The sequence below is a fragment of the Thalassophryne amazonica genome, chromosome 10 (genome assembly GCF_902500255.1).
Source record: "Thalassophryne amazonica chromosome 10, fThaAma1.1, whole genome shotgun sequence".
NCBI classification, from domain to species: Eukaryota; Metazoa; Chordata; class Actinopteri; order Batrachoidiformes; family Batrachoididae; genus Thalassophryne; species Thalassophryne amazonica.
The window spans coordinates 70,548,979-70,671,408 of NC_047112.1; the positions used below are offsets into that span (position 1 = coordinate 70,548,979).

A 122,430-nucleotide genomic window follows, 5' to 3' on the forward strand; every position below is an offset into this window, starting at 1 on the left:
TAGCTTAAGCCTCTCTTTCTTATGACCCTCGCAACCTCCACTACACGTTCCAACACCTGATGTCTCTTCTTAACCTGCTCATGGTGTCCTGTCAGCTGTCTTCCCTCAAGGAGGTGGTCCATGCTTGTTCTGGAGCAGTTTAAAAAATATGCCTCAGCACACTGTCTATGTGCCATGCCTCTCTCATGCTCTTCTATTCTTTGGTGCACATGCCTCCAGTCTGTCATGCCTCTAATAAAAACAATTGGATCATTGGGCTTACTAAAAGCAAGGCAAACAAAACAAAATAAAGCATGATGTTGACTACAATACGTCAGCCATTTCCATGCTATGTCTTCCGTTGTGTTAAAGAGCCTCTGGACGACTGGGTTTGTGGCATCCTGTTGTGGATGAATCTTTAAAAATTCCTGCCTCTTTGTGGGATGAAGGTGGCTAAAATAGTCAACTGCCTGATCTCCCTGTGACTCCTCCACTCCTTCGACAGTCTAACACAGAGAAACAGAAAGAGGCAGGAATGTTAATTTCACTAGTGTTATTTCTCTGATTACCTACCAATAATCATCCATATTTCAGCAAAGCAATGTTTCATCGTAAATCAAATCAAATCAATTTTATTTATATAGCGCCAAATCACAACAAACAGTTGCCCCAAGGCGCTCTATACTGCAAGGCAAGGCCATACAATAATTACGGAAAAACCCCAACGGTCAAAACGACCCCCTGTGAGCAAGCACTTGGCGACAGTGGGAAGGAAAAACTCCCTTTTAACAGGAAGAAACCTCCAGCAGAACCAGGCTCAGGGAGGGGCAGTCTTCTGCTGGGACTGGTTGGGGCTGAGGGAGAGAACCAGGAAAAAGACATGCTGTGGAGGGGAGCAGAGATCAATCACTAATGATTAAATGCAGAGTGGTGCATACAGAGCAAAAAGAAAAAGAAACACTCAGTGCATCATGGGAACCCCCCAGCACTCTAAGTCTATAGCAGCATAACTAAGGGATGGTTCAGGGTCACCTGATCCAGCCCTAACTATAAGCTTTAGCAAAAAGGAAAGTTTTAAGCCTAATCTTAAAAGTAGAGAGGGTGTCTGTCTCCCTGATCCGAATTGGGAGCTGGTTCCTCAGGAGAGGAGCCTGAAAGCTGAAGGCTCTGCCTCCCATTCTACTCTTAAAAACCCTAGGAACTACAAGTAAGCCTGCAGTCTGAGAGCAAAGCGCTCTATTGGGGTGATATGGTACTATGAGGTCCCTAAGATAAGATGGGACCTGATTATTCAAAACCTTATAAGTAAGAAGAAGAATTTTAAATTCTATTCTAGAATTAACAGGAAGCCAATGAAGAGAGGCCAATATGGGTGAGATATCCTCTCTCCTTCTAGTCCCTGTCAGTACTCTAGCTGCAGCATTTTGAATTAACTGAAGGCTTTTCAGGGAACTTTTAGGACAACCTGATAATAATGAATTACAATAGTCCAGCCTAGAGGAAATAAATGCATGAATTAGTTTTTCAGTATCACTCTGAGACAAGACCTTTCTAATTTTAGAGATATTGCACAAATGCAAAAAAAGCAGTCCTACATATTTGTTTAATATGTGCATTGAATGACATATCCTGATCAAAAATGACTCCAAGATTTTTCACAGTATTACTAGAGGTCAGGGTAATGCCATCCAGAGTAAGGATCTGGTTAGACACCATGTTTCTAAGATTTGTGGGGCCAAGTACAATAACTTCAGTTTTTATCTGAGTTTAAAAGCAGGAAATTAGAGGTCATCCATGTCTTTATGTCTGTAAGACAATCCTGCAGTTTAGCTAATTGGTGTGTCCTCTGGCTTCATGGATAGATAAAGCTGGGTATCATCTGCGTAACAATGAAAATTTAAGCAATGCTGTCTAATAATACTGCCTAAGGGAAACATGTATAAAGTGAATAAAATTGGTCCTAGCACAGAACCTTGTGGAACTCCATAATTAACCTTAGTCTGTGAAGAAGATTCCCCATTTACATGAACAAATTGTAATCTATTAGATAAATATGATTCAAACCACCGCAGCGCAGTGCCTTTAATACCTATTGCATGCTCTAATCTCTGTAATAAAATTTTATGGTCAACAGTATCAAAAGCAGCACTAAGGTCTAACAGAACAAGCACAGAGATGAGTCCACTGTCTGAGGCCATAAGAAGATCATTTGTAACCTTCACTAATGCTGTTTCTGTACTATGATGAATTCTAAAACCTGAATGAAACTCTTCAAATAGACCATTCCTCTGCAGATGATCAGTTAGCTGTTTTACAACTACCCTTTCAAGAAATTTTTGAGAGAAAAGGAAGGTTGGAGATTGGCCTATAATTAGCTAAGATAGCTGGGTCAAGTGATGGCTTTTTCAGTAATGGTTTAATTACTGCCACCTTAAAAGCCTGTGGTACATAGCCAACTAGTAAAGATAGATTGATCATATTAAGATCAAAGCATTAATTAATGGTAGGGCTTCCTTGAGCAGCCTGGTAGGAATGGGGTCTAATAGACATGTTGATGGTTTGGAGGAAGTAACTAATGAAAATAACTCAGACAGAACAATCGGAGAGAAAGAGTCTAACCAAATACCGGCATCACTGAAAGCAGCCAAAGACACTCACAGTAACGACCAGGTGGACGATAGATAATAACAAATAAAACTGGCTTTTGGGACTTCCAATTTGGATGGACAAGACTAAGAGTCAAGCTTTCAAATGAATTAAAGCTCTGTCTGGGTTTTGGATTAATTAATAAGCTGGAATGGAAGATTGCTGCTAATCCTCCGCCTCGGCCTGTGCTACGAGTGTTCTGGCAGTTAGTGTGACTCGGGGGTGTTGACTCATTTAAACTAACATATTCATCCTGCTGTAACCAGGTTTCTGTTAGGCAGAATAAATCAATATGTTGATCAATTATTATATCATTTACTAACAGGGACTTAGAAGAGAGAGACCTAATGTTTAATAGACCACATTTAACTGTTTTAGTCTGTGGTGCAGTTGAAGGTGCTATATTATTTTTTCTTTTTGAATTTTTATGCTTAAATAGATTTTTACTGGTTATTGGTGGTCTGGGAGCAGGCACCGTCTCTACAGGGATGGGGTAATGAGGGGATGGCAGGGGGAGAGAAGCTGCAGAGAGGTGTGTAAGACTACTGTAAGCTATAACACCTGCAAACAACAAATTTATAACAAGTTGAAATAACACTGAACACTTAGACCTAATAGGTGTTTACATTAGAGTGACATGAGCGTATCATAAACATGACATAAGACGTCATGAACATTAATGACATATCATTCAGTTTTAGTAATATCTGCACACCAGTGTCAACTTTACATTAGCCTACAAAAATCAAATGACACTTTATAACAGTACAGCCTGCATTAATGTTCATGGTTTAAATCAAATAAAGTAGCCAAGGCCTGTTATCTAATATGGTAAGTTGGACAACAAATCTACCCATAGCATTATTCGAAAACAAAGGATATTTTCTCTCTGTCACACACACACACACACACACACACACACACACACACACACACACACACACACACACACACACACACACACACACACACACACACACACACACACACACACACACGAGTGACCACCTTCAAACCAACGAAGTTGTGCATAAAATTCTATAGGCTAGGCTAATTCATGGTTTAGTCTGACTGAATAAAACGAGTACTGTAATAATTTCCTAAATTTACACTTTTGGCACATAATAATTCTGCCCATACTGATTTAGTGAAGATGTAGCCTAGCCAGTCATTCAAGAGCCCTCTGTCCTCCCTTTAAGACAGTCATTCTGCTAACATTTTGCTAGCTTCTTACTGGGTTGTCACTCAGTAGCTATTCTGACCTCCTCCTGGGTCCTGTCTCTCTCTCCTCCTCCTCCTCCTCCTCCTCCTCCATCTCCTCGACCTCCGAATCCACCTGGATTGCTACTTCTTCCTCTATGTTTTCCTATGACTTGAACTCTGTGCCACCTCGACAGCCTGTGCACTGGGGGCTGCTTTTGATGTTGACGGCGCTGCACTTGTTGATGGCCCTGCATCCGCTGCTGCGGCTGAAGCACTGGCAAACATATCTATTTTTTTGCACATTTTGCTGCATCAACTTGTAGGCTTTTGAGCCTTTTCTCTCGCAGCTTCTCTGCGCTTCCCTTGTGTTTCTGTTGTTTATCCATTTTGATAGCCAGATATTCACTTAACTATCTCCAACTCCGTTCAGCTCAATAATAGTAGAAATTGATAACCTAGGTCAACGTGAGGGGGAGGGCGGGCCGAGGAAGGCTGAGACATTTCATTGGATTAGCCCAGTGTCCCTTGAGAGATTCTACCAATGGCCACATTTTGTGTTTCAAATACCGTCATGGCCAATATATATATATATATATATATATATATATATATATATATATATATATATGCCCTTCCTGACACAACTCCACATTACATGGAGAAATGTGGCAGGGGTGCATCCTTTCTTTTGGGCAATTGTGAACAAAATTTGTTTCCAAGCTTTGATTGGTAAAGCCGGTCAGCACTTATTCTCAGCTATTTAAGGTGGCACACGCAATATCTTGTTCTCAAGAAAAATCTTTGGAAATTTTGATTCATTAGTCCCATCACCACAGTGCGTGCGGGGGTGGTGGACAAGTGATTAATGCGCATGGTTTCAGTGCAGAAAGTACCTGGTTCAAACCTCACCCCTGCGACATTTCTTCAATGTAAAGGGGAGGTGATGGTCTTGTGAGGTGATGGTCTGGTGGTTAAGCTGTTGGGCTTGAGACCAGAGGATCCTTGGTTCAAATCCCAGCCTGACTGGAAAATCACTAAGGGCCCTTGGGCAAGGTTCTTAATCCCCTAGTTGCTCCCAGTGTGTAGTGGGCACCTTGTATGGCAGCACCCTGACATCGGAGTGAATGTGAGGCATTATTGTAAAGTGCTTTGAGCGTCTGATGCAGATGGAAAAGCGCTATATAAATGAAGCCCATTTACCATTTATTTACCATTTTTACCATCATTTACCAGAGTCTTACTAGTCCTATCATGTCATTATGGACAGGACCAATCTACAGCTGTTTGTCTGAAATTCAGAGCTTGTGATCAGCGGTTTAGGTCCTTACAGTACATGATCATCATATTTTCCATTCACAGCCATGTTCTCATTAGTGAAAGCATTTTTGAAGCACTACTTTCCCTCAGGTGGGGAAGATCTGATTACTGCAACCACACGAGACAATTCCACCAAAAGAGAAAACCACACTACTGTGCACAAAGTTTCTTCTGCAGCATGCAATGAAGATTTGTGGTGTGCTGAACATGGGGGTTGTCCAGAAGAGGATGGGGCTTGTACTTTGTGTTTGTCTGGCACTCTCTTTCTGACACATTACACCACAAATGCCACAGTCTGAAATGTTCTAACAGTTAAGATAAACTCTCAGGGTTTAATTTGTACAAAGATTTGGAAAAAGGTTACACTATCTCAGATCACGCTCTTTCTCTGATGATTTGTATCAAACATTATAATTTCACTTCACTATACTGTATGAATGTTGCCATCTAAAATAAGTAGCTTAGAGTAATGAATAAATGCACAACACTTCATACGTCTGCCTGAAGCAGCAGCCTGACTCAGTGTCACTGTTGAAATACACATGTTCAGAACATATTGTGGTGTGAGGGGGGCTGCATAATGTTTTACCTCTGACATGTATCATTGTGTGGAAACACCCACATCCTGACTGCATGTTGCAGAGGAGTTCTCTGTGTATGCATACAGGCACAGAGGAAGTAAAATGTCCACTTTGAAATTTACTATTTGAATTTTCAAAATAAATTTGGCCATCAATTAGCAGTGTGACCCCTTTTACAAAGGGCCTTCTGATGTCATAATTTATATCACAGCAGAGATATGTGCTTTGCCGTGTATGAAGGAAATCCATCAAATGGTTACCAAGTTGGTCAAAACCTAAAATGGACTGCATTTATATAGCGCTTTTCCATCTGAATCAGATGGTCAAAGCGCTTTACAATTATGCCTCACATTCACCCCGATGTCAGGGTGCTGCCATACAAGGCGCTCACTACACACCGGGAGCAATAGGGGATTAAAGGCCTTGCCCAAGGGCCCTTAGTGATTTTCCAGTCAGGTGGGGATTTGAACCCATGATCTTCTGGACTCAAGCCCAACACCTTAGCCACTAGACCATCACCTCCCCTAAAATGAGATTCTTACAGTATCTCCATGTAGGTGCCTCAGTGCCGAGGACAGTAGCATCTGCAGAAGGCCAAAGAGCTGCACAGGTTTCACCTGGCTGCATCAGACAGATGGCTGCTTCCACGTGTTGTGGGCGGACTGGTTGTCTACCTGGATGGTTGCCATTCAGGACAGACGGCCGTTCTGTAATGTGGTGAACACATGAACTGGTGGCACCAGCGCATGTTTCCAGACCAGAACTGACCTCTTATCTAGCACTTACCTTTTATTTTTATTTTTATCAAATCCCATTAGATGTCATCTCGAATTGCTACACGCATTTAGAGCCTGAAGGTTTGCATGTATAAATAAGTGTGAAAACTCCATGTCATCCACAAACAGCTGTGCCACTTGATTTTGCTAAAGGTGCACACTGAGTACAGTATCTTTCAAATGAGCAAAATAAAGTGTCCATTTAAGACATTTTCCTTTTAATTAATATGCAATCTGAGGTTTGTCTACCAGAGTGTGCAAAATACTGGACTGTGAAAATGCAAAATATTAATTTAGAAGGCAAATCTCCAATAATATGAACGGAAAGAGAATATTATATGAACACTGGAACCTTAAACTGACACCTTAGTAGTAATGATAATAAATATACGAGGGACGACTGAGAGGTTTAGAGCCTGACCCAGAAAAAGTATGTGGTTCTCCATCTTTTGCATTCTCAGAAATCAATATTTCTTGAAAATGTGTGAAGTTTTGTCTCACTGGATGCAATGTTGAGAAATGTTGGTTTTGGCAGTTTTGGTGTGTGTTGGCAGGAAGCCAACAGCAGGGAGCAGAGTCGGCTCTGTGTCTGCCAAGCTGTTCACTACCCCTGAGTAGTTTACTCCAACAGGTTATGCCATGCCACTCCTCAGTGGTGTGTGGACAGACATGTCTCCTTTCCTCAATTCAACAACAAAAAATCATGATAGGAACTTGTATTCAACCGATAGCTCTTCTATGACTGCTAAAAATGTCCCAGTGAACACAGTGCCAGCTGGATTTAGCTTCTTTGTATCATGGACTTTAAATAGAGCAAAATATAAGACAACAATATACAGTAAATAGCACCAAAATGCACAGTATGTGATGTCAGCCATACAGTGGAGCAAATAATGAATGTACCGTGACATACAATCCATCAATCATATGACAAGGATCAATTTGGCTGCCATTAATACAGATTATGTACAACCCCTGGCAAAAATTATGGAATCACCGGCCTCGGAGGATGTTCATTCAGTTGTTTAATTTTGTAGAAAAAAAGCAGATCACAGACATGACACAAAACTAAAGTCATTTCAAATGGCAACTTTCTGGCTTTAAGAAACACTATAAGAAATCAAGAAAAAAAGATTGTGGCAGTCAGTAACGGTTATCAAACTCTTAAAAGAGAGTAAATCATCACACAATGTTGCAAAAGATGTTGGTTGTTCACAGTCAGCTGTGTCTAAACTCTGGACCAAATACAAACAACATGGGAAGGTTGTTAAAGGCAAACATACTGGTAGACCAAGGAAGACATCAAAGCGTCAAGACAGAAAACTTAAAGCAATATGTCTCAAAAATTGAAAAATGTACAACAAAACAATGAGGAACGAATGGGAGGAAACTGGAGTCAACGTCTGTGACCGAACTGTAAGAAACCGCCTAAAGGAAATGGGATTTACATACAGAAAAGCTAAACGAAAGGCATCATTAACACCTAAACAGAAAAAACAAGGTTACAATGGGCTAAGGAAAAGCAATCGTGGACTGTGGATGACTGGATGAAAGTCATATTCAGTGATGAATCTCGAATCTGCATTGGGCAAGGTGATGATGCTGGAACTTTTGTTTGGTGCCGTTCCAATGAGATTTATAAAGATGACTGCCTGAAGAGAACATGTAAATTTCCACAGTCATTGATGATATGGGGCTGCATGTCAGGTAAAGGCACTGGGGAGATGGCTGTCATTACATCATCAATAAATGCACAAGTTTATGTTGATATTTTGGACAATTGAAAGGATGTTTGGGGATGATGAAATCATTTTTCAAGATGACAATGCATCTTGCCATAGAGCAAAAACTGCGAAAACATTCCTTGCAAAAAGACACATAGGGTCAATGTCAATGAGCAGATCTGATTTGATGCAGGTGTTAATTTGGGGGATGAAAATTTACAGGGTGATTCCATAATTTTTTCCTCAGAATTGAGTGATTCCATATTTTTTTCCTCTGCTTGGTCTAAAAAAGTAACCGTTACTGACTGCCACAATCTTTTTTTCTTGATTTCTTATAGTGTTTCTTAAAGCCAGAAAGTTGCCATTTGAAATGACTTTAGTTTTGTGTCATGTCTGTGATCTGCTTTTTTTCTACAAAATTAAACAACTGAATGAACATCCGCCGAGGCTGGTGATTCCATAATTTTTGCCAGGGGTTGTAGTTATCCTAAATAATAAAACCTCCACTTTGGAGGACTTCTGGCCTGTAGCATGGAGTAGTGTTTCTGAAGCCAGCTATACACTAAACGATGATACAATGCAAAATATCAACGTAATGCAGAAGAACCACAGAGCACAGAATACTGCACACATCATGGTGTGCATCTCCATCCATGCAGCAAAGGAGGAGCTGCAGCTGTGCAGCACTCTGCAGACTTAGAGGGAGAGAGAAGTCAAAATGCTACTGTGTGTGCGCACGATACAATTATTTATTTTTGATGACTTGATAAGCACGTGCACCGTGCCAAGTATGCACAGATTAGTGACATAGAAAATACCCTTCTTGATAGAATGTATTTTTGGGTGTTAATGGGGATAATATCAAATATGAAAATATATTTATGCATGTCTGCCAGCATACCACCATTTCCAATGTCTTGACAGTATGCACTGGCAGCAATATGTAATTATGTCATTAACACAAATTAAGCAAGCCATGAAAATAAATGTTATGGCTTTTTCATTCAATAGCTTTGAAAAACACCCTAGATGTTTATTTTTTTTATTCTTCTGTGGCCGCTCCAAGGCTGGTGCCTATCAAGCTTTGTGACATGAAATGGTTGGACACAACTACTAAGCTCAGACACAGAGTGGATTTGTTCAAAAAGGTTTACTGGAGTAACGAGCAGCATTCGGTACACAAAAAGGCAGTCCAGAATCAGCAACAGGTTCATAAAGCAGCAGCGTGGCCCACAACACAAGCAGGTGGTCATCAAAACACAGAGAGGCAAACAGAAAAATACAAAAAACAAGACTGGAAGTGAAGGCGTGGAGCACAACAATCTGGCGGAGAAGACAGAAGAGTGAGACTTAAATGCAGGGTGTAATAACGAGGTGATGAGGAACAGGTGCACAGGGGAGGTCCAAAGTGGGGTTTGGAGAACAGAAGGGAACCACCCACAACCAAACACCCAAGTGACAGACAAGAGAAAGCAGTGACACAAAACCCCACGCAAAATAAGAAAATGACAAACACCATGCAAAGCCCAAGAACCGCTTCCCAAACCACAAAATCACAACACATGAAACCCCAGACATGACATTCCCATGTCTGTCTTGGTGGCTTCCCTCACTATTCTCCTTCTTGCAAGATCACTTCATTTTTGAGACTTCCCTGCTCTAGACAGATTTACCACAACAGGACCACGCTGTTTGTATTTCTTAATGATTGATGTAAATTAAGTTCAAGATGTATTCAGTGATTTGGAAATATTTATGTATTCATCTCTGCACTTGTCAAGAGAAAACTGGCTGTAAAAGTGATCATTTGTTTTAAAAAATATCATTATACTTAGTTTCTCAAATAACTTATATGTTCTGAAAATTGAGGCACTATGTATACAACAAATTGCCATAATCCCTGAATGGTTAATACCATATTTTTGTGAAATCTCTTGAATTCAAGCCAAATGTTGATACTCCAAGCACATCTGAAAAGTTTCATTTCATCTTCATTGTGGAGGGTTACAGAGGCAACATTACAAAAATTGTCTCACTTGACGCCATAAAAATGTAGATGCTGTAGGTGTAAAAACACGAGAAAGTATACCACTGATCATGGCATTTCTTTAGAAAGAGATTGAACAGTGGTCCATTGTCTCAGCAAAGCATGCAGAAGATAATGTCAATAACATGCTTTAATCATGTTGTCAATGTCAATAATAATAAGCATCAGTACCCTCAGAAAAACAACTTGCCAAATGATGTGTCTTTTGAATATATTGTACAACATATGCTGGACCACTTGAAACACAGTTTTAAATTCCTTTGTACCTACACATATGTAAAACAGACACCACCAGTTGACTCATCAGTGGGGTTCTTTGAAGCAGTTTGTTCCTGTAAACTTTGATGTTACATCACCTTACACCCCTCACACACTCTGACACCAACACCACCACCGAGCTGCAGCTCTCCTGTGTGCTTCAGCAAATCCACTTCATTGGAAATACTGCTCTGCTTACATGTGACCTATTTTAGTTGTTTTTGTATGTCATGAGAAAAAGGTATTTGTTCATAAGCTCCTCTTCAGAAGACCATTTGTGTGAAGTTGGGTTGGCGTTTACTGGCCTGATTCCTTCTCCTTAATTCACATCTGAGGTATAAACCACTTTTTTCAGGAAGTTGAGCCTCAGTGAGAACAGAGGATATCACCTCCTCATAGTCACCTGCTGTGTGAAATGTTGTACAATATGACACAAAAACCTTATGTAGGGTGATAAAGGAAAAGGCTTTCACACATTCTGCCACTGTGTTGAGGATGGGGTGATGTAGTGGTCATGCTCTGTGCAGACAGAAGCTCTGAGAAACTCTATGCTCACAGTAAACATGCAGGAAATTAGACCCATTTGGCCTGTGGCAAAAACATGGAGGCATGTGTTTTGATGTGTTTCATGTCAGTTATAGCTTTCATTATCAATCAGGTTTGCATAATATGATTATGAAAAAAAGTAGGTATTTCCTGAAAATTACACCGCAAAAGTATTCAGTTAAAGGTGCAGTCCCATTTCATATGTTTTTTTTAATTGACAAAGTTTACTTCATGTTGAAATCTAGTTATGTTGCATGGTACAGAACAACTACTTTTATTGTTCTAAAGAATTGCGGGGAATTCTGTAACAAATAAATGTTACACCATTAGATCCGTCTGACTGAAGCTTTTGTTTTCTCCCCTTTTAGCTCAAGGTCACCACCGTAAACCTGAAATGGAGCTGCATGTTAAATCTGCATAAGTTTTACACTGGATGCCCTTACTGACGCAGCTCCACATTACATGGAGAATGGGCGCAACTTGTATTGAAGCGGGAACCTTCTGGTTGGGAAGCATGTGCACCAACCATATAAAAAAACCTTTATTTACATTATGTATTTATCACAACTGTGCCACCATGTGGAGCTGTCTGCCATTGCTGAATGGAGCTGGAAGTACTGGAACTGCTGGAAAACAGTCATTTGACAACCAAGATATACATAAATTTATCTTAGTGAAATCATGAAAATAAACAATTTAAGGTCCTATGTCACTGGGCTGCAACCGTTGGGGAGTAGTTGGAGATGCAAATTAACGCGCAAATATGCGAATAAATGACAAAATTGCAGTTGGTGTCTCACTGACGTTGTACAAACAAGACGTCAGCGCATGTTGTCTGAATGTCAGCTGTATTTCACATGGATTCACAGAGATGATGTCCTCATACATATCACAAGGGCCTCTCAGATGCCACATGGCATTCTCGCAAATGTCAAAGCTCAGCTTTTGCAGATGCAAGGATCTGCTGATTTGCGTGCAAATGCTGTGTGGCACTCTAACAGATGTCTCATGCCACTCACGGCTGAAATGATGACACATTTGCGCACAAAGTGTTCAGCTGGTATTATCCTGCAATTATGTGAACAGAGTCTGTGGAAATTCCCCCGACTCTACACAGTAAGGAACAGCTCTATAAATAATAAGAAAATAATAAACAAATAAATAATAACAAAGCCTAGCGTGGCTCCACAGAGGAGAAAAATACAACAGGAAGAAAACTGTGAACAGGGCACTCACCCACATGTTGAATTTCCTGCAGGATGAAATATGTAATGTCCAGCAGTCCACACCATCAATAAGCTTCTGGCTGGCACCATCACGCATGGATTGAACTTGATTGGCAGCCACAAAGTTCTTTCATGATTATTGCACATTACGAGTTGTGGGGGACTACAATCAGAGGGCTTCCCGAAGCGAGTCATGACTCTAGGAGTCTGTGGGACTGTGTGGCAAGGACCATTGTGGTCTTGCCAACTTTGAAATGCTCAAAATACAGGCACGCTGTGTCACAGCCCAGTGAGGTACGACCCTTAGTGATGCTTACTGCAAATGTCTCTGATTAAAAAGTCTATTTTCTTACACCAAATTGACAGAATGACCTTGGAAAGCTTGAACTGGAATCACTGTGCACTATGCACAGTATAAAGTTAAATTAACAGCATTCAGTGACATACAAGAAATGCTGAAACGTCTGGGCATGCATACAAAACTTTGTAAGTCTGTGCATGATTCTTGAATATTTGGAGTAGAACATATTCGAAATGGGTTTATTTGTATACAACTGTATAGCACAACTTTGCAAATAAACTGGAAAAAATGATTAAATAATATTTCTACACTTCTTACATCTCATGTTTAGCAGTAGTAGCAGTTTGTCATCTACTCACTTTTGATTTTGGAAAGATATTTTTTGTTATCCATCATGCACACAGGATATTTTCACAGCAGCAACAAGGTTCAAATACACAAGACATAAGCTAAAAAGATAATTCTTTAATTATGCTGAGTTTACACATAACGACAACAAGCCACGAATGCCACAAATCTAAATTTGTGACCGAGGATCACAAATTTTAATTGAATTTGATGATTCGGGGCAGAAGCATCACGAAATGTTGCAACCTGTTTCCACGCATTACGATTAATGGCACGAATCACTGGCGAATCATTACGCACGGCCACAAATACTGTCCCGCACTGCGCGCACCACTGCAAATCATCACGTTCTGTCACGATTGTTGTGAATCTGGTGAATTTGGTACATATAACAACCCACATTTAATCTGCCATCAGCTGCTGAACAATTCACATCTCTCCAGATTGCTCCACAGCAAAAGATGAGTTGGGCTCTATGCCAAAGAGTTATGCAGAGAGGAGGAGACGGACTAGAGGAAGGTCTTGCTGTCATGTGCAGGAGGCTCAGAAGAATCTGAGTGCAAGAGTGGCTTAAACAGAGTATGGTTCCAAGAACCATCAGGAACACACTACGAATGCTGTCACATGCTATTACGAATCACCATGAATCAACACGCTCAGTTGCAAACTCCACTAATCGAGGGTGATTTGTGACATTTGTGCGAGATTATTTGGTGGCCAAAAACATGCTCCACGAATGTCTCAAGCCAACACGTGCTGATAAGAACCCTGTTCAGAGGCATTAAGTCATGTTACAAATGTCACAAATGTGCCACGAATGACAGGAAAATGATACTCGTTTTGATACTGCATTGTGCCTACGTGTAAACACAGCCTTAGTCCTGTTTGGGAAAATTTGCAATTTCACAGTATCAGCAATAACAGAATTGTGTAATAGTAGGACAGAGTCAAATGTGCAAATAGAACACAAAGACAAATACCTTGGCATGACAAATCAAGACAGTTAAAAGTAGAGAAATACTATGTACATCGTAACTGAGACACAAATACATGTAGAACTCCAATTCCAATGAAGTTGGGACATTGTGTGAAATGTTTATAAAAACAGAATACAATGATTTGAAAATCATTTTCAACCTATACTCAATTGAATACACCACAAAGACAAGATATTTAATGTTCAAACTGATAAACTTTATTGTTTTTGTGCAAATATTTGCTCATTTTGAAATGGATGCCTGCAACACGTTTCAAAAAAGCTGGGATAGTGGTATGTTTACCACTGTGTTACATCACCTTTCCTTCTAACAACACTCAATAAGTCTTTGGGAACTGAGGACACTAATTGTGAGTGTCATGATTGGGTATAAAAAGAGCATCCCCAAAAGGCTCAACTGTTCACAAAGAAAGATGAGGCGAGGATCACCACTTTGTGAACAACTGCATGAAAAAATAGTCCAACAGTTTAAGAACAATGTTTCTCAACATTCAATTGCAAGGAATTTAGGGATTCCATCATCTACAGTCCATAATATAATCAGAACATTCAGAGAATCTGGAGAACTTTCTACAAGTAAGTGGCAAGGCTGAAAACCAACATTGAATGCCTGTGATCTTCGATCCCTCAGGCAGCACTGCATTAAAACCAGACATCATTGTGTAAAGGATCTTATCGTGTGGGCTCAGGAACACTTCAGAAAACCATTGTCAGTTAACACAGTTCGTCACTACATCTACAAGTGCAAGTTAAAACTCTACCATGCAAAGCAAAAGTCATATATCAACAACATCCAGAAACACCGCTGCCTTCTCTGGGCCCAAGCTTATTTGAAATAGACAGACGCAAGGTGGAAAAGTGTGCTGTGGTCTGATGAGTCCACATTTCAAATTGTTTTTGGAAATCATGGACGTCATGTCCTCTGGACAAAAGAGGAAAAAGCCAATCCCGATTTATCGGTTTATCGGTTTAGCTTTATAAAAGTTAACTTTTCAGTTAGTGTATTAACTGTTATCTAGCTAACTTTTTGGTTAGCTGTACCCACAACTGGGTCCAGTACCTATAACATCTTCTTCCACAGCCATCATAATGTGTGCAGCATGCCTTATTGTATTATCTTGTTTTAAAATGTATGGACATTCTTGGAAAAGATGTCATCTTAAAGCATATGCTGTTCTAAAATTGCAATGTACTGTTCTGCACTATCGCTGCCAACATAGAAGTATAAATTATCTTGCCAAGGATACTGACACAACCACACACCATAACCGACCCTGGCTTTTGGACTGGATGTTGAAAACAGTCTGGATGGTCCACTTCGTCTTTGGTCTGGAACACACATTTTTTCCTATAAAGTCCTGGAATCCATATTTTCACTGTGTGATGGTCCAAATAAGATCCCTCTGAAACCAGAGAAGTCAATGCCACTTCGGGATAAGGTTAACAGAAGCCTTCTTTGTTGCACAGTAAAGTTTTAAGTTGCTTTTTTGCCTGTAACTCTGTATTCTAGTGCTGTACAAAGGTTTCCTTTGCCCATGTAGTTATATCAGCTATTAATGAATGATGATTCTTGTTGCAGTGCCATCTGAGGGACTGGTGATCACAGGTGTTCATCTTAGGCTTGCATTCCCGGCCTTATGCACTAAAATTCCTCTTGATTCCTTGTATCATTTAATGATATTATGCTCTGTTGAGGGAGAAATATGCAAATCCTGTTCAGTCTTTCTTTGGGTAATTTGTTTTTTTTTCACATTTCTATAATATTCTCACACATTTGTTGACAAACTGGAGATCCTCTGCATATCTTTGCTCCTCAGAGACTGTGGATAATGCTTTTGTACCAAATTGTGATTACATTTGTTGTGGCTGGCGTGCCTGGCTGGCTTTTGTGTGTCTTTTGTTTCTGTCTTTTGGTTTTCCTCCCAGGTGGTGCGCATTTGGGACTGAGTTGCTGTGTAGCTGAGTTTATCAGGACCTCACCCTGATCACCTGAGGCTGATCACGTGCAGCTCGTCAGGACTCATAGCTGTGGTGCATCTACATGGATTTGAACATGGTAGCATTTACGTCTGGAGTACACAGTGTGTATTTGCCAGAGACTCGACCTAGTGACCAGACGGGTGAGATCGTCGTCTTAAGAGGCATCTCATCATCAGTGGATGCAGAGAACGTCCAGGTTTGATGCATGGTCTGTGAAAGAGGAGGGGGTGAGGTCTCACGCTCGTCAGCACACTTCCTGAGGTACGTTAGATTTTGTGACTAACATTTATACAGTCAGTAAATGTGGTGTCCCTCACACCTTATTATATTGAGCTGTATGTTGGTCGTTTAAATCAGCTTCCACTGCAGTGGAGTTTTGTGAACAGGGTGTTCTATGCCTGCAGGGTGGGAAGCTGATTTGCAATTAAGCCAGGAAGTGTTTGCTGTTTGTACACCTTTGAGTGGTCTCTCTGTGTGTTGAGTGTGGACTCACATAATGATTTCTTCTTTCACAGACTCGGTTTGTCGCGGCCACCTGGGGGGTGTCGGCGGGGTCCTTGGGTCCGAACTGGTTCTGGCTCCGGACCATTAGCGCTGCTGGGAGCGCACCGCAATCCACCACGCCAGACCGCGCACTTTTATATTTTTCACATCACTGTTATGTTTATTAAACTCTGTTATCCTTTGTACCATGCTCTGCTTATTTCATACTGGGTCCTTCAAACGCTGGTCGGTTCTCCGGGCTGCGTCCGACACATAACAACATTCACCAGTTGATGTCATTTGTTTGAAATAGCATCACTAATAAATTTTTGCAATCACATTAGTAACCCCAAACTGTCCCTGTCCCAACTTTTTTGGGGGGGAATGGATGTATTGTAACAAATTAAATTAAATTGACCAGAAAACGTGGAGTATCTTGAGTTCATACGGTCTACAATGAAATAGAAGTCAAAATAAATGTAAGAATTGCTCTGTGTGTGTGTGTGTGTGTGTGTGTGTGTGTGTGTGTGTGTGTGTGTGTGTGTGTGTGTGTGTGTGTGTGTGTGTGTGTGTGTGTGTGTGTTGGTGGGGGGGGTTGCATTTTTCATTCCATCACAGCTTTTTCTATTTTGGGTTTGTATATTATTGAGAGAGAAACAGAGTCTTGGTAACACTGGTGGCCAACGGTTAATCTGTGGTGGTAAGGCCTGGTCGTCTCATCGTAACTGTGTCACAACACATCAGCCTCACCACTGTGCTTCACCCCCCGCTATAAATACAGATACCACAGATCGTTATAGATATGCACGCTCACTCACATACAGGCATACCCATGGACTCAATACGCACACGTGTTCAGTTGCCAATATGTGGCCTTTGTGGGAATGACCTAATTCACTTAGCAAAGACAAACGAGACAGAGATATGAAACCACAAATAGTGCATTTAACTGACAATGAGTGCACATGTAAATTTATTAACCTTGTTTTTTTTTTTTTTTTTAAACAAGGAGGGAGTATTGTTGACAGTCGCCCTTGTTGACCTTCCTCTGAGTGTTAGATTGCAATGGGTGCTGATATCCACTAGATGGCAATGGATACATAAAGAAGTTAGAATAGTGTTCCACCGCTTCCTCACTGTTAGTGCAGCAGAGTATTTACAGAGGAATCCTGCAGATGGTGATAGAAGCCCCATATTTGGCACAAATACTGCTTAGACATTACTCTTTTGACAAAAGCGATTGGCCACTTGAATTTTCAATAGGCAGCCAGGTCAGGGGTCATTTGAAAAATGACGGGGTCAAAATCAAAAGATGCTCCAATCATATAAAAAACTATACCACAATATTTGTCTGATTACAAAGATTCCAAAAAGGTATAGTTTGGACTATCTGTGACGGAATATTATGGAGTTATGGGGTAAAAACAGCAAGAATTGTGACAAAGGTCAATTTCAGTTTGTACGGGGTCAAAAGTTGAAGTTGCTCTAATTTCGGTAAAAAGTGATGCAAATTATTAGTTGAGTTAAAGGAATAGTTTGCACCATGTATCATGCATAGTTATCATGTTACAGGTAACATATGTCACAAGTCATAGAATCCAATGGACGTCAACATTTTTTGACCTTTACTTTGAAGACCAAACACTCAGCACACTCAAAACTATTCCATTTATTAATCCTATTAGCTCAACTCATAGGTGAACAGTCAGATGTTTGGTGTGTTGTTTAAAGATCCTTTGACACTCACAAAATCAGTGGGCTAAAAAATCTAAAAAAAACATTAAATGTAGCAGGGCAACCAAGCTGTTAGTGTTTCAAGCCCACCCTTGCCCATTTCTCCATGTGAAACAGAGGTGTGTCAGGTAAAACATCCTACAGAAAATGTGTGCCAAATCAACATGTGTATCCACATTAGATCTGCTGTGGTGACCCCAAATGGAAAAAGGGAGAAGCCCAAAGAACTTGCTTTTAAATGTGAGAGTTGGTCCATCAGTGGGTTTGAAACTCACCGTGAATACAGACCACTCACTTATGGTGTCATGTTGTTTCTTAATTTAGACAACAAAATCACTTATGGACATGATTTGAACAAGCTCACTAAACTCAAAACAACAGGCAGCATAAATCTTTAGAACTAATTCTCTGAGATCGATGGAGGCGATAATCAATTAATGCCAGAACGTTAGACGTCATCTGTCCACTTCCTGAAATGACATTCACCTCTAGTTCGAATCCCTATCCTAGACGATCTTTGCCTCACAGCCAATCTGCAGTAGGACTTGTCTGTCTGTCTGTCTCTTGTCCATTGTCTGAGTAGGTTGTGACATTGTGACAGTGGAAACTGTCACAAAGCAAAAGCTCCAAACATGTTCTCATCCTGGAACCTTTGCTCCAAGTTTTTGACCAAAGGAGACAGAAATTCCAGCTTGTCAGAAAACACTGTCCGTAGCTTCTGACTGTGTTATGCTGTGCACTTATCGCTGCAAGATGGGCTTCTGGGAAAACTGCCAGACTACTTTTGAGGCTTCCCGGATGTAAACAATAAGCAGTTTTCTCTGTTTACAACAAGTTTGAAGATTTCTGATTCTGAACACAACTCCTTACCTCAACATGCAAAACGTGATATACAGCTTCCAAAGCCTCTTCTTGTTGCTCCCGCAACCGAAACAGCATCTTTTAATGTAGCACCCATTTCTAATTGACAAAATTGGTGTGCAGATATACGAGGTCTGTTAGAAAAGTATCCGCAGCACAAAACCACCTCCGTGTTGGTCTCACAGGACGGCTTTGAGATGGCTTTCAGACGGCTGTCGGTGGGTTTTCAGTCGTGTGACTAACCGAGAAATTGTGCATGAGCTGGACATGCCAGAACATGTCCTGTGAGGCTTCATCACGGCGTTGCTTTGCGCCATGCGGCTCCACTGCGACGCGCGGAATTCCTCCGCATGTCTGTCTCAATGTGCCGAAAAAGTGCTGATGTCCACATCTTCCGCAATTCCTGTGCTAGTCAGAGGACATCCCAGATAAAACACGGCGTCCAGTTTGGAAATGAACGGCACATTCCACTGTTACAGGAGTTTTTGTCAAGGAAAGAGGAGCGGAGGAATTCCGCGCGTCGCGGTGGAGCTGCATGGCGCAAAGCAACGCCGTGATGAAGCCTCACAGGACATGTTCTGGCATGTCCAGGCTCATCCACAATTTCTCAGTTAGTCACACGACTGAAAACCCACCGACAGCCGTCTGAAAGCCATCTCAAAGCCGTCCTGTGAGACCAACACGGAGGTGGTTTTGTGCTGCGCCATGAGCGGCACGGTGGCGCATCCATCCGCTTTTCTTTCCATGAAAAAAACTCCTGTAACAGTGGAATGTGCCGAAAAAGTACTCATGTCCACATCTCTTGCCATTTTTGTGTAAGTCAGATGACGTCCCGGATCAACAAAGCCTTCACGTTGGAAATGATCTGGTTGTTTCAGCGGGGTTTGAGCCTGTCGATCGGCGCTCGGAGCGCGGCGCGCTCTCAGCAGCTGTGGGCGGTCTTTAAACCGGCTGGAGCACTCCTTAATCTGTGTAATCCCCATAAAATCATCCCTCAAAGCCATTTGAATTTTCCAAATGGTTACCACCTGGAGGTCTCTCACAGTTTCTGGAAAAAATTGATGCAGCAAAGCTCCAAATCGTTCAGACATTTATTCGCAATAAAAATCAGACGAGTGGGGTGGACCAGTGCTCACACAAAGCGTGCTCACAGGCGAATGACGCAACCGACAGGCATGAAAAAACTCACGCATGCGCACGAAGGTTCAAGCTTGGCTGATGCAATCACACGTGATTCAAATTCATATGGTTTTTGAAAAAAATAAAAAGGTCGGATACTTTTCTAACAGACCTCATATGTGATGGAAGAATGTGGAACTGGGTTTGTGGCATTTTGTCATGAGTGCTGAAATGATTCATTTTGTGCCTCAGAAAATATTTTATGGACTTGTTCTAACCGAGAGAGACCACTTCAGCTCCTGAGCAGTGGCAAGCGGTAGAGGATGTGTCCTGTAGCAATGCCCTTTAGAAGTAGAATACAGAAAAAAAATAAAAAAATAAATATATATATATATATATATATATAAAAGAAGTAGAATACAGAGGAAGTCATCATATCCTGCTAAAGCAGAGCCACTGGTGGTCTTTTGTTGCTCCATGGTTGTGGATTTGACTGCTGATCCAACAACAGCATAATCCACTTGTGAGACTTGAAACAGGGTTGGAAGGATGTCACATAGGAGCAGCAGTGTGTAAATAAAGTTGAAGCCGGCCCGAAATCTGAAACAGCAAGATAACCTTTAACTGGACTCAGTGGGTGTTGAGAAGTAATGATGCCTACCAAGGGTGTAGGTTTGGTGTCATCTTTGGTAGGGACAATAACACCACCAGCCCACCACCACCACCCCCTAACCCACTCATACCATTAGACGCACAAGTACAGCATAATACATAACATATGACGACATAATGCTGAATAATTTAACACTTTATTTACATTATTAAGTGTGTAGGCAAACAAACAAATAGCTTAAATAACAAAATTGCACCCAAAATCACGAATCTATTCTATAGGCCTACACCTGAGAGAACAAGACAACAACAAAAAAATACTTGTGGAGCTAACAAAAAAAAAAAAGTTTTTGCAACCAAGATGTATAATCTATTCTCTTCATCAATAATGCAGCTGTAGGTATCTGGCAAGTGGCAACCTAATATGCCAAAAAAAGGGCTTTCCAATGATATATGGTGTATTACGGTAAACGTAAGCCTGTGATGTCATAACGCAGAGGAAAAACACGGAAGTTTCACACTAGTGCGCCGCTGATTCTCATTACCGTAAGTTCTCATGTAAGCCCTCACTCTGAAAAATTTCAACACTGACAGCAAGCCAAGAACCCGTGCTTTCCAACAGTGTGCTATATGTTGCATATATTACGGTAAAGTGCGTTCGGTGACTTTTGAAACGAGGGAAAAGTATGAAAAAGAGCGCAAAAGTGACAGAAAAGTAGAGACAGACAGCAAACATAAATGTAGTAATTTTTGAGGAAAAGGCAGGGTGTTAGTGTCATTTGTGAAGGTGTGTGTGCGTGTTTGTGTGCAGTTTATTTTAAGTGTGGCGCACAGCATTGTTCGCAACCCCTCCCCCCCGCCCTTCTGGTTTTTCTGCACCGGAGCAGTGTTGCCAGATATGAAATATGAAACTATCGTACCAAAACCTCAAAATTATCGTATTTTGGGAGAAATTATCGTACACAAACAAAACGCATACAACGTAGCTATTTTAGCGTTTTTTTTAATTTACAAAGAATTTTATGTCACATTTTTAAACAGTAATTATAGTAATGGGGAAACTATGGCACAAAAAGAACGCAAATGCACTACCAAGAAAGATTTTTTTTTTTTTTTCTGTGAAGGGACACAAACGTGTTAATTACCAGACTAGAAAGAGTCGAATTCAATCTCGAGGTCGCTGTCGTCATCCAATGCCATGGCCACTTGTGCAGATTTTGTTGAACACAGAAAAAATGTTGACACCTCCATAAGGAACTTGAACTTTTTTTTAATTTTTCATGTACATCTCTTGTGTTTTGTTCGTTTGTTACGGAAGCTCTGAGCTGCCAAGCCCTAATATGTATTTGTCTCAGTATCATGTAATTACGTGAAAAGTTTCATGTTATAACGTGATACTTATCACGTTATTTGGCTGCTGGGGGGTTCCCATGATGCACTGTTTCTTTCTCTTTTTGCTCTGTATGCACCACTCTGCATTTAATCATTAGTGATTGATCTCTGCTCCCCTCCACAGCATGTCTTTTTCCTGGTTCTCTCCCTCAGCCCCAACCAGTCCCAGCAGAAGACTGCCCCTCCCTGAGCCTGGTTCTGCTGGAGGTTTCTTCCTGTTAAAAGGGAGTTTTTCCTTCCCACTGTCGCCAAGTGCTTGCTCACGGGGGTCGTTTTGACCGTTGGGGTTTTTCTGTAATTATTGTATGGCTTTTGCCTTGCAATATAAAGCGCCTTGGGGCAACTGTTTGTTGTGATTTGGCGCTATATAAATAAAATTGATTTGATTTGATTTATTTCTTGATATGAAATTATCATGTTATTTCATGATGCGCTATTTTCACGTTATAACAAGAAATTATCACGTTATAACAAGAAATTATCACGTTATTTCGTGACATGAAATTATGAAGTTATAAGAAACTATCGTGTTATTTCATGATATGCAACTATCACGTTATTCTGAGATAAGAAATTATCACGTTATTCTGAGATATGCAACTATCACGTTATTTCGTGTTAAGCATTTATCATGTTATTTCATGATATGTAGGCTATTCAGGTAATTCAGCGCTTCAACACTTCCCAGGTTCAGTCAAGGAACATGGCTCGTCTGTGATGTAGGGAGATTTAAGGATCAATAAAAAGCATGAGCCAATACTTTTGCTATTTGTTTTCACTATAATCAGAGTAAAAAAAAAAAAAGCAAACAGCCTTAGATAAGTAGCGCCCTTTACTGGTATTTTAGCGCCCTCTAGTGGCAGAATAGCAGAACAGGTATATGGCTGCGTATCAAAGTAAAACCATATTGTTTTCACGTTATAACGTAAAAATACCACGAAATAACGTGATAAATGTTTATCACAAAATAACATGCAAATGTCATAATTCGAAATAACGTGATAATTTCATATTATGAAATAACGTGATAGATTCATATCTCGGAATAACGTGACAATTTCTTATCACGAAATAACATAAGTTCACGATAAAACGTGAAAATACCATATCATGAAATAACATGATCGTTGTGCGTCACGAAATAACGTGATATCACGTTATAACGTAATAAATATCACGTTATAACATGAAACCTTTCACGTTATTACATGTTACTGAGTCAAATTATATTTATATGGCTGGCAGCTCCACGTCGCCGTACGGCAGCGATTGGATGGAACTCATTACTTTGTATGGAGAGGGGGCGGGCTTTCAAATGACTTTGTCCCGGGCGGCCAATTCCAGCAGCAGCCCTGTGTGTTGTGTGTCTTTGATGCCGCCTGAGTGCAACGCCTGCAAAATGATTCTTGGGTGTCAGAGAGAGATGCGTGTTTGGGCAACCAACTGAAATTATCGTACATTTTGGATTTTTTCCCATTATTGATCGTACATTTATTGATCGTACATCGTACAGAGGGCAAAACTATCGTCAAAATACGATAATTATCGTACATCTGTTAACACTGCAGCGGAGCCACCCATCCTCTGCGCTCCGGGACCTCCCACTTTACAAATGAAGCACTGCCTGCCACGAGATGCGCTTTGTTTACGTCCATGTGAGAAGAACGTGAGCCAATGAAATTGCAACATGGGTAACCCTGTCACTCTGGCACGTCGAAAACACAAAACGTGACGACTACAATTATAGTATCGAGTTCGCGAAAAATAGTGAATGATTTTGTTATATAAAAAAAATGCTAAATATTGGTAGGGACTATTTTGCCATCCCAAAATATTGGTTGTGACTTGTCCCTATGGTCCATATGCAAACCTACGCCCCTGATGCCTACTAATGAAACATATTAAGGTCATGTAATGTTTTTCTTTGGGAATCTGTTCCATCAATCTGTGGCCTGCACCCATCTGCAGTCTGGAGCTAGACAGAGAAATCAAATGATCCAAAGTAGAATGAAATCTGGGAGATAAAAGGCAAGTAACAGAACATACTGTCCAAGGAACCTGAGAAGTGACGCTGTGAGCCTGACTGGTTGCACGGGGGCTAAAGCAACATCCTGCAAATCTGATTATTTATTTATTTATTTTTACTTTTCTTGTTACACTTTCTTTTCTTCTACAAAAAAAATCAAAACAAAAAAAAAGTGAAAGATGAGCAGTCTTTTGTGAAAAGTTGCCTCTGTAGTGATTTCGGTGCCACGCCTCCATTCTGCTGCACAAGAGAGAACCATTATGACACTGGAGCCTCGCCTTGGGAGCCAGAGGAAGGTGGAGTCAAATGTTCCACGGGGCCGAGTCAGAGAGCAGCGGATGAAACAGGTGAAGCAGCTGGAGAATCATTATGTAAACCCGACCGTGTTAATGTGTAGCTGTGACTGATGGCACATCAGCTCCTCCACAACATTCAAAAAGAGCACCAGCAGTTGCTACAGGTAAGAACATATGAACTGTTCAGAATCTGTTACTGACTAAGGGGGTGATATTAAGTATCTTTTCACAAAGGTAATACAGATCTGCAGGTGTATTCAAAACTGGTGTTAAAGGTCTCGCTGTGTGTATTTTCTACCATTAGCAGTTCATTTTGACTTAATACAAAGGTTTTCCAGCAAAACCCGTCTCTTATTCATGTTTTGCATAATATTGTGGTTCTATGGCCCTGTCAAGAGTTTGCACTCCTCTTGCCCAGTGACCACCGGGATAGGCTCCAGCTCCCCCATGACCCTTAACTTGAATATTCAGGTATAGAAAAAAATGAATGGATGTGGTTGTATGTGTGAATAAACACAATCCATGTGTGTTTGTAATAAGAGAGTGGAGGTATGATTGGCGCACTGGTGCAATAACTCAACCAAGAAAGACACTCTAGTGGTTGAAAGGGACAGATTAGAAGCTCTATGAAAAACCAGAATTGTCCGAGATCAAATGTCAAGGCTCCTTCACAGATAACATGAAGTTGGGTGAATTAGGCCGAATGGGCGAAACCTGAAAAATTTCAGCCACAGTCAGGAGGGACAGATGCCAGACAGCCAAATACGGATACTGTATGATCCCACAGCAACTGTTGCGTGCACGATCGTGTGCACGTGCACAAACACAGTGTGACCACATGAGGTGTGATACCACATCGTGGTCTTACTGCAATGGAAACAATTAAAATGTTGTACAAAGGATCATAAATTGAAGAAAATGTGTAAAGACAAAATAATGAGAGACTATAGTATGCAAATAATGAATGCTTATGAGTTCAATGGTACTAAATATTTCACAAGGTGAAAGCTGGAACCATTCATGAGGTGAAAGTTTGTTTCAGCTTTCACTGAATTAAATATTACTTCCATTGAAAGAATGTAAAAACATTCATTATTTGTTTTATATAATGACAAACAGATCCTTGTCATTTGACATTTTATTAATTTATAAACAGCAGAAAAGGGACATACATTTTGGCGTTCCACTGCTGCTAAAGTCCAGATTGTAACGTGTAGTCCAGTGATGCTGTGCACTGACTTCGGACTTCCATTAAAAAAAGACTGTGTAGTTCCTCAGTTCAGTCAAACATCACATCAGCATTTCATCTGAACAGTTCTTCATGTGTCCAGACGTCTTACAGTGGAGTGGATTTTGTGTGTATGTGTGTGTGTTGCAAGAATTAACAGCATTAGTTAGTTAAATCAAATCATTGTGTCATTGTGCGTGTGTGTACTATCAAAAAAGAACATCCTGTATGTACATCCTCAGTGCAGCAAAAAAAAAAAAAAAAAAATCACATCAGAAATTAGTCCAGCTTTTCATTCTTTCCTCCTGCTAACAGCCTCCAGACAATGCAGTGGATTTGTTTTGTGTGTGTGTGTTACAAGAATTAGCAGCGCCAGTTAGTTCAATCAAATCATGTCTTGTAGAGTCGTCGCTCACCGCGCGCATGCATACACACACACACACACACACACACACACAACCTGGTCAGCGCTTGTGCGTGTGTGTTCTACCAAAAAAAGACTAGTACAGCGAAAAAAAAAAATCACATCAGAAATGAGTCCAGCTTTTCATTCCAGCTTCCTGCCAACAGCCCCCAGACAGCACAGTGGATTTGTTTTGTGTGTGTGTGTGTATACGTGTGCAGAGTGCAGTGGTACCAAATGTATGGAACCAAATCTGCACTCTAAATGGAACCAAACTGCACTCTAAATGCAATGCAACACAAATGGGATGAATTAACCCATGTCATGTGACATACAGAGCACCAATCAAATGACAAGGTCCACTCAGCTGTTACTCTGGATGGCATTACCCTGACCTCTAGTAATACTGTGAGAAATCTTGGAGTTATTTTTGATCAGGATATGTCCTTCAATGCGCATATTAAACAAATATGTAGGACTGCTTTTTTACATTTGCGCAATATCTCTAAAATTAGAAAGGTCTTGTCTCAGAGTGATGCTGAATGACTAATTCATGCATTTATTTCCTCTAGGCTGGACTATTGTAATTCATTATTATCAGGTTGTCCTAAAAGTTCCCTGAAAAGCCTTCAGTTAATTCAAAATGCTGCATCTAGAGTACTGACGGGGACTAGAAGGAGAGAGCATATTTCACCCATATTGGCCTCTCTTCATTAGCTTCCTGTTAATTCTAGAATAGAATTTAAAATTCTTCTTCTTACTTATAAGGTTTTGAATAATCAGGTCCCATCTTATCTTAGGGACCTCATAGTACCATATCACCCCAATAGAGCGCTTCGCTCTCAGACTGCAGGCTTACTTGTAGTTCCTAGGGTTTTTAAGAGTAGAATGGGAGGCAGAGCCTTCAGCTTTCAGGCTCCTCTCCTGTGGAACCAGCTCCCAATTCAGATCAGGGAGACAGACACCCTCTCTACTTTTAAGATCAGGCTTAAAACTTTCCTTTTTGCTAAAGCTTATAGTTAGGGCTGGATCAGGTGACCCTGAACCATCCCTTAGTTATGCTGCTATAGACTTAGACTGCTGGGGGGTTCCCATGATGCACTGAGTGTTTCTTTCTCTTTTTGCTCTGTATGCACCACTCTGCATTTAATCATTAGTGATTAATCTCTGCTGTCTTCCACAGCATGTCTTTTTCCTGGTTCTCTCCCTCAGCCCCAGCCAGTCCCAGCAGAAGACAACCCCTCCCTGAGCCAGGTTCTGCTGGAGGTTTCTTCCTGTTAAAAGGGAGTTTTTCCTTCCCACTGTCGCCAAGTGCTTGCTCACAGGGGGTCGTTTTGACCGTTGGGGTTTTTCTGTAATTATTGTATGGCTTTTGCCTTGCAATATAAAGCGCCTTGGGGCAACTGTTGTTGTGATTTGGCGCTATATAAATGAAATTGATTTGATTTGATTTATATAAAACATAAGTACAATGTATATACGGTTGAAATGCAACACAATCATGTTACTGGTAATGATGTTTAATTGATGCTTGATGACTGGACGCTGGGATGGTGTCTGTGTTGGAATTGAGGAAAGAAATGGATTTCATTTTGTCTGTTAAAATATTTAATTCTTGTTATAAAAGCAGAGAATACAAGAATTATCGTCCTTCTGTTCCTTTTTGTTCATGAAACATGTCCATGGACGTAAATGAGGAATTAATGAAAGTACATGAATGAGATGAAATAAAACCACCCCTCTCTCCCTCACACACAATTACCGGAGGTCAGGCCAGAAAAGTTCACAGCTGCTACGGGCCACTTGCCTGGAGCAGCTCTGAGCCGCATGGCCGAGAGGCATGCATTTGCTCATATCATGAACACATCAGCCAATCACACAGAGGTGAAAGCGGCCGGCCACGTGGAGGATCCATGCATCCAGCTGTCTCTAGCCACTTGGCGTGCGCTGAAGGACACCGTGTCATGTGGACTATAACCTATGTGGTGGACATGACAGTAGCCTTGCCAGCTGGCTGATATCAAAGATATCACACGAATAATTTCAGATGGCCCATCCTGGCTGCTTGGCCATCACCGTGCATGCTGAGACATGGCTGGAGGTGATCCAAAGGTGACTTCTTTTGTTTTTATTTTGCCCTATGTCCTCATCATTTGCACACATGCATGCACCACTGTGCCTTGTTTTTCAAGGAGTTTTTCAGTCTGTTGGTCCTGCACTTGGGAAGGAGCGGTGTGCAGTGTGCAGATGATGACTGGCATCATCCATAATGTTCAGCAGTTTATCCAGTGTTCTCTTCTCTGCTACCATCACCAAAGAGCCCAGCTTCATGCCAACCACAGAGCCAGCACACCTGATCAGTTTGTCCAGCCTGGATGTGTCCTTCTTGGATGTGCTGCCCCCAGCACACTACGGTTTAAAAGAGGACGCTGGCTACTACGGACTGGTAGAACATCCACAGGAATTTCCTGCAGATGTTAAACAACTGAAGCCTCCTCAGAAAGTCCAGCCTGCTCTGTCCCTTCCTGTACAGGTGGTTGGTGTGGACTGGTCACCGTCTTGGTCTGGACTTCCAAAAGTCAATGACCAGCTCCTTTGTCTTTGAGGTGTTGAGCTGTAGATGGTTTGTGTGGCACCAGGCAGCAAAGTCCTTCATTGGGCTCCTGTACTCCTCCTCTCTGACACTCGTAGACTGAATGTTTCGCTATTTCCTGTTGTGAATCCATGATGGCGATTGTCGTCGTTGTTCACCGGATCCAATCCAATCCAATCCACTTTATTTATATAGCACATTTAACAACAAAAATGTTCCAAAGTGCTGCACATACAGTAAAATCACGACAGATAAAACCCCAGTAGTCAAAAATTTAAAATAAGAAAATTAACAATAAAATTAACAAAACTGTGCAAGATAAATAAATAAATACATACAGCATACAAAAGATAAAACCAATAAAATCTACCAAAATAAAAACAAAACCAATAAAACAGATGCTCGAAAAGCCGCATAGTGAAATAGAAATCTCCGCCCCTATGCACATCCACTTTTGGAAAAATGCAAGCAGAGATGCCAAAATGAGTGTGCTGCGTGCTCGGTCTGAAAGGCCCTTTCTTATAAAATATACATGAAATTTCAGGTAAAGTCTGGCAGAAGTCACATGGGACACTCTAGTCTAGATGTGATCTGTGTTCTTGTCCTTCTCTCCTCCATTGTACCATGGAGCTGTGGCTAGCAGAACCACAACAATAAACTTCAACAGGCGCATCTCCAGTTTTGTTATATTACAGACACTACATGCATAAACAGGCATGTATGTCTGCAGATCATCAGCATAACAATGAAGGTTATTCCCATAGCTACGTATAATCTGAAGAGGTGTGACCTAAAGAGAAAATAACAGTGGAACAAGAACAGTACCGGTATGGGGTACCCCATACCAATTTTTCCTTTCTGTTGAACAAAATACTCATCTTCATCAAAAGCTTGATTTTGCAACACTTAGATCCAATTACAGCAACAGATATGTGGAATATAAATCTAAAGTCTGTTATTGGTTATTGATCATCATTCAGCACTTCAGTGAGTGCAGTGACTGTGGCGTGGTGTGCCCATAGCACAAAATGCAAGAAGGTGCTCAGTATCAGATCAGTGTTTGAAATTTCAATAATGTCTGCTGGTTAATGTCAATTTTTTTTTAAACTTTTAATTAAAAATGAAAATCAGCAGTTCAACCACAAGTTGATTCTTCCTTTTTATCTCCACTGTGATGGTCTAATCAAAATAAAATTACAGAAATATTCACAGTCCAAATACCTTTGAACTTAACTGTGTTCAGCTGTAAAAATAGATTTAAAAAATGCCCCCAGAAAATAATTTATGAAGGATGTTTACTGAAAACCAGGTCACCTAAAGGAGTGTTATAATTGACAGACATGCTGATAAAACGCGTCTAACAGAAGCAAAAGGCTGAGCAGTGCCACGAGAGCCTCACAGCCAAACAACCACCCTAAGGCCTGAGTTTTCAAAAGATTTACATATAAAGTTAAATATTAGTTAAAACTGTAGTACTTCCAGACTTTTTCGTTAAAGTGTAACTGATATTAAATTTTACACAATGTTCTGCCACAAAAAAAGAATTCTGCTTTTAACTCACGTCAGAGTTACAGTCAAGATTACCGAGTGTGCATCTGGAAAGCATTTACAGCACTTCACTTTCTACATGTTTTGTTATGTTACAGCCTTATTCCAAAATGAAGTAAATTTCTTTTTCCCCTCAAACTTCTACTCAAAACACCCCATAATGACAACATGGACATTTTTGTATTTGTTTGTTTTTGAATTTTTTTCAAATTTCTTAAAAATAAAAAACTAAGAAATCACATGCATGAGGGGATATCAAAAGATTTTGAGCCTCAAACAGAAAGAGCAAGATATTTGGATTTATAATGTTTTATTTTTCAACATAGTCCCCTTCCAACTCCATACATTTGTTCCATCTAGTTTGCCAGTCATTGATGCCCGATCGGTAGAACTCAACATCTTGGTCCCCTAACCAGCCCTCCGCTGCAGCAGTCAGCTCATCGTCATCCTCAAATCTCTGGCCCCAAAGGTATTTTTTTCAGCCTGGGAAAAAGGTGGAAGTCGCTAGGGGCTAGGTCTGGAGAATTGGGTGGATGAGGAATATGTTGATAGCCACACTCACGCACAGCATCCATGGCAACCCGGCTGGTGTGGACTGGTGCGTTGTCCTGGTGAAACAGAATGCCACTACAGATTTTTCCATTTCACTGGAGGGTGTCTCTCTTCCACACAGTGTTATGACTCAACAACTGAAGTGAGCAATATGATCCAACATGAAATAAGTACTAAGACATTGACGTAGATCAGGTGTGATGCATTGTAATATCCGACTGTGAAAAATGTGTGAGGCTCAAAACGTTTTGATATCCCCTCGTACATAAGTATTCACAGCCTTTGCTCACAGGCTCTTTGGGCAGTTTGGCCCATTCCTCTTTGCAGCACCTCTCAAGCTCCATCAGGTTGGATGGGGAGCATCGGTGCACAGCCATTTTCAAATCTCTCAAGAGATGTTCAATCAGATTCAGGTCTGGGCTCTAGCTGGACCACTCAAGGACATTCACAGAGTTGTCCTGAAGCCACTCCTTTGATATCTTGGCTGTGTGCTTAGGGTCATTGTCCTGCTGAAAGATGAGCCGTCGCCCCAGTCTGAGGTCAAGAGCGCTCTGGAGCAGGTTTTCATCCAGGATGTCTCTGTACATTGCTGCATTCATCTTTCCCTCAATCCTGACTAGTTTCCCAGTTCCTGCTGCTGAAAAACATCCCCACGGCATGATGTTGCCACCACCATGCTTCACTGTAGGGATGGTGCCTGGTTTCCTCCAAACACGACATCAAAGAGTTCAATCTTTGTCTCATCAGAACAGAGAATTTTGTTTCTCCTGGTCTGAGAGTCCTTCAGGTGCCTTTTGTCAAACTCCAGGCAGGCTGACATGTGCCTTTTACTAAGGAGTGGCTTCCGTCTGTTACTATGTAGTTACTATGCAGTTACTGAAACAATGAGAAAGGTCAAGGGCAGTGGTGGGCACAGTTCCGCTAACCTGCTAACAGATAATTATCGAAGATAATGTTTTCACCATCGGATTAGCTTTTCAGATAACTTTGAAAACCATCATTGGACCAATTATCTTCCGATAAGTTTTGGTACGATAATTTGTAGACCGCTAACGTCTTTGCAGATGTAACTTTTTGTAGAAGATAAACAGTTCAATCTTCTAAAAACAGAAAAGTGCTGGTTCCAAAAGAAACTGCTCTGTCCTCTGTAGGCAAAGGAGAACTGGTCATAGAAAAGAAAAAACTCTTTTTTTTTTACCTCATACTAATACACTGGCAATAGCACCCAAGTCATCCAGAGGCATATAGTTTTAACTTATGGTTCAAATTTTAACAAAACTAATTTCGGACAAGTTATTTGTACAGTCTGATGGCCTGAGGGACAAAGGAGTTTTTCAGTCTGTTGGTCCTGCACTTGGGAAGGAGTTTTTCCATCTGCATCAGGCGCTTTGAGTGTCTGATGCAGATGGAAAAGCGCTATATAAATGCAGTCTATTTACCATTTAAATTAATGTCACGTCTGAAGTTTTATGAAGTGAAAATATCAGATATATGTTTTAGATTTAAAGTAATGCACTAATTTTGAAGGTTTTAGTGTGGACATGGTGTGTGCACAGTGCATTATGGGTACCTCAGTACATTCACAAGTTACGACAGAAGAAATGCATTTGAGACGCTCTGATCAGGCTCCATATGGACAAAAGCATTAAACTCTTTGTATATTGTTCCTAAAACTCTCGTGAATATATTCTCTGGGTTTATAGACGTTGTTATTGTGTTTGTTTTATGCAAAAATGGCAAAAGTCTGTTTTAATTGTGATTCAGACCGTGTGATATAACCGGCGTCAAAATGCATAGAACACTGCCATCTACTGGCGACCAGTTACATCACAGTGTTGTTGACCGCAGGATTTTAAAATTATCTGTGGGTTTCCAAAACCTGAGAGACCACACACGTGGAGATAAGAAAAAAATCATAGATCTGACAGGTTTAGTTGTACAGTGTGTGGTGTCAGCCACACGGTAAAAACAACACACACAAACAGATTTCACACATGAACATTCCCAGGTCAGACACCTTGCTTTCTGATTGGCTGCATGTCACATTTAGCTCCTCACGTCCTTTTTAACACACTACACATGGCAGGAATATCTGACAAGATTATATTTAGCGTCATCACGATTGTCGGGACATCCTTAAGATTGTCGGAAGGGGAAGATCGGGTCCGATATCGGCCTATATCTTGCCATGTGAACCAGGCTTGATGTTATAATGCCTCACGGAGTGACTGATTGATCTGTTATAACACCAAACATGTTTTCACTATTATTTGATTTCTTTGTGCGACTGACATTGTTATTCAAGCATTCAAAAGGCGATTCCTACCGCCACACAACTCCAGCAACTACACATGAGAAAGTTTTTTGACAGTTCTTGTTATCTCCCAAACCGGATAGAGTTGTGATGTCATCACGCGTGCACTTAGGCACTGTCTAGCAGGATCTTGAAAGTTTTTCTTTTTTATACAAATTAAAAAAACAAAAAAACAAAACATTTTACTAAAGCACATTTATTTGTAAACACCAACACGTTACACTGATTCACTTGTGTTGGTTTTTACACAGAATAAATGAATCAACCAATCAGTATGAGCGGAGGATTAGTTTACCCATAATCCCCTCTGAGCATCTGGGTGTTAATGTTCAAATCTTCAAAATTAGTGCATTATTTTAAAATTAACAGATTACAGTTTACATTAATGTAGTTATTCTATCCAGAATAATTTTATTGATAAGCAAAACCATAATTCAAACCTGCTTTCCATTTCAAGACCTCTGCCTCATCACTGGACCACTGTATTCTGTCTGGGTACATCTGGTTTTCCTACAGCAGATGGTAGAGTGCACAAAGACAGAAGCGATGTCTCATTGGTTGTTTTGGTTTGTGAGGGCCTCTGGTTCTATTAGAACCTTTGGCATTTTAACTAAAAATCTGATTTTTAGTAGCTGACAGCATATGGGAGGTAAGTTATCTGTAGCTTCTGATAAGTTTTTAGGCAGCTTATCGGTTATACGTTTTAGACAATTAATCGGTTTAGCGTTAAAAAAGATAACTTTTCAGTTAGCTGATTACCAGTTATCAAAGCTAACGTTTTGGATTAGCTGTGCCCACTGGTCAAAGGTAATGTGAGAACGTGTTGTATGGATCAGTAGGAGGTATTTCTGATTGTTTTTCAGTGTAGCAACACAGTGTAATGAGTTACAGGATGCGTGTAGTTGGGCAGAAGCAACTATTTTAATTTGATCTCTTTCATAGGACACCATCTGACTGCTCTATGAATGTTTCAGACATCGCTTCAGCAGCATGATTCAGGAAAACATCAAACCAGGTACACTCACTTTTTCTCTCAGCAGTTTTCTTTTGAAACTGTCCTTTATAATGTCTTTTTTTTATTGCATATACAACCCCTGGCAAAAATTATGGAATCACAGGCCTCGGAGGATGTTCATTCTGTTGTTTAATTTTGTAGAAAAAAAGCAGATCACAGACATGACACAAAACTAAAGTCATTTCAAATGGCAACTTTCTGGCTTTAAGAAACACTATAAGAAATCAAGAAAAAAAGATTGTGGCAGTCAGTAACGGTTACTTTTTTAGACCAAGCAGAGGAAAAAAATATGGAATCACTCAATTCTGAGGAATAAATTATGGAATCACCCTGTAAATTTCCATCCCCAAAACTAACACCTGCATCAAATCACATCTGCTCGTTGACATTAACCCTATGTCATGAAATTGACCCTATGTGTCTTTTTGCAAGGAATGTTTTCACAGTTTTTGTTCTATGGCAAGATGCATTATCTTCTTGAAAAATGATTTCATCATCCTTAAACATCAGAAAAGTGTCCAAAATATCAACGTAAACTTGTGCATTTATTGATGATGTAATGACAGCCATCTCCCCAGTGCCTTTACATGACATGCAGCCCCATATCATCAATGACTGTGGAAATTTACATGTTGTCTTCAGGCAGTCATCTTTATAAATCTCATTGGAACGGCACCAAACAAAAGTTCCAGCATCATCACCTTGCCCAATGCAGATTTGAGATTCATCACTGAATATGACTTTCATCCAGTCATCCACAGTCCACGATTGCTTTCCTTTAGCCCATTGTAACCTTGTTTTTTTCTGTTTAGGTGTTAATGATGGCTTTCGTTTAGCTTTTCTGTATGTAAATCCCATTTCCTTTAGGCGGTTTCTTACAGTTCGGTCACAGACGTTGACTCCAGTTTCCTCCCATTCGTTCCTCATTTGTTTTGTTGTGCATTTTTGATTTTTGAGACATATTGCTTTAAGTTTTCTGTCTTGACGCTTTGATGTCTTCCTTGGTCTACCAGTATGTTTGCCTTTAACAACCTTCCCATGTTGTTTGTATTTGGTCCAGAGTTTAGACACAGCTGACTGTGAACAACCAACATCTTTTGCAATATTGTGTGATGATTTACCCTCTTTTAAGAGTTTGATAATCCTCTCCTTTGTTTCAACTGACATCTCTCGTGTTGGAGCCATGATTCATGTCAGTCCACTTGGTGCAACAGCTCTCCAAGGTGTGATCACTCCTTTTTAGATGCAGACTAACAAGCAGATGTGATTTGATGCAGGTGTTAGTTTTGGGGATGAAAATTTACAGGGTGATTCCATAATTTATTCCTCAGAATTGAGTGAGTCCATATTTTTTTTCTCTGCTTGGTCTAAAAAAGTAACCATTACTGACTGCCACAATCTTTTTTTCTTGATTTCTTATAGTGTTTCTTAAAGCCAGAAAGTTGCCATTTGAAATGACTTTAGTTTTGTGTCATGTCTGTGATCTACTTTTTTTCTACAAAATTAAACAACTGAATGAACATCCTCTAAGGCCGGTGATTCCATAATTTTTTGCCAGGGGTTGTAAGTACAGAAGTAGGAGCCTGTGTGTGACAGTCACAGTTCTGTCACGTATTCATTGAGGCTCTATTTTTGTCAGGTTTTGGTCCTGTTTGTGTTCCAGTTTTTATTTGTCCCCTTTTTGCCCTGGTCTTGATTTGTTTGTAGTTTTTATTTTGTCACTTGGTTATTCTCATGCGAGTTTGGTTCTCATCTTCCTTTTTGTGCATTTATCTTTTTTCCTTGGTTTTGGTTCTTTATTGTATTCTTGGATCAGTCATATATTGTCTTTTCTGTCATTCATTAGTGTCGGGTTTTATTCCAATTACTCATGTAGTCACTGTTTAGCCTTTAGTTCATTTATCATGTAGTTTGCTTTATTACCGTTTACACTCTTGGTTGTTAACTTTGTATCATACGTTGTATTTATCTTTTCACTTGCGTAGTTCCGTTCTTGTTTATTCTCAGCACTTATTCCCTTTTCAGTTTTTACAGTTTGTTTTGCCATGTTTATTGTATTCACATTTACGGATCACTCAGTATCTTTCCTGTTCTAGTTTTGGTTATGATCAGTAGTTTTTTGATTTCCACTTTTTAGACTAGTCACATTATTTCTTAGTTTGGTCCCTTTTATTCACATTTATTATTGTCTGGTTAAAGCACGTCCCATTTTCCACTGTTAGTTTTTCCGGTCACTTAGTTCTCTTGGTTCTGTCTGCATTGCGTTTTCCTTCCCTCACGTTCTTGCAACTGTTCTGTCTTCTTCCTCATCATTCGGCCATGTCCCCTTTTCGAGATCCTTCTTCCTCATGTGAGTCTTGTTTTCCTGTTATCGACTTCCTTATTTAAACTGCGTCTGTTCACTCCCTTGTTGCTCGTTTGTTGATTCCTGAAATGTGGGTGTGGAATCCATTAGCTTAGCGGGGAAATTAGTGCACAAAATCCACTATGGTGATAATGGAGTTTATCTGCCAGGGAGGGAAATTCAACAAGTTGAGACTGTGGCCTGCTTCCATAGACATGTCCATAAAAATCATAGAGGGATATGCTTTGCAAACTTAATACCCATTACTACATTGGATGATGTTGAAATTGAGGATGGCCCAATGGTTGTTACAGCAATATCAAAGATTTTGTGTCTGCTACCTACAACGCATGTGGAATGTCTCAAACCTAAACCTAAATCCAGGAGTCTTATATGTGCTACTCTGGAACCACCCCTAAATCCAAACAGTTTAACTATCAACCCCACTGAGGTCCTTAGTGGATGAATGGATGGGATTTATTGTCATTGTCATTACAAGTGCAATAACAACGAGATTACGTCCACACTCAAATTGCCACAAAGTACAGCAATTAATCCACAATCATTACTTGTTTACCGTAATAATGGCACACATCAGAATTAAGACAACACATATACATTTGACATTGTTTATGTGCACTAAACTTGAAACAGTCCGTTTTCCGAATTCAGGCAAAGTGAGTGTGTGGTAGCCGCAGCAACATGAGTCGCACCGCCTCTAGCTTGGGGGGAATGGGGACCTGCCGCAGCTAAAACTGCGCAGCCTCTGGACGGGAAAAGGGGTGGCGTGAGCAGTGGCTGGGATGGGGTGTGTGATCGGGGCAGGAGGGGAGGTAGAAGGGGGAGGTGGAGCATGCTTTCAGTCTTTGTCCATGTGTGAGTCAGTTTCTGTCCTTGCGTACTGGAGTTAGAGAAGATAAGGAGGCAGCCAATGTTCACCAAGGCCGTAGAGATTCTTCTGGAGGAAAACAATGGGGCATTTTGTCCTCCAGAGGCTGATAAGCCTGCTGTGGTTGAGCAGTGAAAAACACTTTTACAATCTCACATGAACAATCCAGATCCCAATTATGAATATTCCCTGGTCTCTGAAGTCTTCCACTGCAAGGTCCGCATTTTCTCCGAGATGTTATCCAATTTGCGTCTGAGTTCAAGGGTTAACTCAGTCTGACATTGCGTCACCTTGCCCAACTCATTAATCATGACAGACAAGTGTTGTGGTTTTGGCCGCAGCCATCTTGCCAATTTTCCGGTTGTTCAGGGCTGCACATAAGCCAATAAGTACCAGCCCTCCTACTATGAAACTAACCCCCAATCTCAGTTCTCTTTTGTACCCCTTCCCCTTCCCCTTGGCCCTACCCCTACCCCTACGCCTACCCCTTTAAAACAAGGGGTAAGGTGAAGGGGTATGCCTCTAGCCCAGAGGTCTCAAACCAGTTCCAGAAAGGGCCGAGAGGGTGCAGGCTTTCTGTGCAACCACCCACTCCAGCAGGTGATTTCACTGATTAACTGATTCCACCTGCTCAAAGTGATGTTAATCAGTGAAATCACCTGCTGGAGTGGGTGGTTGCACAGAAAGCTTGCACCCTCTCTGCCCTTTCTGGAACCGGTTTGAGACCTCTGCTCTAGCCCTATGAATTGAGACACCCCTCCGCCTTAGGACAAAAAAAACTGCCCGTGTCAAACTACCGTCTTCACTGTTTATTAACATGGCAACCAAAACGCAGCTTGTTGCAGTAGCCTGTTTGTTCTTTTTATTTTCTCGCCTTTCTGCATAAATGCACAGAAATAGAAGTTGCAGATTTCTTGACGCATCGCAATCATGTCATGTTAATTAATTTGTAATTTATAATAATAATAATAATAATAATAGTTAATAGCATTAATAATTAATTAATTAGTAATTGATTAATGTTAATAATACTAACAATAAGTAATCGATATTAGTAATAATTAGTATTTTGGATTAATCATTAATCGATTGATTAGTAATTAATTAATTAGTAATTAAAATAAACACTTGAAATATATCAGTCTGTGTGGAATGAATGTATACATTATACAGGTTTCACTTTTTGAATGGAATTACTGAAATAAATCAACTTTTTCATGATATTCTAATTATATGATCAGCACCTGTATGTATGTTATGGGCTGCATCTAGTTCTGTTAACCTCATATTTCTTTTTCAAATTCTCCCATTTTTTTGCATCCAGCCCCATTTCCTTTAGAAATTTTCTTGACAAATAATATCAGTCTATTAGGACGTCAGGTTATGTGTTACACATATACATGTGTGTGTACATATTTTCCAACTTATTCCCATTGATGAAACTTCTCATTTTTGTGCCTGAAAGCTTATTAGGAGACAAGTGTGTTCAGGGCTCCCTGTTTGTTTACAAAATACACACACCTTACAGACCTTGAAATCCAACAGCAGGGATTGATATTATCCAAAGATTTATGAACATACAAATTAACGTGCTTATCCTTTCTCACGATTTTCTCTGTTGTGAGATATGAAAGTGTCTTATCGTAGTGTTCGTTTGTATGTGCATTATAAAGCCACACCGCACGAGCTTCTTCAGAACGACAATATACGTAACATGCATCCAGCAGCATACGAGGTCTGTTAGAAAAGTAACAGACCTTTTTATTTTATGCAAAAAAATATATGGATTTGATTCATATCTTTTTACGTCAGCCAAGCTTGAACCTTCGTGCGCATGCGTGAGTTTTTTCACGCCTGTCGGTTGCGTCATTCGCCTGTGGGCAGGCTTTGAGTGAGCACTGGTCCACCCCTCTCGTCGTTTTTTCATTGCGAGGAAATGGCAGAATGATTTGGGCTTTGCTCCATCAGAATTTTTTCAGAAACTGTTAGAGACAGGCAGCTGGAAACCATTCGGAAAATTCATTTGGCTTTTGGTGAAAATTTTTTGGGCTTCACAGAGATTAAATTAAATTAAATTACCGCTTTAAGGACAGCCCACAATGGCGCACGGCGCACCGCGCTCCGAGCCACGATCGACAGGCAGAAACGACCATTTCATTTCTGTACAGATGGCTGTGTGGCTCCGGGACCATCGTGTGCAATTTCTCTGGTTACACACAAGAGCTGGACATCAGCCATTTTCCAGCAGATTTCACTTTTATCAAGAGATTTTGTCATGGAAAGCCACGCGGAGGCTTCGCGCGTCATGATGGAGCCACTGATGGAGTGAGACAAAGAGCACCCCCGTTTTGGAGTGTCAGAGGACAAGTTGGGACATGCCTATCTCGGCTTTCAGTGCTTACCAGTCGAGTGAGTATAAGAGAAATTGTGGAGAGCTGGGCATGTCAGCACGATTACTCAAACAGTTTTGAACAGATTTTGATGAAATTTTGTGGAGTGGTTGGAAATGACAAGAGGAACAAGTGATTAAATTTTAGTGGTGATCCGGATCATGATCCAGATCCAGGAATTTTTTAAAGGATTCTTCACCATTGTGGGATAGGGGGAATTTTGACATTATAGTTTGTAACTCCACAAAAACAAGGCAGAAAGGCTTGAAAAAAATAGGGTGTAACATAGTCAAATGTTCTATCAAACAACAAAGTTTGGTGATGATCGGATCCAGATTCCGGATCTGGTGATCCAGAATATGCAAAAATATAGGGAAAATAGAAAATGTGTCTGTGAGGTGACAAAGGAAGCTAGAGATGCACAACTAACACCAAATTGTAGCTGAATCTGTACTGATTCAGTAAGGTGTCATCAGATTTGATGTAGCTTCAAATGTGATGGAGCTAGATCCAGAAGAAAACCGCCATTACCGAAAAATCGTTTTTATACAATAACTTTTGAACTAATAAAGACATAAAAGTGATTCCAAGTTCTAGTGGTATGTTTTCATGGTCAAGGATGTCAAATATAAAGGAAAGAAAAGTGTATGTATCATACTGTAGTTTTGGTTGTAACACTGAATTGTTGAATTCCGAACTTGTTTTAAAACTCGAGGGGACAGATCTTTTAAAGCTGTGGCACCTCGCCTCTGGAATGAGCTTCCCCGTTCTCTTCGCTCACTAGACTCTGTGGATGTTTTTAGACAGCAACTAAAGACACATTTTTTTAAACTGGCATTTTAGTGTCAATTTATTTTATTGTTCTATATTTGTATGTGTTGTTTTTATTGTCTATTTATATCGTGTGAAGCACTTTGTGACCTTGGTCTGTGAAAAGTGCTATATAAAGCTTACTTACTTACTTACTTGAATAGATCACTGTGCCAAGGAGGGAATCTCTTTAGGGTCAGTGACCCTATGGCCTTGTGTAGCACATGCAACACTTAAAAAATAGTTCTATTTCAGAATTTACTGTTATTTATTTAGAGAAGTGTTTCATAAATGTTAAAAAAATTCATATATTTGCAGTTTAGTTGAATAATACATTGAATTTTGTCTATTTGTTTTTGTCTATAAGCACATGCAATATCAATATCAGTGCTCAGATGACAGGAGCTTCTGGGAAATGTGCAAGTTGCAATAAACTGTGATGCCAAGCGCTAAGGATACATGCTATCCAGTCACAGCAGATGAAACTTTTTTTACTAGCAAACATCATTGTTAGACTTTTTTAGGTTCAATGATTCCACGGCGTGTAGATGTTATGGCGCCAGTGACCCCATGGCCTTGGCAGAGGTTTGCACTCTCCGAGTGCTTCTAGTCCAATATAGTTTGAAGAATTCACAGTCTGGTGAAGTAGGGACTTTGAAGGTTGGAGCAGAGATAGAGGAGAGAGGAGGAGATGCGACCGCCCTCGCCGGAGTCCTAAGCTGAGTCTCATTAACATAAGGTCACTATTCCCAAAATCATTGTTGATTAATGATCTAATTATTGATCATCACTTAAGCCCCTTTCACACAGGGTCCACTTCGAGTTGCGTCGTGCGGTATCATGACGACGCCACGTGGAAGCAACCCAGTGCGGAGACGATGTAGCTCAACGCCACAACAGCACGAGGAATGCAAAGGACGAAGCGAATCAGACACCAAAAATTAAAAGTGTTTAATTTTTTTGTGCGTCCTGTGCTTGACAGAAATTAAGTGGTTTCAGCGCAAGTCAGAGCAACGCGACCTTACTCAATGTAACTGGAAGCCACACCCTCACAATACAACGTTACCCGACGCCAATTTATGATTCCTGCTGTGTTCCATTGTTCCCGAAATAAAATCATGCAGGATTGTTCTTATACCATGTACACAATGCAGTAAAACTACACGCTCAAAAAGAGCACAGGAAAAAAAAAATACTGATTGCAGCTGCTGCTGCAGCTCCTCGCTCTTCTCTCACAAATGTGTTTAAATAAAGTCCATAAAAGTCCTCCTCACAGACTGATTGCCAGAGACAGGACATGTCAACAACAATTAAAACGTCCAGATACCTCCAGTCCACTCACAGACAATTCGTTTGTGCACGCACATGTGAACAATTAAAAGAAAAAAACTGTCTGGCTGCAGGCAGTTGGTTCCTTGTTCTCCCCTCAAACTCTCATCACTGTGTTAAAAAAAGGACATAAGTCCTGCTCACAGACTGATTGCCAGAGACAGGACATGTCCACATCAAGTATAAGTCCAGACATCTCCACATTTGCTCACAGACGGTGCATTCACACGCGTGCGCATCTCACGGTCAAAGGAGGAAACATAAACTATAACAGAACTCAGAGCGCAGACCTGCAGCTCATCACAAGAACACATATAAACTAGAAGAGAATTCAGAGTGCACAGTCTGGCTGCAGCCAAACTGTGCACTCTGATTTCTCTGTGCAGAGAACCTGCAGGCTGCCTTCTCACCTCCTCTCTGCCCCCCCTACTGCGCGTACCTGACGCAGACATTCCTGCGTCATTATGACGCTACAGCAAGCAACTCGAAGCAGACCCGGTGTGAAAGGGGCTTTAGATATGATTGGGTTATGTGAAACCTGGCTTAAACCTACAGCTGTCCTCCCCTTAAATGAGGCCTGCCCACCAGCACATACATTTAGTCACGTCCCTCGTGATGCGAAGCAAGGCGGTGGTGTTGCTCTTATTTATAAATCTAGGTTTAGCTTATTAGCTGTTGGGGGTCACAAATACAAGTATAACTTGTTTGAGCATCTGATTCTCCGCTCTGCTCAGGGTATTGCACATTGCCAAGGTCAGAAGAATAAAAATCAGCCGTATTACTTTGTCACTGCATATAGGCCTCCTGGCCCATATTCTGAATTCTTAGATGAATTTGATGCGTTCATCTGTAACTTGACAACTAGTGCAGATAACATCCTGATCATTGGTGAGTTTAATGTTCATATAAATAAGACTTCTGATCCTCTCTACAAATCATTTATGGAAATTGTGGATGCATTAGGATTGTGGCAATGCATTCAGGACTGGACACACATTAGTGTTAATACCCTGGATTTGGTTCTCGCATGTGGTATTGCTGTCACGAATATTGACATCATGCCTCTTACATCAGTGGTCTCTGATCACTCACTTATTAAGTTTACAGTTTCGCTGCCGTGTTTAGTGGAACAACAACCCTATATATCACTACGGCGATACATCAACTCCTCAACTAAGACTGAACTCGAAGCTAGACTGCCTGATGTCTTAGTTTCACATATGGCAAATACCCAATCAGTAGACGGTCTTGTGGATAGTTTAAACTCAGTGCTCAAAACTACACTCGACATGATTGCACATGACCTCAAGCATAAGGCTAGAGGTCTAGAACGGAAATAGCGTAGTTCAAAACTAGAAGTATTTCACTTTGCGTGGCATGATGCTATCTTAGACTATAAGCATGCATTACTGGCTACAAAGCGGGACCTATTACTCTGATTTGATCAACTACAACAGGCATAACTCAAAGTTCTTGTTCGACACGGTGGCAGCACTTACTCACTGGACAACCACCTGTAGTTCGCTCTCCTTTTACAGCACAAGATTTCCTGGATTACTTTGAGAAGAAAATAGAAGACTACATTAGGTTAAACATATCCCAGCATGCCTCAACCCAGCCACTACACCCTGCTATTGAGGTGGGCACCATTACTGAGGTATTACCTAGATTTACAGAATTTGAGAGTATCTCTCTCGGCATGCTGACGAAACTCGTAATGTCAACAAAAAGCACAACCTGCTTATTTGATCCTATACCAGCAAAACTGTTTAAGGACCTGTGGCCCACTCTTGGGCCAACTGTGCTGGAAATTATTAATCTTTCTTTAACTTCTGGATCTGTTTGTAAATGTTTCAAATCTACAGTGATTAAACTACTTAATTACTTAAGAAACCTAATCTTCACCCTAGTGTATTGAAAAACTGTCGGCTGATATCAAATCTATCATTTTGCTCTAAAATTCTGGAAAAAGTGGTGTCACGGCAGCTCGTGGACTATCTTACTGAGAACAATGTCTTTCAGCCACTGCATTCTGCTTTTAGAAAGTATCATTCCTCAGAGATGGCTCTCACTAAAGTGATGACTGATCTAATGCTTGCTTTGGATTTGGACACCACTACGGTTCTGGTGTTGTTAGATCTCAGTGCTGCATTTGATACAGTGGATCATCATATTCTACTTGATAGGCTTCAATCCTTCAAGCTGTCTCAGACTTGTCTAATAATAAAGCCACTGGGGTAGATGATGTCTCAGCTGAGCACTTAAAGTTTGCAAGTGTGAGGTTAGCTCCTTTGCTCTCCATATGCTTTACAGCTTTACTTGCACATGGATTTCTGCCTGACTATGTTAACTGTCTTGCTAGTCCCTGTTATTAAAGATAAAGCTGGGAAAATAGGCAGTTCAGAAAATTATAGACCTATAGCATTGGTCAGCATTGTGTCCAAAATAGTTGAAAAAATTTTGCTGGACAACATATCAAAATTTCTGGCATCATCAGAGCCAGTTTGGCTTTAAAGCTAAGCTCAGCACAGACGTGTATTTATGCTCTCAAAGAAATCATTATGAAATACAAAAATCAAAATGCATCTGTTTTTATGTGTTTTTTAGATGCCTGTAAAGCCTTTGACCGAGTAAATCACAGAAAATTATTTATGAAATTAATTTGTTGTTAGCATATTATTGTATTGGTATGCTCATCAAAAGATGCTGGTTAAATGGGGAAATAGCGTGTCTGCACCTTTTAGGGTGGGTAATGGGGTCAGGCAGGAGGGATATTATACCCTATTCTTTTTAATTTGTATTTGGATGATCTCTCAACCAGACTGAAAGCTTGTAGCACTGGATGCATAGTTGGTGACCTTGTTTTAAATCATCTAATGTATGCAGACAACCTGGTGGTTTTCAGTCCGAGCACTGCCGGGCTGCAACAGCTATCTGTTCCCACTATGGTTCGGAAAATGACATCAAATATCATGCTTTAAAAAGTATGGTAATGATTTATAGAACTAACGAGGACAGAGATACAAGATTTCCTGTCTTTTATTTGTCAAATACTGTTCTTAATGTAACTGATAAAATAAAATATCTTGGCCATGTACTCAGAGGATTTGTCTGATGACAATGATATAAATAGACAGTGTAGAACTTGATATGCTCAGGCAAATAACCTGGCACGCAGATTTGGACCCTGTACCGATAGGGTGAAAATAATGCTGTTTAAATGTTACTGTGCGCCTCTGTACACGGCACATCTTTGGTCCAACTACAGTAGTGTTCAGAATAATAGTAGTGCTATGTGACTAAAAAGTTTAATCCAGGTTCTGAGTACATTTCTTATTGTTACATGGGAAACAAGGTACCAGTAGATTCAGTAGATTCTCACAAATCCAACAAGACCAAGCATTCATGATATGCACATTCTTAAGGCTGTGAAATTGGGCTATTAGTAAAAAAAAAGTAGAAAAGGGGGTGTTCACAATAATAGTAGCATCTGCTGTTGACGCTACAAACTCAAAACTATTATGTTCAAACTGCTTTTTTAGCAATCCTGTGAATCACTAAACTAGTATTTAGTTGTATAACCACAGTTTTTCATGATTTCTTCACATCTGTGAGGCACAGAGTCAACCAACTTGTGGCACCTTTCAGCTGTTATTCCACTCCAAGAGTCTTTAACAACATTCCACAATTCATTCACATTTCTTGGTTTTGCTTCAGAAACAGCTTTTTTGATGTCACCCCACAAGTTCTCAATTGGATTTAGGTCCGGGGATTGGGCAGGCCAGTCCAAAACATTAATTTTGTTGCTTTGGAACCAAGACTTTGCTCGTTTAGTAGTGTTCTTGGGCTCATTGTCTTGTTGAAACACCCATTTCAAGGGCATGTCCACTTCAGCATAAGGCAACATGACCTCTTCAAGTATTTTGACATATCCAAACTGATCCATGATACCTGGTATGTGATATATAGGCCCAACACCATAGTAGGAGAAACATGCCCATATCATGATGCTTGCACCACCATGCTTCACTGTCTTTACTGTGAAATGTGGCTTGAATTCAGAGTTTGGGGGTCGTCTCACAAACTGTCTGAGGCCCTTGGACCCAAAAAGAACAATTTTACTCTCATCAGTCCACAAAATATTCCTCCATTTCTCTTTAGGCCAGTTGATGTGTTTTTTTTGGCAAATTGTAACGTCTTCTGCACATGTCTTTTATTTAACAGAGGGACTTTGTGGGGGATTCTTGCAAATAAATTAGCTTCACACAGGCATCTTCTAACTGTCACAGCACTTACAGGTAACTCCAGACTGTCTTTGATCATCCTGGAGCTGATCAATGGGTGAGCCTTTGCCATTCTGGTTATTCTTCTATCCATTTTGATGGTTGTTTTCCTTTTTCTTCCACGCATCTCTGGTTTTTTGTCCATTTTAAAGCATTGGAGATCATTGTAGATGAACAGCCTATAATTTTTTGCACCTGTGTATACGTTTTCCCCTCTCCAATCAACTTTTAATCAAACTACGCTGTTCTTCTGAACAATGTCTTGAACGTCCCATTTTCCTCAGGCTTTCAAAGAGAAAAGCATGTTCAACAGGTGCTGGCTTCATCCTTAAATAGGGGACACCTGATTCACACGTTTTTGTTCCACAAAACTGATGAACTCACTGACTGAATGCCACACTACTATTATTGTGAACACTCCCTTTTCTACTTTTTTTTTTTTTACTAATAGCCCAATTTCATAGCCTTAAGAGTGTGCATATCATGAATGCTTGGTCTTGTTGGATTTGTGAGAATCTACTGAATCTACTAGTACCTTGTTTTCCATGTAACAATAAGAAATATACTCAAAACCTGGATTAATCTTTTTAGTCACATAGCACTACATTTATTCTGAACACTACTGTATAAAAAGGGAAGCTTGCAAAGGCTGCAGGTAGCCTACAATGATGCTTTTTGAGTGCTTATGAGGTGGCCAAGATGGACCAGTGCAAGTGAGATGTTTCTCTTGGCAAGAGTAAACATACTGCAAGCCACACTGAGGAAATATATGTCCAATTTTATCTGTCAACTGAAAGACTGTAAATCAAGTTGTGTCCCTGGTTGACATTTACTGGAGTACCATTTGTTATCAATCCAGGATGTGGAAACACTGGTACAGCTGTCTATTTTTAAAAAGTCATTCTTAATCATGTTTTTTTTTTTTATTGTTGTTGTTTTTGTTATTTGTTGGGCTTTGAGTCTGTAATAAAGCTGAATTGAATTGACAAATGAGTGACATTACCAGTAAGCCAACTGAGCAGAGCTTACCTATGAGAATGGGGCAGGAGTGATATGAATTGGTGTAATTCTTCAAGCATTGCTGTACCACTAATGTACCAACAAATACAAAGTAGGTTGTTAATGTCACTTCATTTCTATTTTAAATGTAAAGTGGATTTTTGTAACTCTCAGGACAACGGCTCAGTTGTTGCTTCCTAAACTAATTTTTCAAACAAGATCTCTTGCAAACAAACCAATTGTCAAAAAATGAGTACAGCACTCAAAAGCTTGATCTGCTAGTTTTTGTCATAGAACTAGGGTTGTTAAAAAGAAGTGATGGAGTCCAACTTACTTGTGTTTGACAGATCTCACATGGGAGGTGAGAGCTAACAATCGCCACTATCACAAACTCAAGCAGAAGAAATCATTCCTGTGCTTCTGCTGGGGGCAATACACAGTGAGTCCAACCCAAAATACAACTGCAAACACTGACAGAGTAGGAAAATGTTCAAAACACACTGTAGTGTTGTACATGGACCAAAAAGATATCTGCAGTCAAATTCCAATTAATTAATTTTGCAATCTCTCCATATCACAATTTGTCTATAACACACACACACACACACACACACACACACACACACACACACACACACACACACACACACACACACACACACACACACACACACACACACACACACACACACACACACACACACACCCCCTCAGGGATGATCACAGCTGATATGGTCCAAAGCACACAGAGAACCAGTTTTCACAGTTCTTTGTGTGTCCCATTGGCAGAACACAGTATTATTCACTAGTTGACTTAATTACTATCAATTTAAAAATAATTAAATGTTTGAAATAGCAGATAGCAGATTAGTTTTTATATACAGTGAATACCGAACATTTTCACAGCGCTTCACTGTTACAGCCTTATTGCAAAAAGGATGAAATTAACGCTTCCCTCAAAATTCTAATCACAACACCTCATAATCACAACATAAAAGTTTGGGTTTTTTTGTAAATTAAAAATAAAATGAGAGCTCACATGTTCATAAGTATTCACAGCCTTTCCTCAATACTTTGTTGATGCACCTTTGGCAGCAATGGGATGGGGAGCGTCGGTGCACAGCCATTTTCAGATCTCTCCAGAGATGCTCAGTCAGATTCAGGTCTGGGCTCTGGCTGGGCTGCACAAATAAATAAAGCCAAAGCTCATATATCACCCAGGTTAATGAGGTGTGCGTCAGTTGTTGAGGAACCAGGACATGTCGATGGGAAACAGACTACTGGAACAAGACATACATGGAAAAGGACGACAGCATGGAACTGATGGAATGCAACTATAACAGCAGACCAAATAAGAGGATAACAGAAGACCAACCTCCACACTGACCAAGAAGAACCTGGTAGAGCAGTGTTCTATCATCAATAGAAGGAAGCTACTGTTGAAACTGGATACACACTGCTACAGCACCAAGGTACTGTGTGAAGTAGGAGAGAGTAGTTTTAAGGAAGTCGATGATACCCAAATACCTGCATGTACTGAGCTGAAGCCAGACTAAAGCAGATGGTAACAGGCAACACAGCAACACCAAGGGTATGACTCTCCAGGCTCACTGACAAAGTACGATCAGGAGAGACATTAACACAGCTCCACTCATCATCCCCACTACCAGCAATATAGAAACCAATGAGCTCATATACACCACTGCAACAGTAATCCTTGACACACTTGTGTATAACATCAAGAATACCCCCCAAAGGGAGGTAAAGAGGGAGGAAAGAAGATTGAAAATCCAAATCCGGAAAGCCCAGAATGATGTTAGCCAAAGGGCATCATGAAAGACAGGTCCTGGATGCATAAGTACAACCAGATATCCATAACTGAGGCCCTGGAAACTGCCCAACAAAGGCTTACATATGTGGCTACTTGGCTGAAGAGATACACCAGAGAAGCAGAGGCCAAGAAAATAAACGGCCTGTTTTCCTATGACCCATCCAGGATGTACTCCCAGCTGAAAGGGGAAAGAGTAACATGAGAACAAATCCTCTCAGAACTGAGACTGAGCAATACCGGAAGAACATCTGGGAGAAAGAGGCATCACACAACACCAAAGCACCTAATAGAAAACCACAGCCACCTCCCAGAACAAGAACCAGTCAACATCACAAAGGCAGACATCCAACAACGAGACTCGGGGTTGAAGAGCTGGATATCCAAAGAACCTGATATGATCCACATTTACTGGCTGAAGAAGCTAACAGTGCTCTATGTGCGCCTGGCAGTACAAATGGGTGGGCTAATAACAGCAGGTACTCACCCAGACTGGCTAACAGAGCAGGACAATCATGATCATGAAGGACCCCACAAGGGTATGACATCCTCAAACTACCAGCCTTACCTGCCTCTCCACAACATGGAAGCTCCTATCAGGCATCATACCAACCAAGTTGAGTAGACACATGAGTCAACACATGAGCACAGCTCAGAAGGGCATTGGAAACAAGACCAGAAGGTTAAAGCACAAGCTACTGGTTGACCGAGCAGTACACAAGGCCCGAAGACCAGGCAGACCAACCTGAGCACAGTCTGGATTGACTACAGGAAGGCCTATGATTCAATGCCTCACATATGGATACTGGAGTGCTTGGCACTATACAAGGCTAACAGTGCACTGATAACCTTAATCAGGAACTCACTGGGACTGTGGAAACCATCACTGGAGGCCAATTCCAAGGCAATCACACAAGTCACCATCAAGTGTGAAATATACCAAGGTGATGCACTGTGCCCACTGCTGTTCTGCATCGCCCTCAACCCCCCCCCCCCCAGCCAACTCATCACAGAGACCAGCAATAGATAGTAATTCAGGAGTGTAGTAACCTTCAGCCACCTCCAGTACATGGAAAACATCATGCTGTATACCGAGAGTGAACAAGACATTGTCTCACTGATCCACCTCACCAGCATCTACAGCGAGGATATCGGGATGTCATTCAGATTGGATAAGTGTGGCCGAATGGTGACAAAGAGAAGGAAGGTGATCCCGACTGATGGGGTGGAGTTACCAGAAGGGAGGATAACGGACAAGTACCTGGGAATCCCACCAGCCAGTGGAAACCATGATGAAGATGCAAGAAGGTCAGCCACAATCAAATGCCTCAGAAGGTAAGACAGGTGCTGAGATGCCAGCTCCATGGTAGGAATAAGATTCAAGCCATCAATACATACACCCTATCAGTCATCCGATACCCAGCTGGGATAATAAGTTGCCCACAGGAGGAGATAGATGTCACTGATGTCAAGACATGACCCCCCTCCCCCCAATGCATGGAGGTTTCCACCCAAAGACCAGTACCCTGAGGCTCAGTGGCAGTGGTGTCCAAAGCATTCCAGGGAAGGGCCAAGAAGGTGCAGGTTGTCTTTGGTGCCACTGACTCCAGCAGGTGATTTCACTGATGAACTCATCCCATCTGTTCAAAGTGATGTTAATTATTGAAATCACCTGCTGAATTAAAGACCTTGCCCAAGCGCCCTTAGTGATTTTCCAGTCTCACTGGATTTTGAACCAAGGATCCTCTGGTCTGAAGTTCAATACTTAACCATTAGACCATCACCTCCCCACTGTGTGCTTGCTTTAGTGTTGCTGAGATTTTCTTGATATATTCAAGAGTGAATGAATTCTGTGAAGCACTTCACTTGGTTTATTTGACCATTTGGTGATTTTAGTAAATGACATCTTGATGAATTTAGATGCTAACTAATCACATTGTGTGTCTCCCTTTTGCTTCTCGATGACTCTGCACTGTACGCATGGGATGGTAGGACAATTTGTTGCGGAGCCACAAGTACTCTCCCTTGACGTTCCTGCCCCTGACGTTGTTTGAACAGTTCCAGCGTGCAGCCAATCTCTACTTCCTCCTCATGGTGGTGATGCAGGTTGGACAGAGATTCTCTTTTCTGTCTTTCATTTTAGATTCTTAAACATTATCTTGTTGTGATTACAGTATCATGTTCAGAGAAAAAAAAGCATATTTGGCAAACTTTAATCACTGAATTTTGAAATCTTCTACAGCAGGTTAATAATATGTTTTTACTTTACATGTTGGTTCCAGTGTGTGCCTGCCATCTCGTCTGTACCGTGGTACATCCCCATCATACCGTTGCTCAGTGTACTCACTGTGAGAGGGATGAAGGACCTGTTAAATGACCTGGTGAGGCCAAAACTCACTGTTTTATGATGCTTAGGTCATTCTGGGGATTCTGTCTTTTTTTCTTGAACATTCACTCAGCTTTGGTGAACTACATACACAAGGCAGATTTACCTTCGAGTACCTCAATTTTAATTAAATGTATTCATCTTCAGGACAACTCTATGAATGTCCTTGAGTGGCCCAGCCAGAGCCCTGACCGGAATCCAATTGAACATCTCTGGAGAGATCTGAAAATGTCTGTGCACTGACGCTCCCCATCCAACCTGATGGAGCTTGAGAGGTGCTGCAAAGAGAAATGAGCCAAACTGCCCAAAGATAGGTGCACCAAGCTTGTGGCATCATATTTAAGAAGACCTGAGGCTGGAAATCCTGCCAATGGTGCATGAACAAAGTATTGAGCAAAGGCTGTGAATGCTTATGTACATGTGATTTCTTAGTTTTATTTTAAATAATTTAGCAAACATTTAAAGGACATTCGAGGACATTCACAGAGTTGTCCTGAAGCCACTCCTTTGATATCTTGGCTGTGTGCTTAGGGTCATTGTCCTGCTGAAAAATGAACCGTTGCTCCAGTCTGAGGTCAAGAGCGCTCTGGAGCAGGTTTTCATCCAGGATATCTCTGTACATTGCTGCATTCATCTTTCCTTCAATCCTGACTAGTCTCCCAGTTCCTGCTACTGAAAAACATCCCCACAGCATGATGCTGCCACCAGCATGCTTCACTGTAGGGATGGTGCCTGGTTTCTTCCAAACATGATGCCAAAGAAATCAATCTTTGTCTCATCAGACCAGAGAATTTTGTTTCTCCTGGTCTGAGAGTCATTCAGGTGCCTTTTGTCAAACTCCAGGTGGGCTGCCATGTGCCTTTTACTAAGGAGTGGATTCAGTCTGGCCAGTCTACCATACAGGCCTGATTGGTGGATTGCTGCAGAGATGGTTGTCCTTCTCGAAGGTTCTCCTTTCTCCACAGAAGAATGCTGGAGCTCTGACAGAGTGACCATCAGGTTCTTGGTCACCTCCTTGACTTAGGTCCTTCTCTCCCGATCGCTCAGTTTAGACGGGCGGCCAGCTCTAAGAAGAGTCCTGGTGGATCTGAACTTCTTCCATTTACAGATGATGGAGGCCACTGTGCTCATTGGGACCTTCAAAGCAGCAGAAATGTTTCTGTACCCTTCCCTAGATTTGTGCCTCCAGACAATCCTGTCTCTGAGGTATACAGACAATTCCTTTGACTTCATGCTTGGTTTGTGCTCTGACTGTCAACTGTAGGACCTTATATGTAGACAGCTGTATGTCTTTCCAGATGATGTCCAATCAACTGAATTTACCCCAGGTGGACTCCAATTAAGCTGCAGAAACATCTCAAGGATCATTAGTAGAAACAGGAGGCACCTGAGCTCAATTTGGAGCTTCATGGCAAAGACTGTGATATTTATGTACGTGTGATTTCTTGTTTTTTTTTTTTGTTTGTTTGTTTGTTTTGAAACAATTTGCAAAAATGTACAAAACAAAAAACAAACCTTTCTTCATGTTGTTGTTATGGGCTGTTGTGAGTAGAATTTTGAGGAAAAAAACTAATTTACTCCATTTTGGAATAAGGCTGTAACATAACAAAATGTGGAAAAAGTGAAGTGCTGTGATAACTCTCTGGATGCGCTGTAAGTGAAGTGCAAGACACACTCAGTGACTTGGAGATATTTGTGCAAACAGTGTTTTAGGTATGCATTACATTATGTTAATTTTGATCATTTTTCTTACTTTTTTGAGTTTGAAGGGTGTAATTTTAAATCTAAAAAGCAGATTTTTTATTAAAAAAAAATTCATGTCATAAAAATAACTAAATTTGTGAAATTCAATGTGTACTCAAACTTTTTCCTACCACTGAACGTGCAGCTGGCCTCAGCTTTGCATTTACGATGCATCCACAAAGTATTCACAGCGCTTCACTTTTTTCATTTTGTTATGTTACAGCCTTATATTACATCACCTCATAATGACAACATGAAAAATGTTTTTTTGTTTTGTTTTTTTTTTTACATTTTTGCAAATTTATTAAAAGGAAAACACTGAGAAATCACATGTACATAAGAGAGCGTCAGTGCACAGCCATTTTCAGATCTCTCCAGAGATGTTCAGTCAGATTCAGGTCTGGGCTCTGGCTGGGCCACTCAAGGACATGACGCCAAACAATTGAATCTTTGTCTCATCAGACCAGTCTCATCATTGTCTCATTGTTTCTCCTGGTCTGAGAGTCCTTCAGGAGTGGCTTCAGGATGCACCTCAGCTCAGTTTTTCAGGATGATAATTTTAGAATTTTTTTTTTTTTTGTATTTGAAATGGCATAAACAAATTCAAATGTATGAAATAGCAAGTGTTCCAATACTTTTGCAGGGCACTGAATGTACATGTGATTACTTAGTTTTGTTTATTTTGAATAAACTTAAATAAACATACATAAAAAACTTTTTTGACATTGTCATTATGGGTTATTGTGTGTCGAATTTTGTGGAAAAAAAAAAGAATTTAATCCATTTTGGAATAAAGCCGGAACACAAAATGTGGAATAAGAGAAGCACTGTGAATATTTTCTGGATGCACTGTATGCTCATTTGTTTCTCCTTCATTGTCCGCATTGACTCCTCGTCCTCTCCTCATTGATGAAACCAGTCATCCCAGTAGCATTAATTTTCTCTCCCATCATTAAAGCTCTTTCCTTTTAAATGCTGGCGTGATGTTTTGCATGGTGAATTCTCTGGTTAAGTGCATCACTGAGTTACGGTCGTTAACAGCTCTGGGTGACACGCTTGCTTGACCCCTCTCTATTGACTAATCATTTAGTGGAGGGTGTAAATCTTCCAGCTGGTGTGACTGTAGAGCCCCATAATGGTGTTTCTCTGCTCTCCTTTCTCCTGTTCAACCTTTCATGGCCACCCTCGCTCACTATCACACATTTCTTGTCTATCACTCTTTTTGGCAATTCTTGTCACTCTTTGTAACCTGCCTCTTTCTCAATCTTTTTTTTTTTTCTGTCTGCATGTCTCTTTTCATCTCTGTTCCAGGCAAGAAGACGTAGTGACTCTGTGATCAACTCTCGACCTTGTGATGTGCTCATCTCCCAGAGGTGAGTGCAAAGACGCCGGCGTATTGTCTGAGGACTTAGCACAGGCCGTGTTGGAAGGAGAGCTCTAATGAAGCTCTAATGAAGCTCTAATGAAGTGAGAATGAGTGAAGATGCTCCCTTTGTGCAGTTCAAGAATGTAAAATCACACAGCACTTTCCACACTCATTAGAAGGTCTCAGCGAGGTGCCGTCATGTTTTGTTGCTGTATTTAGCACCATGTTTACTTCAGTCTGCTTTTAGAAACATGACTTCACTCTGCTGCGGTTGTGTTAAACACGGCATACTCTGTGAGATTTCAGCAATCTTCGAAATTCACTGCAAGGATTTATTTAACCTTTGGATAAGACACCAAATTTGATTTGAACAGACTGTACAATATAACAGAATTATGGGAAATTCTCAGAATAAAATGTTATCACGTCACCCCAAACAACTAAGACAACGTAAGAAGAAACTTGTATTAAACGACGTCACAAAAGAGACAATAAAGCTAATTTATGACAGTAGACGGGACAGACTATGTTTCTGATGAGTGACTGCTTTCACTACCTGCTTAGAAACTAATTCCATGCACACTTGTTTTTTTAATGAAATGACATGAAGTGCTTCAACTCCACACCTTCCCTGCACCTTTGTATCAGAAAATAAAACCTGTGGATGCAGGCTACATTGCATTATTATTATTATTATTATTATTATTATTAAATTTTATTAATAATAACATAATAATGCAACCCATTATTATGTGTGGGTCATAGAATTTCAAACATACATACATACATCTTCAACCGCTGATCCGGGTTCGGGTCGCGAGTCAACAGCTCCAGCAGGGGACCCCAGACTTCCCTTTCCCGAGCCACATTGACCACCTCTGACTGGGGGATCTCGAGGCGTTCCCAGGCCAGTGTGGAGATATAATCTCTCCACCTAGTCCTGGGTCTTCCCCGGGGTCTCCTCCCAGATGGACGTGCCTGGAACACCTCCCTAGGAAGGCGCCCAGGAGGAATCCTTACCAGATGCCCAAACAACCTCAGCTGGCTCCTTTAAATGCAAAGGAGCAGCGGCTCTACTCCCATGGATGACCAAACTTCTCACCTTATCTCTAAGGGAGATACCAGCCACCCTCCTGAGGAAGCCCATTTCAGCCGCATGTACCCGCAATCTAGTTCTTTCGGTCATGACCCAACCCTCATGACCATAGGTGAGAGTAGGAAGGAAGATTGACCAGTAAATCGAGAGCTTCGCCTTTTGACTCAACTCCCCTTTCATAACGGTACGGTAGAGTGAATGCAATACCACCCTTGCTGCGCTGATTCTCTGGCCAGTCTCACGCTCCATTGTCCCCTCACTCGTGAACAAGACCTCAAGGTACTTAAATACCTTTGCTTGGGGCAGGATTTTATTCCGTACCCGGAGTAGGTAACCGATCTGTTTCCTGCTGAGAGCTATGGCCTCAGATTTAGGGGTGCTGATCTTCATCCTAGTTACTTAACCAATCCAATGAGTGTTGGAGGTCACAGGCCAATGAAGCCAACAGGGCCATATCATCTGCAAATAGCAGTGATGAGACCCTGAGGCTACCAAACTGAAGACCCTTCTCCCTCGACTACGCCTTGATATCCTGTCCATGAATGTCACAAAAATAATGACAAGGCACAGCTCTGGCAGAGGCCAACCCCAACCGGAAACAAGTCCAAGTTACTGCCAAGCACCCAAACACAGCTCTCACTTTGTGAGTACAGAGATTGGATGGCCCTGAGAAGGGACCCCCTCTCTCTTTACTCCAGCAGCACCTCCCACAGTATCTCCCGGGGTACCCGATCATACTCCTTGTCCAAGTTCGCAAAACACATGTAGACTGGACGGGCATACTCCCAGGCCCCCTCCAGGATCCTTTGTGAGAGCGAAGAGCTGGTTGGTTGTTCCACAAGCAGGACGGCACCCGCATTGTTCTTTTTCAATCAGAGGTTTGACTATTGGCCGAACCCTCCTTTCCAGCACCCTGGAGTAGACTTTACCAGGGAGGCTGAGTTGTGTGATGCCCCTGTAGTTGGCACAAACTCTCTGGTCCACTTTTTTTAAATATGGGGACCACCACCCCAGTTTGCCACTCCTTGGGCACTGTCCAAGACCTCAACGCAATATTGAAGAGACGTCTCACCTAAGACAGTCCCTCCACACCCAGATCCTTCAGCATTTCTGGGTGGATCTCATCAACCTCTGGGGCCTTGCCACTGCAGAGTTGTTTGACTACTTCAGTGACTTCCACCAAGGAAATTGATAATAATCCTTCATCAGCTTCCATCTCTTCCCCTACTATAGAGGGTGCTCCGGTCTGAAGCAGGTCTTCCTCAAAGTGTTCTTTCCAGTGCCGGATTACATCCTCAGTTGAGGTCAACAGAGTTCCATCCTTACTATAGACAGCTTGGACGGTTCCCTGTTGTCCTCTCCTGAGATGCCTCAGAGTCCGCCAGAAGCACCTTGGTGCAGACAGAAAGTCCTCCATGGTTGCTCCGAACTCCTCCCATACCCGCTGTTTTACCTCCCCCACAGCAGAGACTGCCACCCTTCGGGTCTGTCGGTACCTTGCTACTGCCTTCAGAGTCCTCCGAGATAACAAATCCCAGAAAGACTCCTTCAGTCAGACCACCAGTGTTCAAGGGTTGCCACCCCTTAAGGCACCTAAGACCTTCAGGCCACAGCTCCCTGCTGCAGCTTCAGCAATGGAAGCTTTGAACATAGCCCATTCTGGTTCGATGTGCCCAACCTCCACAGGGATGCTAGAAAAGCTCCGCCGGAGGTGTGAGTGAAATATTTGTCAGACAGTGAGCTCCTCCAGATGTTCCCAGTTCACCCACACTATCCGTTTGGGTTTACCAGGTCTATCCAAAATCCTCCGCCACCCTCTGATCCAACTCACCACCAGATGGTGATCAGTTGACAGCTCTGGCCCTCTCTTCAACCGAGTGTCCAGAACTTGCTGCCTCAGATCAGATGATATAATCACAAAATCGATCATTGATCTTTGACTTAGGCTGCTCTAGTACCATGTACACTTATGAGCATCCTTATGTTCGAACATGGTGTTCGTTATGGACAGTCCATGACTAGCGCAGAAGTCCAATAACAAACAATCACTCGGGTTTAAATTGGGGAGGCCGTTCCTCCCAATTACACCTCTCCAGGTGTCTCTATCATTGCACACATGTGCATTGAAGTTCCCCAGCAGAACATTGGAGTCTCCCACTGGAGCCCCATACAGGACTCCAGTCAGAGCCTCCAAGAAGGCTGAATACTCTGAACTGGTGTTCAGTGCATATACTCAAACAACAGTCAGACTGGAAGGTGCAGGGAGATGACCCTTTCATCTACCGAGGAAAACTCTGACGTAGTGGCAGTCAGCTGGAGACTCCTGATTATCACCACACCCACCCGGTACCTTACACCCTGGGCAACTCTAGAGAAGACTAAGGTCCAACCCCTATTAAGGAGAGTGGTTCTGGATGGAAACAGACAGCTGAGATGTGAACCAGGAAGGCTGAGACAGAAAGAAAGACACCACAAAGAAAATACAAAAAGATGTCCAATTAAAACACAAAATCAAACAAGGGGAGAAAATCACAATAGATGCACACTTATAAGAAAGCAGAATAGCACGTCAGAAATGTGAACCATGACAGAAGTTACTGATCTCTCTCTCTCTCTCTCTCACACTCTCTCTCTCTCACATGATGACGTCCTTTGACAGTCCGTTATGCATCCAAAGATCTGCCCGGATGCGTAAGGGACACAAAAACACTGTTCTGTGACTATGCTTCAATGTCCCTTTGACAGTCCGTTATGCATCCAAAGATTTGCCCGGATGCGTAAGGGACACAAAAACACTGTTCTGTGACTATGCTTCAATGTCCCTTGTGCATTGTTTCATCATTCTAAAGAGCAAATTTCTTGGCAATCGATGAATTCACGGAGCATCGTCTGTGGTTCCTCTGTGGCCATGGAGTCTCAAACATCTACTGAGCTTCCTGTGTGCGTCCTCTGTCTTTCCTCTGTGCCACACTTCGACGACCAGTGGCGTTCTTTGAGCATCTATTCGATGGCTTTTCTGCCTCCTAGTAGGCCCCTGAGTGTTTTCTGGTGACACTTACACTTTGCCGAGCTGTCAAAGAAGAAGCATCCCTTGTCTGATTTGTTGGACTCTGCCAATTCATTTTAGACATGATCCTCAGGCTGCACCGCTGTCCAAGGTGCTGACAGAGGCGAGCAAAAAAGTCTGCTGTGGGTCTGTGCTGCACATGGGTCTGGCAGTCATCGTGGAGGTCACTCATGTCTGATCACATTTTCTCTGTTGCATCAATAACTTATCCACTGTTTACTTTTTGCAATAGTGATTGATTGGTAGGATTAATTTTGTTTGCCGTCACATTCACCTGTTGTAGCCTGTATTGTAAATACAACAACAATGCTATAATGAACTTTATTCCTAAAAATCACAGCAAACAACCCAGATCATTGTGGGTTCAGCATCTGTTGGCCAACCATGGTGTTTATATATATATATATATATATATATATATATATATATATATGATGGGTGATTGGGGACACCCATGTTTCACCTGGCTACAGAAGATAGATGGTTGCTTACAAAAGGTGGGTTGTGGAAAACTCGTCTGCCTGGGTGGATAACATTCAGGACCCAAGGTGGTTCTGTGGTGAATGTGGCATCAACCATCACCAGCACTGACCCAACCTGTAGGTCAGTTCTGTCACTAAATAACTTTGTTTAAAACCAAATGTGTAACTTTTTTTGCATTATAGAATTCAAAGGAGGAAAGTGCTGACGGTAACTTCAGCAGAGAGCAAACTGCAAAGTTGTCTGTTGAATTTTGAAGTTTGTTTACCATTTCATCAATGAATTGTGTTAATCATGTTGTAACTCCTTCGCTGTCCTCTGTGTCAGTTTCCAAACAGTTCAGTGGAAGGATCTGTGCGTGGGAGATGTGCTGCGGATACACAAAGATCAAATCTTTCCTGTAAGCAACTCAATAGCCCCCCCGCCCCAACACAAACTAAGCAGTCAAAATTAATTTTAACTATAAGGCTGACTAATAAATACTTTTTTTGTTATAGGCAGACCTTCTCCTCCTGTGCAGTTCAGAACCTCACAGTTTGTGTTACGTGGAGACAGCAGACATTGATGGGTAATGATACCTACTTGGATAACATTTTCTGTAGAAGAAATAAGTCCTACAGGCCCTGAAGCCCCTTGGAACTGGTGCTTATCCTCATATTTTGCATCATGAAATGGATGAGTGTTTACAACTCCTCCTGGATGGAAACCAGTCCAACAGAGCTCTCTTCCCCAAACCAAGGCTAGTACTCATTTACAGCTGGGTGGAGTGGGACAATGCCAATAAACTGTCTTGTCTAAGGACACAGGTGGGTACTGTGACCAGGAATCAAACTTACGTCTACATATTGGGTACCCAACTCCTCATCCCAGTGAGTTAGGTCAAAATATAACTGTAAACTCAGTTGACTGGACAATGATTTGGAAAGACACACACCTGTCTACATATAAGGTCCCACAGTTGACAGTCAGAGCACAAACCAAGCATGAAGTCAAAGGAATTGTCTGTAGACCTCTGAGACAGGATTGTCTCTAGACACAAATCTGGGGAAGGGTACAGAAACATTTCTGCTGCTTTGAAGGTCCCAATGAGCACAGTGGTCTCCATCATCCATAAATGCAAGAAGTTCAGATCCACCAGGACTCTTCCTAGAGCTGGTCACCCGTCTAACTGAGCAATCGGGGAGAAGGACCTTAGTCAGAGAGGTGAACAGAGCTCCAGCATTCCTCTGTGGAGTGAGGAGACCTTCTAGAAGGACAACCATCTCTGCAGCAATCCGCCAATCATGCCTGTATGGTAGCATGGCCAGACGGAAGCTACTCCTTAGTAAAAGGCACATGGCAGACACCTGGAGTTTGACAAAAGGCACCTGAAGGACTCTCAGACCAGGAGAAACAAAATTCTCTGGTCTGATGAGACAAAGATTGAACTCTTTGGTGTCATGTTTGTAGGAAACCAGGCACCATCCCTACAGTGAAGCATGGTGGTGGCAGCATCATGCTGTGGGGATGATCAGACAAAGATTGATCTCTTTGGCATCATGTTTGAAATTTGCAAAAAAAAAAAAAAAAACTTGTTTCATGTTGTCATTATGAGTAGAATTTTGAGGGGAAAACATGAATTTACTCTATTTTGGAATAAGGCTGTAACATAAAGTGTGGAAAAAGTAAAGAGCTGTAAATACTTTCTGGATGCTCTGTAGGCGTCTTTAGAATTGATCTGTATATTTTTAAATTTCAGAAATGTAATTTGCCCTTAAAGGATAAATAGCACACTCTTAATTTTCAGGCTACTAAACAATATGGAAATTGTTTCATTCTTACTTGTTATCGTACTACATGTCCTGCCTACTGCTTTCACTTTTTCCTTTTATTTCTTTCATACAGAGAAACTAATCTCAAGTACCGTCAGGCGCTCTTTGCTACACATGAGGAGCTGACCTGTGAGCCCTCAGAAGAAGCCCTGTCTGCTTTTGATGGTGAGTAATATGCCATTATATCTGTGGTCAGAGGTTTACATACACTCATCGTGGGCATGAATGTTTTTGGCTCTTAATGGTCTCCTCATACTGATCTTTTGTCGGGGTTGGTTGAATGTACAGCAGACATCATTAATGACTTCAAAAATCAAGAACTGGGTGCACAAGTTTGAATTTAGTTTGGATCTTCTCTCCAAACTAAATTCAAACTTGAGGATTTTTCTAAAAAAGAAGACCTGAAAGTTCAGCTACAATTTACCAGAAGGTACATCTGAGATGCAAGACTAGATTTGAATGTTTGGTGATTGAAATCCTCCTCTATCCCACTTCATCATGAAGCTGTATATCTGGGGATACAAAATGCAAAATATGCACTGTGCACAATTTCTCCAATCACAGCCACATAAGTCTGTAACTTCTTCTGGGTTGTCTGGGTGTCTTGGTGGCTTTCCTCACTCTTCTCCTTCTTGCACAGTCACTCAGTTTTTGAGAACTGTCTACACACAGATTTACCATAAAGTGCCATACTGGTTGTATTTCTTTGTAACTGATGTAAATAAAGTTCAAGACATATTCAGTGACTTGGAAATGTTCATGTATCCATCCTCTGACTTGTCTGAAGAAAACTGGCAATTAAACTGATTATTTACAGTTATTATACCAAAGTGTGCCATTACTTATGCAACCTTGGCTTTTATATTTTTGATAAATTTATATCAAGTTGTAGAGATTTGCTTTCAGTTTGAGTTTAAGGAAGATCATTTTTAGAAATTTTTATTTTTTTCATATTTTTTTTGTATTTGAAATGACATAAATCAAAATGTGTGAAATGCTAAGTGTTCCAGTACTTTTGGAGGGCACAGTATGTACACCTCCAGCCACAATTGTACATATGGTGCAAAGGGTTAAAATTGTGGATTCTGTGAAGATAATGGAAGCTAATCGACTTAATTTCATGAAGAAGAGAGAAAATAAGAATGTGTGAAAAGTGTCTGCAAATATCCTCTGCTTTTTTATATTGCAGGTGTTATATTTTGTGAGGAGCCCAACAATCGCCTGTACACCTTCAGAGGTCAGCTGCTGTGGAACAAACAGTGCTTTGTGCTGGACAATGAGCACATCCTCCTGAGGGAAACAGTCCTACGCAACACACAGTTTGCCTACGGCTTGGTCATATATGCGGGTATAACTGCTTAATGGAATATTAGAATGCATCTCTCTGGAATTTTAGTATCTCCAGGAAATTGTGGAAGTGGAAATAATTAGGTTTTTTTCATAACATATGTGTTATCCTCCTATTAGCTAATTTATTTTAAAGCAAATTGAGGCAAGAATCATCTTTCCCTGAAGTAATGTGAAGCCAATCACAGGGATCCACTGTTTTTATTTCATGTCCACCTGGTGGAACAAACTGTCAAAAGCTAATTATAATTGCACTGGACAATGAAGGGAGTCTTTTTTTATATTATTATTCGGAATCAAAATGTCAAAAACATTTCTTTTATAATTTGAACAAATATGAAACTTACGACAAAATCGGAGCAGAAGCAATTATATGGATTGGATGGTTGGTCTCATCGCCCCTGTGAGGGAGCCTGTAACAGAGGCTCACCTCACCGTGTTGGTAAATGGGCTGCATTTATATAGTGCTTTCCATCTGAATTAGAAACTCAAGGTGCTTTACAATGATGCCTCACATCACACACACACACACACACACACACACACACACACCGATGCCTGGGTGCTGTCATGCAGTGTTCAACTGCACACCAGCTGCAACTTGGGGATTAAGGACTTGCCAAAGGGCCCTTAGTGATTTTTCTTTTTCTGGCAGAGGTCTGAACCAAGGAACCTCTGGGTCTCAAGCCCAGCACTTAGCCACAAGACCCCCCACCCCCCCCCCCCCCCCCACACACACACATACACATTCTCTTGTTCAAGCCTGAAATACCTAAAATATTCTGACAAAAGAGGGCATCCTTCACTTTATTTTCAAAACCTACATATATTATTTACTTAAAGTGTACCAAGGATTATTACATGTAATGTAGGCAACAAACAAAATAAGATTTAGGTTAGAATATGGTGAGATAGACAAATAGGCCACACTGACCAGACCCCGACACAAAGACTTATGGGAAAGAGTATTTGCTTGTGGATGTAAAAAAATAATTTCTAGAATCATCAATCATCAATGACACCAGCTATCATATTGCTAGCTATGCTTTATCTAATTTTAGAAAAAATTGTCCATACCACACTATAATATGACTAGATGCTCTATATACTAGTTAACATATCTGAGTCACTACTACAGTTTCTATAGTAAGTTATGTCAGCAGCTGTTATTGTGTGTGTTTTCTCACTTACCCATAATGCAGTGTGACATTTGCCACAGCATATGTGTGCAAAATCATTGGAAAGAGCTCCAGTTTTGGTCACCATGTCACTTTTCTCAAAGTTGCTTGTTCTTTCCCAATTATTACTGATATTCCTGAGAGAGCACATCATACCACTGAAAAATGTGAATCAAAGTATATCGGTAGAGTTGAACACAAACCAGAACCTTCCAGTTATTTCACTTGGCATGTCCCAGTGTTTGAAGCATCACTTTAAATTATGGGGTATTTGTTTAAACACAAAGTAGCTTAACCATTTTATTTAGTTTGACAAAATTCTTGACCACCAAAGTGTTAATTGTTTTTGAAGACAGCGCAACACTAAAATCACCTCGGCCGTATGAGCATAAAAAATAGGAAACAGAATGTGATCTTTTGACCTCTTAAAATAGAAGAAGGTTAGCTATCTTTGAACTTGCCCAAAGTCTGTGTCCCAAGAACAAACGTTCCCTGTGAATTTGAAGACCCTGGCATTAAGAGGACTGGACTTATGCTGAACACACACAGACAGACAGATACAAAGTCTTCACTATACCCGATAGCCATATTTTGGCCTCAGGTAAAAATCAGATCATTATAGCTTGCAATAAGTTTTAGAAACATACTGGATAGCACAATACACTTCCTTCACATAATTAACTTTATAGCAATAATTATTAAGTAGTGACAAGTCATACATCTTACTCCATTATTAACAGTGTAGCAGATAACAGAATATTTGCAGAAGAATCCTTCAAATCTGGTTACAAGCACCAAAATATGACTCTGTACACCTTTTGGTACATATTTTAGAAAAATAACCTTAACAATTTGAATTTTCAATAGGGGCACAAGTAGGGGTCAATTGAAGAACTGCATAGGGGTAAAAAAATGTTCCAGTCATATTGAAAGCTATACCACATTATGTGTCTGTGTCACAAAGATTCCAAAAAGGTATAGTTTGGACTATCTGTGACTGAATGTTCTGGAGTTATGGGGTAAAAACAGCAAGCATGGCAACAAAGGCCACTTTCAGTTTGTACAGGGGTCAAAAGTTAAAGTTGCTCCAATTATGGTAAAACATGATGTAAATTATTGGTTGAGTTTATAGCATTTCAAAAACAAACAGTTTGCACCGTGTGTCATGCTTAGTTATCATGTTACGGGCTAACATATGTCACATGTCATAGAATCCAATGGACGTCGACATTGTTTGACCTTTACTTTGGAGACCAAACATTCAACACAGTCAGAACTATTCCATTTGTTAATCCTATTAGTTCAACCAATAATTTGCACCACGTTTTACTAAAACGAGCAACTTTAACTTTTGACTCCTATACAAACTGAAACTGACCTTTGTCACCATTCTTGCTGTTTTTACCCCATGACTCCAGAACATTCGGTTAGAGATAGTCCAAACTATACCTTTTTGGAATCTTTGTGATCAGACACATACGCAGTCAAATTTTGGTGCTTGTAACCGGATTTGAACAATTCTTAGTTATCTGCTGTACTATAACAAGCAAATTTAACCTAGTCTCTATAATTTCATAAAATTCTGCCCTGCTAAAGTTTAAAAAACAAACAGGATAAAGGCAAGGTAATACTGGACAGTGCAAATACACTTCTTTCACATACCTGTTCATTTATTATTGGGTAGCTGCCTCACTTGCTATCTAGTCTAGACCCATCAATACAAAATAGGGGGTATCTCAATTCAGGAGCTACATCCTTCAAAGGCTACATTCATCAACTGCATGTCTCATAGTGGTGCAACTAGGCTGTCTCATTTCGCTCCTTGGAACATGGCTGATGCATGGAGCTTTCTTCACACAAAGCATCAACAGGTGTATCTTTCATGGCCTAAGCCATCACAAGACTCATTGTATGTGTTTGCTTCCAACAGAAGATGGTTGCCAAATTTTAAAAATGAAAATTTAAAAAAAGGACAATTTCACACTCCATATGTACAATTATAAATAAGCAATGTTTACAAGTCGAGTATAAATAGGTACTAATAAATGAATACTCCACTACAGGCCAACTATGCCAGTTTCTCAATTGCAGTTGTCAAGGGTTGCGAGGCAACAGTGGGTAGGGGCGAAATTGGAAATTGCTTCTTGGGCTAGACTGTCTCATTTCAGACCAGCTGGTTCAACCTCCCAGATTTCAGAAGGCCAGATCTCTGTAGGATGCAGCCTTTGAAGGAAGCGACCCCTAAATTGAGTCACAGCCCTGGATTCTTCATGCTAGTTGCTGGCATGTGTGATTTAGGAAATACTTCATGCAGTTTTCATCCAAAAATATACCTTTTAAACAGTTTAAATTGTTTTCATTTTATTATTCTGTTAAAAGGCACCTTTTTTGTAATGAAGATTTTATGACTATTGTCCACTTGTCCTAGTTTTTCACCTTCCACTGTGGACTTCCGCCAGCTTCAATGACAAATTTTAATTATGTAGAACGCATTATACTGTTAATTGTGGCCAGTACTTACCTTTTGTGTCTTAAATGTGAGTGTCAACGTCACAGCCTCCGCCTGTCTTTTAAGTGATCATGATCGGATATTTTCCTAGACTAGAGGTGTAATGGATCTCAATGCTATGACCCTTTCCATTCAGATCAATAGATCAAGTTTTCCCAGAGATGGGTTTTATACTATTCATCAGACACAATCTATTGGAATGACCCCAGTTCATCCAGATCATTCCAGCCATCATCATGTGGCATACGCTGCTTTAAATTCAAAATAATCATGAGGCTCCTAATCAAGGTTGAAATATTCTTGTCTTAGCAAGACTACATTGGTTTTCCCAGGACTGTGCCCTTGTTCAGTTTTCAGATGTCACACTTTCTGAGTGCTTTTGGTTTTACACGTGCAGCTCAGTGCTCTTCAGCCAAATGTGCAATACCCAGATACCATCACTGAAAAACACACTGCAATACTTTATTGATTCCTGCCCTCTGTGCAGTCGGGTCAGATACCCCCAGAGCTGGTAGGTATTCAGCATGTTGCTCAAGGGCACATCAGCAGAGTCTTACTGATACAGGATCTTGAACTCTTGGCCTCTGATTGCATAATGGTCTCTTCTTTCACTTGGGCCAGACTCCAGCTGCACTGCATCGAATAGTATTGTGTTATTTGCCAGGTGCAGACAGCAAGATCCAGAGGAACTGTGGCAAACTGAGAGTGAAGACGACTCAAATGGAAAAACTTTTCAACAAAGTGGTGATTGGGGTGAGCGGCTTAAGTATGTGCAGATGACAGACATGCGTTTTATTTACTTTTTGAGTTTTTTAACCTGCCTATTTTCTAAATTTCTAGATTGTCTTGTCCGTCTTGGTGATTGCCCTTCTCCTTGCCATTGGTGCTGGTGTGTTTGGGACTTCAATCTTAGGTCGTATGGAGGTTTTGTCTTCTCTGCTGGTTAATAACAATCCCATCTACACAGCCTTCCTTACCTACTGGAGCTACATTATCCTGCTCAGCCCTGCCATGCCCATAACTCTCTACATCACGTTAGTCCTATATGCTATACGCCGATCAGCTGTAACATTGTGAACCACCTGCCCAGTATTGTTGTAGCTCTTACCTTTACCACCAAACAAGCCATGAGCCATTGACGCCTGGACTCCACTAGACCCCTAAAGGTGTCGTGTGGTATCTGGTACCAAGACTTTAGCATCAGATCCTAATGTTGGATTTGACCACATGGACCAGCCTTCACTCTCCATATGCATCCATGAGCCTTGGCCACCCAGTTTGCTTGTTTTCTTTACTTGGGCCACTTTTAGTAGGTACTCACCACTACAAACCAGGAACATCCCACAAGAGCTGCAATTTTGGAGATGCTCCAGCCCAGTTGACAATTTGGCCCTTGTCAAAGTCACTAAAATTAAGGCCCAAATGTTAACGTTCTACTGAATCTGTCCCACCCACTGGAAGGTGTAATTACAATGAGATAAATAATGTTATTTACTTCACCTGTCAGTGGTCACAATGTTTGGGCTGATTGGTGTAAAAAATTCCACGTACCTGCTGTGTGTGTGTGTGTGTGTGTGTGTGTGTGTGTGTGTGTATGATGTACATCTGTGTGCCCACAGCCTTGAGCTGATACACACAATTCAGAGCTCATTCATTGGCTGGGATCTGGAGATGTACTGGGAACAGACAGGCAGACCTGCACATGCCCGGAATACGTCACTGAATGAGGAGCTGGGCCAAGTGGAATATCTTCTGAGCGACAAAACGGGGACGTTGACCCAGAACCGGCTGCTCTTCAGACAGTGCTGCATTGCTGGAGAGATCTATGGTAACATTAGAAGGCTAGCCAAGCTATTACACACTGTAACCTCACCCAGTGACACTTCCATCACATAGAATTGCTTTTCTCTCGCTTTTTATGCCCCTCGTCTTCGCTTTCAGCTTCTGGAGAAAGTCCATCTGATATACACCCATAATATCAGAATGCCACTTTAGATTTTGTGCAACTTTGTCTATTTCCTATCATGTCTACAAGGATGACAATGTGCAAATTTGCTGAAAAGATTGCAATCAAGAAAAAAAGGAAACTGACAAAATGGCAAATATTGAACGCACGTCTCCAGCAGCATATAAAATCCAGACCATCCATTATGGCAATAGAGATTAATGTGAAAGCACCAAATGAAGCTCCAGTATGACGCCACAGGTTTGTCAAGTAGTCTGTCAGTAAAGAGGGTGTGTGAGTTCTACACCTCACTGCCCAACCATCAGTTATGTGTCCAAATTAATTTTTCTAACAGATTGTGTAATGTCACGTTTGCATCCAGACTAAGCAAGGCAGCTATTTGTTTCTGCTAAAATAGATTATGAAGACCACCTTCAGTGGGGGTGGGGGGGCATTCTCATGAGGATTTCTGTCATTCCTCGAGAGACAGAAGAGATGAGACACTTTGCACTCTCATGTATTACAGTCTCTCTACTAAATATTGTACAGATGTATAACTCTAATTGGGATCTTGCCAGTCCCATTGATCATGCATTCTATCTCTGTGATATTTCAGCTCCATTTTCATTTTTATGGATATGCATCCTGGATGGTGACCATTTGAATCGTTATCCATATCTGTGGACAAGAGGGTGTCTGTGGTGAACCAGGGTATTTTGTGCTGTAGGTCTTGTTTTACCAGGGTTTTCAAAATGTATTTTTCCATGATGAATTATTAATTTGGACATACTTTGGTAATCCCTTGCATTTTTGTGGATCTTGTAATGTCCCAAGTATGGGGACATCAATGGAAAGTTGTGCAGATTTGGAGATAAAGTTATACTATGGGTGCACACATCTGCAGCCGATCTGCTCTGTGTCAGCCTGATCCCGTCACCTCTCAGAAGCTAAGCAGTGTGGGGCCTCATTAGTACTTGGATGGGAGACCTCTTAGGAACACCAGCGGCTGTGTGTGTTTCTCCAGGTGAAACTGGAGTTGTGTCAGGAAGGGCATCCGGCGTAAAACTTGTGCCAACTACCTGTGCGGATCTGGCTGTATCCGCTGTGGAGACCCCAAACACAAAATGGGAGCAGCCGAATGGTCAACAACAACAACATGGGTGCACACATCTGATGGTGCAAAAATGAAGCATTATGCTATCAAACCACACCATTAGTTCATATTCAGTTCTTTTCTGTGTGTGCTTCTTGTGTGTACGTGCATGTTCTCAGTAGCAAGCTTCTGCGCTAAAACACTCTGAAGGCTTTAAGGCTGTTTAATTAAACAGCCACAGGTCTCTAAGACATTGTAAAACTGCAATCTCCCTGCGTCAATAAAACATTCAGATTCTATGGAGACTTTCAAGTCCAGACTTAAGACGCACTTATTTTCCCTTTCGTATGGCTAGCATACTGGTACAGTTTTGTCTTACGCTTTTTACTCTTTTAATTCATTTTATTAGTAAACTGAGTGTGCCGTAGCCTCAGCTTTACCTAAATTCTGGGTCTTTTGGTGAAGCTTGGGGCTAGTGGCCGACGATCACCTTACTTTACTGTTTTTCTTGTTATTTAATGCTGACAAATTATATTGTATTTCTTGTCTTTCTGATGCCTGATTCTGTTTTTTCTCTCTGTTTAAGGTGCAGCTCCATCCAGAGATGGGAGTCGTATTTGTGCTGGTGACCCTCCTGTCCTGTGCACCAACAGCTTTTCCTGTATATTTGTTTTGTGAATTGTTCTGTAATTTATGTCTGTAGCATGAGGGTCACCCTTTTGAGTCTGGTCTGCTTGAGGTTTCTTCCTCAGAGGGAGTTTTTCCTTACCACTGTTGCTCTGGGGGTTAGTAAGGTTAGACCTTACTTTGCGAAGCGCCTTGAGGCAACTCTGTTGTGATTTGGCGCTATATAAATGAAAATAAATTGAAACTGAAATTGCAATATAAAGAAAGAAACAGAGAGACAGACAGAGAGAGATTTTGTTCAAACAAACAGAATGTATTTTGAGTGCACATGGGCTTACGGTTTGGCTATCATCGGTTTCTGAGTAAAGGTGTTGTCACACTGTGACAGAAAGAGCAAATGGATTAGTTACATATTTAAATATGTTGTCCAGTGGCAAAATTGCATAATCCGTCAGTCTCCTGTGGATTTTGGGGCTCTGATGGACAGATGACATCAAATTTCCACTGGCAATGCAGAGCTGCATTCAGCAAAACTATTTTCTGTTTCAAGACATATATGCACATTGAGAGGAGCTGGATTTGAGCGGGATTTCATGAGGTCTGACCGCAAATGTGGCTAGAGTCTGGCTTACTCAGGGATCATGATGTCATACCGCCCTTACTATGTTCATGTGCTGACAGTGTCTTCTCACTGTGCCAGCATTCAATACTGCCGCAGCAGTGAGGAAGTAAACGACTCTGCACCACCTTCTCACCAAAAGAATGTGCCAGGTACTCTAACATCCAGACAAAATGTTTCCGATGGACTCAGCGGACATCCGGTGACAAGGAATGAATGACAAGAAGGAATACAAATCACTCACTCATCTTCAACCTCAGCTTATCCGGGATCAGTTCGTGGGAAAAATAATACAAATTAATTCATTCATTCATCTTCTACCGCTTAGTCCAATTAAGGGTCGCGGGGGGCTGGAGCCCATCCCAGCAGCCATAGAGCGTGAGGTGGGGTACACCCAGGACAGGACGCCAGTCTGTCGCAGGGCCACAAACAGACAAACAAACACAGAGACACCCACACACACACCTACGGACAATTTAAAGATTCCAATCCACCTAACTAACCCGCATGTCTTTGGATGTAGGAGGAAACCGGAGCACCCAGAGGAAACCCATGCAAACACGGGGAGAACAAGCAAACTCCACACAGAAAGGCCACGGGAATTGAACCCACGACCTTCTCGCTGTGAGGCAACAGTGCTAACCACTAAGCCACCATGCTGCCTAAGAATACAAATTATTATCCAAAATTCACATCAGTTCCTCATACATTTCCTTCATCCATCATGGTGTGACAGAAGCTTAATACCGAAGTAATGAGTAATGTAAGGACTTAAGTCCCACAGACAGTAGAGCAGTAGACTAATGTATTACATTTTTTTAAAGTATCAAATGATGTGTAATACGTTACCTTTTTTGGTAATGACCCCGACACTGCTCTCTGAGTAAGCACATTGGCAAACATTCTAAGGAACAACGTCCTTGGGCATTTTTGATTGCAGGAAGAAACAGTAAGCAGACCTGACTCAGTGAGGTGACCATCTGCTTTGATCACACTAGCAATAACAAATAAAACAAAGTATAACAAAGAATTGTGAAACATGCAAAGACAGAAATGTTGCAGTTAAGCAAACATATACATATAAAGTCCAAAGGCTGCAACAACTGATGGTTCAAAAAACATCCCACTGGCGAAGAGCAGAAGCTCAAAAAAATCATATAAGCAGCAAGTTGGTGTTTGAGTAGCAGTCTAGTTGGATTACTTTCCAGAATGTGTTGTATTTAGAGTCTTCAAGGAGACCTCAGCATCATCTGGATTTCCTAAGTTCCTCAAAGATCTCATGTGCCCCAGACATGGAAGGAAGCCATAGGATTGGATGGATGGCTGATATATTGACCAAAGAATCTATGAATCCCAGCACTCAGGTCTTGGTTACCAGTGGTCCACTTCATCATTAGCAACCTGACCTCCAACAGATCAAATCAAATCAATTTATTTATATAGCGCCAAATCACAACAAACAGTTGCCCCAAGGCGCTTTATATTGCAAGGCAAAGCCATACAATAATTACGGAAAAACCCCAACGGTCAAAACGACCCCCTGTGAGCAAGCACTTTGCGACAGTGGGAAGGAAAACTCCCTTTTAACAGGAAGAAACCTCCAGCAGAACCAGGCTCAGGGAGGGGCAGTCTTCTGCTGGGACTGGTTGGGGCTGAGGGAGAGAATCAGGAAAAAGACATGCTGTGGAGGGGAGCAGAGATCAATCACTAATGATTAAATGCAGAGTGGTGCATACAGAGCAAAAAGAGAAAGAAACACACAGTGCATCATGGGAACCCCCCGGCAGTCTAATTCTATAGCAGCATAAATAAGAGATGGTTCAGGGTCACCTGATCCAGCCCTAACTATAAGCTTTAGCAAAAAGGAAAGTTTTAAGCCTAATCTTAAAAGTAGAGAGGGTGTCTGTCTCCCTGAACAGAACTGGGAGCTGGTTCCAGAGGAGAGGTGTTGTGTGGGCCGCTGAAGAGGAGGTACTGCTGGCCCACCACCACCAGAGGGCGCCCTGCCTGGAGTGCGGGCTCCAGACACCAGAGGGCGCTGCCGCCTCACAGGAGCAGCCGGGGTGACAGCTGTCACTTATCACCGACGACAGCTGTCATCAATCATCGGATCTACAGTGGTATATCAGCAAGACGGCATCTCCACCTCATTGCCGAGATATCGTTCTACCTGAAAGGTAATATCCTCAGCCTGACTGCTTGATAGAAAGCCTTTTTGTGATTTTTGTGAGTGATAACAGACTTTTTCTCCAACGAGAGGTGGAGGTAGCTTCCCTGCCGTGCAGATTGCTGGGTGCAGACGCACCCACGTTTAACTGTGTTTTTGTTCCTCGCCAGCAGTACCAGGTCCGACACGCGGAGGCAGTGGCCACCTGGGAGTTCGGGACTTGGCGGCTCCAGTATTCCCGGGGTCTGGTGGCGGAGGAAATCGTGTGGTTCCGGTTCTGCTTTGGACAGGCGTCTCCTATCCTCGTGCCTGCCCACACGACACCTTGTAATTTGGCCTTTGATCTATTGTGTGATCTGTTGTGTTTGTTGTGCACGTTCGCAACAGTAAAGTGTTGTTATTTGACCTATTCCATTGTCCGTTCATTTGCGCCCCCTGTTGTGGGTCCGTGTACTTACACTTTCCAACAGGATATCTCGGCCAGCGTCATGGATCCCGAGGGGCGTCAACCGGCTGTTGAACGGCCAATGGAAGGACAGGGCGCACAGGCGTCCGCAGGAGGGGTGATCGGTGAGTTGCAGCGGATCCTCACCGCTTTCACGACTCGGTTGGATTTGATGACCGAGCAGAACGTCCTCCTGAACCGCAGGGTGGAGGCTCTCGCCGCGCAGGTGGAAGCGCGCCCTCCGGGCACCGCTGCGGCTCTCCCTCCCGTTGACCCTGTGCGTAACAGTGACGTTCCACTGGTCGTTCAACGACCCCTCCCACCTTCCCCAGAAGCATACATAAGCCCCCCAGAGCCGTACGGAGGCTGTGCGGAGACGTGCGCGGATTTCCTTATGCAGTGTTCGCTCGTCTTCGCACAGCGTCCCGTCATGTACGCGACTGATGCTAGCAAAGTAGCTTATGTGATAAATCTGCTTCGTGGTGAGGCACGCGCTTGGGCTACAGCGCTCTGGGAGCAAAATTCACGGCTCCTTCAGACATATGATGGGTTTGTGAGGGAGTTCAGAACAGTGTTCGATCACCCAAATAGAGGAGAGACCGCTTCGGCCGTGCTACTGTCAATGAGACAGGGGCGCCGGAGCGCAGCTGCCTATGCAGTCGACTTCCGCATCGCGGCTGCGAGGTCAGGCTGGAATAGCACTGCCCTCCGCGCCGCCTTTGTAAACGGACTGTCATTGGTTCTAAAGGAGCACCTGGTGGCTAAGGATGAACCGCGGGATTTAGATGGGCTTATCGATCTCGTCATACGATTAGACAATCGGTTGGAAGAACGCCGTCGGGAACGAGACGAAGGGCGTGGCCGGGCACGCGCCGTCCCTCTCCCTTCCGGTTCCGATCGCGTCCGCCCTCCCCACGCTCCACGGCCCCTGCGCCTCGTGTGGTTACAGCTCCCCCTGCTGACGAAGCTATGGACACGAGCAGGGCCACATTTAGAGCACCAAGTAGACAGAGGAGGCTGGACCGCGGGGCGTGTTTTGTTTGTGGCTCGATAGAGCATCAATTGAGAGACTGCCCCGAGCGGTTAAACACCAACGCCCGCCCCTAGAGACTGGGCTAGGGGTGGGCCGAGACATTCACGTGGGACACACCCACATTGCTACACGACTCCCAGTTACAATCCTGTATGAGGATTTAACCCTGAAGGCCCCAGCACTGGTGGACACGGGCTCTGAAGGGAATCTGTTGGACAGCAGATGGGCCAGGGAGATAGGGCTCCCTCTGGTGGCTCTTACATCACCTGTGCAGGTACGAGCACTAGATGGCTCCCTCCTCCCTCCAATCACACATAGGACACCACCTGTAACTCTGGTGGTGTCAGGAAGTCACCGGGAGGAGATTGAGTTTTTTGTGACTCCAACTACCTCCCGTGTGATCTTGGGGTTTCCCTGGATGTTGAAACACAATCCCCGGATCGACTGGCCGTCCGGGGTAGTGGTTCAGTGGAGCGAGACCTGCCATCGGGTATGTTTAGGTTCCTCGGTACCCCCCGGTTCCCAGGCTAAGGAGGAGGTCAGAGTCCCACCCAATCTAGGGACGGTGCCGGTGGAGTACCACTACCTTGTGGATGTGTTCAGCAAGGATCTGGCGCTCACCCTTCCCCCCCACCGTCCATACGATTGTGCCATTGATTTGGTTCCAGGCGGTGAGTTCCCGTCCAGCAGGCTGTACAACCTCTCACGGCCTGAGCGCGAATCAATGGAGACCTACATCCGGGACTCTTTAGCCGCCGGGTTGATCCAGAATTCCACCTCCCCGATGGGTGCAGGTTTCTTTTTTGTGGGTAAAAAAGACGGCGGACTTCGTCCATGCATTGATTACAGGGGACTGAAACGAAATCACGGTTCGTAATCGATACCCGTTGCCCCTGTTGGATTCGGTGTTCACGCCCCTGCATGGAGCCCGAATATTCACCAAGCTAGATCTTAGAAATGCGTATCACCTGGTTCGGATCCGGAAGGGAGACGAGTGGAAGACGGCATTTAACACCCCTTTAGGCCACTTTGAGTACCTGGTCATGCCGTTCGGTCTTACAAACGCCCCTGCGACGTTCCAAGCTTTGGTTAATGATGTCTTGCGGGATTTCCTGCACCGATTCGTCTTCGTATATCTAGACGATATACTCATCTTTTCTCCGGATCCTGAGACCCATGTCCGACATGTACGTCAGGTCCTGCAGCGGTTGTTGGAGAACCGGCTGTTTGTGAAGGGCGAGAAGTGTGAGTTCCACCGCACATCTTTGTCCTTCCTGGGATTTATCATCTCCTCCAACTCCGTCGCTCCTGATCCGGCCAAGGTTGCGGCGGTGAGAGACTGGCCCCAACCCACAAGCCGTAGGAAGCTGCAACAGTTCCTCGGCTTTGCTAATTTCTACAGGAGGTTCATTAAGGGCTACAGTCAGGTAGTTAGCCCCCTGACAGCCCTGACCTCACCAAAAGTCCCCTTCACCTGGTCGGATCGTTGCGATGCCGCGTTCAAGAAGCTGAAACGGCGCTTCTCGTCTGCACCAGTTCTGTTGCAGCCCGATCCTAGCCACCAGTTAGTGGTTGAAGTGGACGCCTCGGACTCAGGGACCTATCCCTAAGCTGTGCTGTCCCAGAGCGGGAAGACCGATAAGGTCCTTCACCCGTGTGCCTATTTTTCCCGCAGGTTGACCCCAGCCGAACGGAACTATGACGTCGGCAATCGAGAACTCCTTGCGGTGAAAGAGGCTCTTGAAGAGTGGAGACATCTGTTGGAGGGAACGTCCGTGCCATTTACGGTTTTCACTGACCACCGGAACCTGGAGTATATCAGGACCGCCAAGCGGCTGAATCCCAGGCAAGCCTGCTGGTCACTGTTCTTCGGCCGTTTTGACTTCCGGATCACCTACCGTCCCGGGACCAAAAACCAGAGATCGGATGCTTTCTCCCGGGTACATGAAGACGAAGTCAAAACGGAGTTGTCGGATCCACCGGAACCCATCATCCCGGAGTCCACTATCGTGGCCACCCTCACCTGGGACGTAGAGAGAACCGTCCGGGAGGCCCTGGCACGAAGCCCGGACCCCGGAACTGGGCCGAAGAATAGACTCTACGTCCCACCAGAAGCTAGGGCTGCAGTCCTGGACTTCTGTCACGGCTCTAAGCTCTCCTGTCATCCAGGGGTGCGAAGAACCGTGGCAGTTGTCCAGCAGCGCTTCTGGTGGGCGTCCCTAGAGGCCGACGTCCGGGATTATATCCAGGCCTGTACCATCTGCACCAGGGGCAAGGCTGACCATCGCAAGGCCTCGGGATTGCTACAGCCGCTGCCCGTGCCTCATCGCCCCTGGTCCCACATTGGCCTGGATTTTGTCACGGGCCTCCCGCCGTCCCAGGGCAACACCACCATTCTCACGATAGTGGACCGATTCTCCAAGGCGGCCCACTTCGTGGCCCTCCCGAAGCTCCCAACAGCCCAGGAGACAGCGGACCTCCTGGTCCACCACGTCGTCCGGCTGCATGGGATCCCAACAGACATCGTCTCCGATCGCAGTCCCCAGTTCTCCTCGCACGTCTGGAGGAGCTTCTGCCGAGAACTGGGGGCCACGGTCAGTCTCTCATCCGGGTATCATCCCCAAACCAACGGGCAAGCAGAACGGGCCAATCAAGAGATGGAGCAGACCCTGCGTTGCGTGACAGCCGCGCACCCGGCGGCCTGGAGTACCCATCTGGCCTGGATCGAGTACGCCCACAACAGCCAAGTGTCGTCCGCCACCGGCCTCTCCCCTTTTGAGGTGTGTCTGGGATATCAGCCCCCGTTGTTCCCGGTGGTTGAGGGAGAGGTCGGTGTGCCCTCGGTCCAGGCCCACCTGCGGAAGTGCCGTCGGGTGTGGCGTGCCGCCCGTTCTGCTTTGCTGAGGGCCCGGATGAGGACAAAGGCCCATGCAGACCGGCGGCGGACCCCGGCTCCTACGTATCGTCCTGGGCAGGAGGTGTGGTTGTCAACCAAGGACATTCCACTGCAAGTGGCCTCCCCAAAATTACAGGAACGGTACATAGGTCCATTTAAAATTCTCAAGGTCATCAGTCCCGCCGCAGTGAGGCTTCAGCTTCCGGCCTCACTGCGGATCCATCCCGTGTTCCACGTGTCCAGGATTAAACCGCATCACACCTCACCCCTCTGCACTCTGGGTCCGACACCACCTCCTGCCCGGATCATCGATGGCGAGCCGGCTTGGACAGTGCGCCGGCTTTTGGATGTCCGACGGATGGGCCGGGGCTTCCAGTATTTGGTGGACTGGGAGGGGTACGGCCCCGAAGAACGCTCCTGGGTGAAGAAGAGCTTCATCCTGGACCCGGCCCTCCTGGCCAACTTCTACCGCCGCCACCCGGACAAGCCCGGTCGGGCGCCAGGAGGCGCCCGTTGAGGGGGGGGTTCTGTTGTGTGGGCCGCTGAAGAGGAGGTACTGCTGGCCCACCACCACCAGAGGGCGCCCTGCCTGGAGTGCGGGCTCCAGGCACCAGAGGGCGCTGCCGCCTCACAGGAGCAGCCGGGGTGACAGCTGTCACTTATCACCGACGACAGCTGTCATCAATCATCGGATCTACAGTGGTATATCAGCAAGACGGCATCTCCACCTCATTGCCGAGATATCGTTCTACCTGAAAGGTAATATCCTCAGCCTGACTGCTTGATAGAAAGCCTTTTTGTGATTTTTGTGAGTGATAACAGACTTTTTCTCCAACGAGAGGTGGAGGTAGCTTCCCTGCCGTGCAGATTGCTGGGTGCAGATGCACCCACGTTTAACTGTGTTTTTGTTCCTCGCCAGCAGTACCAGGTCCGACACGCAGAGGCAGTGGCCACCTGGGAGTTCGGGACTTGGCGGCTCCAGTATTCCCGGGGTCTGGTGGCGGAGGAAATCGTGTGGTTCCGGTTCTGCTTTGGACAGGCGTCTCCTATCCTCGAGCCTGCCCACACGACACCTTGTAATTTGGCCTTTGATCTATTGTGTGATCTGTTGTGTTTGTTGTGCACGTTCGCAACAGTAAAGTGTTGTTATTTAACCTATTCCATTGTCCGTTCATTTGCGCCCCCTGTTGTGGGTCCATGTACTTACACTTTCCCAACAAGTGGAGCCTGAAAGCTGAAGGCTCTGCCTCCCATTCTACTCTTAAAAACCCTAGGAACTACAAGTAAGCCTGCAGTCTGAGAGCGAAGCGCTCTATTGGGGTGATATGGTACTATGAGGTCCCTAAGATAAGATGGGACCTGATTATTCAAAACCTTATAAGTAAGAAGAATTTTAAATTCTATTCTAGAATTAACAGGAATGAAGAGAGGCCTATATGGGTGAAATATGCTCTCTCCTTCTAGTCCCTGTCAGTACTCTAGCTGCAGCATTTTGAATTAACTGAAGGCTTTTCAGGGAACTTTTAGGACAACCTGATAATAATGAATTACAGTAGTCCAGCCTAGAGGAAATAAATGCATGAATTAGTTTTTCAGCATCACTCTGAGACAAGACCTTTCTAATTTTAGAGATATTGCGCAAATGCAAAAAAGCAGTCCTACATATTTGTTTAATATGCGCATTGAATGACATATCCTGATCAAAAATGACTCCAAGATTTCTCACAGTATTACTAGAGGTCAGGGTAATGCCATCCAGAGTAGGGATCTGGTTAGACACCATGTTTCTAAGATTTGTGGGGCCAAGTACAATAACTTCAGTTTTATCTGAGTTTAAGAGCAGGAAATTTTTATGTCTGTAAGACAATCCTGCAGTTTAGCTAATCGGTGTGTGTCCTCTGGCTTCATGGATAGATAAAGCTGGGAATCATCTGCGTAAACAAATTGTAATCTATTAGATAAATATGATTCAAACCACTGCAGCACAGTGCCTTTAATACCTATAGCATGCTCTAATCTCTGTAATAAAATTTTATGGTCAGCAGTATCAAAAGCAGCACTAAGGTCTAACAGAACAAGTAAAGAGATGAGTCCACTGTCTGAGGCCATAAGAAGATCATTTGTAACCTTCACAATGCTGTTTCTGTACTATGATGAATTCTAAACCCTGACTGAAACTCTTCAAATAGACCATTCCTCTACAGATGATCAGTTAGCTGTTTTACAACTACCCTTTCAAGAATTTTTGAGAGAAAAGGAAGGTTGGAGATTGGCCTATAATTAGCTAAGATAGCTGGGTCAAGTGATGGCTTTTTAAGTAATGGTTTAATTACTGCCACCTTAAAAGCCTGTGGTACATAGCCAACTAATAATGATAGATTGATCATATTTAAGACCAAAGCATTAATTAATGGTAGGGTTTCCTTGAGCAGCCTGGTAGGAATGGGGTCTAATAGACATGTTGATGGTTTGGAGGAAGTAACTAATGAATGTAACTCAGACAGAACAATCGGAGAGAAAGAGTCTAACCAAATACCGGCATCACTGAAAGCAGCCAAAGAGAACGCTATGTCTTTGGGATAGTTATGAGTAATTTTTTCTCTAATAGTTAAAATTTTATTAGCAAAGAAAGTCATGAAGTCATTACTAGTTAAAGTTAAAGGAATACTCGTCTCAATAGAGCTCTGACTCTTTGTCAGCCTGGCTACAGTGCTGAAACGAAACCTGGGGTTGTTCTTATTTTCTTCAATTAGTGATGAGTAGTAAGATGTCCTAGCTTTACGGAGGGCTTTTTTATAGAGCAACAGACTCTTTTTCCAGGCTAAGTAAAGATCTTCTAAATTAGTGAGACGCCATTTCCTCTCCAACTTACGGGTTATCTGCTTTAAGCTGCGAGTTTGTGAGTTATACCACAGAGTCAGGCACTTCTGATTTAAAGTTCTCTTTTTCAGAGGAGCTACAGCATCCAAAGTTGTCCTCAAAGAGGATATCAAACTATTGACGAGATAATCTATCTCACTCACAGAGTTTAGGTAGCTACTCTGCCCTGTGTTGGTATATGGCACTGGAGAACATAAAGAAGGAATCATATCCTTAAAACTAGTTACAGCGCTTTCTGAAAGACTTCTACTGTAATGAAACTTATTCCCCACTGCTGGGTAGTCCATCAGAGTAAATGTAAATGTTATTAAGAAATGATCAGACAGAAGGGAGTTTTCAGGGAATACTATTAAGTCTTCAATTTCCATACCACAAGTCAGAACAAGATCTAAGGTATGATTAAAGTGGTGGGTGGACTCATTTACATTTTGAGCAAAGCCAATCGAGTCTAACAATAGATTAAATGCAGTGTTGAGGCTGTCATTCTCAGCATCTGTGTGGATGTTAAAATCGCCCACTATAATTATCTTATCTGAGCTAAGCACTAAGTCAGACAAAAGGTCCGAAAATTCACAGAGAAAGTCACAGTAGCGACCAGGTGGACGATAGATAACAACAAATAAAACTGGTTTTTGGGACTTCCAATTTGGATGGACAAGACTAAGAGTCAAGCTTTCAAATGAATTACAGCTGTGTCTGGGTTTTTGATTAATTAATAAGCTGGAGTGGAATATTGCTGCTAATCCTCCGCCTCGGCCCGTGCTACGAGTGTTCTGACAGTTAGTGTGACTCGGGGGTGTTGACTCATTTAAACTAACATATTCATCCTGCTGTAACCAGGTTTCTGTAAGGCAGAACAAATCAATATGTTGATCAATTATTATATCATTTACTAACAGGGACTTAGAAGAGAGAGATCTAATGTTTAATAGACCACATTTAACTGTTTTAGTCTGTGGTGGAGTTGAAGGTGCTATATTATTTTTTCTTTTTGAATTTTTATGCTTAAATAGATTTTTGCTGGTTATTGGTGGTCTGGGAGCAGGCACTGTCTCTACGGGGATGGGGTAACGAGGGGATGGCAGGGGGAGAGAAGCTGCAGAGAGGTGTGTAAGACTACAACTCTCCTTCCTGGTCCCAACCCTGGATAGTCACGGTTTGGAGGATTTAAGAAAATTGGCCAGATTTCTAGAAATGAGAGCTGCTCCAAAGTGGGATGGATGCCGTCTCTCCTAACAAGACCAGGTTTTTCCCAGAAGCTTTGCCAATTATCTATGAAGCCCACCTCATTTTTTGGACACCACTCAGACAACCAGCAATTCAGGGAGAACATGCGGCTAAACATGTCACTCCCGGTCCTACTGGGGAGGGGCCCAGAGAAAACTACAGAGTCTGACATTGTTTTTGCAAAGTTAATTTTAGTGACCTCCGATTGGTGTAACCGGGTGTCATTACTCCCGACGTGAATTACAATCTTACCAAATTTACGATTAGCCTTAGCCAGCATTTTCAAATTTCCTTCAATGTCGCCTGCTCTGGCCCCCAGAAGACAATTGACTATGGTTGCTGGTGTCGCTAACTTCACATTTCTCAAAACAGAGTCGCCAATAACCAGAGTTTGTTCCTTGGCGGGTGTGTCGCTGAGTGGGGAAAAACGGTTAGAGATGTGAATGGGTTGGCGGTGTACACGGGGCTTGTGTTTAGGACTACGCTTCCTCCTCACAGTCACCCAGTCGGCCTGCTTTCCCGGCTGCTCGGGATCTGCCGGAGGGGAACTAACGGCGGCTAAGCTACCTTGGTCCGCACCGACTACAGGGGCCTGGCTAGCTGTAGGATTTTCCAAGGTGCGGACCCGAGTCTCCAATTCGCCCAGCCTGGCCTCCAAAGCTACGAATAAGCTACACTTATTACAAGTACCGTTACTGCTAAAGGAGGCCGAGGAATAACTAAACATTTCACACCCAGAGCAGAAAAGTGCGGGAGAGACAGGAGAAGCCGCCATGCTAAACTAGCTAAGAGATAGTAGCTGCGCTAAGCTAGCGGATTCCTAAAAACACACAAAGTGAATAATGTGTAAATAATTAGAGGTGATTCAGCAGAGGGAGTGCTTTAGTTAAGGTACGTGAAGATTACACTGTGAAACAAATCGTTATCTAATTATCTAGATCAATCTAACTACGCAAATTAAACAGCTAACAGATACAGCAAAACACCGCTGTGCTCCGGAACAGGAAGTGATACCTTCCTGTTCCAGAGAACAAAGCAGAAATCAATTCGCCAGAAGGAACAGCTTAAAGTAATCCCATCTCACAACAAGATAAAGTGTTAGTGTATTCATGGCCAACCATGATCTTCACACATCAGTCTGTCACAGTTGTAGACCATGACGTTCCAGGATGCATATCCGTGAATACGAGAATGAAGCTTTTGCTTTTCATTGACATTGCTGTTTTCCTTTCACACTCACTTCTCAATAAATGCCTTTCTTCCCCTTAAGAGACATTCAACACAAGGATTTCTCTGTTTCCACAGGTGATGCATCAGTCACTGCTGAGGACACAGAGGTACCACATGACTCTTCCTTCCCCGATTCCCTGAAACTTCCCTTTCAAATATAAAGGGTTCTCTCTCTTTTTTTTTTTTTTTTTTTGCTTATTCTCTGTGCTGTCCCTGGGTGTATATGCAGTGCATGGACTTAAGCTGGAATCCATTTGCCTGTGGTCATCTGTGCATGTCGGCTCCCAGTCTGATGGAGAAACTCCGAGGAGGACAGTGTCCTCTCAGCAGACAGTTCTTCACTGCGCTGGCTTTATGTCACACTGTTATGGCAGAGTGGAAGGATGGTGATGTCTTGCATCAATGTCCATATTCTTCTTTGCGATTCACAACAAAATAGTTGTCCTCTTACATACAGTAAAATTCTCAATCATACTACATCAGGTGAAATCTTGGTTAAAGACATTAAAGACACAAATGGTCCTAATAGCTGCACTACTAATGTGATATCTCAGAAGCAGCGTGTCTAATTGTGACATTGAACAGTAATGCATTAAGCCTGGATGACAGTCAGTCTGTAACATCATGTTGGACAACATGTTTACGTCTCCTCTCTGTTCCGACTGCGTTCCTCCAGAGGCTCCGGTTTACCAGGCTGCATCCCCAGATGAGGAGGCTCTGGTTAGTGCAGCCAGGGAGCTGGGCTGGGTATTCCTCTCCAGGACTAGAGACTTTATCATCGTCTCCGAGCTCGGTGTCATTCGGCAGTATCAGCTGCTGGCACTGATAGACTTTACCAGCAAGAGAAGATGCATGTCAGTACTGGGTAAGTGAAACTCCACATTCTCAAGGTTTCCACCTTCACAGTGTTTATCACACTGAACAATGAACTTCAGTCCCAAATCACAGATGATTTGATGTTTCCTTTGTTGGACTGCAGCTGGGGCAGGGAGACGGTTAAGGCCATGTCCTGCTGTGGACTGATGTGCATCCTGTGGGATTTGCAGTCACTGCTGTGGTTTTATTGGGAACAGATCTGTTGGTGGACTATGATGAACCCACTTCTCTGGCCCATGATCTTTACCACTTGTTTGGACTCATGGTCACTCTGACCACTGGACTTAAGTACCTGGATGCTTAGTTCCATCACCTCTCTTTGAATGTTTGACAATACATTGTTATGCTTTGTTTATGTGACTTTTTATTATGGATAGCATGACCAAGATGCAGGTTTTCTTTGCAGCCACTGACTCCACCAGGTGATTTCATTGATTAATGTCACTTTGAGCAGATCAATCAATCAATCAATCAATTTTTTTTTTATATAGCGCCAAATCACAACAAACAGTTGCCCCAAGGCGCTCTACATTGTAAGGCAAGGCCATACAATAATTATGTAAAACCCCAACGGTCAAAACGACCCCCTGTGAGCAAGCACTTGGCTACAGTGGGAAGGAAAAACTCCCTTTTAACAGGAAGAAACCTCCAGCAGAACCAGGCTCAGGGAGGGGCAGTCTTCTGCTGGGACTGGTTGGGGCTGAGGGAAAAAACCGGGAAAAAGACATGCTATGGAGGGGAGCAGAGATCGATCACTAATGATTAAATGCTGAGTGGTGCATACAGAGCAAAAAGAGAAAGAAACAGTGCATCATGGGAACCCCCCAGCAGTCTACGTCTATAGCAGCATAACTAAGGGATGGTTCAGGGTCACCTGATCCAGCCCTAACTATAAGCTTTAGCAAAAAGGAAAGTTTTAAGCCTAATCTTAAAAGTAGAGAGGGTGTCTGTCTCCCTGATCTGAATTGGGAGCTGGTTCCACAGGAGAGGAGCCTGAAAGCTGAAGGCTCTGCCTCCCATTCTACTCTTACAAACCCTAGGAACTACAAGTAAGCCTGCAGTCTGAGAGCGAAGCGCTCTAATGGGGTGATATGGTACTACGAGGTCCCTAAGATAAGATGGGACCTGATTATTCAAAACCTTATAAGTAAGAAGAAGAATTTTAAATTCTATTCTAGAATTAACAGGAAGCCAATGAAGAGAGGCCAATATGGGTGAGATATGCTCTCTCCTGCTAGTCCCCGTCAGTACTCTAGCTGCAGCATTTTGAATTAACTGAAGGCTTTTTAGGGAACAGATGGAATCAGTTAATCGGTGAAATCACCTGGTGGAGTAAGTGGCTGCAAAGAAAACCTGCACCCTCTAGGCCCTTTCTGGAACAAGTTGTCCGCCCCTGATCTATTTGCTGCAGTCATTTGAAGAGTGGGCATGTCCTCGGCCTTCTACAGTCAGTGGGGATCATGGTGCATTCTCCAGCACACAGGTGCCTCATCTTAGCCTCCCTAAGTAGCCATTTCTTTGCACAAAGTCATTCCAGTGGTACCCAGAGATCCTCTGGAGAGACCTAGTGCCAAAAGCATCTAGTCATCGCCTTAGGTCACTGGTTAGTGTCAAAGTCTTACATCCATACAGTACGACAGGGAGCACTAGGGCCTTAATGACTTAGATCTTTGCTCTCCTGCAAACGTCAACATCACTAAACACCTTTGTCCAGCAAACACATGACTCCAGAAGCTGTTTGTAGACGTATCTCACTACCAAAGGTTGAGGACTCAGAGACATGAACATCACTGACGTGATAAGCAGATGTCTCTCCATATTCAACACCTTCACTGCATACAGACACACTTCTGATTGCAGAGTCCAGGTACTGATTGAAAGCCTGGATTTTAGTCTTTCTTCAGGACAATCAAAATACGAGACTCTCTGATTCCTCATTCAGCTTCTCAAGTGCTACAGTCAGTATCAGGATCTGACCTGACGTGTTATGCCACATCACTTTGACATATTGGTGCATCCTGTCCATGTCATGTTGGTATTGAAGCTCACCAGACTTCCCCTGGAAACTGCCTGGATATGGTCATGATCACATGACCGCAAACATTCTTCCTCTGCAGTTGCAGCCTCAGTAGCATCAGTCATTCAGCAATTGTTGTCCATATATCATAATGATACATTTATAGATGATTTTTTTCAAGCTGTAGCTGCAGTATGGTGACATATTGTCAATGTATTTACACATCAGTGTCTTAATGGTGTCAACACTATGTGGTGGGCGGAAGTACTGTTTGAGTCAAATGGCCAAGGATCATCATGAAGCGTCTTGTATCCACACTACAGCTCTTGAAGCTTGGTGTCTTGACAGCCAGCTAGAAATCAGTGTGTCTAAAACAAAGGAGCTTGTTGTTTACACAAAGCAAGAACCGACAGTCCAGCCAGTTTCACTCGATGGTCAGCTTGTTGAAACCTTCAAATATCTCACTACAGTCCTTGATAGTCTTTTGAGCTTCTCTGAAAACACTGATTCTATCTTTAAAAAATGCTCACAGCGACTCAGTCTTCTTAGAAGATGAAGCTGTCTTGGTGTCAATCCGCAGAGTTTAGAGCTTGTGTATTCTGCACATATTGAGAGTGTTTTAACATTTCATCTCTGTGTTTGGTTTGGTCACTTGAGTTGCAAGTGTAAGGACAAACTAAACAGAATTGTGAAAATGGCGGGGAAAATCCCAGAATCCTCTGGCCCACATTTACACTGACAAGATGAGGAGGAAAGTCCAGAGAGTCCTGGTAGTTTGAGCTCCTGAAGTCTGGGAGGTGCTACAGAGCTCCTCTGGCCAAAGGCTCTTTTAAAAAATCTTTTATACCAAATGCCGTCGCCATCACGAACTCGACAAAGTGACCAACCCACAGACAAAACCTGAACTGTTTTACTTCTATGTTTTATTTATTTTACTAGATCTTATTTTACTCCTTTTATTCCTATGTATTTTACTATAGCTTACTTTTTGTTTTATTGTCTCTATTATATGTTTTTATGTATGACAATGTTTGTATTTTAGTGTTGTCTTTCTTGTGCTGGTGAGCCGAAGACAATTTTCCGCCTCAGTGGGCAATAAAGAATTATTCTATTCTGTTCTATGAACTACAGTTCATATAGGTTCAGCTTGTAGGTTTTGACCAGTTGAAAAAATGGAAAACTCAGTTTAGTATCACATGGTCTTCCATAGAAAACCTTAAGTACAATTTCAAATACACTTAACCTCTTCCTCTTCTGTCCTTAATTCTTATGAACAAATTCATCCTCCAGCTTTGTTTTCCCTCTTTTTTTTTCAGTGCGAGAACCAGAGGGTGGGTTGAAACTTTACTGTAAGGGAGCCGACATAGTGATCCTGGACAGACTGCAGAAAGACTGTCCCCATCAGGAAAGGACTGAGAATGCTCTGGAGGTGAACTACATTTTCTGCAAAACAAGTTGCATCACAATCTTTGTTGGGACTCAAACTGATATACGACTTGTTATTTTTTGGTGTTCTATTAAGTTGAGGTCTATTTTACCTATTTAGCAAAACTGCAATACTTCTGTCATGGTGATTTCTTTGAGCCCAAACTTCATGTTTGCTTTTTGCTAAAGCCCCTTTCACACCAGGCCAACGTAGAGTTGCATAATGCGACGTGCCCACTACGCCGAGTTTATGCAGCCCTACATGGCAATAGACTGAGGGGCGCAAAGGGGTCCGCAAAATGGATGCAAAAAATTTAACATGTTTTAATTTTCTCACGGACTTTCGACGTAGAACACTGGACACAGTGCTCTATGCAACACTGCGCTACTGTACACCATGCCTCCGCAATTGTACACTACCCTACGCCAGTCCGGCGAAAAATCTTTTTTGTTTTTTATCAGTACATACCTGCATTGCTAGATTTTATTCATCCCACTGGACTCTGCTGAACTTTGCTGGCAGTGAAGATTCAAAACCATGGAAGAAGAAGAAGAAGACGTGGGCCAAGCTGTGCACAACATACACAACCACTCCTGCGTACGCGATATGCAGCACACTGCAACTCTACGCAGGCCCGGTGTGAAAGGAGCTTAAGTCATGACAACTTCTTTGTACTTACATTTATCCAGCTGTCCAATCATTGGTCCATTGTTTTGTGTGTGTGTGTGTGTGTGTGTGTGTGTGTGTGTGTGTGTGTGTGTGTGTGTGTGTGTGTGTGTGTGTGTGTGTGTGTGCGCGCGCTACCGCGTGCTGGGTAATCGGGGAGTGTCGGGAGTTTTCCCGGTGGGCTGGTCCAACCTGGGGCCGTTGTGAGGGGGTGTTAATATATACATCCATATATGACCACCACTAACTGTTAGGCTGCACAGCAAGACACTTGGGCTGCTTTATTTTAAAGAGAAGACATTAAATGTTATAAATGTTTTACAATCACGAAAATTCACAAGAAAATAACTTTAAGACTCCTTCTTTTGCAACGCTCTTATCTTTTCCAGGTAGTGACATATCATTACACGTTTAACACCCCTATGCATTCATTACAGTTAGTTCAGTCCAATCAAGCCCTGTGCGCTCAGATGGGACTTGCGCTACTAGCAAGTATAGGAGTGTCCCGTCAGTGAAAAGATGGATAGAAAAAGGTTTCAGTTTTGTTTCCGTTTGATCACACAACGGTGACTTACATCGAGCACAATGATTGACATGACCAACAGCCAATGACAATTGGAGAAGTATACAGGGTGGCCAATCAGATTGCAGGAAGAGCAGGCGCCTGCTCCCGCCCCTCTGGCATTTTGATTTCACTGTACACGTTATGAGGATCAGTTCACAGAAGTGAAATACTCTTTGGAGTATTCCACACTCTAAAACAAATTATTTGCTCAGTTTAAAAACAAAACCCTAAAATAGCAATTTGCATGTTTTTTAAAAGAAATTCTAACTCAGCCACTGAGTACACACAAGACACTTATAGTCAGACAAACCCAAGTTTAGCAACGCATTTAATTAAGTGGTTTTGTATACTTAATTTGCTTTGTCCTCTACACTGTTAATTAATTTTAACCAATTTAATTTAAAGGTTTTGGTGTTATTAGTTAGTCATATTATTTAATTTAAGTTTTTCAAGCTTCTTTTTTGCCTCCATTCCACTCAGTAATGTTCATGCAAAATATTACCTTAATTCTCTCTCTCTCTCTCTCTCTCTCTGTCACTCACTCACTCACTCACTCACTCACTCACTCACTCACTCACTCACTCACTCACTCACTCACTCACTCACTCACACACTTTGGAGACACAAAAGCTTTTTTCCACCTGTGTGCTTTTGCTTCCATTTTGTACTATGATCATGGTGAAATGACAGTGAAAGTGTGTGTTTAGGTGTGTGTTCATGGTGTTTAGGTGTATAGTATTTGTTCATTGGGGGTTTGGTATGGACGGGTGGGTGTGCGTGTTTGGGGGTGGATTCGTCGGGCCAATAGTGGGCTGGTCCAGAGGAAAAATGCCAGGGACGAAATTTGTTCCCAGTCCAACCCGGCATGCCTGTTGATGCCAGGATGTCAGCCGTATCAACATTTGTAGTCCAGTACCACCTCTTCCAGCTATACTCAACAAAAATATAAACGCAACACTTTTGGTTTTGCTCCCATTTTGTATGAGATGAACTCAAAGATCTAAAACTTTTTCCACATACACAATATCACCATTTCCCTCAAATATTGTTCACAAACCAGTCTAAATCTGTGATAGTGAGCACTTCTCCTTTGCTGAGATAATCCATCCCACCTCACAGGTGTGCCATATCAAGATGCTGATTAGACACCATGATTAGTGCACAGGTGTGCCTTAGACTGCCCACAATAAAAGGCCACTCTGAAAGGTGCAGTTTTGTTTTATTGGGGGGGGGGGGATACCAGTCAGTATCTGGTGTGACCACCATTTGCCTCATGCAGTGCAACACATCTCCTTCGCATCATCCGTGAAGAGAACACCTCTCCAATGTGCCAAACGCCAGCGAATGTGAGCATTTGCCCACTCAAGTCGGTTACGATGGCGAACTGGAGTCAGGTCGAGACCCCGATGAGGATGACAAGCATGCAGATGAGCTTCCCTGAGACGATTTCTGACAGTTTGTGCAGAAATTCTTTGGTTATGCAAACCGATTGTTCCAGCAGCTGTCCGAGTGGCTGGTCTCAGATGATCTTGGAGGTGGACATGCTGGATGTGGAGGTCCTGGGCTGGTGTGGTTACACGTGGTCTGCGGTTGTGAGGCTGGTTGGATGTACTGCCAAATTCTCTGAAACGCCTTTGGAGACGGCTTATGGTAGAGAAATGAACATTCAATACACGAGCAACAGCTCTGGTTGACATTCCTGCTGTCAGCATGTCAATTGCACGCTCCCTCAAATCTTGCGACATCTGTGGCATTGTGCTGTGTGATAAAACTGCACCTTTCAGAGTGGCCTTTTATTGTGGGCAGTCTAAGGCACACCTGTGCACTAATCATGGTGTCTAATCAGCATCTTGGTATGGCACACCTGTGAGGTGGGATGGATTATCTCAGCAAAGGAGAAGTGCTCACTATCACAGATTTAGACTGGTTTGTGAACAATATTTGAGAGAAATGGTGATATTGTGTATGTGGAAAAAGTTTTAGATCTTTGAGTTCATCTCATACAAAATGGGAGCAAAACCAAAAGTGTTGCGTTTATATTTTTGTTGAGTATACTTACAGACTTCACTGACTTAAGCTGGGCAGACACTGTACGATATTTTCAATCGTTGTACTCGGCTCCAGCTCAAACTGTGCGACAAAACTGCAGGGTTTAAAAGTTCAGAGCGCACGATTCATGTTCTCACACTGTACGGCCCGATGCTCTGATGCGACATTGTACGTTCAAAAACCACACGTCGGGGTCGCGTTTCTTTTTAAAAAAAAAAATGTATTTCATGCCTATCAGCGCGCACAGTGAGTGAAATCAGGTGGGGAGACTGAACGTATATGCGCGCGCGCACACAGCAGACAGCAACATGATTCACGAGAGGACACGGTAAAAAAAGAAAACAAACATAAGTGCTGCTGTTGCACTGTTGTATAAATAAACTATATTTCATATGGAGTCTTACAGCTGTGCTCATCTGTCGTAAATCCTCTTGTTGTCTGCAGTGTGTGTGTGTGTGTGTGTGTGTGTGTGTGTGTGTGTGTGTGTGTGTGTGTGTGTGTGTGTGTGTGTGTGTGTGTGTTGTCAACACTCCCCATCATGTCCACCACCCTGCAAGGAAACTTGTTTGGATGGATGGTATCTGTAGTGTCATCTTTTTCAGTTACTTTGTAGAATGTAATAGATGAAGTTTGGGATTTTTGATCAACAGCTACGTATATTGAGTTCTTTTTTCCAGCTCAGCTTTTTAATCGTTCCACAACAGTTCCTGCGTTATAGCTGCTGCTGCTAATGCTCTTATTTTCCATCTCTCATGAGCAAGCCTCCAAAGTACGTAGATAAGCTGTTACATTTCAGACAGCGACACAATCTCAACCTGTAAGAAACAGTCCGTTGGTTTGTGTCTGTTTATCTTAAAAGACTTAGAGGATTTCTACAAACACATCCTCACTGTGCAACAAGATTCCCAGCCATTAAAGCGCTGCAGTGGATTTGCTATGATCTTCTGACATTCTTTCATCGACTTATTTTCCTCACTGTAACAAATCAGTCATCTAAAATCCATTAAAATAACAGCTTTGATCAATGATCAAGAGAAGATCAAAGACAAAGATTGGATTTCAAAGGATGATCAGACCACTGACCTCCTGCTCAAGTCATATTGATGCAATTCAAGCTGCATGCCAAGATTTAAGTATTTCTTTCTATTGATAAAGTCAGTTTAAGAAGCTGTCTCAAAGATATTTTTGTGTTATCGTAGATGTTTGCTCAGACCTGTCTGAGGACTTTGTGTATTGCGGTTCGATCTGTTCCTGAAGCATCATGGGAGCAGTGGAACAAAACTCTGGCCCAGGCAGCTACCATGATGACCTGTGATCGTGACATGATGCTGGAAAAGCTCCATGACCAAATGGAGACAGAGCTGCAGGTGGGTCCATTCCCATTTTTTTAAAGATTTAATTTGATTTGATGTATATAGCCTAAAATTAGAAAATGTCTCACTAGGCCTTACATTGTCCATAAAATGAGGAGTCTATGTTGGGTCCATAAATATTTGAACCATGCCAGTTCTTATTTTGTTTGTGTACAATGCCACAATGGATTTTAAATAACACTTCACTAGCAACGGCCGCGTCCCATCGAGAGGTAACTCAGAGAGTCGATTGTGTTGGGTGCAGTGCCAGCCATTTTTAGGTCAAAGGTAACTGGACAAACTAGCAGAATTAAAACTCTCAGGATTATGGTTAATACTGGAAATCCTTTGCAGTTGACTGCCTGAAGTCTAAATGCTGACTTTCCTCTCCTGAGATGCTTGGCCAGACCTTCACTGCAGCCCACTTCAGTTGCTTCTTGCTTGTGGGTCTTTCTGCCCTGAGTTTTGTCTTCATTAAATGTGAAGCTGCTCTGTTGGGTTGAGGTCAGATATTATTCCACTTCTTTGCCTTAAGGAGCACTTGTGTTGCTTCAGCAGTATATTTTAGGTCATTATCCATCTACACTATGAAGCATCATCCTTTCGGTTTGGCAGCATTTGGCTGAGCCTGATCAGATTATTTTGCCCTTTACACTTCAGATTTTATTATGCTCCTTCCATCAGCAATCACATCATCAACAAAACTCTTGTGAGCCACTTACATTCGGAGCCAAACATGTCCACGCCATAACACTGTGTCCTCCATGTTTAACAGATGACGTGATACACACACACACACACACACACACACACACACACACACACACACACACACACACACACACACACACACACACACACACACACATATACATATATATGTTCCTTTCCTTCTCTATACGTTTCTCTTCCTATCATTCTGATGCACAGTCATTTTGGCTCCAAAGTATCTTGTTTCAGAATGGAGCGGGCTTTTTGAATGTCAATTGTAACATACCTGTTCTAGAAGGAAGAAGGGCCTTTATTGTCATCGCACATACATACAGCGACATCTATCCTCTGCATTTAACCACCCCAATTACAGTTAGACACAATCCAACCACTAGGAGCAGTGTGTAGGTACAGTCCGGCACCAGGGGGGCAACTCCAGATGTAGAGATGCTGCCTTGGTCAGGAGCAGAGAAATGAATAGGCCCTAAATAAGCAAGTTTTTAAATTGTGGGAGGAAACCCACACAGACAGTCATTTCCATTTATTATTTAGGAAGTTGGAGGAGGTTATGTTTTTGCCCCTGTTTGTGTGTTTGTTTGTTTGTTTGTTTGTTTGTTTGTGAACAGTCTGAAGCCCACAATTTTTCATATATCATTATGAAATTTTTACTGACAATTCATATCCTGATAGGCAAGAACTGATTCAATGGGTCATAGGTCAAAGGTCAAAGTCAAGAAAAATCTTGGAAAATTGGAAAAATCCCTTTCTTTTAACATTGAATGAATTTTCAAAAATTCCCAACTCTGTCAAAAAAGATCAAATTTCATATTTGAGAGCATTATGTAGGATGGTATCCAGATTAGAGAGCTTGTGGCCATTTAAATTTAACATCAAAAACTCAATTTAATTTATTTTGCATTATCTATGAATCAAATGTGCCCCAATCACTCTCATATTTGAAAGTGAGGTGCAGACTGGCACTCAGTATCATCTGACAAAGTCTGATATAGATATGAGCCAGACTGTGGATTTTGTGGAATATTTTAATTTAATATTGAAAAGCCCATTTGGTGCATATTTTGCATTATATCTCAATCAAAAATGCCTCAGTCACTCTCTTTTTTCTGTTCTGGATTTACCTACACCACGAAAATTAGACGGAGGTTCCAATTTTATGCTTCTTTGTCTTCCAGTTATCAGTTGGAAACCAAGTGCCAAAAAGCAACGACACATTGTGCACAGCAGAGATAACCAATGTTCTGTGAATATTATCTGAAAAAAGATTTCAGAAACTGAAGAAGTTGGAACAAAACCCTGACAACACCACAAAAAACTAAATACATCCTCCTGGATGCCCCCTGGACGCCTCGCTGGAGAGGTGTTCTGGGCACGTCCCATTGGGAGGAGGCCCCGGGGAAGACCCAGGACACGCTGGAGGGACTACATCTCTCGGCTGGCTTGGGAACGCCTTGGGGTTCCCCTGGAGGAGCTGGGGAGGTGTGTGTGGATCGGGAGGTCTGGGCGGCTTTGCTTGAGCTGCTGCCCCCGCGACCCGACTCCGGATAAAGCGGAAGAAAATGGATGGATGGATGGATGGATAATTTAGCTTATGAAAAGTCACTTCTAACAAGGTAAAAATTTGTGGAATTGGAAACTAGTGTTGGTGGAGGTTTGTGCTGTATAACTGCAGTGCTCTAGTTTTAAAATATGTAACACAAATTACAAAGTAACACAAATACAGTTACATAAGGGAGGATCCAAACCAAATACCCAATATACTCGCATCACTGCATCTCGATGTGTTTTGAATCAGTTATTGCATGAAGACCAGGCAGTAGACTTTCACTTATTAATCCTGCCTAATCATTGGTGTTGTCCCTCATGAGGTGCCAGGAAGTGTTTATATGCCTGAGTATGCATTAGTGACAAAATGGTAATCAATAACAGCTCAAAATGTCATGACTGATTGTCTGCAGATAAACCAAATGAATCACTTCATCTTGATATTAATATTCACATCATGTAAAATTGCAGGTTCCTCTGTGCATTTGTTTTGGGGTTATTCTATTAACACTGACTGACTCGCTGACTTACATTTTGCCAGATTTACACCATGTTTAGTGTTTTAGGGAACAAAGAAAATCCTATTTTGCAACCATGTCCTGGATATTTAAAAGAGCTGTGTTCGGGTTATAAATTAGATTATGTAATAAGAGGAATATTGAATTTAGTTCAGGATGAAGGCCCTCACATAAATAATACGTAATTGTAATAAAGTGTGGCTGATGCAGCAGCAGTATCATTTGTGGATCAGCATTATAATGTTAAAAATATAATGAAATGGTGACCTGACAAGTCAGACGCAAAATAAGAAATAAGTCTAAGTAATAAGTCCTGAACCTGAAAGTTTACAAGATTGTTAACCTGCGTTGGACTTTTCACTTCCTTTCATGTGTTTTGTCTCTGAAATTAAGGTAAATAGACCTCGTGCATCAAGAAACGGAATATTGAAACCCAGTTGTGTGCACAATTACCCTGGACGTTAGCTTCAATAACAACTAGCAGGCAAACTGCAAAGCTCACTGTGATACTGCTGAATTGATAAACCACAGAAACATTTAGCTGAAGCTACCAATAGCCTCTAACTCCTGACTTACGGATACAAATTTAACTTGGACGTTTCCTCTAAAACCCAAATTGAAAGAGCTGAAATTATAATATGTATGTAGCATCAACATGGAAGTTCCTAAAAGGTTAACAGTCAAGACACACACATATAATTAAAGGAGTAAATGAAAGTAAAACGTAGTTTACATTCAACACACTGCTTATTCACAGCACAGAAAGTAATAAATGAATAAAAGAAATATTATAAAATAGTAATACTAATAATTTTAATAATCTAATTAATACAGTTACTGTGAATTGAATTCCTGCTCGTCCATCTCCTCGAGGTGACGCTTGTTGCCGTCATGTGATTGTTTGTTAGACTAGCGCTATGCTATGAAAAAAACAAAGATTTTTTAGTTCAAGACCACCTCTGCCCATTCTCCATGGAATCAACGTCCATTGTGGCCGCCCTGAGCAAAAAAAGGGAGAAGATGAAAGAACTTACCATCCAACAAGGAACAAACATACAATTTTAGGGTTTAGAAATGTTAGCTGACTTAAAGTTAGTGGAATTAAATTGAAGGAAAATAATCCACTAATGGTTTTCCAGGTCATCTGAAAAACCAATCTGCTAATAAACATTAGCTTTACTAATTAGCTGTGAGCTTATTAGCTCTAAAGCCCTGATCCCACCGAAAAATGAACAGTGAATAGCGAGCCACGTAGCATGTTTTGTTTTTGGTACGAGTTGAGTTATTCAACAATTGTGTGAGAATAGTAGGTCTTAGAGGCAGAATATTCAGCTAAAGAGGCTCATCTCAGATAGATAGTTAGTTAGTTAGTTAGTTAGTTAGTTAGTTAGTTAGTTTATTGATCCCAGAGGGAAATTCAAGGCATCCAGCAGCTTGCACATTAGACAAGACACACAAATAAGATTAAATACATAAAAGAAAATAGACCACTCAATAAAAACCACTAACTAAACTAAAAATAAAAATAAAATTTTGTCAGCATCCAGTCTCACAGAATATAACGGAGGAGTAAATATAGTGTAATAATGCAGTAATGAGGAGGTAGTGCAGATGTAAACAGTACACAATATAAACAGTGTAAGTTGTGCAAAGAAGTAAACAGTGTAAAACAGTGTTGGTAGTGCAAAAAAAGCAATAAAAGTTCTAATCAGATGTAGCACAGGATTATTTTTTGCTGTGTTGGGAAGAGTTAAACAGTCTGATGGCCTGAGGGACAAAAGACTTCCTAAATCTGTCCGTGTGGCAGGACTGGGACAGCAGTCTGCCAGTGAATGAGCTCCTCTGCCTGATGATGGCGCTGTGCAGAGGGTGCTCAACATTGTCCATGATGGCCAGCAGTTTACTAAGGGCCCTTCTCTCTGCCACAGATGTTAATGTCTCCAGCTCTGTTCCCAGCACTAAACCAGCTTTCTTCACCAGCCTGTCCAGTCGCCCGGCGTCCCTCCTCTTCATGCTGCTCCCCCAGCAGACCACCACAGAGAAGAGGACACTGGCTACCACAGACTGGTAGAACATTCGCAGGAGTTTATGGCAGATCCTGAAGGACCCTAACCTCCTCAGGAAGTAAAGTCTGCTCTGTCCCTTCCTGTAGAGGGTGTCAGTATTGGCTGACCAGTCCAATCTATCGTCCATAAGTGTCCCCAGATATTTGTAAGACTGGACCATATCCACATCGACCCCCTCAATGGAGACTGGCTGCAGAGTGGGCCTGGACCTTCTAAGGTCCACTACCATCTCCTTTGTTTTGGTAATGTTCAGCTGCAGGTGGTTTGATTTGCACCACTCCACAATGTCCTGTATCAGGTCCCTGTACTCTCTTTCCTGTCCCTCTCGCACACATCCCACCATAGCAGTGTCGTCCGAAAACTTCTGCATGTGGCACGACTCCAGTTGTAATTGAAGTCTGATGTGTACAGAGTGAACAGAACTGGAGAGAGCACGGTTCCTTGTGGTGCTCCAGTGCTGCTGATCACTGCGTCCAAGGTGCAGTTACTGAGTCTGAGGTATTGTGGTCTTCCAGTTAGATAATCAGTGATCCAGGTGACCAGATGAGTGTCCACCTCCATCTCCATGAGCTTGTCTCTCAGTAGCAGGGGCTGGATGGTATTGAAGGCACTGGAGAAGTCAAAAAACATGACCCTCACAGCGCTGTTACCCCTGTCCAAATGAGAGCGGGCCCTGTGAAGGAGGTAGAGGATGGTGTCCTCCACTCCCACCTTCTCCCTGTATGCAAACTGCAGTGAGTCCTCAGCATGTCTAACCTGAGGTCTGAGGATGCTCAGCAGCAGTCGCTCCATGGTCTTCATCACGTGGGATGTCAAAGTGACCGGCCTGTAGTCATTCAGCTCCTTCGGGTGTGCCTTCTTGGGAACTGGAATGACACAGGATGTCTTCCATGTGACTGGGACCTTTCCAAGATGCAGGCTCAGGTTGAAAACATGCTGGAGGGGCTCCCCCAGTTGGTTGGCGCAGGCCTTAAGCATTCTGGGACACACTTTATCCAGGCCTGCTGCCTTCCTGGGGTGGAGTCTCCTTAGCTCTCTCCTGACCTGGTCTACCGTGAAGGAGGGAGGACGGTGAGAGTGGGTGTTTGTTCCGGCTGACTGTGACGATGATGATGATGATGATGGTGGTGAGGATGGTGAGGGTGAGGGCGAGAGCTGATCTACTGTGGGTTTTGATGCTGACGGTGATGATGATGATGGTGAGGGTGAGGGCTGAGCAACAACAGTGTGGGGCTGTTTGTGTACAAGGTACTATGAGGACAAACAAGGATGTTAGAGGCATGTTTGTGGTGAGGACGAGGCTGTTAGAAGCCCATTATCCAAGCATCTGGCAGCTACAAGGACAAGACGGGCTATTTTGGCTCCACCCTCTCGTGCACTTTGTCATAACAATCCCACCTACTTTGTGCACCAGACGCTGTATATAAAATAATTATTTCATAGCAGATTAATCATTTTCTGTCAGAGTTTAGCTGTTGAAAACACCTCTAATCGCTTCCGGAATCACAGAGGACTGTTTCGTCTGCAGCTTCTCTCTCTCTCTCTCTCTCTCTCTCTCTCTCTCTCTCTCTCTCTCTCTCTCTCTCTCTCTCTCTCTCTCTCTCTCTCTCTGTCTGTGTGTGTGTGTGTGTGTGTGTGTGTGTGTGTGTGTGTGTGTGTGTGTGTGTGTGTCTCGTGTGCTGAGGTGGAGAACTTGTTTGGAACAGTCTAAAAGGTAATTATTTGTAATGTTTATATTGTAATAACTTGGTAAAACAGTTGCATGTTCATTCCTTTCTATGAGCAGCTGTAAAAGTATGTTTATGATAGATTTAAAATCTCATTATAACTGATCAGACGAGCTGCGCTGTGTGCGCTGATGCAGTCACTCACAGTGTTTTTTAACTATTTACGTAATGTTCATATATGTGGCTCATTATTCAAATAATCACTGAAATTTCTGACAAATCCATATGTGGCTCATTATTCATGGCTTTAATATTCGGTGGGACCAAAGTATTGTTATGGTCTGCCCCTGCTCCTTGTCCTTATTTTCTTGGCCAGTTTTGCTCATCTTTGTTTTAGGCATTTTATTTTTGGATCACTGTTGTGTTTGGGTTTTATTTTATTTTGGTGCTGTCTGCTTTGTGTTTGTCCAACTGCACGCTCTTGTCTGGTGTTTGGGGTTTGGTCTGGGTGTGTCTTGTCCCTTCTGTTTGCCACACCTTCTTCCTGATTGTTCTCACACACCTGTGTTTCATTTCCCTAATCACCAGCTGTGTTATTTAAGCCCTTTGCGTCCCCCATGCCTTTGCCAGTCCATTGTGTTTTTCATCTTGTGCTCAGTCCTTGTTCAGCCTTTGATTTTTAATCATTGTTTCATTGTTGTTCTTCAGTTGGTATGACTGACCTTGCTTTGTTTTTTGACCTTGCTTTTGTCACAGCCTCTTGTACTCTGTCTCTCAGTGATTTTGAACCTTGCTTGTTTTTTGGACCACACCTGTACCTCACACCTGTCTGTCACCTCTGCATTGCTGACTCTCATATTGTGTACCACTGGCTGATTTCAAGATAAAGCCTTTTTTGGTTACTCTAATTCCACAGCCTGTGAGTCTGCATTTGTGTCCGCCACTTGTTTGTGCCACACCACCACGAACTCCAATAAAGCACATCCATGCAAGATAATTCAATTTAGCTGGGACAACGTATATTTATTAGATGGAAATCCAATCCAATGAGTCAGCTTTTTGAGTGCATGAAACAGAACTTGTAGAAATACTTCAGACCATGTTAATCAGTGAAATCACCTGGTGGAGTGGGTGGATGCAAAGAAACCCTGCACCCTCTCTCGCCTTTTCTGGGACAAGCTGAATACCCCTGGTGTAGACAAATGTTAACCTCTTTGTTCCGCAGCTTCTGGGCGTAACTGCAATAGAAGACCGCCTTCAGGAGGACGTCCCTGAGACGATCGCTCTGCTTCAGAAGGCTGGGCTTAAAGTATGGATGCTAACTGGGGACAAAAAAGGTATTTAGATAAATCACCAGGGGAAATGGATCCTTTAGAAAGCTGTGCTTTGGCTGTACAAAAACAAACTGCTCCTTCTGTCTGGCTTTTTTTTTTTTTTTTTTTTTTTTACAGAGACGGCAGTGAATATTGGATACTCTTGCAAACTGCTGGATTCGGATACTCGATTACTGGAATGGCAGGAGCTGAGGTTAGTAATGATAAGACATACACACACTAACACACAGAAAGAAGGAGTTGTCATCGATCTTTGTGTATTTGCACCTGCAGGCAGATTCTCCAGTCCGCAGACCCAGAGGTCAGCTTCTTAAAGGCCAGAAAGACAGAGATGTGGGCTGTGGAAACACCTACAGCAGGAGAAAAAACTGCAGTTGTCCTCAGTGGGCCTGAGCTGGTGATTATTAGTTGTCACACAATTTGCAAACTCCCCAGTAAATTAAAAACCACAACATTTCCTGAGAGTCAGCATTGCTTGTTATTGGTGAGATGTGAAGGACTTTGTTGTATTTGCCTTGCTGTGGTATAAATTAAGTTGTTATTATATAGGCTAAAAAACACCCAAAAGTTCAACCATTAACCGCATCATAGCTCTTCAAGCGTGAATATCAGCTGTGCTTCTTTGCAGCTTATGTTGATTTTTGGACCAGTTGTGTGCTTGGGTAGTTGCTATTCAAGTCCCAAAATGGTTCCGTGGTCTGATGGATGCACCAGTGCATGCGATGTACACTGAGATTTCATACCCACATAATGTATAGAACCATCCATCTTCTACCGCTTAGTCCAATTAAGGGTCGCGGGGGGCTGGAGCCTATCCCAGCAGTCATAGAGCACGAGGCGGGGTACCAGGACAGGATGCTAGTCTGTCGCAGGGCCACAAATAGACAAAGAAACACAGACACACCCACACACACACCTACGGACAATTTTAAAGATTCCAATTAATGTCTTTGGATGTGGGAGGAAACCAGAGCACCTGGAGGAAACCCACACAAACACGGGGAGAACATGCAAACTCCACACAGAAAGGCCACGGGAATTGAACCCACAACCTTCTCGCTGTGAGGCAACAGTGCTAACCACTAAGCCACCGTGCTGCCCATGTATAGAACCATGTCTGTTAAATATAAGGAAAATACAGATAATTGTCCCTTAAAGAAAACTGTTGGTCTTTAACCCCAGACAGAGTTTAAACAAAGACCAGAATGGGGGGAGAGGTTCATGAGCCTGGCAAAGCACTGTCAGTCTGTGGTCTGCTGCCGTGTAACACCAGGACAAAAAGCTGACGTCGTCACATTGGTCAGAAAACACACCAGCTCAGTCATCATGTCCATAGGGGATGGTGCCAATGATGTGAACATGATCAAAAGTAAGTTAAGTGGAATGATGGAAGAATTTCTAAATTGTCATCCGTACTTGATATTATTCCATGAATACTTTCTTTCACTTCTCTTTATTTTTGCTTTTCACTGTTTTTGAAAGCGGCTCATGTTGGCGTTGGACTGGCAGGAGTGGAAGGAGGTCAGGCTGTGCAGAACGCAGACTTCTCTGTGTCCCAGTTCAGTTTTTTAAAGAGGCTCCTTTTGGTCCACGGGCGCTGGTCTTACCGCCGGCTCTCCTTTTTTCTGCGATATTTCCTCTATAAAACCTGTGCCTTCGCTCTTGTACACATATGGTTTGGTATCTTCAACGGCTTCAGCTCTCAGGTCAGAGATGACTGAGTGACGCTCAAATGCTTAAATAATGGTGGTAGAAATACGCTGAACCTTCAGCAGACGTCATGCTTGAACTGCCTTCTGTTTTTTCTAGTCCCTTTATGAGACCTGGTTCATCGGCCTTTACACCTCCTTCTACACAAGCTGCCCAGTTCTATGCATGGCCTTCTTTGAACAGGTGAAATAGTTAAATTTCATCACAAATTCAAAGATTTCTTGTCCTAAAAATACCTCTCTGGGCCTCCCCTTTGTGTTTCAGGATGTGAGTGCAGAGGTCAGCTTGAAATGTCCAGAGCTGTATAAATGTGGACAAACACAGGAGCTCTGTAACCCTCTGCTGCTGTCAGCATCCTTACTGTATGCCGTCTACACATCATTTATTCTTTTCTTCATCCCTTTTGGAGTCTTCTACAACTCAGCCTGTGACTATCAGACCTTGGCAGTCACTGTTTCCATGGCTGCTATTTTCACAGTCACCACAGAGGTCAGAGTCCAACTTTTCATGGATAAAAGTGAAGAACAGCAACTCATCACAAGTCAAACTTTATTACAAATACATCCCAATATAATCAGGATATTATTTTTTATTTAATTAAATTCAAGACTGGGTAGTAACAGATTACATGTAATCAGGGTACATAATCAGATTACAAAACATAATTACAATTTTACCACATTACTTTGGACAAATGTGTAATCATATTATAATTATATTGTCAAAGGTTAAATGGACTGGTAAATGGACTGCATTTATATCTGCATCAGATGCTCAAAGCGCTTTACAATAATGCCTCACATTCACCCTGATGTCAGGGTCAGGATGATTACATTTTGATGATAAGAATATGATCATTTTAAAATATGAAACCTTTTTCAATAATCCAATGCTATTAACTTTTCAACTAGAACTAAACTAGAAGTAGCTCTATCTGTGTAGCCACTAGAGGTCAGTCTTCAATCAGAAGTTTGTCTTTTTTAAGACTAAAATGTAAGACTCAAACAGCAGCTGTCCATCCACACCACTTAAAAAAAAAAACACCTTTCATTTCCTGGCAATAACAAAATCATTTTGAGTTTAAAAATTTGCACTGTAAGACCATTTGTTTTTGTTTTGGTGCAAAGTGAGACCATTTTGAGATAGCCGAAAGAAATATGTTACTTTGTTATGAGATTTGTTTTGGTTGCATCCACTTTTAGTATGAAGGGCATCATTTTCAGGAATTTGTTTTGAAGTAATCCAGAAGTTACTGTTTTGTTACTGTTTTGTAATACAGTGGATTACATTATTAATTACAAAATGGCCATGGACTGTATATTTGTATTCAGTTATTGATTACAGCATATAAAATAAATATTGAACATGTCACCATTTTTCTCAGTAAATATATTTCTAAAGGTGGTATTGACATGAAATTTCCATGGTCTGTAACAACCCAAGTAATCCATACATGCAAAGAAATCAAACCATAGATGTCCATAAATTATGTGTAATAAAGTGAAACGACAGACAAAATGTATTGAATACATGAAGAAAGGGAGGTGTACAAAGGCATGAAAAACCGAGACACTAGCTGAAATCTATCAGTAATTAGAAAGCAATCCTGCCCCTTGTCAGTGCAAATTAATATCAAAAAGAATTATTAGAAGAGATGTCCAAGGATCACTTGTGGAGAGCATCAGATAGACCTGGAATTAGCAGATACAATTGATTCAAAGAAAACAATAAATAATGCGCTCAACCGCCACGGCCTGTATGTGCGCTCACCACACAAGTCTGCATTGCTGAAGTAAAAGTATGTTGAAGCTCATTTAAACTTTACTGCACAACATTTAGAGAAGAGTGTGAAATACTGGGAGAATATAGTCTGGACGAGACTAAAATTGAACTCTTTGGATATCAAAATACAAATAGCATAAACATCACTGTACATCACCCAAAAAATACCAGACTGACAGTGAAGTTTGGAGGCAGAACATCATGGTGTGGGGCTGATTTTCAGCATCCAGCAATGAAAAGTTTCATATCATTGAAGGAAGGATGAATGGGAAAAGGTACTTGAGACATTCTTTAATAAAAATTGACCACTATGATGAAGATGAAACAAGAGTGGACATATCAGGAAGACAATGATTCCAAACACAGCCAAGGAAACTCTTAGCTGGTTTCAGTGAATAAAAATAAAGCTGCTTGAATGGTCCAGCCAATCACATGACTTGAATCCAATACAAAATCTATGGAAAGAACTAAAGCAAAGAGCAAATTAATGCTGCAGTATTATTGCATATATTCTGAATGTTATGCGCTCATTGTCTGTATATATACAATCTGGTCTCACGGCAAGTCGTGATTCAGCAGCACGAAATATACATTAATCTATTGGTTTGTGATATTGTGATGAAAAGCCCCTCATTTTTGTCATGGTAGCATGAATTCATTCTAATTAATTCCGTGATGGCTGTATGAAATTAAAAGTGAAGCGGGGGTCAGGGTGGTTATGGTTAGGGTCGGGGGTAGGAGTAGGGTTAGGAATAGTGAGTTAAAAAAAAAACCCCGTCACAAAAATTTGACTCATTTTGTCACGGGAGCACAAAAAAACCCCATGAGACTGGGCTGATATATACCACACTAACATGAGTATGATATATACAAACAAAGGGAGAAGTGTCTGTCAAATCTACAAATAGTCTGCCATCTGTATTTGTCATTGTTCTCTAACAGTGTTTTTGTGTATGCCAGGTTTCATTGCTGACCAGATTCTGGACTAAGTTCAATATAGCTGCCGTGTGCTTCTCAGTGGTGTTATTTCATGTCTGCACCAAGATCACCCAGAGCCCTCGTCTGTTTCAGAGCTCACCCGCCGACTATTACTTCATTGGTACATCTCTGGTCACCTCACAGGCCAGCAGAGAGCACATGCACACAACTCACCAAACCACATGCAGTGTAGACCCATATGTGGCATCACTAACAAACCATTATTTCAAATATTAAGTTACAGTTAAAAGTGTTATATAATTAGATATTATTACATTATTATCAAATGTGGCTCGATGAATTTACAAAGCAGTGTCATGGTTGACATTGCTGGTGTCTTTTTTCCACAGCTTGGCATTTTTTATCATTATTGTAGTGTTTTCTTCTTATTGTGGTTTCTAGTGAATTTTCCTTTGTGCTACTATTTTCTTATGTTCTTATTTTGAAAGGTAGGTGTGTGTGTGTGTGTGTGTGTGTGTGTGTGTGTGTGTGTGTGTGTGTGTGTGTGTGTGTGTGTGTGTGTGTGTGTGTGTGTGTGTGTGTGCGCGCGCGTGTGTGTTTCCATTGGCTTTACTTCCTGTTTCCCTGTCACTTAGGCTTCTGGTTTCACATGCATGCTCACTTCTCGTTAATTGACTCGTGCACCATATAGCCATCCACAGCCCTCAGTCAGGTGTTGGAACCTATTGCTATCATGCCTGCTTTGTCTTCTACTTTCTCCATGTTTGATCTCCTCAGTTGCAGACTCGCACTGCCTCTATATGTTTCTTCAGTATGGTCTGCCATTTCCTGACCTGTCTGCCTGGTGTGTTTGATAACTGTGTACTGACTCTCTGTATGTTTACCTGCATTACTTGCTTGCTGCTTCCCTCATGGACATTTATGTTGGACAGACAGTCCTCCTGTGTACCAAACCATGACTACAAGGACCCATTATTGTACAGACTGTCTGTGTGTGTGTTGGCTGTTCCAGTACCATCAGCTGCCTATAAAACCAGTTAGAACTGCATAACTGTTGTGTTCTCTGCTTTAGTGTCTGTGGTTGAACCCATACAACCAGTCTCAGTGTTGGATTTGATGTACTGAAATTGTTAACTATTTGAATGTTGTGACCGACAATGAAAACAGAGCTCTTTAAGGGCCCCTTCACACATAGTACGAATAAGTACAAATCAGGGCAAATCATGGCGGAACAGCTCGTATGTGCGAACTACTAAAACATCGAGCCGACGGGCAGGCGTGAACGATGCCGATACAACGGAAGCATGTGTAACAACCAGTGGTGGGCACAGATAACCAAAAAATTAACTTCGATAACAGATAATCAGATAACTGAAAAGTTATCTTTGAAAAGATAAACCACCCAAAAATGTATCGGAAGTTACAGATAACCGATAACTTCCAGTATTGTCTCTAGTACATTTGCAACTACTAACAAGCTGAATTTGAGTTAACACCACAATCGCTTTTGGAAGCATCAAAAGCGACAAAAGACCCAAACAATGAGCCAGTACTTCTATGTCTGAACATGCTGCCCCTGCTGGGAGATACACAGCTACAGCACAGATGCACCCTGATAACAGCCACAAAGCCAGCTCTCTACTAATCACAGTGCTCCGGTCAGGTGGAGGTCTTGAAAAATAAAGGCATGCTGACTTATGGTTTTGTGTGAATACTGATAGAATAACTCCATTAATGTCAATTCTGTCATTTGTACAAAGTTAAAATATGTTTTAATGTTGAATAATGCACTAATTCTGAGGTTTTGTAACAAACACAGACAGATCGCAAAGGATTCTGGGTAAAAGTACCTCTGCTAAACATTGATTGGTTCAGTCATTCATTATGTAAACCAACACATTAATGTGACGTGTGTCGTGTTTTGGTGTTTACAGATAAATGTGCTTTTGTAAAATATTCCATTTTTTATTTGTAAAAACAGGCATTTTTACGGAGCCCTGGAAGTGTCATCGCAAAATGTTTTGCATGTGAAGAGAATGTGCGCTCATTTTATTAGTGCCGTGCGCACATTTTATGATGTTGTAAAACGTGCACTCAATATTGTCTTGACACATAAATGTTGGCTTTACACTGTGCGAGTTTTGGCCCTTTTTCAGATGATTTTTCATTCGTGCGAGAATTTTTTGGACCGAGTTTCAGGTTAATTGCGCGTCCTGCATCGTGTAGTGTACATGGAGTAACAAACTGCATTCAACATCTCACGACAACCTCCTGATCGCCAATCATATGGTCGAATTAAAATCAAATTTGTTTGATATTATTCTGGTCGGCCGTCGTGAGGGTATCCTGCTGCTGAAGAGCTACAAGCATCCAACCTCTCGCACTGTGCATGTGCAAACACCGCAGACCTGTCTTGTAATGTTTTTTGTGGTTGTTGTTGTGTTGTTTTAAGACTTAATTTGTAAAAAAAAAAAAAAAAAAAAAAGCCATTTGCAAAGCCAAAAAGTTGATTTGACAACGATCTGATATAACCGGGGTCAAAATAAATAGAACACTGCCATCTACTGGTGCCCAGATGCTTAGTACTTAGGGCGAATACTGCCATGAACACTACTGGCCAGTAGATGGCAGTAGAGCCCTTGAAAACTTGCCAAAACAAAATTCCAGATAATCCGTGTCTGCTACATTTAAGATGCGTGGAATTTAATAAACGAAAATACAATAACCTCTATAAACCCAGAGAATATATTCACAAGAGTTTTAGGCACTAGAGTTTAATGCTGTTGTCCGTGGAGCCTGAACAGAGTGTCTGAAATGCATTTGTCCTGTTGTGAACGTACTGAGATTACCCTATCCTACCCATAATGCACTGCTGGGCACAGCGTGTGCTCACAAAACCTTAAAAATTAGAACATTACTTTAAAACTAAAACACATTTCTGATATTTTCACTTTATAAAACTTCAGACATGACAGTAATTTTAAATAACTTGTCCAAAATTAGTTTGGTTAAAATTTGAACCATAAGTTAAAAATGTATGCCTCTGGATGACTTGGGTGATATTGCCAGTGTATCAGCATGGTGTTAAAAAAAAAAAGTTGATTTTTTTTTTTTTTTTGTAACCAGTTCTCCTTTGTCTGCAGAGGATAGAGTGGTTTCTTCTGAAAACAGCTCTCTTCTGTTTGCAGAGGATAGAACTATACATCTCTTAGGAAACTTTTAACAGGTAGGTCTCAACTGATTTTAAATTTTAAAAATGTTTGCCGCTGTGCAGCTTGGTTTACTACGTTATCGGTCTAAAAGTTATCGGACGACAATTTATCAGAAGATAATTAGTCTGATAATGGTTTTTAAAGTTATCTAAAAAGATAATCCGATAATGAAAACATTATCTTTGATAATTATCTGTTATTGGATTATATCGCATAGCTGCTGTGAAAAAATAAAAAAAATATATATGCCACCCACGGGATTCAAACCTGCAATTTCTAAAAACTCTGATTGCCATCCAGAAACTTTACCACTGAGCTACCATCGCTGTCCTGTGAAAGGTGCAGGAAAATGCCTGATATCAAGAAGGACATAGACAAATTTAAAAAGAAATACAACCACACACCATTATAAAAACACATTTTCTTGAATCCCTCTTATCAATCGGACAATACAAATATGATCCGTCTGTTCCTCTGTAGATGACCCATGGTCACAGATGTACAGTCATGAAATGACATGAATGAGAAGCAGGGCAGTCTCATCTTGTCCACATCTGCTGGCGGCATGTCCAGCCAGCCCCCTGCGCGTGTCTTGCCCAACACACGTGTCTTGTGGATGGCGCACTGCACGACAGACACCGCGTCACGTGGAACAGAGCTCACAGGTGATGTGACATTCAAATCACCTGCTACGTGTTATGATCTGATGGTCCGTTTCACCTGGGGTAGCTTGTCAATGTGCGTGGCTTGCGCTCATTCGCTGCAGCCCATTGCCAAAATGATATATGTTTTTATGGATGTCCACGTGAAGACAGCAAGCAGACACACACGTATCACAGTGGGCAGTTGTTAGTTCATGGCCGTCCAAACACAGTACGTGTTCCCCAGCCGTGATGTCCAGAACCAGAGATCTCCACAGTTGCTCGTTTTGGCGGCCACACCCCTTGTCAGTTCTGTGCACACACAAACTGTGTCTGTTTGCAATGTCACACTCGTGGGGCACTTAGACAAATTTCACATCCAGCTCAACAGTAATTGTCTGCAGACTGTTGTCGAGCCAAAGGTGCAACTGGCCACGCATGTTCTAAGTGCCAAACGAGCGGTATTAGATGTTCGTATGTGTCAGCTGGAATTTGGCCGACACCTGCCGCAAGAGGGTTTGATGGGCTCTCACAGCACACACTGTCTTTCAGTCTCTGGTGTGCGCAAATAGTTGTAGCAACAGGTGTACGAGGCATTGGATGTAGCTACAATTTTACACATATCGCATACGGTTCCTGCTTCATGCACAATTCGACCACATTCTTTAACGTATTAGGCCTTTAATCCCGTAGTTGCTCCCGGTGTGTAGTGAGCGCCTTGTATGGCAGCACCCTGACATCGGGGTGAATGTGAGGCATAATTGTAAAGCGCTTTGAGCGTCTGATGCAGATGGAAAAGCACTATATAAATGCAGTCCATTTACCATTTACGTTCATACTATGTGTGAAGGGGCCCTAAGGGAGGTGAACTGGCCACATGGTTTGGCGATTTGTACCCATGTCGGTTTCCCTCATGCAGCTCTGCTTTATTCTTCACCTATGTGCTGCTACATCATGTAAAATCACTAAATACATACAAATAAATATACAGTGAAACTGCATTTTAATGATTAGTTAATGTAGTTTTCTGTCACCCTGATGAAGTGATGGATCTGTTGTGAAAGACGTTTGGTTATTTGGCTTCTGTCTCTCTTCAGGTGCATCTGATCAGGCTTTCAGGGATCCAGTTGCGTGGCTCACAGCTCTGCTCACGGCCTGGACTGCTCTGCTGCCCTCAATGACCGTCTACGCCCTAAGTGTCATTCGCAGCCGTCATAACAAACATAGGGTGAGACCTCTGAATATATGTAAGTACATTTGTGCTCCCATAGTCCTGCTGGTCTCAAAATAAGGTGTGGTCAGGCCACTGACTGTATATATGGTAATGGTGTAACGGATCATAGTTGATCCGTGGTCCATGCGGACCGTCCCGTTGTTCGGCACGCATGTGAACCATGGATTAATTGCAGAATTTACATAAGTAAGATTTTGTGTCATGATGACCTGTTTTTAAAGTGATAACTGGGTTACTTTTGATGCAGTTGTGGTAGAATCACAGTCTGAGTAGAAGAAATACAGCTCCACGCTCAGCCTACTTATTAAAAACACAACCGAGTGGAGAAATTGGAGCTGCACCTTCCCACAGCCTGTTACAGCCATAGACTGGTTATAGCCTTGTGTTCTGCTCCAGACAACAGGCTGAGTGAACTTCTGGATCCAACCATAGAAAGAATCTCACAAGTGTTAAAGAAGTTGAAGACGATGTGTCAGTCGTCTCTTCCCTGCATAAATGTGAGCCCACTGAACCCAGCTTTGCCATTGAAGCGCATGTGCAGCCAAGGTGGCTGAAAGACCACAGCTCCAGAAAATAACATGTCTTCTCAATTTTTTCCTAGCACCTGCTTGGCATGAATTCCCGTCAGTGGGTAGGATGAATGCATACACAAGGTTGGGTAGGATTACTTTGAAAGAATACATGTGGATTACATGTATGTTTGTACATACATTTGAATTACTTGTAATCTGATTACTTTTTGGATTACATTTCAAAGTAATCCTACCCAACATATATATATATATATATATACACTCAACAAAAATATAAACGCAACACTTTTGGTTTTGCTCCCATTTTGTATGAGATGAACTCAAAGATCTAAAACTTTTTCCACATATACAATATCACCATTTCTCTCAAATATTGTTCACAAACCAGTCTAAATCTGTGATAGTGAGCACTTCTTCTTTGCTGAGATAATCCATCCCACCTCACAGGTGTGCCATATCAAGATGCTGATTAGACACCATGATTAGTGCACAGGTGTGCCTTAGACTGCCCACAATAAAAGGCCACTCTGAAAGGTGCAGTTTTATCACAGCACAATGCCACAGATGTCGCAAGATTTGAAGGAGCGTGCAATTGGCATGCTGACAGCAGGAATGTCAACCAGAACTGTTGCTCGTGTATTGAATGTTCATTTCTCTACCATAAGCCATCTCCAAAGGCGTTTCAGAGAATTTGGCAGTACATCCAACCAGCCTCACAACCGCAGACCACGAGTAACCACACCAGCCCAGGACCTCCACATCCAGCATGTTCACCTCCATGATCGTCTGAGACCAGCCACTCGGACAGCTGCTGGAACAATCGGTTTGCATAACCAAAGAATTTCTGCACAAACTGTCAGAAACTGTCTCAGGGAAGCTCATCTGCATACTCGTCATCCTCATCGGGGTCTCGACCTGGCTCCAGTTCGTCGTCGTAACCGATTTGAGTGGGCAAATGCTCACATTTGCTGCCGTTTGGCACGTTGGAGAGGTGTTCTCTTCACGGATGATGCGAAGGAGATGTGTTGCACTGCATGAGGCAAATGGTGGTCACACCAGATACTGACTGGTATCCCCCCCCCCCAATAAAACAAAACTGCACCTTTCAGAGTGGCCTTTTATTGTGGGCAGTCTAAGGCACACCTGTGCACTAATCATGGTGTCTAATCAGCATCTTGATATGGCACACCTGTGAGGTGGGATGGATTATCTCAGAAAAGGAGAAGTGCTCACTATCACAGATTTAGACTGGTTTGTGCACAGTATTTGAGGGAAATGGTGGTATTGTATATGTGGAAAAAGTTTTAGATCATTGAGTTAATCTCATGCAAAATGGGAGCAAAACCAAAAGTGTTGCGTTTATATTTTTGTTGAGTATATATAAACCCTTTGTCAAATCATGAAAAGGAAAAAAATAAATGAATAGAGCAAAACTGATATACGTATAATCAAATCCGTTTTGCTCTATTCATTTATTTTTTTCCTTTTCCCTATTTTTTTGACAGTTTTTTTTTACTGACAGTTCATTTTGCAATTTAATAATCAAGTGTTCTATTTTCAAAAGTTATGTTAAAAATGAAAAAAAAAAAACTTGTTTTCATTGAGGACCACAGGCAAAAATTTCTGTTTCTTTGTTTGTTTTTGCTGATCTGAAAAACAATCCAATCTGTTGCTTAAAAACCATACCTGATCAAAGCCGTGGCTTTTCCAATCCGTGACACCCCTAATAGATAGTGAACAAACCCTCTGTGACATCAACCATAGTTTTTATAAAGAGTGGGTTTAAAGCTCAAACCGACCAGCTCCAAAGGTCATCTACCATCCCTGACTCCGCCAAACTCTTGGCCAACCCATAAATGGGTAAAGACCTGGAGAGATCATCGGTAAGACCAGGTTGACCGTGATGGGTCAAGTAAAGCCTGAACAGGCCCACCAATCTGGTATGCCCTCTAGAACTGTGGCGCTATCACTGTCACACTGCTCAGCGTGCCGCTCTCGTTGGAGCGACATCTCTGTTATCTTGGCATTGTGGGATAGCTCACCGGACTACTTTTGCCTGACCCAGCGCTGAATTTGCCAACTGCTAGATGAGTGTGAGTATTGACTTACAATCATTTAGGTGTGAAAACACACAATATACACAAGTTCTTGTGCCAAATATACTCCTGATGTTTTTGTTACCCATGAAAATGCACTGTCATCGGAGGTCTGGGAACTATCTTTTGCGCAGGAATTCATCAAGCATGTTGGTCGCGGGCGTGTACTAACAGAGAATATACAGAAAATGTATATCGTTGTTCGTCCAAAACGAGAGCATCCACTGCCTCAGCTAATGTCATCAAGCTATCGATACCTGTTAATTAGTGCTGATGGCGCTAACATACAAATTAAATAATAGTAAAATTCCACTCAGTGGAAATACTGGAGCGTTGACTTCTTAGATGGCTCAAATATGCAGTTATTTGTACCGTAAGTCATATGATCTCTGGTATTTTTAAGGAAATACTTGTGTTGGCACACTCCAGTTTAAAGGGAATGAGTGCCACTCTGATTGGTTGATATCATCATTTTTGGATTGCAACACGCCCATGTCAAATGATCACAGTAAATCCAGCTCACTTTGCACCCAGCATGTGGCTTTGCCGTGAGTTTTTGTGCCCTCTTGAACAGACCTTGGACACTCCTCAAAAGCAGATTATGACAAATTATACAAATATGAAGTGTTCTGTGGTTTTCCAAACATCAGGTCAGTGTCAGTCAACAAGTGTCTATTCAATTCAATTTCATTTATTTATATAGCACCAAATCACAACAAAGCTGCCTCAAGACGCTTCACACAAGTAAGGTCTAACCTTACTAACCCCCAGAGCAACAGTGGTAAGGAAAAACTCCCTCTGATCTATAGCGAATTTTACATGCCTCACAACGGGGCACCAATATAAAATAATGTAGCGATATTCTAAAATTGCCCACGGGCGTACCAAAATAAACTGTAAGGAAATTACATTTAACTTAATTGTTTGGAATGAATGGCACCTCACACGGGCACCAATTTAATGTAGTGAATGTAGTTAAGCCTCGCAATGTGTTATTGGCCTCACGGAGAGCACCAAAATATGTAGTGAAAGTATTGTTAAACTCTAAAATTTAATTAGATTGGCCTAGATCTCATTTAATGGGACACCAAAATAATTAACAATTTTAAGGTTTAATAATTATTTATATATCCTCAGGGCACCACCTATTTAAAGCATAGGTACTTTAATTTAAACATTCATTAATTTATCAGTCTCAAATTAATCAGTCTCAATGTTAATCAGTCGCAGGTCTGAAAGTCTGAATTCTACGATACGATTGACCAAGGGTTTCCTTCTGAACACAAAATGAACCACAGCAGAAATATTTACATTTTATTTACAAATAAACAATAAATGAACAGTTTACTGGCATTTTGAGTGGACAGTGATTAAGTAAGTTCATTTATGGAAACAATTTGCTTACTCATGAGACGTTGAAAGAAAGTAGAGATAAAGCTTAAACACATTAAGTAAATAAATCTGATTAGAATTTAGTGATGAAATTTGAAGCCAATTATTATTAAGAAATTGATTAAACAAACATATGAATATGGTTAAAAAGCAGCCACTTTGCATCCATTGACAACAAAACCCTTTTTCTGGAACCTTTAACTGGGTCACTTACAGTAGTGTTCAGAATAATAGTAGTGCTATGCGACTAAAAAGATTAATCCAGGTTTTGAGTATATTTCTTATTGTTACATGGGAAACAAGATACCAGTAGATTCAGTAGATTCTCACAAATCCAACAAGACCAAGCATTCATGATATGCACACTCTTAAGGCTATGAAATTAGGCTATTAGTAAAAGAAAAGTAGAAAAGGGGGTGTTCACAATAATAGTAGCATCTGCTGTTGACACTACAAACTCAAAACTGTTATGTTCAAACTGCTTTTTTAGCAATCCTGTGAATCACTAAACTAGTATTTAGTTGTATAACCACAGTTTTTCATGATTTCTTCATATCTGCGAGGCATTAATTTTGTTGGTTTGGAACCAAGATTTTGCTCATTTAATAGTGTGCTTGGGGTCATTGTCTTGTTGAAACACCCATTTCAAGGGCATGTCCTCTTCAGCATAAGGCAACATGACCTCTTCAAGTATTTTGACATATCCAAACTGATCCATGATACCTGGTATGCGATATATAGGCCCAACACCATAGTAGGAGAAACATGCCCATATCATGATGCTTGCACCACCATGCTTCACTGTCTTCACTGTGAAATGTGGCTTGAATTCAGAGTTTGGGGGTTGTCTCACAAACTGTCTGCAGCCCTTGGACCTAAAAAGAACAATTTTACTCTCATCAGTCCACAAAATATTCCTCCATTTCTCTTTAGGCCAGTTGATGTGTTCTTTGGCAAATTGTAACCTCTTCTGCACGTCTTTTATTTAACAGAGGGACTTTGTGGGGGATTCTTGCAAATAAATTAGCTTCACACAGGCGTCTTCTAACTGTCACAGCACTTACAGGTAACTCCAGACTGTCTTTGATCATCCTGGAGCTGATCAATGGGTGAGCCTTTGCCATTCTGGTTATTCTTCTATCCATTTTGATGGTTGTTTTCCATTTTCTTCCACGCGTCTCTAGTTTTTTTGTCCATTTTAAACCATTGGAGATCATTGTTGATGAACAGCCTATAATTTTTTGCACCTGCATATAAGGTTGCCCCTCTCCAATCAACTTTTATTCAAACTACGCTGTTCTGTCTTGAACGTCCCATTTTCCTCAGGCTTTCAAAGACAAAAGCATGTTCAACAGGTGCTGGCTTCATCCTTAAATAGGGGACACCTGATACACTCCTGTTTGTTCCACAAAATTGACGAACTCACTGACTGAATGCCACACTACTATTATTGTGAACACCCCCTTTTCTACTTTTTTTTTACTAATAGCCCAATTTCATAGCCTTAAGAGTGTGCCTATCATGAATGCTTGGTCTTGTTGGATTTGTGAGAATCTATTGAATCTACTGGTACCTTGTTTCCCATGTAACAATAAGAAATGTACTCAAAACCTGGATTCATCTTTTTAGTTACATAGCACTACTATTATTCTGAACACTACTGTAGCTGATCTGTTGAAGAGATGGTTCGACTGAACCGTCCGTCCATCGTCGATGTGTTAGGCTCTTTGCAGCGTGAGCTCACTTGGGTCAGGGGTTAACCCAGCGGTCTCCCCGGGCAATCCCAAAGGCTTTAGTTGGCTGATTTTACCAACAGGATCACTGCTTGCAGGCAGGTCGTCAGCTTGCTGGACCCCAGAGGTGGAAGGCGTTTGTTGAAAATGGGTTCTGGTAGCTTTTAAAAAGTTTGTTGGAGCCAGATTAAAAGTCTTTGTGAATTTAGAAAAAAAGATAAAACTTTAAGAGCAGCATTGTACAGGGAAGGAAAGCCGCTTTTCTGTAAATTCGCTATTATTTTGAAAAGTTCAGCTCGGAAGTTCTCTTAAAAATCCGACAGACTTGGCGCACCTTAAAGCGTCAGGCTATTAATTTATCAAAGAATGAATAACATAATGAATGAATGAATGAATGAAGCCACGTGGTAGCTTAGCATAGCTTAGCTTGGGGCCTTGTTGACCCAAAAATAAAGTTAAGAGTTTAAAGAAAAGAAGAGAGGAAGAGAGTTGCAGAGTGCTCCAAGAGAGTTACAAGAGAAAGAGTTGAAACTCTGTTCTAACTTTTAAATGGGACTTGTGTCATTAAACTCCACCCATTTAGGGTGTGTAATTTCACAGAAACTTTGGAAACTAGAGAGACAAGGAAATGATTCAGCTATTTAAATACATTACCTAATTTGGCATACTATTTGGTCTAAGACATTTTTGGGATGAATATAACGTTATTAAAGGCTTAAACACATCCTACACACACGACTTAGTTAACAGAATATTCCATGATCAAAACATGGATAAGTCAGAAACATCACATTCAACATACATCAGTTACAAGGAACACAGGTCATTTAAATGAAGTGATTATATGCAAAGCATTTTCTTGAATAAGCAACACAGACAACATTAGAAGTTTATATATATGAATAAAAGAATACTGAAGCATTTTTTTTATTTGAAGCAAAGGTCTTTTCCTTAATTTAGACCTAGAGATAATAGCTGGTTGTCAAGGCTCAAAGTTTTATGGCCACATCTTATCGTGGAAGAGATCTTCTTGCAGTGTCTGGAGAGGTTCTGGCCTTAGTGTGAAGCCATAAAATTTGGGTTCTCCTGGCCTGGGGAAGCTCAGATTCTGCTGGGAAGCAATTATAATGTCATGTAATTCATAGTGACCAAAATTTAACCGATAAACAAGCAAGGGCTTCTTTGAAGAACTCTGAGTCACAGTTCTGTTATGGTGTGGGGCCCAAAGTGTGGAGGCCCACGGGGGTGGTGTCCAAAGCTTATCTCCAGATGGGCTCATGAATTTCAGAGTTAGGAGTGAAAACAACAGTCTCTGTCCTCAGTTCAAAACCTCAGGTTTTGGTTGAGAAAGCATTAACGTATTTATTTAATCAGGGTGAATCGAGGACATGCGCTACATGATGATGATTTGAGGAAGAAACCTCAAGCAGACCAGACTCAAAGGGGTGACCCTCTGCTTGGGCTATTCTATCGACACAATTGACAATACAAATAGGTCGTATTTAGGTAAGCACAAGCTGTTGTCATGGTAACTGATGTCACTCACCTGGATGTGATGCAGGTCCACAGCACTCCCTGCCAGCCAGTGGAACTGAAGTCAGCTTTCAGAAGAGGGACATCTATCCACTGTTCATCTTACGCCCTCTCCCAGGGACCCGGACCCGGTCACCTCATTTCATCAGGGACTTGCACAGTGCCTCCAGTGGATGTGAAGGTGACTACAAGTCGTAATCCCACTGACTCACAAAGCCAAATTCCCATCAAAGACAATAGCACCAAACTTTAATATGAGAAATGGCCCCTGGAAACCTTGAGGACATGATCAGATGTACTGTTCCTGCAACTTACCCAGTGGTGGTCTCAGTCCAGGTCATCAGCTGACAACTAATTACTGAAGTTAACTTTGTCATTAGCATGCATGTTTTTCAGCTAACTTTGAGAACCATTAGCAGACCAATTAACTTCCACTAAATACTGCTCTGCTAACTTTAAACCAGCTACCATTTATTTTTTTATATAAAGTTTAACAATCAGAAACATTTGTAAGCCCTAAAAGCACACATATTTGTTCCTGCTGGACATTATAAACCCAATAAACAAAACAGACACATGGCACAATGGCCACAAGCGCCACCTGGTCGAGCCACAAACTTACTTTATTAAAATGATTTTTCACTCTGCATTTTAATTCTGAATATTTCTTATTAATTTTATACTTTCTGTAAGGTTCTTACAAACTGTTGCTGAATGGAAACTGGCAATTTGTTCATTTAATTATTTATGTACAGTTTGATCATCATCTGGTTTTGTCCTGCTAAACCTTTTTGGGAAACTATATTTTTATGTGTGCAACATATTAATATGTCAGATCTTTAGGTCTGTTTTTCAGGGTTATGGAGCCAGAAGAAAACAAACCATGCAAAGACTAAATTCAAATTCGCAGTAGCTTCAGCTAAATGTTTTAGTGGTTTATTGGTTTGCCATTATCACAATTAACTTAGGTTTTTAATTGGGTTTATATAGATATCAACATCTGGTCCTTGGTTATCGAAGCTAACTTTTAGCTTAGCTGTGCTCACCATTGAATGTACCTGTACTTTAGTCCTAATGTTTTTTTAATGCACATTATTTTCTAATAAATTAAATTCATGCCTCATCCATCTGTCTGTTATCTACACCAACATGGTCTGCTGAAGGCCTCAGGTGGCCTAACTGTTGTCAATTCCTGAGAGATGTCCGGCCCACAGACTTTAAGTTTTCATCACCGATACGTGGTTTGATCACGACATGAACACTGTGGTCGAACTATCAAGCCCAACACAATAAATGGAGCACACGTCATTGTTTTACAATGGTTTTATTTGTTAATTTATTTCAAAACACGCAATTTACCCATATTATCCTTTTAAGTTATTTTTCTGTAACAGTTATTACTCAGATTTTTTTCCTTCACAAAAGTCTCAACTAGAGTGAAACTAAAAGTCCTCCACAGGCTCTCCGGCTTCTGCAGTGGGAGGAGGGAAAAGAGGCCTTCTGATCCCACGAGACACCCGCCATGAGTGGGTTTGTGTGTGTGTGTGTGTGTGTGTGTGTGTGTGTGTGTGTGTGTGTGTGTGTGTGTGTGTGTGTGTGTGTGTGTGTGTGTGTCCCTCCTACTTGTGTCTCTGTGGGCTGAAGTGCGCACGAAGGTTTGCAGTACGTGTACGGGCCGATAAATAACACGGACCCGTAAAGAAGTCCAGCGAGCTGAACGTTATCGTGTAGGTTTGGTTGCCGGATTGTCTCACCTCTGAGTCTATCTTTGGCTTAGTAAACACTCTTAAAAGAAAAAAAAAAGCAGACGCAGGCTCTACCTCCGCGGCATGTGCCAGATGATGTGTCAGTCTGTCTGTCAGAGTGCAGTATATGCCAGCAGGCGACTTTGTAAACTCGGGATACAATATAAGCGCCTTTGCGTTGATCGTGGCCCTTCCTTGGCACGCAGGACAAAGACGGTCAAACAATGTAAAACAGCGGAGCCACGAGCAGCTTGCAAACATCAGCACAGACTCCCTTTATGATGTCAGCGGTCATTTTGGGTGGGGTCATATGATGCTGTAATGACATCAATAGTCTGTTGAGGTGAAACATGGCGTTGTGTTCTCATGCTGCTTTGAATGGAATGACTGTGGAGAGAAGATGGAGATGGGCATGAAGGGCTTGTAGAGGTCAAAGTGTGAGTGTCTAAATGTCCCGGGGAGGTGCAGGGTAGAGTTTTAGGATGTACACTCTGACCCAGCAGCAACGATTAAGATTGGGGGGGGTCAGGTGTTTGCATAGTTCTCTGTGCAAAAAGCCACCAACCGGAGCCATTTTTATTCCCCGCGGCTGGTTATGTCATCGTTAGCGTGGGTTTGCGACGGGAAATATGGTCCTCACACCGTACTTCCTGTTTGGACTCCTGCATCGCGCTGTGGCCACGGGAGCGCAGGAGAAGCGTGTTCATTTAAAATGATTAATGACATTTGACTGGTCATGTTGTGTAACTGGGATTATGTCAGACACCAGCGCCGCCGTTTGGAGTATGATCGAAGGAATGTTAGGAGAGTTGGGGCGGCGGAGCGTGCGTTCAGAGAGCCTCTTTTCCCCTTGTTTTGTTCTCCTTCTCGCCGCCCCTCGCTCCTCCCCACTGGCCTGCCCTCTCTCTACCATTTTTCTTGTTTTGAAACTGATTGTCTTCTACCATCACAAAGACACTTGGTTTTGATTGATTAACAGGTAACAGAAGAGGGAGAGCACAGTGTGACTGGGGGTGTCTACGTCAGTTCCACTGGCAACTTTTCATCCCGCGCGGAAATGACGCACACATATGCTGTTTGACAGGAAATGCTGAGGTCATTTCCGGTCGGATGGGTCGGCTGCCACATAGCACTGTGGTCGCTCGCTCAGTTGGTTAAGAAATCGCTTCAAATTTTTTGCATGACAAATATTGCAACTTATAGGAAAAGGAACATAAAAGCACTTTGATTTCCACATTGGTACAAATGAGCACATGTACACAGTTTGAGAGAAAAGCGAACAGACAGACGTACAGGTTCACGGCCGACGCTCAGAGCCAGGTGCGTCCCTCTGATTAACTCCAAGTACACAACCCGCCTTTGGAAAAAGCAAGACACACATCTCAGGACGGGAGTCCGGACCACAAGTTAAGGAATGAAGACTAAATGCTATTGATTGGGAGGAAAGGAGTTTGACCTCCCCCAGCACACACTGCCCCCTACTGTCTGGAGTTATATACATCAAAGAAACATGGGGAAAGGGAAAGAGGTTTGCAACAACACATGCACACGACCAGTGAATCCAACAGTGACGGAAATTCTAAAAACACCTCCCCACAATGCCAACCACAACCTTTAACACCACCTACTTTTTTTTTTTCCAGAATGAAAAAACATCCCCCACCCCTCCTTCACCCACTCCCAAGTCTTCCTGCTCCTCTCCCCACAAAATCACAGGTCATTCCTGTTGGTTTCTATACAGTTATACAATATTCATGCACAAAAGAAAAACAGCTGCACCTTCTTTTCAATAAGAGGTGCTGGTTTTTAATATTCTAAGAACATTAGGAGCACTTAAACACACTCAGAAACCTTCAAAATTAACTCTTTTTTTATTGTTGTTGTTTTGTCTTTTGTTTTTTAAGAGAAATGAAAACTTAAGGACAGGAGAAGGCCAACAATGAATAGAAGATTTAGTCCTCCTTTGGTGTATCATCAATTTTTTATTTATTAATTAATTATTTTTTTGTTTTGTTTTGTTTTGTTTTTTTGTTAAGGATTCTGCTCAAATTATTTGAGGACCGAGCTGAGACATGTACGCACATCTTTTAGGAGAGGATAACTCAACTGTTCTAGACTAATATCACCCCAATGAACAACTTGGGATATGTGCCAAAATCTCTATCCGGGACAAACAATTCGAAAATGACTACGCCCTTTTATAAAATGACCAAAGCCTTTTTTTGTCCAGAGTGTTACTTCAAATACAGCTGTATTTTCTGAACTGCATTCATGTAACAATTTGCATAGATTTTTAAAATTTGTTTCATTTTAATTGTTTGAACTTTCAACTAAGTTAATGCCACAAGATGTCGCTAGTTAAATTGAAATAACTTTCAAAAATCTATGCAAATTGTTACATCACTTTTTCTCATTGAGACAGCAGTTTATTTTTTAAGAGTGTGCTGTCTGCTAAAGAAACAAGTTTAGCAGCCAATATTCCATTGATAGCAGTATGACTGAGAATAAACTGTCATTATATCTGGTAAATGTTTGTTTTCTTTCGGTAATAAGTTGACCCACTGATTTTAATCATTTTCTCTTAAAATATCAAATAGAAATTTTACACTCTTCTTTGATCCTCCCAAACATGTACTGGTCATTCTAAACATTTTGAGTATCTTGGAAAATCTGTAGTTGCTGCAGTTTAGAAAATACAGCTGCATTTGAAGTAACACTCAGGATGAACAAGGTCGTGCTCATTTTTGGGCTGTTCATCCCGGATAGATTTTGGCACATATCCCAAGTTGTTCACTGGAGTCATATCAGCCTAGAACAATTGAGTTATCCTCGCTCTCCTAAATGAAGCACATACATGTCTAAACTATAGGTCCTAGACTAAATTATGTATTATTTTGTTTTTCTTATTTTTTTAATGCACCTGCCTTTGAGCGGTGGTGGGCACAGTTCAGCTAATCAGCTAACAGCTACTTTGCAAAGCTAATTTTTTCATTAGCAAATCAGTTTTATAGCTAACTTTGACAACCATTCACATACCCATTAGCACCCATTAAATTTAGGTCAGCTATCTTTAGCACCATTAACCTTTGTAAATAAAGTTTAACATTCAAAAATATTTTTGGTCAATTTATTCCTGTTTTTAGCTTATACACTAATCCAGTTATCAAAATTAGCACATCTCACAAAGGCAATAAGTACTTATTAATTAGATTAAAATTATTTCCCATGTGTATTTTATTTGTTAATATTACTTATTTTAATATGTTAATACACGTGAATAAATTTGATGTGATAGGAAAACTACTGTTTAATTTTATATGTTCATTTCTTGATCGTCATCATCATCTCATTTTGGCGTGCTAAACATTTTGGGGGAACTTCTATGTGTATGCATCAACGGATTTATTTTTCAGCTCTTTAGATCTGTTTTGTTTTTAAGTTTTGAGTTTTGGAACCATAACAATAAAAAAAAAAAAAATAATAAAAAAAACGAAGCTAAATTTGTATAGTGTTATCATAGTTATATTTTCAGTTAGCGTAGTGGTTATCAAAGCTAACTTTTAGCTTAGCTTAGCTGTGCCCACCACTGACTTTGAGAGAGAGTTTTGCGTTAAAGCTCATTCTCACCTTTCTTTAACCTTCTTTTCTCACATGACCCTCCACAGAAACATTCACAATGTCTTTTCCTATATGGAAAGATTAAGTACATGCCGTAGCAAATCAAATGAGAACATACAAGAAAAAAAAAATATTTAGGAAACCCATAAAAGGAATTTAACAGTAGAAAGCTTCAAGTCACAAGTTCCAAAACTAACTATCATAGTATCATAGTTTCATAATCATCGTTATCATTAGCAGTATTATTTTCAGTTTAAATTACATAAAGTTTACATGAAAGGTTTTTGAGGTATTTCAGAATTAATTGTCAACACAAGCCTACCGAGTCTGAGCACTAGGGGGAGCTGACGACTGAACAGATAAGGTGGAAGGAGGAGAGAATTTGTGTCAAAACTGTCAGTGAGTTTTCCACACTTTTCTAGTGCAGCCTCTGTGCTTGCACGCAGTGGAGACAATGAGAGATGTTGGTGTAAAAAAAAACAAAAAAACATAAAATACTCCAGGTTACAGCCCTCCGGGTGCTTAGAGCTGCTAGCGTTTTAGCCCTCCCCTTCTCTGTTACACAAAAATATCTCTGATGGGAGAGAGTTAAAGCAGCTGGGAGTTAAAGCACGCCCGGCAAACAACAACAAAACGAAAAGGGCTGTGAGCTACGAGAAGGCAAACAAAGACAGATTAAGGAGTAACATAATTTTGTTTCAAATAAATAGCGTATAGAAAATGTTTTATAGACTTTCTACATGATAAAGTGCTTGTATTCTAGTGTATCAAGATGGAAAGTCAATATGGGAGGAAATGCTGACACAGCCCCCCCCCCACTCTGTGTCCCTCTCTTTGGGCCCCCCTTTCTGTCCATCCAATTGTGGGAATATTGTATGCGTGGTGTGTGTCTGTAAGTGGGAGCGCGTGCGCCCGCATGGCTGTGTGTGGCTTGTGTTTGCCAGTGCAGTCCCACCCGTGGTTGAAGGGAAAAGGCACTCAACTCTTTCTGCAAGGCTGCCACCTCCTCCTGTGTGGCACGATGCAGTCTGACTGCACTGTTCGTGCAAACGTGTCACTGTGGCTGCAAGATTATCCGTGTCGGGCATAAAGGGGGGCTTCTTTTTTATTATTTTTCTTTTCTTTTTTCAATAGTATCCCCCTAGGCAGGTTTAGACCGGTAGGCTGCAGTATCTTTGGTATTAGTGGCGGTTTCACAAACCACTCATCTTAGTGAGGTAGCCACATTGGTTCTCACTACAAACAAATGTCATTTTGTCAGCCTATAACACCTAACTGTATAGCACAAATGCAAACTCCCACCCCCAACCCCGCCCCATCCTCAGGCGAC

At 42.0% G+C, this 122,430-nt stretch overlaps 1 protein-coding gene across 2 annotated transcripts; it reads left to right on the top strand.

Moving 5' to 3' along the window:
• Positions 1–24,553: 24,553 nt before the first annotated feature.
• Positions 24,554–116,336, top strand: atp8b3 (ATPase phospholipid transporting 8B3). 2 transcript variants are annotated; one of them, XM_034180226.1, is made up of 28 exons: positions 24,554–24,616; positions 34,033–34,105; positions 47,497–47,588; positions 50,970–51,083; positions 51,260–51,358; positions 54,418–54,479; positions 59,443–59,515; positions 59,613–59,683; positions 61,000–61,091; positions 62,116–62,274; positions 66,625–66,713; positions 66,801–66,994; positions 67,580–67,788; positions 82,198–82,229; positions 82,352–82,508; positions 82,799–82,987; positions 86,332–86,444; positions 90,921–91,088; positions 98,824–98,935; positions 99,050–99,125; positions 99,206–99,329; positions 100,115–100,301; positions 100,415–100,638; positions 100,742–100,825; positions 100,907–101,131; positions 103,385–103,523; positions 108,314–108,444; positions 115,766–116,336. In XM_034180226.1, the coding sequence occupies exons 2-28, from the start codon at positions 34,081–34,083 to the stop codon at positions 115,988–115,990; spliced, it is 3,465 nt and encodes a 1,154-aa protein (XP_034036117.1). In that variant the 5' UTR covers positions 24,554–24,616; positions 34,033–34,080; the 3' UTR covers positions 115,991–116,336. The 2 variants fall into 2 exon arrangements, with proteins under 2 accessions (XP_034036117.1, XP_034036118.1); XM_034180227.1 differs by lacking the exons at positions 24,554–24,616; positions 47,497–47,588 and having other exon boundaries at positions 34,043–34,105.
• Positions 116,337–122,430: the final 6,094 nt, after the last annotated feature.

Bases quoted from the DNA above. Each gene is read 5' to 3' on its own strand.
- atp8b3 (XM_034180226.1), top strand. From the start codon at position 34,081: ATGATTCAGGAAAACATCAAACCAG. The intron at 34,106-47,496 runs GTACACTCACTT...TGTGTTTGACAG, and splicing joins TCAGGAAAACATCAAACCAG to ATCTCACATGGGAGGTGAGA. The intron at 47,589-50,969 runs GTGAGTCCAACC...ATGGGATGGTAG, and splicing joins TCTGCTGGGGGCAATACACA to GACAATTTGTTGCGGAGCCA.